Genomic DNA, 144,179 nt, shown 5'->3' with positions numbered 1-144,179 from the left:
GATCAGAACTTAGGAGGATGCAGCCAAGGTATGGGAGCTGTTTACATCTCCCTGAACAATTTTAGAGTGCAGCTGGGGTTGTGAACCAGTGACCTAGATCACATGGTCCTTCTGGAACCTGCAGTGCTCAGTAGAGTACCTGCAATCTCTCCACCAGATGTTGTGGAAGCACCAGCTGGTTTGCATGAGGTTTGCCACATGACTGAGACAGAAAGGTTAAGGGTGGTGGTGGTGGTGCTGGGGGACCAAATCCTAGGAGAGAGCTCTTCAGCTGAGAGACACAAGGCAAAATATAATTGCGAAGTGGGCGTGGGGCTTCATCCATTTGGCAGTTACCCTTTTCCCCAACCCCAAGGAGAAGGAAACAGTTAAACAAAAAAAGAGGCATCAGAGTCATCCTGAAACTTCTCAGTAATGAAACGCCTCAAAATTCAGAGGGACAGTGCCCTTGTTCTTTCTTTATTTTACAGAGTCTTGCTCTGTCGCCCAGGCTGGAGTGCAGTGGGGCAGTCATAGCTCACTGCAGCCTGAACTCCTGGGCTCAAGCAATCCTTCTGCCGCAGGCTCCTGAGTAATTGGGACTCCAGGTGTGTGCCACAATGCCTGGCTTTTTTTTTTTTTTTTTTTTTTTAAGACAGAGGTCTTACTCTATTGCCCATACTGTTCTCAAATTCCTGGCCTCAAGGGATACTCCACCTCAGCCTCCCAAAGTGCTAGGATTACCGGTGTGAGCCACCATGCCTGGCTGCCCCACTTTTTTTAATCTTACAGCCTGCAGATAACATATGTCTGATATAGCCTGTCTTCCCAAAATGCTGGCTCTTTTCATGAATATTCAACGGTTTTGCCCACGTTATCTCAATCTGTCTCCCCCCCTTATCTTTAGGTGTAGTGGCTCTGAGCTGGCACTTAAAAAAAATAAAAGTCCATCAAGACATCTTCTAATGAAGCCAGGAAAAAAGACCCCTAGGAGTTCCACTGCATGCCAGACTCAGGCTAAAAGCTTTTAAGGACCAAATCTCTCATATGATTTTTATCTTCATGGTTTATTCAATCATTAGTCTCCTCAAATTAGCAACTGTGCCTCTGATGGGCAACAGTTGATCCTTATCAAAATGAAACCATTAAGACATATTTCAACCTTGGACACAAATGGTTGTGGCATTTGAAGAAGAGAAGCCTTCAGGATATTGCATGGCAGAAAACTGCAGGCTAGAAACCCTGCTCCATATTTTAAGCAAAGGACTTGTGATGATTCTTTTTTCTCTGATACATACCTGGTTTTCAAAAGCAGTCTAATTAGTATGGATCTTCACTTTGCAAGGCTTAAAAGTGCATTTGGGCTTCCTCTCACTAAACCAGCCTCATGGGACCAGCCAGAGTCTAAGCTTTCCCCTTCCATATGCTAAATATCCATGAGTAACCCTCTATCTCCCAGTTCCCTGCAGTTAGGCAGGGCCAAGTGACTGGTTCACCAGTGGGCAAGGAGCAGAAGGGATGTGTGCATGATCCTACAGAGGCAATAAAAGCCATGTGTTAAAGAGGTGGGTGGATCACCTGAGGTCAGGAGTTCGAGACTAGCCTGGCCAACGTAATGAAACCCCATCTCTACTAAAAATACAAAAAATTAGCCGGGCATGGTGGCAGGTGCCTGTAATCCCAGCTACTGGGGAGGCTGAGGCAGGAGAATCGGTTGAACCCAGGAGGTGGAGGTTGCAGTGAGCCGAGGTTGCACCACTGTACTCCAACCTGGGCAACAAGAGCAAATCTCAAAACAAAACAAAACAAAACAAAACAAAGCAAAACACAAAAAACAAAAAAGAAAAGAAAAGAAAAAAATGTGAAACTGGTGATCAAACTGGTGATCAGCAGCTTCCAAATAAGATCTTAGGAGTTGGATGAATGGGCTCAAAGATGAGCTTTAAGAGGCAAAATGGCGGAGTTTAACTAGTACATGACCTTCTAGAGACATTAGGCTGGTAAGGGAAGAACACCTCATATAACTCCAGTAAGCACACTGCACCACCCCACCCCCACCCCCACCCCCACAAGTGTTAGCAGGCCACTGCACATACGGACAGCCCACCCCAAGGGAAGAATCAGGGGAGAAGGGATGCGAGACCCTGAAAGTAGGCCAACATATAAAACCCCTCAGTCAAAGGTCAAATGGAGCACTTGAGAGGTCACGTATCACCTCCTAGGACGATTACCATGATCTCTGTCTTACAGTTTCACGTGCTTGGCCCTCCTCCAAGCGTACTTTCCTTCCTTTCACTCCTGCTCTAAAGTTTTTTAAGAAACTTTCACTCCTGCTCTGAAACTCGCCTCCGTCTCTCCTTCTGCCTTATACTCCTCAGTTGAATTCTTTCTTTTGAGGATGCAGGAACTGAGGTGGTGGCAGACCCGTATGGATTTGCCGAGGTAACACCAGGATGCTGAAGACATCACCTACCATTTTGGAAGACCCCACTGGGAGCCTACTCAACAATGACTGAGTGCCAATATGTGCCAGGCCCTGTGCTGGCACAGGGGATAATAGAGTGGTTAGCAGAGCAAACACCATCTTACTGGCCTGTAGTTTACAGTCTGCTGGAAGAGACAGTCACTTGCAAATAAGCGTGCCAGTGAGCGCTAAATAACTAACAGAGGGCCAGGAACAGTGGCTCATGCCTGTAATCCTAGTTCTTTGGAGGCCAAGGCAGGTGTATCGCTTGAGTCCAAGAGTTCAAGACCGGCCTGGACAATACGGCAAAACCCCGTCTCTACAAGGAATACAAAAATTAGCCAGGCATGGTGGCACACACCTGTCGTCGCAACTGCTTGGGAGGCTGAGGTGGGAGAATTGCCCGAGCCCGGGAGGTTGAGGCTGCAGTGAGCCGTGACGGTGTACTCCAGCCTGAGTGACAGAGTGGTGGGACCCTGTCTCAAAAACAAACAAACAAAAAATAAAACTAACAGAGGTAAATGCTTTGAAGGAAAGAAACCAGTTTTTATGACACTATAAGTCAAAGGGACCTAGTGCAGCCTGGGGGAATTAGGGAAGGCCTCCCTGAAATCTTGAAGCCCAGTGCACTAACCCGTGGGGGTCTGTTTCAGGGTGTCACCTTCAGGAGCACTTACTGAGTGGAGCTATGTGACAAATGCTGGACACACACGGTTCTCCTTTGATCACTGCAATAGTCCTAGGAGGTGATACTATTGTAACAGGAGCCCCAATTTACAGAGGTGGAAACTGAGGCTTAGAGGGATGAGATCATATACCCCCAGGGCATTTAGTAAGGAAGTGCAAACAGGGCTTTGAACCCTCATCTGCTGACTCCAAAATTAATGCTCACTGCATTTCCTTGGCCCTTACAAAGCCAACCAAGGAAGTTAGTCATACAGGAAGTAGCCCCTCAGAAGTCCCTCAGCGGGAGATCAAAATGAAACAAGCAAGCAGATGTTTACAAGCTGCCTGGAAAAGCCACCCACCAGAGGAGCGGGGAATCATTCTCCCTCTGCCCCAACCCCTCCTTCAAAGCTCCTAAAAAGCTTCCTTTTTCATTTTTACAGAGTCCCCTCTCCACCCCCTTTTCCCCCAGAGGACTGACTTCATCCTTTCAGCAGATGGGAAGGCGTGGGCTGCCGGCCCTACGGTAGCACAACCACCAATGATGGCTTCCCTTCCATCTTAACCCAGATGAAAATGACAGAGACACACCAGCTCTTTCTTGTCTTGGCTTTTCCCGAAGCTTCCCTTTCCATTAGGCCACTGGGAATTGGCGCCCGAAGCTTCCCTTTCTCACCAGAATAGAAGCAGGAAGTCCGGGGTAGCTGCGTTGAAATGTTGGCTGGTATGAGCTTGTTGTTTTGCTTTTTATAGAAGGACTAAACAGATCCCACACACAGACACAATACACATTCAGAAGCATGCTTCCCATGTAGATACGCATGTGCACACATGTACACATAGACATACATGCTTGTGAGTTCACACACATTCACTCATAGCTAACACTCATATAGCACTTACTGTGTTCCAGACAGCATCCTAGGTCAGGGCCAACTATGGACCATGGACCAAATCCTGCCTGCAGCCTCTTTGTGTAAATAAAGTTTTATTGGAACACAGCAGCTCTGTGTTTAGAGAAAGTCAGGACGAAGAACAAGTGACCCAAATAGGTCAGAAGGTGACTCTGGGAATCTAGGAGGGTGTGAGCCAGGCCTGGATTGGTTTTGCAAAAGTGAAAATAGCTTTCTTGTTTGCTTATTAGAGAAGTGATATATGCTGACTGTAAAAAGTTCAGGTATACAGAAATGTCTAGGAAAGAAGTAAAGATCTTTGGACAGACCTAGAAACTGAGGCCAAAGCTTCCCCATTTAGCAATCAGGAGTGGGAGAGAGGGGCTGCCCATCCACCCTTGCCTATCCCTTCAGGACAAAACATCAATTCCCATGACCTCATCTCCCTGCCTTGAGACAGCGGGTGTTGGGGACAATGGCAGGATGTGGACTTCCAATGTGGCAATCTGACATCAACTTTAGCCTGGAGCTGGGTAGTGCCCATGATTAAAGCCACTGGAAGGGACCAGTTCAGCGTGTATCAGAGCCACCCTTGGGGTGACTAATAATAATGATGGCGATTGAATGTTCATTACCGCCAGACACCTCTCAAAAGCTGAAATGAAGTCACTGAATCCTTGTGACCATCCTAGGAGTTTGGTACCCTAATGCTCTTCTTACAGAAGAGGAAGCAGGCTCAGAGAGGTAAAGTAATTTCCCCAAGGTCACAGAGCCAGGAAACAGCAGAGCCAGGACTGACGTCCCAGTGCTCTTCCTCACAAGGCTGATGTGATGCTTGGAACAGCCATAGGAAGCTGGAGTATTTAGAATCCTCAGCATATAGTTGAGGAAATGAGGTTCTGAAAGGTTGAGTGACTTGCCCAAGGTCATATAGCCAATGAGCAGGAGCCCCAGGAAGGGAGTTTCCCCAACTCCAGCCCTTGGGGAGTATCTCTGCCACCTCACAGTACCTCCTGCGAGACAATTTGTTTACTCCTTCTTCTTTTTTTATGTTGAATTTTATTTTTTGAAATGGAGTCTCACTTTGTTGCTCAGGCTGGAGTGCAATGGCGAGATCTTGGCTCACCACAACCTCCGCCTCCCAGGTTCAAGCAATTCTCCTGCCCCAGTCTCCCAAGTAGCTGGGATTACAGGCACCCACCACCACGCCCGGCTAAGTTTTGTATTTTTAGTAGAGATGAGGTTTTGTCATGTTGGCCAGGCTGGTCTCAAACTCCTGACCTCAGGTGATCCACCCGCCTTGGCCTCCTAATATGCTGGGATTACAGGCGTGAGTCACTGCGCCCAGGCTGTTTACTTCTTCTTAACACTGCTGCCGTGGACTTATGTGTCGCTCATAAATGCATGTGCTGAAACCTAATCGCCAATGTGAGGATACGAGGGGCTCTTGAAAGGTGAGTAGGTCATGGGGGAAAAGTTCTCATGAATGGGATTAGTGCTCTTCTGTAAGAGGCACCAGAGAGCTCCCTCATCCCTTCTGCCATGTGAGGACACGGTGATAAGGCACCATCTGTGAACCAGGAAGTGGGCCCTCCACAGACACCAGATCTACCCGCACATTGATCTCCGCCCTCCTGGCCTTCAGAACTGTGAGGAATACATTTCTGTTTTTTTTTTTGTTGTTGTTTTTGTTTTTTAATGGAGTCTTGCTCTGTTGCCCAGGTTGGAGTGCAATGGCATGATCTTGGCTCACTGCAACCTCCCTCTCCCGGGTTCAAGCCCATTCTCCTGTCTCAGCCTACCGAGTAGCTAGGATTACAGATGTGTGCCATCATGCCCGGCTAATTTTTGTATTTTTAGTAGAGACGGGGTTTCACCCTGTTGGTCAGGCTGGTCTCGAACTCCTGACCTCAGGTGATCCACCCACCTCGGCCTCCCAAAGTGCTGGGATTACAGGTGTGAGCCACCGCGCCTGGCTGAGAAGTATTCTGTGTTTATAAGCCACCCAGTTTAGGGTATCTTGTTATAGCAGCTCACATGGACTAAGATAGTTGCTTGTTTTTGTTTTTGTTTTTCTCTCTCTAACCTTGTTCCAAACACTATCTGTGAAATTTTTGGTTTATTGTGCTAGTTATACATATTTTTCTAATACAATAATTTCTAATACCTACTAACCTAAAACATGTATGTCACATGGTCCATGAATGGTACATGTGCTCAGCTATAAAAAACACACTAGTTTCTCGGACCAGACATAAATTCTACTCTTAAGGAGGTTTTGGGTGAATTGGGGAGATGGACAGTGTTATGGGCTTAATTGTGTCCCCTCCCTGCCATTCATATATTGAAGTCCTAAGCCTCGGAACCTTAGAATGTAATCATATTTGGAAGTAAGGGTTTTAAAGAGGTGATTAAGTTAAAATGCAGCACCATCGTAGCTTGCCGCAGTCTCAAACTCCTGGGCTCAAGCAGTCCTCCTACCTCAGCCTCCAAAGTAGCTGGGACTACAGGCACACACCATCATACCCAGCTAATTTTTAAATTTTTTCATAGAGATAGTGTCTCACTATGTTGTCCAGGCTGGTCTTGAACAACTAGCCTCAAATGATCTCCCATCTTTGGCCTCCCAAAGGGCTGGGATTACAGGTGTGAGCCATAGTGCCCAGACTCCAACTTCTTATTATTTATTTATTTTGAGAGAGAGTCTTGCTCTGTCTCCCAGGCTGGAGTGCAGAGGTGCGATCTCAGTTCACTGCAACCTCCACCTCCTGGGTTCAAGCACTTCTCCTGCCTCAGCCTCCTGAGTAGCTGGGATTGCAGGTGCCCACCACCATGCCCAGCTAATTTTTGTATTTTTAGTGGAGACAGAGTTTTACCATGTTGGCCAAGCTGGTCTCGAACTCCTGACCTCAAATGATCCACCTGCCTCAGCCTCCCAAAGTGCTGGGATAACAGGTGTGAGCCACTGCGCCTAGCCTCCAACTTCTTTTTGGTGTGTGAAAGAAACTTCTATCTTAGTTAGCCCTGTTATTTTGTTATAAGGAGAGGGAACTAATTCTAACTGATTTCAGCTGCTTACAAAACTGGGAAAATGTCACATTCAAATCCAATTTTCTGTCTTCACTTGAAAAATAAGATCGGTCACACCGTGCCCATGTTCCCATGTGGCAGTGGCAAGGCTGGGGCTCAGGAGGGGCTGCCTGCTCCATCTCCAGTTCACATAGTCCTCATGAATCACAATCCATATGTGATAGCCACCCAACTCGCTGGTTTATCTTGTCTGCTGCCCCTGTAGGCATTTGAGTTTGTGACCCCTGACTCATCTTCTCTGAGCCTCACTTTCCTCACTGACAAGATAGGGCTCATTTTAGAGTCTCCTTGTTAGGCATTTTTTTTTCTTTATTTGAGACAGAGTGTCACTCTGTCACCCAGGCTGGAGTGCAGTGGCACAATCTCAGCTCACTGCAACCTCCACCTCCCGAGCTCAAATGGTTCTCCTGCCTCAGCCTCCCGAGTAGCTGGGATTACAGGCACGCACAACTACACCTGGCTAATTTTTGTATTTTTAGTAGAGACAGGGTTTTACCACGTTGGCTAGGCTGGTCTCGAACTCCTGACCTCAAGTGATCTGCCTGCCTGGGTCTCCCAAACTGCTGGGATTACAGGCATGGACCACTGCGCTCGGTCTCCTTGTTAGACTTTTTTGGGAAGATGAGATGAGTTGCTAGATGTAAAGTGATATTTACAAGTCTCAGGAGTGAGGGTCACTGCTATCGTTGTTATTATTATCATTATCACCATCATTACCAGTATGGAAAGGAGTTTGCCTTTTTTGGTGGTTGATCCAAAATCAGAAGGAGAGAAAGCGGGGAACAGCTCAGATGCTAGCAAGAGTTTCTAGAGTGTGTTCATGCCTGCGGGTGACTTTTCTTTTCCGCCCAGGGACAGAGTTTCCGATGTTCATTTATTTAATCCCTCTCGGAAAGTGTTAGCAGCTTGTTGCATCTGTAAAGGATGGAGGTGCCTTTGATCACTTCAATCAACTCACAGCTTCTCCCTTCCCGAAGGCAAGAGGCACCCTTGGCTTCCTCCTGCAAGGGCTTTGGGTACATCAAGCCTGAGCTTGCTGCCACCATTAGTCTCCCACTGTGCTGGGGCTGAGGGAGGGGGCTGCCGGGCCCACCGTGGAGTTTGGGGGGATTCCAGGTTAACCCACAGTATATGAGAGGGTGGGTTTCTTTTCCTTTGTGTCCTCTTGTTTCCAAGTCTGCAACCAAGGGAGAGCAACCTGTGGTATAATTCAAGGCTGGCAAAGAGACAGACAAAGATGATGGCAGAGGTGCCTCCCCTGCAGCCTGTGGATTCATGCTGCACTCACGTCCTCACTCTGAAGGTGGCCTCCTGTGAACACCTGCAGCTCAGGCCCGGGAGATCTTATCTGTTTGTGACAGGACATTCCACCCACATGTAGGACAAGACAGACATTGCTGGAGTGTGTGAGCCCCAGGGAGCAGCACTCAACCAACCACAGATGGTACTGGTGGATAATCGCCCAGCTCCCTCGCCTTTCCCGTGGGACAACTCTGGGATGCATGCTTTGCCCTGGCCGGAGCAGAGCTGAACCTCAGTTGCTACCCTCCTCCACCCTCCCATAGGAATATGCCTGGGGAGACACCCTTTCCTGGCTGCCTTCCCATTCCCATCTCTGTCTCTCACTGTCCCCTCCCTCCCGGTGTTTCCTGGAATCACTGTGCAAATAAGCTACTCAGACCCCAACCCCTGTTTCAGGGTTCGCTTCTTGGGGAGCCTAAACTAATTCAGTCTGCACAGTTTGGTTTTGGAGGTCACTGAAAAGGTCACTCCTCCCCCTTTCTGCCCTGAAGATGGAAAGCTCCCTTTGCCCATCCAGATGTGAACTCTGACTGTGGTGAAGTGAGACCTTGGGTGGGGGGCAGGAGAAGGACCAAGGGTTGACAAGAGTGAGGGATGGTAGAAGAAAGGGCTTGGGGTGCTCCAGTGTGCCCCAAGAGTTGAGGAGGAGACCCATGTCATACCCACAAACTTTTCATTAGTTCAGTGAAGTATGGATGGAATGATCTTTGGATGCCATTGGAGCCCTCTGGCCAAGCTGTTCCTGTCTATACCACCCCACCCAGCCACTGTATGGCATGGAGCAGAGGTAGCAGTCATACAGTATGGTGGTTAGGAGCTCAAGCTCTGGGTTTAAATAAACCTGGGCTCAGCTGCTAGCTTTCCTATTCATAAGCTGTGTGATCTTTAGCAAGTAACTTAACCCCTCTGAGCCTCAGCTGATATTCCAGCAACACTGCAATGAGCCTTCCTGCACATGTGCCCTTGGGCAATGGGCAGGAGCTTCTCTAGGACATATCCCTGGTGACCAGACGGGCTGAGTCGTAGGGTCTGGACAACTTATGCATTTATTCATGAGGGCTGGGGCACTCTGCAGTGATTGACAACAGGTACTCACATCGGCAAGCGGTGTGTGCTTCCTGGTTGCTCTGATACATCCCTTACAAACACAAAAGGAATTACAGTATGCGATCAACTTGCTTTTTTTTTTTTTTCCACCACTTATACGTATTGGAGATCTTTCCATATCTAGCCATCTCAATATGTCTCATTTTAAAAACCATTTTATTGAATCATAATTATAGAAAATTGCATAGCAGGGTGAACTTTTACAGTGTGAAAAACACTTGAGTAATCAGTATTGCAATCCAAAACCAGAATGCTACCTTTATTCCAGAACCTCCATGCCCGTCCCTCCCCTCCCTCAACCACAAGAGATTTATAAATATGTACTCTTTGTGTGTGTGTGTCTAGCTTCTTTGGCTAAGCACTCGTTTATGAGATTTATGGATGTTGCATGTAGTGACATTTTGGCAATGCCTGGAGACATTTTTGGTTGCCCCGACTTGCAGAGGGGAGTGCTACTGGCATCCTGTGGGTGGAGGCTTTGAAACATCCTGTGACTCTCAGGACAGCCCCCACAACAAAAAGTAATCTGGCCTCCAAGTGTCAGTAGTGCTAGCTTTGGAAATCCTGGTATACACTGCGCGAGGGACTTAGGGATTTGGTCTAAGAGTACTGGAGAAACTGCAGCCTATGTTCAGCTTTTAAATACTGCAAACTATTTTCCAAAGAGGCTGCGTCCTCTTTCTTTGTGAATACCCGCATTCTTTCCCATCATGTGGGTGTATCATTTTACCAGTTCCCATCGATTAATTTTATAGTTTCCAATCTTTTGACCATTACATTGGTGCCAAAATGAGAATCCTTGTAACAGTCTATAGCAGGCTTGTCGAACCCACAGCCTGTAGGCTGCGTGCAGCCCAGGATGGTTTTGAATGTGGCCCAACACAAATTTTTCAACTTTCTTAAAACATTATGAGATTTATTTATTTATTTGTTTATTTTTAGCTCATCAGCTTTCATTAGTATTTGTGTATTTTATGTGTGGCCCAAGACAATTCTTCTTCCAGTGTGGCCCAGGGAAGCCAAAAGATTGAACACCCATGGTCTACAGTATTTGGAAAGAATATCAGCCAGGCGTGGTGGCTCAGGCCTGTAATCCTAGCACTTTGGGAGGCCGAGGTGGGCGGATCACTTGAGGTCAGGAGTTTGAGACCAGCCTGGCCAACATGGTGAAACCCATCTCTACGAAAAGCACAAAAATTAACTGGGTGTGGTGGCATTCGCCTATAATCCCAGCTGCTTGGGAGGCTGAGGCAGAAGAATCATTTGAACCCAGGAGGCGGAGGTTGCGGTGAGCCGAGATTGTACCACTGCACTCCAGTCTGGGCGACAGAGTGAGACTCTGTCTCAAAAAAAAAAAAGAAAAAGAATATCATATTTGGATATAAGTGTATGCACGCGTGCGTGCATCCGTGTACACACACACACACCCCCCATTTTCTGGAGACCCCAGATAATGGGACACGACTAATTTGATTTACATGTAAACTTCCTTCATTCCCTGCATGTTTAACGTCGAATTGGCTTGCAGAAATAGTTCTCATCATCTTGGCTTCTGCCCCGGATTCACATCTTGTGCATGTGGACACACGATCTGGAAAGATAAACAGGAAATCCCTCCCGGCATGGGAAAATGGAGCAGGCTTCTGTTCCTCTGAGAGCTGTGACTCAAAAAAGCTAAGTGTCAGCCTGGGTGGGGCCAAGGGGACTCCCTGCTTGCAAACAGGGCTGGGCAGCTCTGGGGAAGATTTGCAATTTTTTTTTCCTCTAAATGTTTTATATGAACGAATTCCACTTTGAAATTAATCTCTGGCATCTAGTTGCCTTTTATTTTTTTCCTTAAAACAATATTTTAACCTAAATTTATAGATCTGGACCTGCCTCTGTGCCTTTTATCTTTGTCTGAAATTTAAGTAATTGGTAATACTTTGATTTCAAATGCATTACTTTAAACTGTAACCACATAATATGTGTTGATCATTTTTAACCTCGCCTGTTTTTCAAGCAGCTAGATTTAACAATTTCTTTTAAGTTAACTCTAAATGTTACAGGAACAGTAAAGTCAATAGAACAGAAATTTATAAATACGTATCATATAAAGGAAGGCTAAACCCAGATTCATGCAGTTACTCTTAATAAGAATTCGATTTAGCTCTGAGCTTTCTGGCAAAGCAATAAGGAAAACGCAATGCATCACCCAATATCTTGTTTTCTTGTCAAAGGAAAACTGCACATCTTTAGCTGAGATAATTATTTTCTTGATCTTAAGTTCTGAAATCAGCAGAAGTGAACATTTTAAATTTATCCTTCCGGTCTGTGTTTTTATCTCTGCTCTTCTTACTTACCCTGGATGGAATATAGGGGCCATGTTGTCACCCCTGTCCTGAACTGCTAGCTGCTTGGTTGACCACTTTCTGTGTGCCTGACACTAGGCTGTGTGCTTTATGCTTGGAATATCAACTGTTATTGTCCCATGTTACTGCTACAGGAACCGAGGTTCAGAGAGGTTAAGTAACAGTCTCCGACTCATACTTGGCAAGTACTGGAATTGACAGGTGGGAAAGGCAGGGATTTTTGTCCTCTGAGAAAGAAGGTAACTTGTCCAACTTCACACAGCTGGAAAGTGCCAAAGCTGGGATTCAAACTAGAGAATTTAGAGATCTTACATATCTTTAGTACCTACTAAATGCCAGGACACTTTGAGGAATAATGAGGGGGTATAGGTCAAGCTTAAGAGAGTAGCTGACAGATCTGGGCTCAGTTCTGCCTCTTAATTGACCCTGGAAAATTAATGCCTCTGAACCTCAGTTTATTCACCTGCAAAATGGGTAGATAATAGCCCCAACCTCAGAGGGTGTTATGGGAATTCAGTGAGTTGATGCCTGGGGAGGATTTAGTACAGAGCCTAATGAGGAGGGTACCCATCAGTGTCAGCTCCCATCAGTGTCAAAGCCAGGTGCTGGTCAGTATCAGCAAGAATCCTTGATGAGGCAAAAATCGCCGGCTCTGTGCTTCGGGTGGAATCTATTTCTCTTTCTTCTCCTTTCTCCTTTCTTCTTCCCAGCCCTGTGCTCCCCCAGCTCTCTGATCGTCCTGAAGGGCTGAAGAGAACAACCAGGGAAAAGCTGGAATTTAATAAATAAGCTTCCTTCGAAATGACCAGAGGGCCCCAGGCACGAGCTGTCTGCAGTGGTTTTCCCAGCAAGCTTCATAGCAATACCTTACGTTTTTATTTATATTACATTTCCCTGTTTACAAAGCCCTCATCTGCCTGCCAGTTACCTCCCTGAACTTCTCTTGCGGTTCTGAAAGGTGGCAGGGATTTCCATCCCCATTGAAAGGAGGCCTAGGGAGGTTAGTGACTTCCTTCAAAGTCACCCAGCGGAGCAGAACTCACATCTTCTGGCTCTAAGTTCAGGGATTTTGTCACTGCATCCTGCTGCAGGACAGCAGTTAATGAAACCGTTTCCGGAAATAATTAAGAGTCAGAGCTGGGAAAAACATATTTTGAATTGGCCAAGAGGGAATTGGAAAACAACACATGTCAAATCTCTGTTTTTCTCTCCTGATGTGGCTTTTTACCCCTCATCCCCTGTTCCTTTTGACCCATGTTTCTCTGACTGCCTTCACTCTCTCACCCATAAGCAAAGCAGCAGACTAGTTCGTTCATTCATTCATTCATTCATTCATTCAGTGTTATGGACTGAATTACATCCCCTAAAATTTCTGTGTTGATATTTTAAACCCCAATGTCTCAGAATTGTGATTGTATTTGGAGCTAGGATCTTTAAGAGGTAGTTAATGTAAAATGAGATCACACAGATGGGCCCTAATGCAATATGACTCGTGTCCTCATAAGAATAGACTAGGACTCACACAATACAGAAGCAAGGGACGACCACGTGAGGACACAGCAGGACGGTGGCCAGCTGCAAGCCCCAGAGAGAGACCTCAGGAGAAACCAAACTGGCCGACACCTTGATCTCAGACTTCCAGCCTCCGGAGCTATGAGAAATAAATGTCTGCTGTGTACACCACCCAGTCTGTGATATTTACTTACGGCCACCAGGACACTTGTTATTCCTTCAGATATACTTTTACACACATCTCACTTTCTGAAGATCTTGGCTGAACCGTCACCCAGCGAGGCTTCCCTGACACCTTCTTTAAAATTGCAATCACACTGCCCACCTTGTTTCATACTCCCAAATTTCCTTATCTGCTTCATTTTTCTCTGTAGCACTGATCACTATCTGAATACCCATATATTCGCTTTAATATGTTTTTTTGTTTTTGTTTTTGTTTTTGACAGAGTTTAGCTCTGTCACCCAGGCTGGAGTGCAGTGGTATGATCTTGGCTCACTGCAAGCTCCGCCTCCCAGGTTCAAGTGATTCTCCTGCCTCAGCATCCCAAATAGCCAGGACTACAGGCGCCTGCCACCTTGCCCAGCTAATTTTTGTATTTTTAGTAGAGATGGGTTTTTGCCAAGTTGGAGAGGCTGGTCTCAACTCCTGACCTCAGGTGATCAGCCTGCCTCCGCCTCCCAAAACGCTGGGGTTACAGGCGTGAGCCACCCCCGCACCCAGCTGCTTCTTTATGTTTCCATTTCCCCTGCCCCAACACTGGTAGGTAATTATAATGAGGGCAGGGAGTTTTTGTCTGTCTTGTTCACTGTAATTAATGTGCAGTGTTTGCATCTGTAGTGCCTAGAACAAGGCCTTGTTCACAGTAGGTACTTAATTAAGTGTACCTTGAATGAATGAAGTCTTGCACCCACTCATTCAAGCAACAAACAGTAATGGTGCTGTGGCTTAGTGCTAGGCACAACACCAGGGGCTGGGATATACCTGGAGACTCATACTGGACTGGGAGATGCTAGATACCAGCGTCCACCTCATACTCATGCTTGCAACTTCTGTGTCTATTCCAGGCTTGGCCTAGGGATTGCTGTATTTTTTCTTTGGCTTAGGGATTGCTGTACTTTTTCTTTGGCTTAGGGATTGCTGTATTTTTTCTTTGGCTTAGGGATTGCTGTGTTTTTTTCTGACAACCCTACACACAGATTTGCTTCACTTATATAACCTTCAGAGTAGATACTTGGAAAACATTTGCACTGATTTTTAAACAACTTTTATTTTTTTTTTGAGACACAGTCTCATTCTGTCACCCAGGCAGGAGTGCAGTGGCGTGATCTTGGCTCACTGCAGCCTCCACCTCCCAGGTTCAAGCAATTCTCCTGCCTCAGCCTCCCGAGTAGCTGGGACCACAGGCATGTGCCACCATGCCTGGGTAATTTTTGTATTTTTAGTAGAGATGGGGTTTCACCATGTGGGTCAAACTGGTCTTGAACTCCTGACCTCAGGTGATCCACCCGCCTTGGCCTCCCGAAGTGCTGGGATTACAGGTGTGAGCCACCGCACCCAGCCAACTTTTAATTTTTAAATAATTTTAGATTGCCAGAAAAGTTGCAGAGATAGTACAGAGAATTCCAGTATACCCTTCACCCACTTATCCTAATGTTAACATTTTACAAAACCAAGGTGAATTTGTCAGACCGAAGAGATTCAGGCTGACAGATATTCATACACACAGCCTCTGCATTATTCGTCCCCAAAGCAGGGTAAAGGAGAGCTGACAGCTGCACCCGGGTTCTTGAATACAATGGTGACTTCTGCTACAGCCCATTGGTTAGAACTAGTTACAAGACTTCACCTCACTGCAAGGGAACTGTGAAACGTAGTCTTCCTTTGGCCCAAAATATAAGAAAATGAAAGAGGACTTGGAGGCCAGGTGCCATGGCTCACGCCTTTAATCCCAGCACTTTGGGAGTTCAAGGTGGACGATTCCTTGAGCCCAGGAGTTCAAGACCAGCCTGGCCACATAGCAAGACCTTGTCTCTACAAAAATTAACTTGGCCAGGCGCGGTGGCTCACGCCTGTAATCCCAGCACTTTGGGAGGCCGAGGCGGGCGGATCACGAGGTCAGGAGATCGAGACCATCCTGGCTAACACAGTGAAACCCCGTCTCTACTAAAAATACAAAAAATTAGCCTTGTGTGGTGGTGGGCACCTGTAGTCCCAGTTACTCGGGAGGCTGAGGCAGGAGAATGGTGTGAACCTGGGAGGAGGAGCTTGCAGTGAGCCGAGATCGCGCCACTGCACTCCAGCCTGGGCAACAGAGCGAGACTCCGCCTCAAAAAAAAAAAAAAAATTAACTTGACGTGCTAGTGTGCACCTGTGGTCCCAGCTACTTGGGAGGATCACTGGGACCCGGGAAGTTGAGGCTGCATTGAGGCATGATCGTGCCACTGCACTCCAGCCTAGATGACAGGGTAAGACTGTCTCAAAAAAAAAAAAAAAAAAGAGGACTTGGTGGACACATGACATTGTGTGCCAGGTGTTCAATTACTTCCCTTCAAGTGGAATTTATCAGCGATATGTGGCTAAACTCCTCCAAGGTGGAGAGACATCCTCCATTCCTATCCACTTGCCTCAATCCCCAGCATACGTTGGCACACACAAAGGTACATTGTCAGGGCTTGCAGACCGCATAAATATCTGAATAAATCAATGAATGATCATCTGACTTTTCGCCTGGCTTTGGGCAGCGCACACTCTGAGTCATAGTTAATTCCCTCACTCCCAGGCTGAACTCTTTAAAAGATCCTAATTAGATTCTTAGAAGAAATAATACCCATCAGACAAACAAATGACAGGAGGTTGCCTGTGGAGCTAAACTCCCGGCTGGGAAAATGTAATAAGAGGGCCTATCCCTCTGGGGACTAGACAGATATGGGAAAAAAGGTCATGCCAATTCTTAGCAGGCGCACTGCCCATAAATAGTGTCCTTCAGGGATCAACGCCCCATTTGCTGTTTGTCTGATGAGGAAGAGGGAACACTTTTATGTGACTATAAGGATGTACTTTGTGTCTGATGAAATTAAGCTCCAGAGTGTTCTGGATTGTTAACAAGGGTTTTTATAACCAAAAAGGCTGCATTACGAGGAATATTTCAGAACCATCTCTATTCTGCACCGTGCAAAGCAAGTTTTCCTGGGAAGGCATAAGACACTTTTATATTCTTGCCTATTTATTATTCTCCTTGTGAATACACATGGTTTGTCGCAGTATCTTATTCAGTCTCAAAAGGAACCTCTGAATTTTTCTAGAACAATCAGCTCACTTTGTGGATGAGGAAATGAAGGACCAGAGAAATGTGTTTAATTTTGCATGATTTAATATCTGGCTGAGTGGGTTGTGCACTGCACAACTCTAGGAGGTGCTATGAATACAGGCTGCTATATGAATGGCACCTCCTGGGATTGTACAGCTTAATGGTCCTATATGCTTCCATCATGAGGAAAGAATGTTCTCAAATTGCTATGATTAAAAAATGATTTTTTATTGCTTTGAGTGAAAAATGTGTATACTAATTTCAAGTATCATTTGATTAGATGATTTTGAGAACATTGGCATAGCTTTGCAAAAGTAAGATTCTCAAACTCTTGAAGAGTTCCATATTTTTTGTGTTCTTTCTGAAAGTCAACATTCCATTGTAGCTAAGAGCTCAGATTCTGGAATCAGGTAGAAACGTGATTTGACGATTAATTAGCTGTGAACTTAGGCAAATCATGTTAGCTCTCTAATATCAGGCACTTTCTTTATGATATGAACATAATATTATCACTGGGTTGGAAAATGTGACCTACAAGTGACCCATTCCCCCTACTTTTTTGTCTACTCTGAATTTGTTCCAATTAGGAGTGAGCTCACTCTAGGCTATGGATGATGGTCAGTCAATAAGCCAATCAATCGCTCAATTCCATTCCCTGCTTTCCCAGACTCTTTTGCAGCTAGGGATGGTCATGTGATCCCGTTTTGGCCAATGGAAGTGTTGCTGTCGTTTCCAGGAGATTCCATTACACTTAAGCTTGTTTCATTCTTTTACAGAGTTATATAGGTCCTGAAGGCTGAATCCAATAGGGAAGAGCTACCAGTTGGGTCCAGTTGGGTCCAATCTACCAAGCTCTGAATCAGAAATCAGAAACCCAGGTTCTCACCCCACCTGTGCCAATGGTCCTGTTGTGTGACCCTGGGCTAGCCTCTTTCCCACTGGGGATCTCGGTTTTCTCATCTGTAAAGTGTAGGAGTTGGATGGTGCCTAAGAGGTTATTTCTTTATTCATTTATTTAGGCAGAGAGGACTCTCCAGATTGCATGGCTGGCCACTCTCTGCCTGTTATCCTTTTAGCTTCTCTGCAAGGAGAAGGTGCTAATTGGCTCCATCAGAGTCCTAGACACTCCTTGGGCCATTTGTCCCTAGTGTCACTGTGTGGCAAAGGCTGCAGCTCTCCTCTTCTTCCCCTGTCACAGGCTGGGCAGTGCTCTGATCTAATGGCCTGCCTGAGCTCTTCGCATGTTGCCTTACATTTGGGCCATTGGGTTGGGTTCTGTATTAGGTTTGGTAAGACTCTAAGATTTATATTCATTAATTGGGAGGCTGGTTGGGACTAGAAAAACTGTTTTAGGTTACAGCCTAAACCAAGTGCTCTAATCTAACTCTTTTATTTTTTTAAGAGACAGGGTCTCGCTCTATCGGCCAGGCTGGAATGCAGTGGTGTGAGCAGAACTCATTGCAGCCTTGAACTCCTGAACTCAAGCGATATTCTAACTTTTTAAAGGAAGCTCTACATTGGTGACTATTAGGTCCAGATTCAACTATTAATAAAAATGTGTTTTGATTCCCATTTAGCTGCTGCTTCTTGCATATAGCTCCCTAAAGAACTTTGGGAGTGGGGTCAAGTGAACAGGAGGGTGTTAGGAGATGGACAACAAGATTCAGGAATTGCTGGATCCCTGGTCTCAATGACATCAAAAAGATGAGCAAAATCACAACCGAAGCTAATACCTACTTAACTTTAAACAAATATTTCTGAAACACCCAACTTCTGACACATCACAACCAGCTCTGATGTTCTAAGATACAAAATTCTACTACCTTGGTTGGGCCCAACATTGAACTCCAAACTCCCATCCTCCTGGTGATTTGTGGTTTCCTTTCCTGAGACCTGAATACCAGTGGTGGCTTCAGGGGGACAACACTGGGAGGTTTAACATTCGCCATCCCCCGGTTTCTATCAGCCCACCAATGTTCAATATGGGCACCTGGCATTTTCTTATTCCGATGGGGGTAGTAAAGGTCCTCATCTTCAAGTCTTCCTCCCTCCTACAGTCTCCACTCTAAGCCCCTTCTTGGGTCTCCTCCTCAGAGCTACCTTTCCTGAGTAGCCCCCAACCATTTACACTTTCTAAAATAGCAGAATGGGTTTATTCAGACATAATACTTTGGTGAAAAGTAAACATCAGGCTGGCACAGCTGAATCCTAGCCCTGGCTTCCAACAGCTTTGGGGGGTTAGCTCTGCAAAGGCTGCAGTTTATCTAAGGCACTAGGAACCCCAGGGCATTGTCAGGCCTTGCACTTTTGAAGTGGAACAGACTATTGTTGAGGACACAGGCAGGTGTTTTTAAATTAGTCATGCACAACGTACTCTTTTTCTTTTTCCCAGGCGGGATTTAAAGAAAAATAGAATGGCCGGGCGCAGTGGCTCATGCCTGTGATCCCAACACTTTGGGAGGCTGAGGCAGGTGGATCACCTGAGGTCAGGAGTTTGAGACCAGCCTGGCCAACAGGATAAAACCCTGTCTCTGTTAAAAATACAAAAATGAGCCGGGCGTGGTAGCGTGTGCCTGTAATCCCAGCTACCTGGGAGACTGAGGCAGGAGAATCGCTGGAATCTGGGAGGCGGAGGCTACAGGGAGCCAAGATTGCACCGCTGCACTCCAGCCTGGATGATAGAGCGAGACTCCGTCTCAAAAAAAGAGAGAGAGAGAGAAAAGAAAGTGGGCTAGTTTACAGAAACCCCAGTGGGTGAATGGATGGGACAAGAAGAACTTCATTCATTATCTTGTCCAGGTAGTTATTATGCCAAGCTGTATAGTAGATGTTCAGAAAACAAGGTGGTGAAGAAAAGGACAGTCCTTGCCCTTGTAGGGTAGTGGCCTACGGGTGAAACAGATAAGTAACTAAATTGCAGGCTAGCCTTGGCCAATACCTGTAATAATGTAATGTTCCCACGAATCACTTGAGATCTTTCTAAAATGCAGATTCTGATTCAGTAGATTTGGGTTAGGGCCTGAGATTCTGCATTTTTAACAAGCTCCCAGGTGATGCTGATGGTCCAAGAACCACACTTTGGTTGGCAAGGGGCCAGGTATTAAAAGCAGGGGCAGCCAGTTGAAGTGGTGCATGCCTGTAGTCCCAGCTACTCAGGAGGCTGAGGTGGGAACATTGCTTGAGCTGGGGAGTTTGAGGCTGCAGTGAGTTATGATCGCCCCACTACACTCCAGCCTGTTTCTAAAAAAAAAAAAAAAAAAAAAGGCAACGTGACTTGGGTTTGGCAGAGGCTCAGCTCTTTTTGCTCCTTCTGTTTCTTATTCATGCCTGCTGTCACGTTGCTCTGGAAGGGACATGTGTAAGAATCTGTGTGGAACTACTCTGTTCAATTTGGTAGCCGCAGGTGGCTAATCAACACCTGCAATGTGCCTAGTGCCACACGTTGAAATGATAATATGTTGCATATACTGGGTTAAAGAAATGTATAGTAAAATAAAATATGCAACAAAGTATGTATTAAAACTAATTTCACTGTTTCCTTTTATCTTTTTTAAAAATGTGGCTACCAGAAAATTTTAAACTAAATATGTGGCTTACATTATGTTTTTATTGGCCATCACGGGTTTGGAACCTCATTCTGCTCCTGTCTGATCCCGCTGCTAGAGGCTGGGGTGGAGTCACTGGGAAGGGGAACTATGCTAGGGTATCCTCCCAGGGGCTGGAACAGCTAGGAGAGCAGCCAGGGAACAGAACCAATGGTTGAATTTGAAGAAGTGAGGGGATCAGTCACTACACCACCAGAAATTCATATAGATGCTGCATAGCAGTTAGCGGCTGCTGCGTAAGAAACCAATCCCTGCTTAGTTGCCTAAAACAGCAACCACACATTATTGTTCATGTACCTATGGGTCAGTTGGACCATTTTGCTGATTTAAATCTGACTGGATTGATATTTGACTGGGCCTCTTCATTGGCCTCTGATTTCATTAGTCTCTGGTGAGGCTTAGAAATCAGTAATTATGTATTTATTATTATTTTAATTTTCTTCATTCCAATAGATTTTGGGGTACCAGTGGTTTTTGGTTACATGGATAAATTCTATAGTGGTGAATTCTGAAATTTTAATGCTCCCATCAGCCGAGTCATTTATATTGTATCCACTATGTAGTTTTTTTATCCTACATCCCCAACTCTCTCCCTTTTGAGTATCCAAAGCCCATTACATTGCTCTGTATGCCTTTGCATCCTCAGAGCTTAGCTCCCACTTATAAATGAGAAAATATGGTATTTGGTTTTCCATTCCTGAGTTACTTTGCTTAGAATAATGGCCTCTAGCTCCATCCAAGTTGCTGCAAAAGACCTTATTTTGTCTCTTTTTATAGCTGAGTAGTATTCCATGGTGTAGATATACCACATTTTCTTTATCCACTCATTGGTCAACAGGCATTTAGGTTGGTTCCATATCTTTCCAGTTATGAATTGGGCTGCAATAGCCATATGTGTGCATATGTGTGTCTTTTCCATATTACTTCTTTTCCTTTTCTAGATACCCAGTAGTGGGTTTGCTAGACTGAATGGTAGATCTACTTTTAGTTCTTCAAGGAATCTCCATACTGTTTTCCATAGAGGTTGTATTAATTTACATAGAAATCAGTAATTTTTAAGAGCTCAGCCAGGTGATTCTAAGGCAACCAGGATGGAGAACCATTGATTCAGACCCTAGAGGAGTGGTTCTCAGTCTTAAGCAAGCATCAGAATCCCTTGCAGGGCTTATTAAAACATAGATTGCTGGGTTCCAGCCCCAAAGATTGTGACTCAGAAGGCTTGGGTTAGGTGCTAAGAATTTGCATTTTTTATAATATCCCAGACGATGCTGATGCTACTGGTCTGGAGACCATACTTTTAGGAACTACTGCACAGACAGAAAATAGTTATGAGGCAATGATAAAAGATTTCCATAAGATAAAGGGGAAGCAAAGTATCTATTGGGCAGGGAGGAGGAGAAAGAGAAAAGAAATGAGGTAAGAGATTAGATTCAAGAACCCTTGCTCCCTATTTCCTGGAGGAGGTAGCAAGGACAAGTGTGTTGTAGAAATCTCCAGAGAGGTTTAGGGGGATCTGAGAGTGTCGGGGGTGGTGTCCAGCTTTCCATGGCACAGCCTAGAGAGAGATTTAGTGTGTGGCTCACACCTGTAATCCCAGCACCTTGGGAGGCTGAGACAAGAGAATTGTTTGAGGCCAGGAGTTCAAGACCAGCCTGGGCAACAGAGTGAGACTCCATCTCTACAATAAATAAATTAAAACAAAATTAACTAGGCGTAGTGGTGTGCACCTGTGGTCCCAGCTACTTGGGAGGCTGAGCTGGGAGGATGGCTTAAACTAGGAGTTTGAGGCTGCAAGACTCTGTCTCTAAACAAACTTGATATTTGATATGATTTGGCTCTGTGTCCCTACCCAAATTTCATCTTGAATTGTAATTCCTATGTGTCAAGGGAGGGACCTGTAGTCCCCACGTGTCAAAGGAGGGAGGTGATTGGATCATGGGGGCAGTTTCCCCCATGCTGTTCTTGTGACAGTGAGTTCATTCTCACAAGATCTCATGGTTTTACACATGTTCGTAAATTCCTCCTTCACTCTTCTCTCTTCTGCTGCCATGTGAAGATCTTTGCTTCCCCTTCCCCTTCCCCTTCCACCATCATTGTAAGTTTCCTGAGGCCTCCCCAACCATGTTAGAACTGTGAGTCAATTAAACCTCTTTCCTTTATAAATAACCCAGTCTCAGGTATTTCTTTATAGCAGTGTGCCAATGGACTAATACAATATTTAAAAAGAAAAGAAAAAAAGTGAGAGATTGCAGGTCTCAGAGTAATGTGCTTTGGCAGGGCACCACGTTCAAGATGGTGTGGGAATGGCAGATGAACAGAGGGAAGACGTGGAGTGGAGATGAACTTGAGGACAGCTTCCTGGATCCCGGACTGGTGCTGAACTCCCCAACCCCAGGGGATTACAACACTCCCCACATCCCAGACCCAGATGAGAAAAATTATGAAACAAAAAATCTTGCTCATTTTGCACAACTGAATCATAGGGGATAAGTGTCAAGTTTGCTATGGAGTATTTCACAGTTGACTAAATTGCACCAAAAGGTTTTGGTAAATAAAGATGATCTGTCTGAGACTAGAAAGGGTCTATGCCTTATAAGGCTTGGGTTTGCAGGGGAAGGGTTGGTAGGAGGCTCAGATATACCTATAAGGATCTCAAGTAAGATCTGATAGGCAGCTAGGTGGGGGTAGACATGGCTTTCTCAGAGAAGCTGGCTTAACTGACAGCATTAGAGCCAACTTGCAATCAAGGGGACCAGTCCCATTTACTAACTACATGGTTACTCACTGCAGCATTTTCTTTGGAGTTGGGAATTGAGAGGCAGGAAAGGTTTACAGTTATTGACTGAACTTACTCCAATATGAAGACTGAAGGGTATGCACTTGGGTGTTGGATGACATTCTTTCTGAGACTGTGGTGGGGGATCCATTCTCCTCATCAGGGAGGTCTGGTGGTCAGGGAGGCAAAATGTGGCCCATCAGTGAAGACAGTCCAACCACAAAGAGTCACTGTTAACTCAGGGTACGACAGTCAGGAGGCACTTCCCCCTTCAGAAGGCCCGACACTTCTCTTTCAATTCAGCTCTCTCTTTATCATCCTTCCCCTTCTCCTGGTTTCCATGCATTGTATACATGCCCTCTACCAGAGGGGTGAAGCCTACAAAGCCTTGAATGCTGGGCAATGGGAGCATGAAGGCTTCTTTTTTAAATTTTGAGACAGGGTCTTGCTCTGTCATCCAGACTGGAGTGCAGTGGCACAATCGTAGTTAACTGCAGGCTTAACCTCCTGAGCTTAAGCAATTCTCCCTCCTCAGCCTCCCAAATAGCTGGGATTACAAGTGCCTGCCACCATGCCTTTTTTTCTGTAGAGACTTGGTCTCTCTATGTTGCCCAGGGCAGTCAAACTCCTAGCCTCAAGCAATCTTCCTGCCTTGGCCTCCTGAAGTGCTGGGATTACAGGCATGAGCCACTGTGCCTGGCCAGAGCTTGGAAACTTCTGAGCTGAGCACTGGCATGGCTTGTATTCTCCGTATCCCACACCCATGGCAGTGCTGGCTCATAGAAATTCGTGCTCATTGCACTTGTGGAATAAATGATCCAAGCAATGTTTTAGGAAGACCTGGGAAAGTCTCCTCTGTTTTAGTGCATTCTCTTCTCCAGTGACCTAAAACGATTTCTGACCCATCCTATCTCTGCAGGATGGTTTATGCTTCTTCATTTTTACTGATCTCCTGTTTGGTTTATTCATTAAGATTAGTGGTTTGAGCTTCATTGGTCTTAACTCTGAACCCACAGGTATCTAGAACAACGGATAATCAGTTAGGCTTTGACATTGAGCCCCACCAAAAATGCCTTGGTTGGCCTATCTTTGACATTTTTTCCATGATAACGAAGGTTCATCAATTTTAACATAATTTGAGTATTGCAAAAGGCATCAAAATGCAGCTTAAGATAATAATGTCGGCCGGGCGCGGTGGCTCAAGTCTGTAATCCCAGCACTTTGGGAGGCCGAGACGGGCGGATCACGAGGTCAGGAGATCGAGACCATCCTGGCTAACATGGTGAAACCCCGTCTCTACTAAAAAAGATACAAAAAACTAGCCGGGCGAGGTGGCGGGCGCCTGTAGTCCCAGCTACTCGGGAGGCTGAGGCAGGAGAATGGCGTAAACCCGGGAGGCGGAGCTTGCAGTGAGCTGAGATCCGGCCACTGCACTCCAGCCTGGGCAACAGAGCGAGACTCCGTCTCAAAAAAAAAAAAAAAGATAATAATGTCTTCATTTGCCCTGTGTTGAGTCTTCAGGGGTTAGAAATAGAATGATCAGGTCAGGAGAGGTGGATCCTTCCTATAATCCCAGCACTTTGGGAGGCTGAGGTGAGAGGATCACTTGAGTCCAGGAGCTTGAGACCAGCCTGTGCAATAGAGCAAGATCCTGTCTTGACAAAACAAAACAAAACCAACAACAACAAGAAAACCCAACCGTGTGTGGTGGCATGCACCTATAGTCCCAGCTACTTGGGAGGCTGAGGCAGGAGGATTACTTGAGTCTGACAGGTTGAGGCTGTAGTGAGCTGTGATTGCATCACTGCACTCCAGCTTAAGTGACAGAGTGAGACCCTGTCTCAAAGAAAAACCCAAACCGAACAAACAAAATAAATGGAATGATCAAATGTTGTTTGGTGTAGCAGAAATCCTCTGTCAGATCTGGATTCAAATCCTACTCTGTCACTTACTAGCTGTCTGGCCTCATTTTTTGTTTTTGTTTTTAATGGGGAGAGTAGTTTTTTTCTGTCTCTGCGCCTGGCTTGCAGAGTTGGTGTGAGAATGGAAAGGCATACCTATATGCGAAAATCTTAAGGCAGTGTTTTGTCAAATAGTAAGGGTTCAATAGATAAAAATTGGTTTTGCTTTTTTTTTTTTTTTTTTGTTTGTTTGTTTGGTTTTTTTTTTGAGACGGAGTCTCGCTCAGTCGCCCAGGCTGGAGTGCAGTGGTGTGATCTCAGCTCACTGCAAGCTCTGTCTCCTGGGTTCACGCCATTCTTCTGCCTCAGCCTCCCAAGTGACTGGGACTACAGGCGCCTGCCGCCACGCCTGGCTAGTTTTTTGCATTTTTAGTAGAGACGGAGTTTCACCGTGTTAGCCAGGATGGTCTCGATCTCCTGACCTCGTGATCCGCCCACCTCGGCCTCCCAAAGTGCTGGGATTACAGGCGTGAGCCACTGTGCCCGGCCTGTTTTGTTTTGAGACAGGGTCTCACTCTGTTGCCCAGGCTGGAGTGCAATGATGAGATCTCTGCTCACTGCAACCTCTGCCATCTGGGCTCAAGCCATCCTCCCACCTCAGCCTCCGGAGTAGCTGGGACTACAGGCGCATGCTACCATGCCCGGCGAACTTTTGTATTTTTTGGAGATGGGGTTTTGCCATGTTGCCCAGGCTGGTCTCAAACTTCTGAGCTCAAGTGATCCACCCGCCTCGGCCTCCCAAGGTACTAGGATTACAGGCGTGAGCCACTGTGCCCAGAGGAAATCGTTATTATTAAATACCATGAAATGGTGGCAGCCCTTGTGAAGGGGCTCCATCCTGGATGCTACTCTCTTCAGTGTCTTCCACCCAAGTCCCACAAAGAATACTGGGGTTGTTTCTGGGCAAGGATGAGAGTAAACACCGTGAGACACTTTAAGAATATACTATTTTTGGCCGGGCGCGGTGGCTCAAGCCTGTAATCCCAGCACTTTGGGAGGCCGAGACGGGCGGATCACGAGGTCAGGAGATCGAGACCATCCTGGCTAACACGGTGAAACCCCGTCTCTACTAAAATATACAAAAAATTAGCCGGGCGAGATGGCGGGTGCCTGTAGTCCCAGCTACTCGGGAGGCTGAGGCGAGAGAATGGCGTAAACCCGGGAGGCGGAGCTTGCAGTGAGCTGAGATCCGGCCACTGCACTCCAGCCTGGGCGACAGAGCGAGACTCCGTCTCAAAAAAAAAAAAAAAAAAAGAATATACTATTTTTTAAAATTTAATTTTTAAGTTTTTGAGAGGCAGAGTCTGACTCTGTTACCCTGGTTGGAGTACAGTGGTGGGACCATAGCTCACTAGAGCCTTCAACTCCCAGGCTCAAGCCGTCCTCCTGCCTCAGCCCCCGAGGAGCTGGAACTGCAGATGCGTCCCACGAGGCCCAGGTAAAGGATAAACTCTTCAACATGTGAATTTCTTTCTCCTCACAGAGTTCTCTGGCCTCAGAGATATTTGGATTTGAACTTGCTGAGAGAAGTGGCTCTTTTGATCTTTTTGTTTTGTTTTGTTTCCGGTTTTAGTTCTCAATTCTAGGTAAGTGGGTGTGCTGTGCATGAAGGAAGAGGTAGTGCAGCAGTGACTCAGAGGAGAAGGTACTGAAGTCCCCTAGGTTGGACAAGGAAGAAGACATTTATGTCATGATGACAGGACTGGTGATGTGAGCATAGGACCTGGGCAATGGCACAAGTCCAGTGCTCAGAGGGATCCCCTACTTGGTTTGATGCATTGCTGTGGTCATCTTGCAATCCTTAATAATTTTGAATTAGGGGTCTTGAATTTTCATCTTGCACAGAATCCTCCTAATTTTGTGTAGCCAGATCTGCACAAGTGTAAGTCTGAGAAGTGAAAGGGAATTGGCATTGAGCTGCCTACCATGTGGGTCATCCAGGGACCATCCCCTTTGCAACACATGCCCTCCCAGAGTCCTCAACACATGTATGTCCCCTTGAATGGAAACAGAATACTTGGATGGGTACGAGGCTGACTTTAACCAGGGGTCTCACTGTAACCAGGTCACTGCCCCATGAACCTCTGTTAAACTGTCACTTACAATACCAACTGCCTTTACCCACAGAGCATCTTGACCCATTATGATTTTTCCGCACATGGAAATAATATAAGTTACCTGATATTTCTGTCTCATCATTTTATTTCCTTTTTTGGGAACTATCCATCTCTTGTTCTATATGTTTCTAGTGGGGCTACAAATCTCGGTGTGCTACCCCTCCCCATAGGCATGGACATGTGATGCAGGCTGGGCCAATTGCAGTGCTACATCCTCCCTTGCACCTGCCATTGATCCAGGGTAGCACTTCAAGGGCTACCAAAGTTGAGATTACCTTCATCCTCCTTTGATTACATTGAAATGGAAATTGCAGGTCACTATAAGACAGGCGAATCAGAGCATTTTACCCTTCCTCAATCCCCAGTTGTCACAATGCAAGACTTTGCTTTCACTATTCCTGTTTTCTCTGTGAATGTGGCATTTGTCAGTTGCTTTGATGGGCAATGGTCCTTGGAGCTGGTGCAGTTCAGTCAGTGATGAGGTCAGACAACGATGGCTCTGCAAACATGACCAGAAAACCATTTCAAAAGTCGGAATGTTATGGCCCCTTTTATTGCCTTACACAGGGCAGAAATCAGGCCATTTAGAAGTATTCATCAATTTATTTATAAATTTCATTTATATTTTTGAGACACTGAAGGAATATTTTACATTGATCTTTCACAGAAACACCTAAAAAGGAAGGAAGCCTGATTCTCAAAGACAATTTGACAGAGGATCCTTTCAACATAGAATTTAAAAAAAGTTTAGCAAGAGCTTTTCATTTTATTTTCTTTTTAAAAACAGCTTTGTTGACATGTAATTTACATACCATAAAATTCACCCATTTTAAGTGCACAATTTAATGATTTACAGTGATTCACAAAGTCATGCAATCATCACCATAGTACAGTTTTAGAATGTTTCCATCACCACCGCCACCCCCCAATCTTTTGTGCTGTCTACATTCATTCCCCGTTTTCCATTCCCAGCCCTGGGAAACCACTAGTTTACCTCGTGTCTTTATAGATTTTCCCTTTCTGGATATTTCATATAAATGGAGCCATACAATATGTGCGAGTTTTCTTAACTTTTATTTTTCGAGGCGGAGGCAGCGGTGTGACTGGTTTCTTTCACTTAGTATGATGTGTTTGAGGTAATCTAAGTTGTAGCATACATCAGTAGTTCATTCCCTTTTATTGCAGAAAAGCATTCCATTGTGTGACTATACTACATTTTGTTTATCCATTAGCCTATCAATGGACTTCGGGATTGTTTCCGCTTGTTGGCATTTATGAATAATGCTATTGTGAAGATTGGCATGTAAATCTTTGTGCAGAGTGATGGCTCTTTAGACAATACTGAATTCTTCCTCACCTAGAGAAACAAGCTCTTCCTGGAAAAGTACATAGGTAGGCCTCATTGAGCCTTATTTGAGAACAATGAATAAAGTGTTAAAACTCTTCTGCTACTCTGGAGAAGGCAAAATTGTTATGGGGGTGTCAGAAGATTACAGACTTTACTTAGGACATTTTTCCATGTTTTTCTTAACAAAGAGGGACAAGACCCAAGTAGGTCCAACTGGGCCTTTTCTGGATAGATATAGATGGATGTCTGGAAAAATCTCTTTTCTCATTGGGATTGCTGTGCTAGGAAATTGTAAAGCTGATATCCATTAGTGCCATTTGTCCACTTTTGTGGAAGGAGACTGTCAACAGAATTCATTCATTCATTGATTCATTCATTCATCTGACAATATTATTGGGTAGCTTCTACATGTTAGGCACTGTTCTAGATATTAGTGATTCAACTGTGGAAGAAATAAAGCCCTTGTGCTCAAAGAGTTTACTTCTAGTTGAGCAAACAGACCACAAAAAATATAAAAAATATATTTTTATATGATATGTCACATGGTGATATGTATTATGGAGAAAAATTAGGCAGAGCAGGGGAACTGGGAGCTCCTAGGCAAGAATAAACGTTGCTATTTTAAAGAGAAACATCAAAGAAGATCAGACTGAGAAGGTGAAGTATTATTTAACGCTGTTTAACAAATTACCCTACATTTAACTGCTTAAAAGAACAGATATTTATTAACTTACAGTTTCTCTGGTCCAGGAGTTGGGCATAGCTTAGCTAGATTTTCTACTTTAGGATCTCTCACAAGTCTTTAATCAAGGTGCTGGCTGGGCTGTGTTCTTATCTGAAGGCTCAATGAGGGAAGGATCAGCTCCCAAACTCACGTGGTAGTTCACAGAATTTCAGTTCTTCTAGGTCTGTTGGAATGAGGATCTCAGTTCCTCGCTAGACACCCTCATTTCTTTGCCATGTAGGTGTCTCCAAAATACCAACTTGCTTCCCCAAAGACAGTAAGGGAGGCAATCTGCTGCCAAGACAGAAATTACTGCCTCATGTAGCCTAATCACAGAAGTGACATCCATCACCTGTGATAGGTCCTGCCCACACTCAATGGGAGGAGATTACACAGGGGTGTTAATACCAGGAGGAGGATCACTGTGGGCCATCTTAGAAGCTTCCTGTCATAGAGATGAAGGAGTAAGCCATGGAGGATTTCAGAGGGGTGAGTGAAACAGGCAGAAAGTTCAAGCACAGAGGCCCAGGGCTGGGAGCTTATCTGGTGCTCAAGGAACAGTAAGGAGGCTGGTGTGGCCGAAATGGAATGAGGGGATGGTAGTAAACATGAGAACAAAGAGGTAGATGATGGAGGGCCAGGTTATGTGGAATCTTTTTGACTTTTACTTTAGCTGAGATGGAAATTTACTGGAGGGCTTTGAGTAGAGGAATAACATAGTATGACTTATGTTTCTACAGCTCATGTGGGCTTCTGGTTGAGAATAGAGTATCAGGTAGGAGTTGGTGATGGAGAAAATAGAGAGTCCAGTTAGAAAGTTAGTGAAATAATCCAGGGGAGAGATTATGGGACCTCAACATCTTTCATGGGACCTCATGGGAAATGATGATAAATTGTCAGATTCTGGGTATATTTGGAATGTAAAGAGGACAAGATTTAAAGGGTTTTTCTGATTGGGTGTAAGGTACAAGAGAATCTGTATCTATATTTTTATATCTATATCTCAAGGATGGTTCCAAGGGTTCTGACTTGAGCAACTTGGAGAGGGAAGACAGAGGAAGAAGCAGGTTTAGGGGATTAAGGAACAGGTCAGAAATTTGGTCTTGGAATACAAAACTTGTTATGCTTCTTAGATAGGGGTTGGATTTTTTTTTTTTTTTTTTCTGTAAAGGGCCAGATAGTAAATATTTTGGGCTTTGCAAGCCATACAGTCTCTGTCACAACAACTCAACCCTGCCACTGCTGCATGAAAACTCCCATAGAAAACTTGTGTTCCAATAAAACTGTATTTACAAAAACAGGTGGGAAACTGTGTTTAACCATAATTTGAAAACCTCCTTTCTTAAACATGCCGTTGGAGAAGAAGCGGCAGGTTATATATGGTGTCCTGGAGTTCAGAGAAGGCATCCAGGCTGGGAACACATTTTGGAGATTTGTGTAGATAGGCCGAAGGAAAAATGAGAAGTGGAAAGGCAGAGAACCAGCTTCATGGTTTGAGCTCCTGAGTCCAGATCCATCAGAAACTCAGATACATCAGTAAATCACGTAGATTCTAGCTGGGCAGCTACATGCCCAGCCATAACTATTTCCATAGGAGAAAGGAAGATGGACTTTGCATTTTCTACTAGATTATAAGGCTCTAAAAGGCAGACAGTTGGTCAAAGCAGAAGGAGAGAAAGAGAGAACACCTTGTTGATGCTGGTGTTGGCATGACTAATGGGTGCCCTCAATCATGATAGGCCCCAGATCATCACATGAGACCCGATCATTCAGAGGAAGGGGAACTATATGGCAGAGTGGGTACCACATGCTAGACACTATGCCAGGAGCTTCCAATTCTTTCATTTCATCTGCATCTCCAACCACCTGGGATGTCATATGTCCCAGGAAAGCAGATTACATGCCCATTTACTGATGAAGAAACCGAGGCACAGAAAACTGGTGAGCAACATAGTCCCTATTTGAACTGAGGTCTCTGTGACTCCACGTTATTTCAACTGTATCCCACCTGCCTTGGGACAGGGTCTATCTGCCTTCTGGTCCTTTTCATGTTCCCTGTGGAAGTGGGCTGAGCCCTCAGGTGTGTGCAGGGGTAAAAGCATCTATTCTAGATCCTTGCTACTCAATCTGTGGTCTGTGGACTAGCAGCATCAGCATCACGTACAGCTTGTAAGCAATGCAGAAACTCCTAGCAATCCCATTGCTGGGTATATATACCCGAAGGAAAAGAAATCATTCTACCGAAAAGGCACTCATATGTTCATTGCAGCACTGTTTACAGTAGCAAAGACAGGGAATCAACTCAAATGCCCATCAAGGGTAGATTGAAAAAGAAAATGTGGTACATATACACCAGAGAATACTATGCAGCCACAAAAAGAATAAAATAACATCCTCTGCAGCAATAGGGATGCAGTTGGGGGCCATTATCCTAAGCGAATTAATGCAGAAACAGAAAACCAAACACAGAATGTTCTTTTTTTTTTTTTTTTTTTTGAGACGGAGTCTCGCTCTGTCACCCGGACTGGAGTGCAGTGGCCGGATCTCAGCTCACTGCAAGCTCCGCCTCCCAGGTTTACGCCATTCTCCTGCCTCAGCCTCCCGAGTAGCTGGGACTACAGGCGCCAGCCACCTCGCCCGGCTAGCTTTTTGTATTTTTTAGTAGAGACGGGGTTTCACCGTGTTAGCCAGGATGGTCTCGAACTCCTGACCTCATGATCCGCCCGTCTCGGCCTCCCAAAGTGCTGGGATTACAGGCTTGAGCCACCGCGCCCGGCCAGAATGTTCTTACTTATAAGTGGAAGCTAAACATGGGGTACACATGGACATAAATATGGGAACAATAAGCACTGGTGACCCCAAAAGGGAGGAGAAGGAAGGGGGGCAAGGGTTGAAAAACAACCTGTTGGGTTCTGTGTTCACTATCTGGGCAATGGCATCATTATAAGCCTGAACATCAGCATCACACAATATACCCATGTAACGAAACTGCACATGTACACTCAAGCCTAAATTTGAAAAAAAAAAAAGTTTTTAAAAATGCAGAATCTCAGGCCATGATCCAGACTTATTGACTCTTTCACAAGATTCCCTGAGTGAAACGCACAGTAAATTTGAAAGCTTCATGGTTCTCACACTTCAGCCAGCATTAGAATCACCTGGAGAATTTCTTGGCCCCTAGAGGCTCTGATTCAGTCCGTATAGGAAGGACCTGGGATTCTGCATTTCTGGCAAGGTCCCAGGCGATGCCGATGCTGCTGGTCCAGGGACCATGCTTTGAGAACCACCGGTCTACAGAGTGCCAGGTGCCAGGGATCTGGGCTGAACAAGACAAAATCCCTGTCTCAAAGTTGCTCACAGCCTCGCGCCCTCCTCCCTGCCTCTAAAGGAAATACCACATCAGATCCAATGCTTCTTCCCTTTCCATAAGTCCCAGGAAAGTGGATTTTATATGCCGCCTCTTGTAACCACATCAGTGCTACCAATGCGTATGCCTACCCTGAAGCTCTCTTCGATTTCTGCAGGTAAATCCTACCTCTGTTCTTCCTAATAGCGGCAGAAAGAGGGAACAGGTGGTCACCAGCTTCCTGCTAATAACCCTTCACATGTTTGCAGCCCATTATTAAGTTACCCTCACATTTTCCTTCTTGAAGATTACATAATTAGCTACCCTTTTCTGAATCATAGGGTGGAGAGGGTTTGGCTGACTGTAGCTACCAGCCTCAGACAGGAACATCTGTAGTGGAAATTCTTGAACCAATGTGGAGGCTGGAGGTAGGATGGGGCAGGGGCTTCAGGGGGTTTCAAAGGCAAGACTATCAGACTCCTTCCCCTAAGCAAGATCCTTAGGAGTGATATCAACAGACAGCATGCAAGATGAAGAGATGTTTGGTAAAGACAGGGACCAGCTGGAGGTCAAGCGTCATGGGTGAGTCAAACATCTTCAGGGCTTTATGGGCACCATAAGGCCCATCCTCCTGCTCTGTGCAATCTCCCATCCTGACCCGTTTGAGCCAATGGAACATCCCTTGGGATAGGGGGCCAGGGGTGTAGCCTGGCTGGTGGTGGGCATCGTCCTAGGTAGGAAGTGTGTGAACATCACCAAAATGATGTCCCTGCATGCTAAGGTCAAGTTCAAAATTTAGACCACCTGCATCATCATTTCTAGGGAAGCTTGTCAGGAAATGCAAATCCCCAAACCTCACTTCTTTTTTTTTTTTTTTTGAGACAGAGTCTTGCTCTGTCGCCCAGGCTGGAGTGCAGTGGCCGGATCTCAGCTCACTGCAAGCTCTGCCTCCTGGGTTTATGCCATTCTCCTGCCTCAGCCTCCCGAGCAGCTGGGACTACAGGCGCCCGCCACTTCGCCCGGCTAGTTTTTGTTTTGTATTTTTTAGTAGAGACGGGGTTTCACTATGTTAGCCAGGATGGTCTCGATCTCCTGACCTCGTGATCCGCCCGTCTCAGCCTCCCAAAGTGCTGGGATTACAGGCTTGAGCCACTGCGCCCGGCCAAACCTCACTTCTAACTCTACTGCATCACAATCTCTGGGTGAGGAGTCTGAAAATAAGGGGTTTCAGGATACAGCACAGCTCCCTACTTTCTGTGCACAGTCAAGTTTGATGAATGGCTATCCTTCTGTCTGATGTATTGTTCTGTTTTCTCAACCTTTTCTTTCTTTCTTTCTTTTTTTTTTTTTGACAGGGTCTCACTCTGTTACCCAACTGGAGTGCAGTGGCGCAATCTCGGCTCACTGCAGCCTCAATCTCCCAGGCTCAAGCAATCCTCCCACCTCAGCCTCCCAAGTTGCTGGGCAAACAGTTGCACACCACCACACCTGGCTAATTTTGTGTTTTTTGTAGAGACGGAATTTCATTATGTTGCTCAGGCCGGTCTTGAACTTCTGAGCTCAAGTGATCAATCTGCCTCAGCTTCCCAAAGTGCTGGAATTACAGGTGTGAGCCACGAACAAAAAAAGAAAATTGTTCAGAGTAAATAAAGTACCTTGTATAATGACTAGTAATAATATAACCTGTCTGTGTGATGTGTTTATGTTAAAAATAAAAAATAGTACTAGCTAGCATTTATTGAGTAAATAAATGGTGGCAGGTGCTGTGCTGAGGGATAAATCTAGATTGGCCCACTAAATCCTCACTTCCACTAAATGGTGGCTGTTAGTATCCTGTTCACTGAGGAGGAAGCTGAGCCACACAGAGAAGCACGTCCAAGGTCACACAGCTAGTAAGTGGTAGGCTGACTCCAAAGTCCAGGATTTTAACTTCCATGCTATCTCTTCTTCCTCCCTAACACTCGATCTTTCACTCGATCTTCTCTTCCAACTACAAAATAAAAAAAAAAAAAAGAGGGGGCCAGGTATATCGGCTTATGCCTGTAATACCAACACTTTGGGAGAGTGAGGTAGGAGAATCGCTTGAGCCCAGGAGTTTGAGACCAGCCTGGGCAACATAGCGAAACCTCATCTCTGCAAAAAAATTTTAAAACTTAGCCAGGCATGGTGGCGTGTGCTTGTAGTCTGAGCTACTTGAGAGACTGATATGGAAGGATCACTTGAGCCCTGGAAATCAAGTCTATAGTGAGTTGTGATTGTACCACTGTGCTCCAGCCTGGGTGACAGAGTGAGACTCTGTCTTGAAAAGAAAAGAAAATGAAAAGAAATAAAAATAAACTTATGCTTTTAAGTGGAAGAAACAGAGAACTACTACTCGTGAACTACATGTTAGTGTTTCAAGTATATTTTTCTCCTTTGCTTTATCTCTCACCAGCCTGGCAGGGGAGTATACCCATTCTGCAGATGAGGAAAACGGAGGCTCGCAGAGGTGAAGTGACTTACTTGAGGTCACACAGCTATCACGTAAGCAAGGCTGGACTAGAAGTCAGATCTCTTTTGTTGTTGTTGTTGTTGTTGAGACAGCGTCTTGCTCTGTCACCAGGCTAGAGTACAGTGGCACAATCTTGGCTCACTGCAACCTCTGCCTCTCAGGTTCAAGTGATTCCCCTGCTTCAGCCTCCTGAGTAGCTAGGACTACAAGTGCGCACCACCACACCGGGCTAATGTTTTGTATTTTGGTAGAGACGGGGTTTTACCATGTTGGCCAGGATGGTCTCTATCTCCTAACCTCGTGATCCGCCTACCTCGGCCTCCCAAAGTGCTGGGATTACAGGTATGAGCCACCATGCCTGGCCCAAGTCAGATCTCTTGCTGTCAAACCACACAGCCTGTGGGGAGGATGAAGATGAAAGGAGTCTGACTTCCACGTGGGGTTACTTGGTTATGTCCGCTCTTGGGATCATAGTTAACAAGAGGTTGCCATTCCTATTTCAGACTAAGCTATTTAATTAGCCTGGGGCCCTCTTACTTCCCTAGCATTCAAAAACACTGCCCAGGGTTACAGGTATAGCTAAAATAGGATCTGAATAGCATGTTTGAGAAGCTGTGTAATTAAAACTGACTTAGGAGACAAGTGCCATCAGCCTGTATGGCAGAAATAGAAAGTCACCTAACCAGAATCTGTGTTGTTCATATGGATGCCAGAGGCTGCTTTTGCAGTTCTAGTGCTTTTTAATTATAGTAGGTATTTTCAGGACCGTAGTTTGCTTTGGCACCTCTAACTACCTATCTAAGGATCCTGAAGAGAAGACCATTATTATGTGCATGTGTCTGCCATCCAGGACTGGGTGGGTGGGTGGGTGTTCAAGGGAAGAAGGTGAAAGGCCTGGTTCTTTTTAGAAGCTGGAGATAAAAATGAGGCCCTGGGTGCCTTCAGGAAGTGACTGAAGCCTCATTCCCTGTTCATCAGCTCTGAATGTCATTCTGTGTTAAGAGGGGCTGAATTCCAGAACCATCTAATCTGCCCATTGCACATCTCCGCCTGAGTGCTCCAATATGACCTTATCGTGGCCATGTTTTTTGTTTTTTTGTTTTTTCTTTTTGTCTCCCAGCAGCTGTTCTTAGAGAACCAACTCCCTCCCTCTCTGCCGCCCTTGTGAGATCACAGCTCATGGGGCTCACATATCCCTCGTCACCTGGTCACTTAGTCCAGGCTGACTGAAGCAGAGTATAGGGTCCTCTGGACAACAGTAGGCATGAGAAGCATGGCCAGAAGTTTTCCATTAGATTTAGTATAAAAATCTCTTTTCTTGCCGGGCACAGTGGTTCTTGCCTGTAATCCCAGTGCTTTGGGAGGCTAAGGTGGAAGGATTGCTTGAGGCCAGGGGTTTGAGACCAGCCTGAGCAACAAAGCGAGACTCCATGACTACAAAATAAAAATTTTAAATCAGCCAGGTGTGGTGGCATGCACCTATAATCCCAGCTACCTGGGAGGCTGAGGTGGGAGGATTGCCTGAGCCCAGGAGTTGGAGGCAGCAGTGAGCCATGATTGCATTACTGCACTGTAGTCTGGGCAACAGAGTGAGACCCTGTCTCAAAAAAAAAAAAAAAAAAGTCTCTGGGAAGATCACCTGAGGTCAGGAGTTCGAGATCAGCCTGCCCAACATGGTGAAACCTCATCTGTACTGAAAATACAAAAATTAGCCAGGCATGGTGGTGCACCCCTATAATCCCAGTTACTTGTGGGGTGAAGGCAGGAGAATTGCTTGAACCTGGGAGGTTGAGGTTGCAGTGAGCTGAGATTGTGCCACTGCACTCCAGCCTGGGCAACAGAGCAAGATTCTGTCTCAAAACAACAACAACAACAGCAACAAGAACAAAAAACAAAAAACAAAAACAAACAAACAAAAAAACCAGTCTTTTCTTTTTGGAGCATAAACAGTAAGAATATAAACTTAAGATCACTAGTGGCCATTTTCCTGCCATGTAAAGCAAACCTACTCCAGGAAGAAAAAAACCCCTGATTTTCAGAGAGATGCTGTAAAGAGGTGGGACATATATTTAGAGAGAGAGCGAGCTCTTATGACTTCAGTTGCATCCCTATTTCCAGCCATGCCCACAGGATTTGCCCTTGGACTTTCCAGTTAATGAGCCATAAGTTCTTTTCTGTCCAAGTTGGACTGAATTGGACTTCTTCCAGGAACCGTAGATAATACACATCTGAGACTCAACGTATTCAGACACAAACCCCTCCTCCTCCTGCAGCACACCTGAATCTCTCTAGCCTTCCTTGCCTTCCATGACCTCATCACCTCTCACTCTGGTACTGCCATTGGCTCACTGCCATTATCTTGGTTCAGACTCGCATCATTTCTCATCTAGATTGTTGCAACATCTCCTCGTTGGCCTCCCTGCCTCCAGGCTTGTCTGTTCCATGTCCAAAGACAGCCAGGTAGACAGACAGATAGACATGCACACAGCCCTGCCAACATCTTTCTGATCACAATCCTCTCTGCTTTTCCATGGGGTGACTTAGGCATCTGCTACCTGTGGAGCCACACCTGACATCTGGCATCTGCTACCTGTGGAGCCACACCTGGCACCTGCCTCTCCCCAGATCCCATTCTCACCTCTAAGCTAATGCAGAGCCTACCTTCAGGGCTTTCTTACTACTTTCTGTGTCATGAAACCGTGGCCATCCATCAAAGCCTATAGAGCCCTCTCAGAATAATGTTTTTAGAATCATAGAATAGAATATGTAGATTGATAATGAAATTATAATGAACACTGATATACAGTTATCAAAATATTTAAACAAATTTAAACGTGGTCATGTCTTTGCTTCTTTGTTAACACATTAAATAGACTGATTTAGAGGTGGGCCTAATAACTATTTGTAATTTTCAAGCGGCAAAGAACATAAATGAAATTTCAAGTCATTTGCAACAACCGCAAGTGTAATGAGATAGACTACACATGATCTTTGTTGGTGACAAAGTCCTGAGTAAGTGTTAAGCTTGTTTTGGTTTGTTGCCTGCATTCGCAATGGAAGGAAACACTACATTTTAGAAGGAGGTTGGTGATAATGGCGACATAACTTTTTTCCTTTCTAAGTTCATGGACCTCCCAAATAAGCACCACTCCCCATCTTTGGTTCTTTGGGACTCAGTTTAATGTCAGCCCCTCTGGGAAACTTTCTGTGATCCTTCATCACACTAGGTTGGGGCCTCTTACCTGTAACCCCACAGTCCCCTGAGGCTCCCTTTATCACACCACAGGTCACATATAATTCCATGCATTTGTCTACCTCCTAGATTGGGGCCTTCTCCATCGAGACCTGTAAAGGTGCCAGCTTTGCAGGCACAGCCTTGATCTGAGTCCAAGTTACATTGAAAAGCTGGACTTCAGGTCCCCGTAAAAGGCAGGGAGAGGCTTGCAAAGCAGTGGGATCCTGGAACTCATCTTTCTCCCCTGATGAAGGACTTAAACTGATCGTCCATTCTTTCATCTGATGATGGTGAAGCCAGGATGAGTTGAGCCTTTATTGCTAACCAGATCTGCATTTGTATCCTGTCCCTGTCTCTCGTCACCTGTTTCCCTTGGGCAACTCACTTTGCTTCTCATCTTAAGACTTCAGTTTCCTCACCCTTAAACTGGGGACCTTGACAGTACCCACCTTGTAAGGATCCAGTAGGGATGAAACAAAAACGAATATGAAGGGCTTAGCACTCAATCATAATAACCACTTGGTTATTGAGAGTTGAAAGCGTCCATGTTAGCTGTTGTTGCAATCCATTTGCTCATTCAACAAGCATTTATCAAACACCTATTTTGCCAGGTGCTTTGCACACATTTGAAGCATTTCATAGTACCAGAGGCAGGTTCTATTATCCGCATTTTAAATAACCTCTTCTTTTGCTGGAGAGGTGCTTAGTATTCTTGGATAGTTTCAGGTCATAAGGGATTAAGGTACTAAAAAATTCTGGGGACGGGGTCATCCCCCTCCTCCAAGACTAGGCGTTATTAGGCAGCATGGTGCAGGGGCTAGGGAAAGGATTCAAGTTTAGGTTTGAATCCCAGCTCCTGGAAGCCATACACACCCTGCAGGGCAGACACATCTAACAGCAATAATTGAACTTAGCTTACCCTGTGAATGACACTATGGTCTAAGAAGAACGTGTATTCACAGTTCAGAGCTAAGGAATCCAGGAGTGGCCAACCTGGAGATTCACTCCTTATCTATGAAGGATGTCTGGGTCTCCTGCCTGTCCCTTGGAATGCAGGCTGTACAGGCAATTGAGGCCCTTTGTTTTGGGTTAAAGAGGCAAAACCCTTGGTTAAAGGGTCAAAAGGAAGTTGCTTAGATAGAGGGTGCTAAGTGAAAATGCTATATAAACTCCATGCTTTTTATATAAACATGCTTTTTATATAAACAATTGAGGCCCTTTGTTTTGGGTTAAAGGGCCAAAAGGAAGTTGCTAGGTGGAGGGTGCTACGTGAAAACGCTACATAAACTGCATGCTTTTTATATAAACAATAGACATTCTCCTGTCCAGCCAGCTGCCACTGGATTGTCCCTGTATGTAAGTTTCCCCAATAAACCCTATGCCTCGTTCACTGTCTTTAGGTCTCTTTTTTGGCCTCTTGGACATGGTACCATCCCTATAGGAGTTAACCGTGGTCTGGCATGATACGCCTTAGGCAAATGATTTCATTTTTTTTTTTTTTTTGAGATAGGGTCTTACTGTGTCACCCAGGCTGGAGTACAGTGGTGTGATCTCAGGTTACTATAGCCTCAATCTCCCGGGCTCAAGTGATTCTTCAGCCTCAGTCTCCCAAGTAGCTGGGGCTACAGGTGTGAGCCACCAATGCCCGGCTAATTTTTACATTTTGTAGAGAAAATTTTTGTAGGGTTTTACCATGTTGCCAGGCTGGTCTTGAACTCCTGGCCTCAAGTGATCCACCCACTTTGGCCTCCCAAAGTGCTGGGATTACAGGCATCAGCCACCACGCCTGGCCAACTTCACCTCTTCATACCTCTTTTTTTCTCACCTAAAGAGTGGGATAGTACTAGTGCCTACCTCATGGTAATCAGAAAATTAAAAGATTGAAATTCATGTAAAGGGCTGAAAACAGTGCCTGGCACACAGACCTCAAAAAGGGTTAACTTTTTTTTTTTTTTTTGAGATGGTCTCTCACTCTGTCACCCAGGCTGGAGTGCAGTGGCACAATCTCAGCTCACTGCAACCACCACCGCCTCCCAGGTTCAAGCGATTCTCCTAGCCTCAGCCTCCGGAGTAGTTGGGATTACAGGTGCCTGCCACCATGTCTGGCTAAGTTTTGTATTTTTAGTACAGATGGGGTTTCGCCATGTTGGCCAGGCTGGTCTCAAACTCCTGACCTCAGATGAAAAAGGGTTAATTATTTTTACTTACGGGAACACCTAGCAAATTCCTCCAACTCTGTCAAGTGCCCCCAAGGAGCACCCGTCCCAATAGGCATCCTCCTCTGTGAGGCCCACTCCCCATCTGGCATGCCTTGCCATCAGTGCTGGAGAAAGATTGTGGATAAATACCACTAAGTGATTAGGAGTGGCCACTTTGGGTTCATTCCTGGACTTGTAGGTTCAAAGGCCAGTGCCCCGGGCTACCAGCTGTCAGGCCTTCGTAGAGGCTTTACCTCTCCGGACTGCGGTCCCTCATAAATTGGAGATAATCATAGCACCTCTCTCAGGAAGCAGAGTGAATAAGGGCAACAAAAACAATTATTCAGTGCCTACTCTGGCTGGACAGAGTGCTAGCTGATAGGAGTGATCAAGGTACTGCAGGTTGAAATGAAATAATGCTTGTGAAGTGTTGAGGCGTGTATGCCTGCAGAATCATAAGCACTCAATATGTGTTACGTGCTATATGCTACAAACTAAATATATCATACTAAAAAATGTATAGGCCTGCTAGATTTTTAGACAAAAAATATATGCATCTGAGTATCCATCTTTTGTTTGTTACTTCCATATTCATTTTCTCGTTTATTCCCACAAAACAGCCCTGGAGGATAGGCAGGGTGGAGATTTTCTCCTGTTTTTACTGAGGAAAAAGAGGCACTGGGAGGTTAAAATTAAAAGGCTGATGAGCTGGTGCCCAGCAACAGGAGATGACTGGGCATATTAAAAAGAAATCCGGCCGGCACAGTGGCTCAAGCCCGTAATCCCAGCATTTTGGGAGGCCGAGGCAGGCAGATCATTTGAGGCCAGGAGTTCGAGGTCAGCCTGGCCCATATGGTGAAACCCCTTCTCTACTGAAAATACAAAATCTAGCGGGCATGGTGGCGTGTGCCTGTAGTCCCAGCTATTCGGGAAGCTGAGGCACGAGAATTCCTTGAACCCGGGAGGCACAGGTTGCAGCGAGCCAAGATAACCCCAACTGCACTACAGCCTGGGTGACAGAGTGACACTCTGTGTCTAAAATAAAATAAAATAAAATAATAGAATAAGAAATCCAGCGGAGGGCAATATTCTACCTCGAATCTCTGAGTGGAGAGCCAGAGGCCTTGGACTGGGAGGTTTGATGGAGGCCTGTGGGTCCAGGGCGCCCCAGCCACGAGGTCAGGCAGGAGGGCGGCGGTGGACACGCCCCGGGGCGCACGCTCGCTGGCTGCCGGCAGCCGGTGGGCAGAGGAGCACACGAGGCCGGGCACGACGCTGGGTGGCGCTGCCGGGCCGCCCCGCACTAGACCTGTTGCGTCCAGGGCGCAACTCCGGCAGGTTTAGAGTAAAGGGGCGCTCCACTCTCTCCGCGCGCCCCCTGAAGCCCTGGACACAGCGCCTCCGTTTGGGACGCCCTATGCCCACCTTAACTTGAGGCTCCCATCCAAGCAGCCTCTGCGATCCTCACAGCAACCGTGCTAGGCGCGTCGGGTGGGGCGGGAATAAAGTTTTTCCAACCCAGTTTGGGGAGAGGGCTGGATGGGGAGGACCCTCCCTGCTGCAGACTTCATGGCAGTATGCACGGTGTCCCCTCCGCTCCACGGCTGCCCCGGGGGCCCTGCTTTCGGTAGGTGCCAGCCCCCTTGCCAGCAGGATGGGCTGACCTGTGTACCGCCCCCTCCCACCCCCTTCTCCATCCCCATCCCCTCCCCCGCCTCCCGCTTGCTCGGGCCCCAGCGTCTCCGGCCCCGCCTGCGCTGGGGTCGCTGCAGTGCCCGCGGCTGCCCCGGGCTCCTTGCCCAGGCGCCCGGGCCTTATTCCAGCCTGGGGAGCGCCTCGGGGGGGAGCACGGGACAGCGAGGGAGACCGAGGCGGGGGCCCTGGGCAACCGATCTCTCCGAACCGGGGAGGCGGCCCCGATTCCGAGAGCCGGAACGCAGGGAAAGGCAAGGACGGGGCGGCCGGCGGAGGGGCGGGCGCCGCTCATCAGCCACTCCAGTCACGTCTGGGGCCACCGGCTGCTTTTTTCTTCCTTTCCCCCTTTGCTTTCTTCCCCCTCCGCTGTTGGCGAGGGCAAAGTGGCCGTGGCGGCGCCATGCCCGGGCCGGAGTGAGTGCGCGCGGGCGAAAATGGCGTACATCCAGGTAGGGCTGAGGCTGGGGGCAAGGTCCGGGGTGCGGGTAGGGGGTGCTGCGCCCCCTCCGGCTGGGAGCGCGCGGAAGGGAGGGCCCACTGCTAGGCTCCCACAAACTTGCTTCGAGAAAAAGGATGCCCGTGCGCGGGCAACCCTTGCAGCAACAGGGGTGCTCCCCGGGAGGAGAGACTGGGGACCCCCAAACCCCGGGATGGAGGGTCCTATGTGGACTCTGCAACGCGCGCCCTTGCCTGTTGGGGAGGGAATGGGGGGTGGGGCGGACTTTTCTTCCCCCCCGCCCCTCCCTCTCCTTGGCACCCCACCCCAGGGGAGGGGCCCTGGGGAGGGCGGCCCGGGGCGAGCCAGGAGCCCGGCCCGCCAGCTGCCGTTGCCGTGGTGACGGCTCTGGCTAATTGGCCGGCAGACCGAGCCTGAGGCAGCTGTTCCGACCAGGAGGGACAAGGACGTCTTCTCTCCCGGGCACTGGGTGCTGAGGGGTGGGGGACGCCCGGAGGCCAGAGGCGCGCTGGTGAAGAAAAGGGAGCCTGTTACTTTAGTCCGCTGCATTGGGATCCGGGAGATGTGGACCCTCTTCACCTTGAAGAAACGTCCCCCAAGAATCCTTGGGCTGAAATAATTCTGAAATAATTTCTAAGCAGCCTTTTTTTGGGGGGAGGGGGCGGAGGGGTGGGCCGGGCTTCTTGATGAAAAGACCTTTCTCCTCTGCAAGAAGGGAAGTGACCGCAGGTCAGCGCCAAGGTCAAGCAGGCAGACTCGCAGTGAGACCAGTTGAGTTGCTTGCTTCTGGTGCTGGCACCTCTGAGCTGGGCAGAGAAGCTTACAGACTTCCACGTCCAGGGTGCATCTTGGCTCACATCTTGTCCCCTCAGCCACAGCTGGGGGTGCTGCTGGTTCTCCCATTCCCCTCTGGCTCACGTATCCCCTCATAGTGTCCTCAGACGCTTCGGCCTGCTGGGAACTCTGTGCTGTGTCACCTGGCGGAGCCTCTTCCATTCGTCTCCTGCCTTCGATTCCCTGGATTGGCTTCCCTTGCGTGGAATCGCCAGTTTCCCTTTTCAAGTTCATTGAAGGTCACATTACGGTCCACCCACTGTGTGCTGAATGTTGTCCAGGGGCTATTCAATAGTCACCCAACAAACACTTGGGCGACCGCCTACTAAGTGCTGGCACTGGGGATGCAGTGATGAAAACAGCACAGTTCCTGCCCCTCTGAGTGCGCAATTTAGTGAGAAATGAACATGTTTGCTGGCTCCCGGGGTTCTTAATGGCCGCCTTCAGCAAAGAGAAATTAAGTGACTTGCCCAAGGCCACACAGCCGCTTAGGGGTCAAGGTGGGATCTCAAGGGGGGTCGGTGCGAGATATGTTAAGCATCTCATATGCCAATGAGCAGAGATGGTGGTTTTCCTTCTAGAACAAGGTGTTAAACTTTTTTTGTCCTGTAAAGTGCCAGATAGTACTTTTTTTCTCTTGGAGGCTCACATGGTCTCTGTCACAACTATTCCACTCTGACTATAGCACCAAAACTGCTATAGACAGTAGTAAATGAGTGGGTGTGGCTGTGTTCCAATAAAACTTTATTTGCAGGCACCAACATTTGAATTTTGTATACTTTACTTTGCACGAGTCAAGAGGCAGTCATTTTTTTTTTCCAACCTTTTAAAAACGTACAAATCATTCTTTGCTCAAGGGCTGTAGCAAAACAGGCTGCGGGGCTGGTTTTGATCTGTGAGCCTTAGTTTGCCAACCTCTGTTTAGAATGCATGGGTTTTCTTTCTTCCTCTTTCTTTCTGGTGTGAATTGGTTCTCTTCCATCGGTGTCAAACATGGGAAGCCAGGAGACCCAATGCCAGAAAGACCGCATGCCTGGGAACATCAGGGCACCTCTTTCATCTTCTTTGGTTTCTCTCTGTTCCTTGACACTCATCTTGCACCTGGGCTTTGAGAAGGCTGGGGAGGCTGTTTTTCAGCAGGGGCATGAGGTGGCCTTGTCTCTGTTCACTTTGATTTCATAAATGGCCTCTTTTGACCACCACATGTCTAGGAAATGCTTCCCCGTATTCCTAAAATGGTCATGGATTACCATGAAAAAGTATCACTTTATCCTAAACATTCTAAAGCACTTTGTCATGTAAGCCCTAGGAGGGTATAATTGGCTGTTTTGTGCTCTGCTGTACCTGCCGGGACAATACCTGGTGCCTACTGGGTACCACTATGTCTTGACAATCACCCAATTATCATCACAGAAAGGGTGCATTTTATTTTTCAAGTGGACCGCATGGAAGTATTTGCATAGTCAGTGTCCTGTCCCACCCCAGCAGCACCCCTTTGAAGTATAGAGTAGCCTTTCCACTAAAGAAGAGGTAACCGAGGCTCAGAGAGGCCTCCTGACTTGCGCAAGTCACATGATCAGTCAATGGTGAGACTAGGACTCTAGTACTTCTTGACTCAGCTTGGTGCGTGGCCCCTCAGCACCTTCGGGTCTTGTTCTGTGTGTGGTTTGAGTTTTGACTTTAGAGATTTTGTGATAAGTGCCTTTGACTATTTCCTAAGGTGTTGTTATTCCCTTACCACTTTGAGGATTTTGATTTTTTCACAAGCCACGTACCACCTGTACTATGATGATGATGATGGTGATGATGATTATTTTAGACAGAGTCTCACTCTGTTGCCCAAGCTGGAGTGCAGTGGTGTGATCTCGGCTCATTGCAACCTCTGCTTCCCAGGTTCAAGTGAGTCTCCTGCCTCAGCCTCCCCAGCAGCTGGGATTACAGGTGCCTGCCACCATGCCTGGCTAATTTTTTGTATTTTTAGAAGAGAGGGGGTTTCACCATGTTGGCCAGGCTGGTCTCGAGCTCCCGACCTCAGGTGATCCACTCGCCTTGGCCTCCCAAAATACTGTGATTATAGGCATGAGCCACTGTGCCTAGCCCTACCTATGCTATTATTAACTTAATTTTTTTTCTATAAATGGGCTCACTTTTATTTTTACTTTAACGAAATCATATGAAAAGGAAACATTATGTCACTAATATCATAGGAAACCAAAATCGTGTGACATGGACAGAAGGCAACTAGAAGAATAAACGCAATGGGAATAATGCCACATTATTGAATTCTAGGTGGACATGGCTGTCTGCAAGGCTCTGGACAAGATCTACTTTCTTTGTTTAAAAGAAAGGGGATGGGTGAGGGTAGAAATTGGTAAGTGGTAAAAAGATGTTAACATGCAGTGGTACCACATTGAGACATTCTCCTCCTTGAAGGAGAATTGGAAAGAAGATAATAACTTTCCCCCTCTTGATACAAAGTTCTAAGTTTGAGTCCCACCTCAGTTCACCTCTAGGGCATGCCCAAGGTTGGGGTGCAGGACTTCTAACCCACCTAGTCTACTTGGCCCATTTGGAAAACCATCTTAAAGAGAAGGAGGGAGTCTGTGCCCTGAAAACCCAGGAGACCAAGATGGGGAGATGGGGTGGGGCCACAACAGGAAGGGAGGCCCTCCTTCCTCAAGAGGACCAGATTAGGGCTTCCTTTTTAGTTCCCTCTATTTGTGGGTGGTGATAGGAAACACCCCACCATTACCATTGGAGCAGAATTGGAAGGTAGGGCCTCCGGGAGGGCGGGGGAGCCAAGTAACATCCACTGTGTGCCTGCCTGCATGTTAGCTAATCATGTCCTTTTGGGTTGGCTACATGGCTATTTCTGTATAGGAAGGTTTGCTCTTCTCCTGAAGTGTGGCTGTATTGGATAGCATGACTATCTATCCGCCCGCTCTGATTCATAACAGCATACGGTGCAAATCAAATCGAAATGCTAAAGTTTCCCATTTATTTGGTGTTGGTTAACCAGGAGGCTACCAGCAGCCCTGAAAATAGCAACACCTTGTTAGGAAGTCAGCTCCCTTCCCAGGATGGTAAGTGGAAATACGCAGGGCTTTTTTTTTTTTTTTTCTGTAAATTTTTTTTTTTTGAGTTGCTGGAATATTGCTAAACTGGTCTTGTCTCTCTTTCTTTAACCCCTTCGTTCCCTTACGCCCTTGGCTTCATCGTGGATCTTAAAAGGGCAGTTGGAACCATTAAACGAGGTGGGTTCATTTGATGATTTGTTTGATCTGGTTTCTAATCAAGAAATGCCTGACTTTCATTTTGGAGTCTTATGTGGGGCTGTGGGGACACTGAATATTCAACAATAACCTGGTGTTAATACCAGCAGAGTTTCCATTCTTTTCTAACGAAAGGAGATCCCGGTTTTGAAAAGACACCAGTTGACGAGACAAGTTTCCCTCTCCACCCCTACTTATTCTGTTTGATTATCTCTGTCTGTTTCATGTCACCGAGATTATTTTTTAATATTTTTTCCCCTGCTTTCAAGAAGACAGAGTAATATTCATTGTGTTTCAAACATATTGTATAGCCTTTACAATGTTGTATAAACCACCCACATGTCAAGAAAGACGTTCACATAAACTACCAAAGAAAATACCTGCAAATGTTTTGCTTGCTACTAATGGCTCCAGCGAGTTGATGTTTGCTATCTTTGTGCCTGCAGTTGGTAAATAGAAATGGAAAACATTTTGTTCTAAGTGCTCAGCAGCAAAGCCAGAACTCCTGAATGTCTATTTCTCATCCGAGATCGGCTACTTTTAATTTTGGGTGTTGTTTTTCCTCTTCCTCTTCTCCACCCTGCCCACCACCCCTCTCCCCCTACCCCCGGCCCACCTCCCCCAATGGCCTCAGGGTTTTCTTTCTAGACTCTCTGATCTGCTGCTGTGCAGATGGACCTGCCGGCACTGCTGTCAGAAGTGCTACGAGTCCAGCTGTTGCCAGTCAAGTGAGGATGAAGTTGAAATTCTGGGACCTTTCCCTGCTCAGACCCCTCCCTGGCTGTAAGTAAAACTGCTCTGAACTTCTCTGAAATCAATTTCAAGACTTTTCCCTTTTTCTGAGAAGGGGGGATTGGGGGTTTGGGCCACAGGAGGGGGGATGTGGGGGCACGAAAGAGAAGCAGGCTGAGTTTCCATGGACATCTTTGCTGCAGACTGGGGATATGTTCTGTACCCCTCATTTTGTTTGGCAAGCTGGCAAGACCAGCTGGTGGTGGGGTTTTAGTTCACCTAGTGGCACATTGGGCCTTCTGAGACATGAACCGTGTAATGCTAAGTGTGTAGGCATTTTTAGTCATGTAGAGTGTTGTTCCAAGCAGAAAAGGAGATCTGTGAACCTCTATAGTCTTCAAGGGCTGACCACATTCTGAGGGTTTCCATCCAAGTCCGCGTGACAAGATTCCCCAGCACCCAGCCCAGGGCATGCACATAGGAAAAGCTCGATAAATATCCGTTGCATGGATGGGTAGACGGAATCAACAAACAAGCGCCTTTTTGCTGCTCCGAACAAGAACTTCAGAAACAGGGAAGCAGAAAAGCACCTCCAGGCTCCATCCTGTCCTCCAACGCTGTTTATGTTCTCTCTGGCATCTTTCGTTTTATTTCTAATTCGCTCTCCTCCCGCGCCTGCATACAACATCTCCATCTGCCAGTCGCTCAGATATTTTGGGAAGGCAGTTTTGAAGCTTCTCAGCCACGTGCCTGGTCCACCTCTCCGTGACTGAGAGAGGGACGTGGTCAGAGAGCCCGGGTACAGTCAAGAAGGTCGGGGCTGGGAAGGATCAAGAAGGCATCAAGTGAGCTTGTCATGGTTCAGAGAGGCAGGCCCAGAGAGGGAGAGAGACAGCGGCCAGAACGCACGGCTGGAGCCTGGCAGGGTGGAAGGAGGCAGTGCTGTTTCAGCTCAGTCCTTGGTCTGAGATTCCAAAAGTCTCTGGTGTCCCATCTTTCCCTCCCAAGTTGGGGGCTCATGCCTCAGGCCTCTTTTTCTCTTCTTAGAAACAAGTATCAAATATTTCCATAGCAAAATGGCTCTGGATCCAGGCTCTGTGATCGCAACTACTATTTCTAGTTCTGTGACCTTGGGCAAATGGTTTGATCTCTCTGTACCTTCATTTCCCATCTGTGAAATGGGATGATAAAAAGAATAGTATTTCTCTCAGAGTTGTTGCCGGGAGTCAATGAATTTGGAATGTGGAAAAGTAGTTAGGAATGCTTGATACTTCGTTGGTGATTATAAATGTAATTCTGGCTGGGCGCAGTGGCTCACGCCTGTAATCCCAGCATTTTGGGAGGCTGAGGCAGGCGGATCACTTGAGCTCAGGAGTTTGAGACCAGCCTGGGCCACATAGTGAGATCCCCTCCCCCACCCTATCTCAACAAAACATCAAAAAATTAGCTGGGTGTGGTGATGTGTGCCTGTGGTCCCAGCTACTCTGGAGGCTGAGGATCGCTTGAGCCTAGGAGGTTGAGGCTGCAGTGAGCTGTGATTGCGCCACTGCACTCCAGACTGGGAAAGAATGACACCCTATCTCAAAAATAAATAAATGAATGAATAAATAAATAAATAAATAAGATATGCATATAATATGCTTAGCACAGAGTAAAAGTTTTATAAGTATTTATTTCTGTCAGTATTAGGTATCAATAGAGATTAATTAAACTGATATAAACACAATGTTAAATAACCCTTCCATTATTCGTTATTCATAAGTTGTGGCCTGAATCCTACAGGTGTGTGTAAAGTTGAGATTTTTGGTGAAGGCAAGTCATTAATCAAGAGATAATTTGCAGCCGGGTGCCATGGCTCTTATCTGTAATCCCAGTGCTTTGGGAGGCTGAGGTGGGAGGACTGCTTGAGGTCAGGAGTTTGAGACCAGCCTGCCTGGGCAACACGATAAGACCCTTATCTCTATAAAAATTTTTAAAATTAGCTGGGCATGTTGTTGCCTAGAGTTCCAGTTATTCGGGAGGCTGAGGTGGAAGGATCGCTTGAGCCTGGAAAGTCAGGGCTGCAGTGAGCTATAATCTTGCCACTGCATTCCAACTTGAGCAACAGAGCAAGACTTAAAAAAAAAAAAAAAAAAAAAGGTTCCACTGGTCTATGTAGCAAGAGTTAGTTCAGTCCATCTGATGTCTTTAAAACTATGCTCAGAAGAATGCCAACTCCATGTGGGCAGGGATTTTTGCCTGTCTTGTTCACTCAGAAAAAGTTGTTGACTGACACACTATTCTTCAGGCAGAACTTGCATCCTTAAAGTGCCAATCATCAGTTGAAAAGTTAATCTGAGTTCCTTTTGTAGTTATTTCTTAAGTACAGTGTGCCAGGCGCTGTGGCATACACAGGGCTAGATAGGGTCCTATGACCATGCTCAGGGAATTTTCAATCTCATGTAGGAGGTAAGGCAGATATATAAGTCAGGTTGCCCCCTAGAGTTGTGCATTTACACCCTGCATTCCATATATGACAGTCCTGCATAAGGTCTTGTTATGAAAGAATCAGGAATGATGGCTTCAGGCATAGCTGGATCCAGGAGCAGAAATCATGTCATCAGAGCCTTTCTCTGTTTCTCTCTCTCTCTCTCTATTTCTTCTGTATTGGTCTCATTCTTAAGCTTGTTTTCTCCACGTGGCAAGACTAGACTTGCATTCTGTTGCCGTTGCATAAAAAGTGAACAAACAAACAAACAAACAAAACAAAACCAGGAAAGGCTCTCATTAGCCTGGCTTGGGTTATGTACCAGTCACTTTCACTTGGAGGAAATGGTGCTAGAATCATGCCAGTTACCTGCCCATCCAGGAAACCAGGGAAATGGTCATTTCCATCTGAAACACATGAACTAAACTACTAGACCAGGGGATGGCAAACTTTTAAAGGACCAAATAGTAAATATATTAGCCTCATGGGCCATATGGTCTCTGTTGAAGCTACTTATTTCTACCATTGTTGTGCAAAAGCAGCTGTAGACCATAAATGAAGGGGCAGGGCTGTGTTTCATTAACACTTCATTTACAAAATCAGGCAGTGAATTTGGCTTTGTAGTTTGCAGACCCCTGTAATAGACAATTGCGGTGTTGTGACTACAGAGGAGATAATTGACTAGAGAAGTGGGCAGACACCACAAATGGACACTACATCTAGGAAGAGCTGGGGGAATAGTGGAAAATGAGCCTGCAAGCTCAAGTTGAATTGGGTCTTGAATGCCGGAGTAAGGAATTTGGATTTTCTTCTGTACCAGCGGAGACCCCTCAGAGGTGTTGAAAATCGCAGTCAGGTACCTGTTTGCCCCCTAGATATCCAAATGTTGAGTGTTACAGATGCACAGCCTAGGTTCTCATGCTGAGTTGGAGGACAGTTGCATTTTGCCTTGACTGCTGCTGACCCTTTGTGTAAGCAGTGGCAAGGGGGCTGGGACTCTCTGGGAAGACACTTGTTTTGGTTTTGCCAATAGTAGAGAAGTGGACTGTAACTTTCCCAGCAGGGCCAATACACCACACAACTCCAGGTGGCGCCAATTCACATGGTGGCCATCATGAATGGCACCACCTAGGGTTGTGCAGTCTACAGACTGAACAGCTGTGCATGACCTTTGTGCTTCCCAGGATGAATGAGGTCTCTTCTGAACACTGGGCAGTGCTTGACACATTTTTGGCACTCAGAGAATGCAAAACGGTAAGAGAAATCTGTAAAGAGAAGATGGCTAAATCATTCAGAAAGCAAATTTACAGCTTTGTATTTTCCCCAGATTTATTTACCAAGTGGGCAGCTGCACGTTATCAAACAGACAGGAAGTAGAAATGGCAAGTGTATGGGCTTCACAATGCTGTTCCTACTGCGACATTTGAGCCGAGAACCATGGGACTTGCCTCTGTGGACTGGCACGTGGCAGATGAGCTGGCCCTTTGTGTGTGCTCTGTGTGTGATCTTGGGGGACACAACATTAATTGTCACATATGCTCATGTCCTGTGGGCCCCCAACTTTTCTTGGCTGGGCTGGCGAAGATTAGGAAAACTGCACAATCTGACTGGTGCCTTTTGAAGCAATGCCAGAAAGACTCTCATTGAAGAGTGAATTAAAGTCAAGTTGGTAGATTGTTTGTTGAACAAGCACATGTTGAATTCCCTACAATGTGCAGAGCTCTTACAGGTCTCACAGAGATGCCTCACTTGGCGATTGGGAGTGTGTGCCATTTAGAGTTTAGCATTACTGGCTCAGCTGGGGTTCTGCCTTTTAACAGTGATGCCAATTAGTTATTCATCCTTCTCCCAACCTGTATTAGTTTGTTTTGTGTTGTGATAAAGAGATACCCAAGACTGGGTAAGGTTCAAGTGATTCTCCTGCCTCAACCTCCCAAGTAGATGGGACTACAGGTGCGTGCCACCATGCCAGGTTAATTTTTGTACTTTTAGTAGAGATGGGGTTTCGTCATGTCGGCCAGGTTGGTCTTGAACTCCTGACCTCAAATGATCCACCCAGCTCAGCCTCCCCAAGTGCTGGGATTACAGGCGTGAGTCATCGCGCCCAACTCCTGATAATGCTTTTGAAGAACATTAGATCAGTCTCATCTCATGCACAGAATGTGTCTGAAGACTTCACAGCATTCAAAACTTGCATTTTTCAAGACAAGTTTTCCTGTAGGCTTTAATGTCACGTTGCCTCAGAAGGGGATGCAGCCTCAGAAGGCTTAAATCTACAGCCATTATGGCTTAGGGGCATGTTATTAGCGGCATCAGTCTCCAAACGATGTCACCAGCTGTTTTTCTACCTCCTTTTCCATCCCTCCAGCATCCTTACCTAGCTTTATGAGTATGGGGGGGGAATCTTAAAGCCCCCCAGTTGTAATAATATCAACTAAGCTGGGCATGGAGGCATGCAACTATAGTCCCAGCTACTCAGGAGGCTGAGGGCAGGAGGATCACTTTGAGCCTAAGAGTTTGAGTCCAGCCTGGGCAACATAGTGAGATCCTGTTTCTTTTTTTTTTTTTTTTTTGAGACAGAGTCTCGCTCTGTCACCCAGGCTGGAGTGCAGTGGCCGGATCTCAGCTCACTGCAAGCTCCACCTCCCAGGTTTACGCCATTCTCCTGCCTCAGCCTCCCGAATAGCTGGGACTACAGGCGCCCGCCACCTCACCCAGCTAGTTTTTTGTATTTTTTGGTAGAGACGGGGTTTCACCATGTTAGCCAGGATGGTCTCGATCTCCTGACCTCGTGATCTGCCCGTCTCGGCCTCCCAAAGTGCTGGGATTACAGGCTTGAGCCACCGCGCCCAGCCGAGATCCTGTTTCTTAAACAAACAAACAAAAAATCAATGAATTGATCGATTGATCAATCCATAAAAAATGTTTCAAAATGTATTGAGCGCCTCTTTACTACACAACCAAGCACTGTTCCAAGCATTTTATTTATTTATTTTTGAGACAGGGTCTCTTGCTCTGTCACCCAGGCTGGAGTGCATTGGCACAGTCATAGCTCACTGCAGCCTCAAATTCCTGGACTCGAGCCTCCTGCCTTAGCCTCCCAAGTGACTATGACTACAAACACAAGCCATCATGCCCAGCTAATTTAAAAATTTTTTTGTAGAAACAGAGTTCTGCCATGTTGCCCAGGCTGGTCTCAAACTCCTGGCCTCAAGGGATCCTCCTGCCTTGGCCTCCCAAAATGCTGGGATTATATGTGTGAGCCACCATGCTTGGCCTCTACACATTTTATATGTGTTAACTCATTCAGGGTTTGCAACCACCATATAATGTGGGTGCTGTCAATATTTCCACTTTACAGATGGGGAAATGGAGGTACAGGAGGGGAAAGGGACTTACCCCAGCACCCAGCCAGGGTTCAGCCCCAGTGGTTCTCTTAATCACTACCCCGTATCATCTTCCTTCTCCATCCACCCTTACCCGCTGCTTCCCAATTTCTCAGCAGTTCTTTATTGGGAGCACATTGAGTCATGGCTGCTGCTAATTTATAGCTATTTCTTGACATCAAACTTCTGTTCAGAAATTGTTGATTTTCAGGGCCATTTCTGCCACGCAAAGAACCCTTGAGTGACATTGTTATAGGATATTTTTAAAAGATCTTAAATTATAGACACAGTGACTATTGAAATACCAGGACACTTGTAACCAAAAGCAGAAGTTTGGATGCCTATAAACAAGCAGACGGTTCCCTGCAGACTAGAGATTGACAGGTCTCGGGCTTCACTGAGCCAAAGTGGCGCCCCCACGTGGCGACAGCCTAAGTTTACACAGTTCTCCCCCCAACCCCAGCTTTGAAATTATGCAAGTTCTTGACAGATTGTTCTAAATCGGGAAGTATTTCTTCATATCATTTCACATTTTGTGCAAAAAGCAAGACGTTGTTGAGAGTTTAAGGACACCACACTGTTTCAAATTTGCATTATTCCATGTTGCATAAAATGGGTCTGAGAGCGGTTTCATCGCGGGTCTTAACCCCCAAGGGACGGAGATGCCAGTCCCTCGGGATTCCTGGACAGCTACTGAGACCTCTTCCCTTCCTATAGGATGGCCAGCCGGAGCAGTGACAAGGATGGTGACTCTGTCCACACGGCCAGCGAAGTCCCGCTGACCCCACGGACCAATTCCCCGGATGGAAGACGCTCGTCCTCAGACACATCCAAGTCCACATACAGCCTGATGCGGAGGATTTCGAGTAAGTATCTCCGCTGTGCCTCTCTGGGGGCCCTGGCTGGCTTTCCCAGACACTCCCATGGAGAGTCACGAAGGGCAGTGTCGTTGCTGGGGGAGGGCGGCAGAGTGGGTTGACAGTCCAGGAGACAGGGTGAGAGAGAGATAATGACGGTGTGACAGAGGAGGGCATTACACCTGATTGCTGATGAGTTTAATCAAAAGCAATCATTTTGATTGATTTTTGCTTTTATTAATTTTAAGTTTGATTGAATTGGCTGAATTGATTAACATTGTCAGTGTATATCATTTCAGATTCTGAAAGATGAGTGTGGCTATATTATATAGAAGGGCTTGTCAATTCTGGTGACTTTGGGAGCTAGGCGGGTTGCATCAGTGGCCACATGCAGAGGTTACATAGAGATAAACATTGCCTGAGTGCAGTGACAAATGGCAGCTGCCGCTCTGCCTGGAGAGTTACTAGAGCAGGGTGAAGACTTCAGTCAATTGAAAAGCGAATGCCCCATTGAAAGGCGAGCAGAGCGGCTGTTGCTCGGCTTGGCCAATGGTAGCTGTATGGGATTGGGGGCCCGGTATTGTCTGATCTTTGTAAAGAGATATTGGCAATCTGGGGTTTTTTTTTTTAATATGAAACATTCTTACTTTCGAGCCTAAACAAAATGTATGTGCAGCCATCAAACTTGGCCACCCAATTTGTCTACTCTGTTGTGTGGCATATGTGTTTGACCAAACAGCATGATTTGGGTGAGGATGAAAAAGGAAGATAAACACCCAGAGACTCCCAACCTCCTTCTGCTCCACAAAAGTATCTCTTCTCTACGTGAACTGATGTCTTCTCTATGTGAACAGATGTCTGAAATTCACTAAACAGAGGGAAAAGCTTAAAATGCCTGAAACAAGTCCATTCAGGTGGAGATCATTGGTGTCCAACCTTTCCTGGGGATAGAGGGAAAAGAAAAAAGTAGGAAAAAAAAAAAAAAAGAGTTCAAGGGCATGAAATAGTGAAACAGAGGGAGCACTGGGTTTCTTTAGACCTCAGTCTTCCCATCTGTAAAATGAGAGGGCTGATCTAGAACTGTGCTGTCTGGTGTAACAGTCACCAGACACACGTAGCTGTTGAGCACGTAAATGGTGTGAGACTGAATCTTACTGATGTTCTGTGAGTGCAAAATACGTACTGGACTTTCAAGACAGTGAGAAAATAAAAGGCCTGGTGCAGTGACTTGTGCCTATAATCCCAGCACTTTGGGAGACCGAGGCGGGAGGATCACCTGAGGTCAGGAGTTCGAGACCAGGCTGGCTAACATGGTGAAACCCTATCTCTACTAAAAATACAAAATTAGACGGGCATGGTAGCGCATGCCTGTAATCCCAGCTACTTGGGAGGCTGAGGCAGTAGGATCACTTGAACCCGGGAGGCGGAGGTTGCAGTGAGCCGAGATCGCACCACTGCACTCCAGCTCAGGCAACAAAAGTGAAACGCTGTCTCCAAAAAAAAAAAAAGAGAGAGAGAGAGAATTTAAAGTATCTCACTAAAATGTTTTTATATTGGTTCCATGTTGAAATGATTATATATTGGATATAGTGGGTTAAATAAAACAAAATACTAAAATTAATTTTGCAGGCCAGGTGTGGTGGCTCATGCCTGTAATCCCAGCACTTTGGGAGGCCAAGGCAGGCAGATTGCTTGAGGCCAGGAGTTCAAGACCATCCTGCCCAACATGACGAAACCCCATCTGTACTAAAAATGCAAAAATGGGCCAGGTGTGGTGGTACACAACTGTAGTCCCAGCCACTTGGGAGGCTGAGACATGAAAATCACTTGTACCTGGAAGGTGGAGGTTGCAGTGAGCTGAGATCCGCCACTGCACTCCAGGCTGGGTGACAGAGCAAGACTCTGTCTCAAAATAAACAAATACATTAAATTAAATAAAATTAAAGGAATTTTGCCCTTTTTTTTGCATGTTTTTAAAGTCATGGCTGCCAGGATATTTTAAGTTACATATGTGGCTTACATTTCTGGCTTGCGTTATCTTTCTGTGGACAGTGTGGGCCTAGATGATTTCTGAGTCTCATGCCCAGCTCTGAACATGGGTGATTTCCATTTAGCACACATCTGTCAGAGTACCTCCCATGCCTCAGGCAAATGTCTCATAAAGACAGCTGTTAGGGCAATTAGCAAGAATGCCATGAGCTCATTGCTAGAAGAGTGGGATGCACAAAGGTTAGAATTATGAACTTGGGATCCATGAACCAGCACTCTGCTGGTTCATGGAAGGGAAGGAGGCAGCCCGTAAACGATGAGGTTTGAATATGGACCTTGAAGAAGTATAATCATTCCCATTTATTGATCTGTGCCTATGGGCACATTCCACGCCATGCCCTTTCCATGCCCTGGTTCAGTGAATCTTCATCACATTCTTTGAGGTAGGTGCCATTATTGACTCTGTTTTACTGATGGGAAAACAGAGTCCCAGAGAGTCAAAAGAATATGCCCGGAGTCACATGACTGATTTGTTAATGAGTACACGAGTAGTGAGTAAGCGGCTGAGAGGGAATTCTACCCAGACACTCTGGTCCCAGAGCTCACTTTCTTAAAGTGGAGACATCATAGGATAATGGTTAGAGCCAGACTCTGGGGCCAGCTAGACCAGCCTAACCCCTGGCTCCTCCACTTGCAAGTGTGTGACCTTCAGAAAGTTACTTAAAGCTTCTGTTTCCTCATCTATAAAGTGGGGATAATAGTAATTATCTAAGAATTCAAGGGGATGTGATGATTGTGATTGCACATATGAGATGATGTAATGTACTCAGTCTATTCGAGCAGTGCCTGGCACTTAGCTACTGTGATGATGGCAGTGGTGACAAGAGTGCTACCATACTGTCTGTCACAGAATCAGTGAGTATTTCAGAGTGTAGAGAAAGATGGCAAGGATCATTTTGAAGTAGAGTAAACAGTGCAAGAATCTGCTCACCTGCAAAGTTGCCCAGGTGTGCCCTGTATGTGGCTGTCTTCATTGTTATTTCTGGTGGCTCTCAGGTCTTGAGTCAAGACGTCCCAGCTCTCCACTCATCGATATTAAACCCATCGAGTTTGGCGTTCTCAGTGCCAAGAAGGAGCCCATCCAGCCTTCGGTGCTCAGACGGACCTATACCCCCGACGACTATTTCAGGAAGTTCGAACCCCACCTGTACTCCCTCGACTCCAGCAGTGACGACGTGGACTCTCTGACGGACGAGGAGATCCTGTCCAAGTACCAGCTGGGCATGCTGCACTTTAGCACTCAGTACGACCTGCTGCACAACCACCTCACCGTGCGCGTGATCGAGGCCAGAGACCTGCCACCTCCCATCTCCCATGACGGCTCGCGTCAGGACATGGCACATTCCAACCCCTACGTCAAGATCTGTCTCCTGCCAGATCAGAAGAACTCAAAGCAGACCGGGGTCAAACGCAAGACCCAGAAACCCGTGTTTGAGGAGCGCTACACCTTTGAGATCCCCTTTCTGGAGGCCCAGAGGAGGACCCTGCTCCTGACCGTGGTGGATTTTGATAAGTTCTCCCGCCACTGTGTCATTGGGAAAGTTTCCGTGCCTTTGTGTGAAGTTGACCTGGTCAAGGGCGGGCACTGGTGGAAGGCGCTGATTCCCAGTTCTCAGGTAAGGGATGGGTTTGTGGTATTTACCCCTGGGAGCTTTTTAAAAAAATGATTGTTTTTATTTTATTTTACCATTTAAAAGGCTTTTTCAGATTTTTAAAACTTTTTATTTTGAAATAATTTTTGACTCACAAGAGGTTGCAAAAATAGCGGAGAGTTCCTGTGTCCTCTTGATCCAGCATGATAGCGTCTTACACAACCAGGAAATAGACATTGGTAACTAACCTAGAGCTTACTCAGATTTCACTAGTTTTTATGTACATCACTCCTGTGTTTGTCTTTCTGTGAAAATTTATCACATGTATAGATTCATGTAACCACCACCACTCTGGAAGCCTTTTTTAAATGATTGATGCTGAGTTATTTAGTAAGGAGAATGATTGCACAGGGTATAAAGCTATCAATCATTTTGACTTTCAGAAATTGATTTGGGGGGAAAAAGTGAAGGCTGGAAAACAAGATGATGCATGGATGTTTTTCAGCCCAACTGTTAGATTGGCTTCCTTCCCCCTGTCCAGCCCAGGGAAATGTGGTTGGCTGCTCGGGAAGCCACCCACGGACCAGGCTGTGTCTCCAGTCGGCTGTTGGGCATTCCTGCATGTTAGAGGACAACTGTCTACCCATTGTGGGTAGAAGGATGTGGGGAGCCCAAGGAAAGGAAAAGACCCAGCCACTTCTTCCTCCCTCCCTCCCTTCCCATTTCTCTCTTTGCTCCCTTCCTCCCTTCCTTCCCCAATTCCCTCTTCCCTCCCTTTTCCCCTCCCTCACCTCCTTCCTTCCTCCCTTCCTACTGTCTTCCCTTCCTTCTCTCCCTGTCCTGTGGGATGGCTGGTGTAGGAACAGGGACGGGAGATGGGGAAACGAGGGAGGGGGCTTTGGCCACCATGAGGTCAATAAGAGTTGCCTTCCAGGCCAGGCGCAGTAGCTTATGCCTGTAATCCCAGTACTTTGGGAGGCTGAGGCAGGAGAATCACTTGACTCCAGGCATGTGAGACCAGCCTGGGCAACACAATGAGATCCCGTCTCTACAAAAAAACAATGTAAAAATTAGCTAGACATGGTGGTGCACATCTGTAATTCCAGCTACTTGGGAGGCTGAGGCAGGAGGATCTCTTGAGCCAAGTTCGAGGCTGCAGTGAACTATGATCGAGCCAGTGCACTCACTCCAGCTCACTCCAGGCTGGGTGACAGAGCGAGACCCTGTCTCTAAAAAAAAAAAGATTGCTTTTCCATGGGGAGCCATTTGGTGACATGCAGAGAAAATGGCCTTGGGTCTAATCTGCAACTTTCCTCCCACTGCCTAACTGTTGCTAGGCCCCTCTGCTCCCTCACCCCTCTGCTCCCTCACCTCACTTCAGGTGAAATGGAGGTAGCAATACCACCTTGCAGCGAGGGCCTGGCGGGTGGTGAGCTCTCCGCAGTGGCAGCCCCAGTTGTCAGGAGAGGACGACTTCCATTGTGAACCCATTCAGGGTGAGCCTGTAATGCATCGCCTTCCAGTGCACTAAGCGGTAATCACACCTGGTGAATATCTAATTAGGCAGACAAGAGGCAGGGAGTGTTCCGGTTCACTCCTGATGCTGAGCCTTCTTGCGGCAGAGGAGCTGGCATCTCCTGAGCTGAGTTAATCTTGGGGCTGCCGTCTCCCTTCCATCTGAAGAGGGACAGCCAGGCCTGTTTTATGTCACTGCGGGAGCAGGTTTCTCCCAGACAAGGGCTGGCTCCTCACCCTTGATAAAGCTGCAGGCTGTGCTTTAGTTTCATGGGGACCTTTGGGTGCCTCTAAGAATTAAAAGTATTCATGTGTATAGGGCTGAGTGCCATGGCTCACACCTGTAATCCCAGCACTTTGGGAGGTTGAGATGGGAGGATGGCTTGAGCCCAAGAGTTCGAGACTAGCCTGAGAAACATAGTGACACCTTATTTCTACAAAACATTAAAAAAAAAAGAAAAATAGCCAGGCATGGTGGCATGGGCCTGTAGTCCCAGCTACTTGGGAGGCTGAGGCGGGAGGATTGCTTGAGCCCAGGAGTTTGAGGCTGCAGTGAGCTATGATTGCGCCAACACACTCCAGCCTGGGCAATAGAGTGAGGCCTTGTCTCTAAAAATATAAAATACCAAAAGTGTGTATAAAGTTGAAATATTGCAGGCAGGTCAACTGCTCTAACTGCTCATCTGATTTACACTCTGGTCTGTCACACTCGGGCTTCCAGCCTTGCTGGTGCTATTATCAGCCAAGTAGTGGCTGTTAATGCCTTTAATGTGGATTTGACTCTTAAATCCTGGCTGTAAAGGCCTTCTGTCTCTCATTCCTGGTGATGATGAGTGTTTTCTTAGTACTGTTCAAAATAGTTTTTGGAAGCGTCATCTGAACCCGTAAGATACTTGTTTTCCTCTTCTCCCCTCTTTATTATTCTTTGTTTTTTTCTTCTCTGATCTGCTCATTTCTTCATTCTGTTTTTCTTGAGATCCTATTATGTGCCCAGCATTTCTAGTTGGATTAATAAAAATGAATCCCATACCATTCCTAGCAGCAGGAAACTTCCAATCTAGTGGGAAAGAGAGTTTGGTAAACAGCAAGCCATAATGCAGTGTGCTGCATGCGGTAATAAATGGGCAATCAGCACTCATTTTGATTTTTAAAAATTATTTTGTTTTATTATTTATTTATTTTGAAACGGAGTCTCGCTCTGTCCCCCACGCTAGAGTGCAGTGGCGCGATCTCGGCTCACTACAAACTCCGCCTCCCGGGTTCACGCCATTCTCCTGCCTCAGCCTCCTGAGTAGCTGGGACCAAGGTGCCCGCCACAGCGCCTGGCTAATTTTTTGTATTTTTAGTAGAGACGGGGTTTCACCGTGGTCTCGATCTCCTGACCTTGTGATCCGCCCGCCTCGGCCTCCCAAAGTGCTGGGATTACAGGCGTGAGCCACCGCCCCTGGCCTTTTTTTTTTTTTTTTTTTTGAGACAGAGTCGCGCTCTGTCGCCCAGGTTGGAGTGCAGTGGCAGGACCTCAGCTCACTGCAAGCTCCGCCTTCTGAGTTTACGCCATTCTCCTGCCTCAGCCTCTTGAGTAGGTGGGACTACAGGCGCCCGCCACCTCCCTCGGCTAGTTTTTTGTATTTTTTAGTAGAGACGAGGTTTCACCGTGTTAGCCAGGATGGTCTCGATCTCCTGACCTCGTGATCCGCCCGCCTCGGCCTCCCAAAGTGCTGGGATTACAGGCTTGAGCCACCGCGCCCGGCCCTGGCCTATTTTTTGTTTTTAGAAACAGAGTCTGGCTCAGTCGCCCAGGCTGGAATACAGTGGTGCAATCACAGCTCACTGCAGCTCCAAACTCCTGGGCTCAAGAGATCCTCCCACCTCAGCCTCCTGAGTAACTAGGACTACAGTTGTATGCCACTGCACCTGGTTAGTTTTTTTAAAAATATATTTTGCAGAGATGGGGATTTCGCTGGGTTGCCTAGGCTGGTCTCCAACTCCTGGTCTCAAGCGATCCTCCCACCTCGGCCTCCTAAAGTTTGCTGGGGTTATCGGCATGAACTACTGAGCCCCGCCAAGACTCATTTTGTTAAGAATGATCAAAATTGGCCTTGAAAATGGACACCATATTGAAGACTGAGGTACCATCTCTCAGTAATTCCAATATGGTAGGTCTTGACCGTTGGAGTGGATCAGGATGTATTTGCTCACATTTGGGGAGCAAATGTATTTCAGGCAGAAGTTTTAAATGATGAAATCCACTAGGAAGGTCATGCTGTATGGGTATTTCACTTTGAATACCAGACTCATACTAGCGAGGCAAGAAACACACAAAGAGAGGCACTGGAGACTCTGACTGAGGAAAGAATATGTTCCTATTGCCCAGCTAATGCTTACTCTGGAATTTATGCTCTTTGAGTGGGAAAGCCGGTTGTCTTACGTGCTGCCAGCAATCATATTAAAAAAAGCTCATCACTGATGATTAGAGAAATGCAAATCAACACCACAATGAGATACCATCTCATACCGGTCAGAATGGCTACTATTAAAAGGTCCAAAATAACAGATGTTGGTGAGGTTGTGGAGAAAAAGGAATGCTTATACATTGTTGGTGGGAGTGTAAATTAGTTCAGCCATTGTGGAAGACAGTGTGGCAATTCCTCAAAGACCTAAAGACAGAAATACCTTTCGACCCAGCAATCCCGTTACTGGGCATATACCAAAGGAATATAAGTTGTTCTATTATAAAAACACACACATGCGTTATGTTCATTGCAGCACTATTCACAATAGCAAAGGCATGGAATCAACCTAAATGTCCATCAGTGATAGACTGGATAAAGAAAATGTGGTACATATATACCATGGAATACTACACAGTCATGAAAAAGAACAAGATCATGTCCTTTGCAAGAACATGGATGGAGCTGGAGGCCACTCTCCTCAGCAAACTAACATAGGAATGGAAAACCAAATACTCTGTGTTCTCACTTATAAGTGGGAGCTAAATGCTGAGAACACATGGACACAGAGAGAGGAACAATACACACTGGAGCCTTTTGGAGGGTGGGGGGTGGGAGGAGGAGAGGATCAGGAAAAACAATTAATGGGTACTAGGCTTAATGCCTGGGTGATAAAATAATCTATACAACAAACCCCCATGACACAAATTTACCTATGTAACAAACCTGTGCTTGTACTCCTGAACTTGAAATAAAAGTTAAAAAAAAAAATTAAGTTCTGCAAAAAGAAAGAAAGAAAGAAAGAAAAAAACAAGCTGGCTGTCTTTAGCTGGGTTCCCTAGAAGCAGAGCTGGAGATGGTGATTTGGATGTAGATTTGTTGCCAGGGCTGCCCTAACAGAGCACTACAAATTGAGTGGCTTAAAGCAACAAAAATTTATTGTCTCACAGGCCTGGAGGCAAGGAGTCTCAGATCAAGGCATTAGCAGAGTCATGTTCCCTCTGAAACCTGGAGGGGAAGCTCTCCTTGCTCCTTCCTCGCTTCTGGCGGTTGCAGGAAGTCCTTGGAATTCCTTGGCTGGAGCTGCATTGCTCTAATCCCTGCTCCACCATCACATGGCCATTTTCGCCCTGTGTGTGTCTATGTGTCTTCTCTTCTTCTTCTTTTTTTTTTGAGATGGAGTCTTGCTCTGTCGCCCAGGCTGAAGTACAGTGGCGTGATCTCGGCTCACTGCAAGCTCCACCTCCCAGGTTCACGCCATTCTCCTGCCTCAGCCTCCTGAGTAGCTGGGACGACAGGCGCCCGCCACCACGCCCGGCTAATTTTTTGTATTTTTAGTAGAGACGGGGTTTTACCATGTTAGCCAGGATGGTTTCCATCTCCTGACCTTGTGATCCGCCCGCCTCAGCCTCCCAAAGTGCTGGGATTACAGGCGTGAGCCACATCTCTTCTCTTCTTATAAGGACACCTGACACCAGTCATATTGAATTAGGACCCACCTGACTCCAGTGTGACCTCATCTTAATTTAAATAATGACATATACAATGAGCCAATTTCCAAATAAGGTTCCATTCTGAGATACTGGGGGTTAGGACTTCAACCTGTCTTTTTTTTTTGAAACAGGGTCTTGCTTTGTCATCTAGGCTGGAGCGCAGTGGTGTAATCATGGCTGAATGCAGCCTTGAACTCCTGGGCTTAAACAGTCCTTCTACCACAGCCTTTCAAGTGCCTGAAACCATGTGGTACCACAAGTGTACACCAACACGCTCAGATAATTTTTTAGTTTTTGCAGAGATGGAGTCTCATTATTTTGTCGAGGTTGGTCTCAAACCCCTGGGTTCAAGCGATCCTCCTGCCTCGGCCCCTCAGGTGCTGGGATTAAAGACATGAGCCAGTATAGCTGGCCTGACTGCTGATTTTTGTTAGAAGATAACATCTGCCTTCACCAAATTGGTTGGTTGGTCAGTGGAATGGGAAGGAGAGGAGGCAGTTGTGTAATGGTGTATAAGACAAAACTATTCAATTTCTTATTTTCAGCCTACTCTAATGGTGTGTGGAGTTGGGCTAACGCTTAGTGTCTAGTTAAACTTTCTTCTTGGAAAACCCGTATGGAAGATGAATGGGTGGCTTGTAGGGCCAGCATATAGGCACTTCCTGGTTCAGGGCCGAACATCCCATCTGTCTTGCAATGTCCCATCTGACTGCATCTTTGATCTTAGCATTCAGGAAACTGGCAGCTAATGGAGCTATGGCATTTTGGGGGTCTCAGGGATAAGGTTGGCTGGAAGATAATGAAAATAAGACCATACAGTGAGTAGGACGAGGGGATTGACATAGACATGAAATTACACTGGCTATTTAGAGAAATTCTGCTCATCAGAATGGATTGAAAGCCATTGAAATCTGTGTAGGCTCAGCTCTTTTAAAAAACTATTAGCCAACATGGAGAAACCCTGTCTCTACTAAAAACACAAAAAATTAGCCAGGTGTGGTGGTGGGCGCCTGTAATTCCAGCTACTTGGGAGGCTGAGGCAGGAGAATCGCTTGAACGCAGGAGGTGGAGGTAGCAGTGAGCTGAGATCACGCCATTGTACTCTGGCCTGGGCAACAAGAGTGAAACTCCGTCTTGAAATTTAAAAAAATATTATTAGTTTTAATTGTGGGGAAATACACACGCCATGAAATTTACCATCTTAACCATTTTTGCCTGTACAGTTCGGTGGCATTAAGTTCATTCACATTATTGTGCTGCAACCATCACCACCATCCATCTCCAGAACTCTTGCAAAACTGAAACCCTACACCCATTAATCAATAACTCCCCATCTCCATCTCTCCCCAGCCCCTGACAACCATCGTTCTACTTTCTATGAATTTGACAATTCTAGGTACCTCATATAAGTAGAGTCATAGATTATTTTTCTTGTGGCTGGCTTGTTTCACTCAGGATAATGTCTTCAAGGTTCATCTGTGTCATAGCATGAGTCAGAATTTCCTTCCTTTTTAAGGCTGAGCTGAATAATATTCCAGTGTGTGTGTGTGTGTGTGTGTGTCATATTTTGTCTGTTCATTCATCCATTAATGGACACTTGGGTTGCCTCCACTGTTTGGCTATTATAAATAATACTGCTATGAACATGGGTGTACAGATGGCTTTTTGACCAACTGTGTGTGTGTTTTTTTAAGCCGTAAAAATATCCACGATGTAGGCGGTTCATTTTCTCTTGAGTTCATATGGGTTGGGGAAGGAAGAGCAAGGACAGTGGAGAGATTAGATGCCCCGTGGCCATGCGGGAACCGTTCTGAGCATTAGGAAGGATACATAGTTGTATTCATTTGGTAAGGTTCATCCAGTATTCCTAAGGCTTGTGCGTTTCACTGTATGTAAATTTAACCAAAAAAAAAAAAAAAACCCGCCATAAACAAACACTGAACTCTGGTTAATGATATGCCAAAATGTGTATGGGTGCCATGGTCTGAAGGTTTCCTAAATTCATATGTTGAAATCCTAACCTCGAGGAGCTAGTATTCAGACGCCTTTGGTGGTTAGGCTGTGAGGGCAGAGCCATCATCAGTGGGATTAGCGCCCTTGTAAAGAGGTTCCAGAGAGTTGCCTTGCCCCTTCCTCCATGTGGGGCAAATCCAACAGGTCCCATCTACGAGGAATGGTCCTCAGCAGACATGAAATCAGCTGGTGCCTTGATCTTGGACTTCCCAGCCTCCAGAAGGGTGAGAAATAAGTTTCTGTTGTTTTCAAGCTACCCAGTTGATAGTGTTTTTGTTACAGCAGCCTGAATGGACTAAGACAGTGGGAAAAAGTGTACCAATGTCAGCCACTTATTTTGAAATGCATTCAAAAAAGATAGAGTGATAGATGGACTGGGATGAAGCAAATAGAGCATATTTTAAAAACAATTACAGCATTCTTAATATCAGTAACTTTTCATTTAGAATCTAAAGTATATGTCTAAGAGTGCGCACTGTACAATTCTTTTTTTTTTTTTTTTTGAGACTGAGTCTTATTCTGTTGCCAGGCTGGAGTGTAGTGGCATGATCTCAGCTCACTACAACCTCTGCCTCCTGGGTTCAAACGATTCTCCTGCCCCAGCCTCCCAAGTAGCTGGGACTACAGGCGCCTGCCACCACACCCAGCTAATTTTTTGTATTTTTAGTAGAGATGGAGTTTCACCATATTAGCCAGGATGGTCTTAATCTCCTGACCTTGTGATCTGCCCACCTCGGCATCCCAAAGTGTTGGGATTACAGGCGTGAGCCGCCGCACCCGGCCTCACTGTACAATTCTTTAAGCCTCTCTGTATTTGAAAGTGTTGAGAGTATAAGCCACGGCAGGCACGGTAGCTCACATCTGTAATTCCAGCACCTTGGGAGACTGAAGAGGGAGGATCACTTGAGGCCAGGAGTTCGAGGTCAACCTGGCCAACATGGTGAAACCCCATCTCTACTAAAAATACAAAAATTAGCTGGGTGTGGTGGCACATGCCTGTAGTCCCAGCTACTTGGGAGGCTCAGGCACGAGAATCACTTGAACCCGAGAGGCAGAGGCTGCAATGAGCCAAGATCACGCCACTGCACTCCAGTCTGGGTGGCAGAGCGAGACCCTGTCTCAAAAAAAAAAAAAAATAAATAAATGTAGACTGGGTGTGGTGTATCATGCCTAAAATCCCAATACTTTGGGAAGCCAAGTGGGAGGATCGCTTGAGGCCAGGAGTTCCAGACCAGCCTGGGCAACATAAAGAGACCCCGTTTCTTTGGGAAAAAGAGAGAGACAGAGAATGTTCACTAAAAAATGTTGAGGAGCAAAAGACAAGAAGTACCGGTGCCAGTTAGGAAAAATCGCTGTGGTCTCCTAGGCGAGAGGTGGTGGTGATCTGGAACCCGTGTACGGTGGCAGTGACAAAGGATGCAATTTGAAAGCAGAGTCTTTGATGCCCAGGAGCAGCCTTTGAGGAAACTATAAACAAGGAATGTCAAACAGTGTGGGGTCAGCGGGGGGTGATCAGGTGGTTTTCTGCTACTGCGGTGGTTCTCTTACTTTGACAAGCATCGGAATCACCTGGGAGCTATGACTGTGGAGGCTCCCAGACCTCAGCCTCCCTGATTCTGATTTCCCACATCTTGGGTGGGAGACCCATGTATCTGCACTTGAGCCAATGGGCTGGGAGATTCCAACATAGTTAAACTCTGGACTTCATTCCGAGAAGCACTGGGTGGCTGGTGGAAGGTGAAAGGTGAAAGGTGGAAGGTGGAAAGAGTTCAGACTTTTGAGCTGGACAGACTTGCATCTAAAACTTGGCTCTGCCACTTAGGGGCTGGCTGTTGTGATGGTTTCATAAGCTGGCGTGGCAAGTGCTGTGCCCGGCTGCTTGAGTGGCTGGTGTGCAGGGTGCACCCAATACAGGGCTGCCACTAAGATGATATTTTATGCAGCCATTCTGGGAAGGGGTAGATTCAAGTTAAAGCGCTCTCAGGGATTCATGGAGAAGAGTTCTGAGTCATGTCAGAGTGCAATATCTTACATTACAAAGCCAAATCGCCCACTGAAGAGGAATATTTGATTTGGGCCTCGAAGAAGAAAATATGTTTAGTCAAAAGTGATATTTGCACACTGGAATGCTGGATATTTATGTTTCTGAACATTGCTTCAGCCTGAGATTTGCACTGTCCAAATGAAAACCTTTTAGACCTTTGATGTCTAGAATTCAGAGCATTGTGGCTTAGGAAGCAGAGTCTGTGTGTGTGGCCACTAACCAAGCTGTCCTCTCCAGTGTCTGCTGACACCTGGGAAAGTCATCTGTTATCCTAGTTGAGTTCCTTTAAAGACAAATATTTGAGGGCATGCATTTTCTTTAGGAAGTGATTCTGAGAAACACCAGAAGAGAAGGGAGAAAATGAGACCAATAAAGTGTCTCACCACTGTGGTTAACTAGAGCTTAATCCTACTGGGGAACTCAGTGCGAGGGGTGAAGGAGCTGGGGTATTTATTCACCCAGTTCCCATCTGGCATGGGTTGCAGGATGCTCCCAAAAGTCCTTAATTCCCTGGGCACCTCCAGCTTGCCTTATGGGCATGAGTAGGAAGGACTCCACTGACCAGAGAGACCTAAGCAGAGATGTAGGGCTGACAGTAGGCAGTCAACGAAGCCTGTTCTGGTTGGGGCTAGGTGCTGTGGTGCGCACCTTTAGCATTGCTACACTTTCTCTTGCCACCCTCAAGGCTCAGAATGCAGCATCTTCCTTGCCTTCCCTTCTCCCTGCTTGCCGTCTCTCTTCTTTTCCCCTTTCCTCTGATCAGGAAGGCGCAATGCAGATGAATAAGAACATTGGCTAAGCAGAAACCTGTAAAGAAAAAGATGCCATTCCTCCCTTCTTATAGAGGTGCCCAGTCTTTGCAAGTGACTGTCTTGGCATCTCTGAGCTTTTGGGGGACGGAGGACAAGGAGAATCTATAGCTGTCTCCACTCAGCCAGTGCTCCCTCTCCCCTCATCCCTTTTACATGTACATACTGGGAGTAGTAGGGAGGATTGTGAATGCTGCAGAACCGCCTCTCTGCCTCTTACAAATCTCAGAGAGAGATGTTGGGTCCTAGATGTTGCTGGCCCCTGGGTGCTTCCCCTGGGTCCTCACTCTGGTCCAGGGCAGCGCGTTCTGCGGTCAACAGGAAATACTCTCACTCAGCATCCTGCTGATGCACAGGAAAAGGTTTGGCCAGACTCTGGGGCAGAGTAAATACCCCATAGACATCAGCATTTGTTGTTATTTCGTGTTGGTTTGTTTATTTATTTATTTATTTGAGACAGGGTCTCACACTGTCACTGAGGCTGGAGTGCAGTGGTGTGATCACGATCACGGCAGCCTCAAACTCCTGAGCTCAGGCGATCCTCCCGCCTCAGCCTCCCAAGGAGCTGGGACCGCAGGTGTGAATCACCACGCCCAGCTAATTAAAAAAAATTTTTTTTTTTTTGTAGTGACAGAGTCTTGCTATGTTGCCTGGGCTGGTCTCAAACTCCTGGCCTCAAGCGATCCTCCTTCCTTGGCCTCCCAAAGTCCTGATATTGCAAGTGTGAGCAATCATTCCCAGCCAAATAAAAGGGTTCTAGTCTTGGTATCTTTGGCACTTGGAAGGAACTCAACAGATGTCTTCTGAACTGAACAAATATTGTCGTGTAAAGAGCATGTGCTTTCGAGTTAGACGGATCTCGTTAAGAGTTCCAGCTTCACCATTTCCCAACTGTGTGAACTTGGGTCTAACTCCTAGGCTGTAAATTAAGGATAATAATTCTTACTGCATGGGGAACTGGGGGAGCATTGTGAGGATAGCGATGGTGGCAAACTCTCACATAGCACTCACTGTGTCCTGGGCATTCTGCTAAGTGCTTTTATTGTGTGAACTATTATCATCACCCCGTTTTATAGATGAAGAAACTGAGGCATGCATTAAGCAATACACCCAAGCCACAGAACTGGGACTGGAACCCATGTCATCCAGCTGCAGAGGCTGTACTCTGAGTTATTCTACTCCACGACACTGCCTCTTTCATTTATTTTACCTTTTTTTTTAAAACAAAACAAAACAAAACACTTTTTTTTTTTTTTAAGAGATTGGGGAGTGGGGGCAGGCATGGTGGCTCACACCTGTAATCCCAGCACCTTGGGAGGCTGAGGCAGGCAGGATCACCTGAAGTCAGGAGTTTGAGACCAGCCTGGCCAACATGGTGAAACCTCATCTTCACTAAAAATACAAAAATTAGCTGGGCGTGGTGGTGGGCGCCTGTAGTCCCAGTTACTCGGGAGGCTGAAGCAGGAGAATCGTTTGAACCCAGGAAGTGGAGTACAGTGAGCCGAGATCGTGCCACTGCACTCTAGCCGGGGTGAACGAGCGACACTCCATCTCACCCCTGTAGTGCTAGCACTTTGGGAGGCCAAGGCGGGGGGATTGTGTGAGTCAGGAGTTCAAAACCAGCCCAGAGAAAAAGAGTGAGGTCCTCATCTCTATAAAAAATGTAAAAATTAGCCTGATGTGGTGATGCACATCCACAGTCACAGCTACTCGGGAGGCTGAGGTGGGAGGATCGCTTGAGATGGGAGGTGGAGGCTGCAGTGAGCTACGATGGCAACACTGCACTCCAGCCTGGGTGACAGAGCTAGACCCTGTCTCAAATGAAAAAACCCACCAAAACCAAAAAGACCTCAAAAGAGATGGAGTCATGCTATATATGCTGAATAAATGCTGATTGGGAACCCAGGTGCCAGAAGCTCACAGGGAGGGACCGAAGGAGGGAACGTACCAAGAAGAGGGGACATTGAGGCACAATTGAGATTGAAACCAGAAGGAATTGGCTTAGAATCTGATTTGCGTTTCAATTTATACTACTTTGGTCATAACCATGCCCCAGGCAGATAGAAGATAGAAGAATTCATTATTGTTATTATTTTTAAAGGCAGAGTCTTGCTTTGTTGCCCAGGCTGGAGTGCAATGGCATGATCTCGGCTCACTGCAACTTCTGCCTCCCGGGTTCAAGCATTTCTCCTGCCTCAGCCTCCTGAGTAGCTGGGATTACAGGCATGAGCCACCACACGCAGCTAATTTTTGTATTCTTAGTAGAGACAAGGTTTCACCATGTTGGCCAGGCTGGTCTTGAACTGCTGACCCCATGTGATCCACCTGCCTCAGCCTCCCAAAGTGCTGGGATTACAAATGTGAGCCACCAGCGCAGCTGAAGAATTTTTTTTTTAAATGACTTTATTTTTTAGGGCCATCTTAGGTTCGTAGGAAAATTGAGAGGAAGGGACAGAGGTTTCCCGTAACTCCCTGCCTCTACACATATGTAATCTCCTTCATTATCAGCATCTCCCACCAGAATGGTACATTTGTTACAACCGATAAACCTACACTGACACATCATTACCCCAAATCCATAATTTACATTAGGATGCTCTTGGCATCGTGCATTCTATGGGTTTGGACAAATGTATAATGACATGGGTTCACCATTGTAATGTCATCCAGAATAGTTTCTCTGGGACATTTTTTTTAAGCCAAAATACTTGATAATTCGAGGTGCTCAGAGTTATGTGCTCATTGGACCCGGTACTTGGAAACTGCCTGGAGTTATAAACGCCCCCAGCCTGCCTTGTCAGCTGCCAAAAACAGCCTGGGAAACAGAGACACCTTACTGCATTTTGTATTTTGAGATCACTCACCACCTGGTACCTCACCAGCCAAGGCTCTTGACAAGGCAAATGTCAGGTTTCTTAATGAGAAATCCCTCTTTAACTTGCCCTGAGCTGCTGTCAGCCTTGACCCTCTCCATAGAGTCCTGGCCTTTGTGTGTATGTTAAAATTGTTTCCTGCTCAGGTTCTGATGAACAGCAGTGTTTTGGCAATGTTGTGCAGCCAGAGCTGGGCCCAGGCCAAAGTCTTACCAAGCAGTCATTAACTAGAAGTTTCTTTTCGTGCAGTCCTTCATGTTTTCTTCCTCCTTAAATAGAAATTGATTTTGCATTTTAGACATCAACATGCAGTTTTTTGTTTGTTTTGTTTTGTTTTTTTAGAGACAGGACCTCTAAAGAAAGAGAACAGGGCCTTTTTTTTTTTCTTTTGAGACAGGGTCTCACTCTGTTGCCCAGAATGGAGTGCAGTGGCACAGTAACAGTTCACTACAGCTTCTACCTCCTTGGCTCAAGCAATCCTCCTGCCTCAGCCTCCTGAATAGCTGGGACCACAGTCGTGAGCCACCATGCCTGGGTAATTTGCTCAGCCATGTTGCTCAGGCTGGTCTTGAGTTTCTAGCTCAAGCAATCCACCTGCCTTGGTCTCCCAAAGTGCAAGGATTATAGGTGTGAACCACCGTGACCGGCCTCAACATTCACTTTTGATTCCTAGTTATTAAATGAACTAGAAGAGGAACCAGAGATGATTTAGACCAACTTTCCTGTTATATAGACTAGAGAACTGCAGCACAGAGAGGTTGAGTGACTTGTCCAATGTCACATGGCTTTTGGGAAGGAGGTCTTGCTGTACTGTACCAACACTCAGTGTACTAACTTTTTACCCCACAAGGGAGGTGATCTCATGATGGCTAAGAGCATAGACCCTGGAGTCATACAGACTTGGCTTCAAGTCTTGGCTTTGCCATCCACTAGAGGTGTAGGCTCAGGTGAGTTACTTGTCATCTCTAAGCCTCAACTTCCTTGTCTGTAAATGGGGATCATGTGGTGTGCTGGCTTCCAGAGCCAATTGTTAAGTTTTCAGGAATTTTGCAAGCTGGTTGACATCATCACATTGATAGCTGGAGACCAGCTATTGTATATGAAATTGACCAGTGTCATAAGTTAGAACCTCTGCTCCCCCCACCCCAAGAACTAAACATTTACCATCACAATACCAATTGCGGGTTATTGTGGGCAGTCAGACTTAGTACTTATGAAGCACCAAGATCAGAGAGCCTGGCCATGTTTACAGTGGTGCCATATAGTGGTCAAGAGCACAGACGTAGTGTCCTTTAATGTTCGGGTCAGAGCCAGCCCAACCACTTCCAGCAGTGTGACCTTGGGTAATTACTCAATGTCATTGATAATAATCATTGCTAGCTCTCCCTGAGTATTACCATGGATCAAGTACTATTCTAAGGGCTTTCATTTCCACCCAGGGGCCATTACTATTCCCATTTTACAGTTAAAGAAACTCAGGCACAGAAAGTTTGAGTAACTTACTCAAGGCCATGAAGTTAGTGAATGGAGGAGGCTGTGTTCAACTGAACATGAGGAAGCTGTGTTAACTGTTGTCCTGTCTCACTGAGGCTCAGCTTGTTGGAAAATGGCAAGAATAACAATGCCAACATCAAGGGTCATAGTTAGGCTGTCATCTGATAATGCTTGTGGCATGAGGCAAGGCCTCAATTAATATGAACTTCCTACTGGTAACACTAAATAAATGTCACTGGCAGTCATTACCATGATAATTACATTGAAATCTTCCTAGCCAAGACGTTTCAACTCAGTTTGATTAAGGAGAATAAAGTAATATGTGTCATCCAAGCAATTCATCAACTTCATCTGGGATTGAGAAGATGAGGCTATGAGCTCTGAGTGGTCAGTGGGTGGTTGGCCCAGGTTTCTGGTGGTAAGCTCCAGAGAGAACATGAAGGGCTTTGTTCAGAGAGGAATAAGTCTAATGTTTCCATGGACTGTCAACACTGATTGAGCACATATGTATGGCAGGTTCCAGGGCTACAAACATGAGTAAGGGCCTGGTCCCTGCCCTTGAGACTCTCATCATAGTGTAATAAGTACGAGCATTTGTCATTTGTGTCCTGTTTCCTAACACTGTGCAAAGTGTTTTCTATATGTGGTTCCACTGCAGATTCACTCAAGCCTGTGAGGCATGGTAACCATCCTCATTCTACACAGGAGGAAACTGAGGTCCTGGTCAATGAGTGACTCCCCTGAGGTTACTCAGGGAATGGTGGAGTTTGGACATGAACTTAGACAGGGTGACTTCTGAGCTCAATACTTCTTATTACCTGAAGTTGCCTTTGAAAAACAGTCATGGTCATCAATATCTATCATAGTAGGCTGGGCACAGTGGCTCACACCTGTAAACCCTGCCCTTTGGGAGGCCAAGGCAGGAGGATGCTTGAGGCCAGGAATTCAAGACCAGCCTGGGCAACAAATCAAGACCCCTTCTCTACAAAACAAAAAATTAACAGGCATGTTGGCACACACCTATAGTCCTACTTACTTGAGAGGCTGAGGCAGGAGGATCCCCTGAGCCCAGCAGTTCAAGGCTGCAGTGAGTTATGATTGCACCACTGCACTTCCAACCTGAGTGACAGAGCAAGACCCTGTCTTAAGAAAAAAAACTATGATATTGATATCTAAGAAGGAGAAAACTAATGGGGCTATAAGAAAAAGGTCTTTACATTTCAAGCAGCAGCAAAACTGACCTTGGCAACTTAAGGAAAATGAGGAATAAGATGATGATAGGCTCACTTATTAAACCTGGGCTGTAAGTCCTTCACATATATTAACTCATTTAATTCTCTCAACAACTATATGATTGGTGTCCTTACTATCCCCATTGTACAGAAGAGAAAACTGAGGCCGAGGAGTTAGGAAACTTGCCCACAGTCATCCAGTTAGTAAATGGCAGAGCCAGGACTCATGTCAGGCTCTCTGGGAGAAAGAGAGGGTGGTATTGAAAGGATAGTGGAGCAGTTTATAGAATCAAAAGAAGTGAATCACCAAGGCCTCAGGGTAGCTCTGGGACTCTCTAGACTAGGTCCCTATGGACTTCTCTCTAGAGCAGTGCCCCCCAACAAATACAACATGGGCTGCATATTAATGGGCCATATATATGGGCCCATATACATGACCATAACTTTAAATTCCTAGGAAACACATTTTACAAACTAAAAAGAAATAGGTGAAATCTACTCCAATATTATTTTATGGAATCCAATACATCCAAAGTGTTATCATTTCCACAAGTCATCAAAGTAAGATATTATTGATGTGAAATTTTACATTCATTTTTCACACTAAATGGCCGAATCCGTTGCCTCTTTTACACTCACAGGACCTCTCGATTTGCACTAGCCGTATTCAAGTGTGCAGCAGCCATAAGATGCAAGGGGTTCCTCTACTAACAGCAAAGCTTTAGAAGGATCAGATTAATTGACTTGCCTCCATGGACTCAGGTCACTCCCTATTCATTTCTCTTCATTCAGGTTTTATTTTTAGGTGATAGAGAATCCGGTGGGTTGCCCCCTTGGGCAGGGTGTCCAGGGCAGATGCGGTCAGATATGTCTAGAAGGTGTGGCTAGAAGGTGTTTGATCTTGACTTTTACTACAGCTGGTGTTGGCCTCAAGATGTGTGTAAACCCAGTGTTGAGGGAAAGAAAAGAAGAGGAGAGGTGAGACTGAGGGTTTAATTTCAAAAGAGCTTCTGTCCACGCTGGTGACCCTGTGACCTTCCTTAGGGAATTAAACTGGGCAACCGAGGGGTGATGTGTGGAGGTGGAAGGTCACATCAGCTCATCAACATCACTAGAATAAAGGCTGCACGTTCCAGTGGGGGGTCCAGCTGGGGGACGGCTCTGACTCCCCACCACCCAGGGCTCTCTCAATGGTCTCTCAGTGTTCTTGAGGCCAACAGTAGAGGTCTGCTTCAGCATCGGATCCCACTGAGGCCCCAGCTGCTGCTGGACAGTCCAGGGGACCACATCACCTGCACATAGAGCCTGTGCGAGAGAGGAAATTGGTTTCTGGGTGGCACCAAGGTGGTCATGGAGGCCTGTTTATCTGCAGCATGGAAGTACTTGCCTCCCGAGATTTGTGTGATGTGTCAGGACCCTTTGGGCCACCAGGGACACAGCCCCAACTCAGGCTTCCTTCATGGGGGACAGGGGAAGAGGTACTTAGGGAACTGAGAATCCCAGGAGTTCCCTGAGTTTCAGGCACAGCTGAATTCGGGGACTCAAACCTTGTCATCAGATAGACTCTTACACAGTAGATTAGAATCAACCAGCTGACTCCTGTACAAATGCCCAGTGTTAGCTCCACCCAAATCACAGCAAAAGAGCTTCTGACACTGGAAGAAGTGGAGAGGGGAGGAGTGCTAAATAGATAGAAGCCACAGATACCTCCTCTGTGGCCCCCCAAAACCAAAGACTGAGAGAAGGTGCCATTTTCAATAATAGGGAGGGCTTCTAAGGGCAGCAGACATAAGAAAGGAAAGTAGCTACAAGGGATGCCCCTGCTTTTTTTATTTTTATTTTTATTTTTTATTTAAAGAAAGACCAATAGATCTATTAGATTCTTATGGTGTGCCAGTATAGTGGGTAAGGGGGTGGGCTTTAAAATCTGACAGACCCAAGTTCCAACCCTGACTTGACCACTTACACCTTCATTCATTCAACACATACTTACTGAGCACTTGCTTAGTCCAGGCACTAGTGTTCCAAGGGATACTCACTGTGTGACCTTGGGGAAGTTACTTGACTTCTCTGAACCTCAATTTTCAGTGGGAAAGTGGGAGTAAAAGCCAAAAAGCATAGTTTTCAAGAGTTCAGGATCTGGAGTTAGCTTCTTTATGTTCATGCCTTGTAAACAGTTTTTACTCACACTTCTGACACCAAATGTATGGGTTTTTTTCTCATACCAACCATTTCTCCATTTCTCTGGACACCAACTTGGTGTCCTTCAGTTCAATTCATACTGACACTAAATATCTGGAGTTAGTGCAGACACCAAAGGTTGAGGTCTCAGTCCCATAAGATTGCCCCCACTTCAGATACCAGTCAAAATCCCCAGGGTGCCACCTGTACCTCTGACTGACCTGGCTATAAATTGGGAATTTCCACGAATCCCTCCTCAAGTTCAATAATTTGCTAGAAAGGCTCATAGAACTCAGGAAAGTGCTTTACTTACTATGACTAGTTTATTATAGAGGACACAACTTAGGAACAGCCAAATAGAAAGGATGCATAAGGCAACACATGAGGCAAGGGGTTGTGTGTGGAGCTTTCATGCCCTCAACGGGCACAGCATGCTCCCAGCACCTTGATGTATTCACTAACCTAGAAGCTTTCTGAAAACCTTCATTTAGGGTTTTTATGGAGATACCATTATATAGGCAGGATGGATTAAACCATTGGCCATTGGTGACAGAACTCAACTTCCAGCCCCTCCCCTCCCTGGAGGTCTGGGAGTACAGCTGAAAGTTCCAACCTTTCAATCATGCTTTGATCTTTCTGAAGACCAGTCCCATCCAGTCATCTTATTAGCATACATACAAAAGACACTGATCATTCTGGACATTCCGGACATTTTATTTTTATTTTTATCTGAGACAAGGTCTTCCTCTGTCACCTGGGCTGGAGTGCAGTGGCGCAATCATAGCTCACTGCAACCTCGACCTCCAGGCTCAAGCAATCCTCCCACCTGAGCCTCCCGAATAGCTGGGACTACAGGTGTGCACCACCATGCCTTGCTAATTTTTAAATATTTTTTGTAGAGACGGGGTTGCCCGGGCTGGTCTTGAGCTTGTGGGCTCAAGCTATCCCTCCACCTCGACCTCCATAAGTGTTCAGGGGTTTTGGAAGGTCTATGTCAGGAACTGGGGACAAAGATCAAATATGTATTTTCTATTCACACTCTGGCTCTGCCACCTGCTTACAGTGTGATGTCAGCACATGCCTGGACCTTTCAGGCATGAAAGATCCCTTTACTCTCATGTATGACAAGGATAATAACGATAACTCTCCCATAGGGTTGCTGTGAAGATTAAAGGGGAAAGTAAAGGAAAGCACTTGGCCAGGTGCGGTAGTTCATGCCTATAATCCCAGCAGATTGGGAGGCCAAGGAACCTGGATCACTTGAGGTCAGGAGTTCAAGACCAGCCTGGCCAACATGGTGAAACCTTGTCTCTACCAACAATACAAAAAAATTAGCTGGGCATGGAGGCGTGCGCCTGTAGTCCCAGCTACTCAGCAGGTTGAGGTAGGAGAATCATCTGAGCCTTCATCATCATCGAAGGGCCCTTTGAGAACTGAATGACATAATGTGATAAGAAGAAAGGTGTTCAGCCCCTAGTGTGGTACAGAAGTGCTCGGTCAATGTCTCTGCTGTGGTTATTATTCATTTATTTAGTCAACATGTTAGAGGGTTGCCCATGTGTCGGCCCTGGCCTGGGTCTTGAAGAGAAAGTGATAAGTGAAGGGCTCGCAGTCTAGGCTGAAGGCCACAGTTAGAACCCAGAATCCTGAGTGGTTCCCTCTGCTGCAGGGACTCAGTCATGGCTCTGTGCCCAATGCAGCACCTTTGCCTGGCACAGGGTGGAGCTTCTGCTGGTAGAATAAATAGCCATGCGTTCACTGCAAGAGGTAAGTCTCAGGCTCATAGGAAAGCACGTGGGCAGGGGCACCTGCCCTGCTGTGGGTGGGCTGGGCATGGGTTGGGGGGTTGGTGGATGGTCTGGAATGTTCTGTTTACCTGGTACATAATTTTACCCTATGGGCAATGGTGCAACATAAGATTGAGGGAAGCGGAAGCTGGGGAATGAAAAGCCTCAGACCGGGCCATGGATCTTAGCACTTATCCTGAGGAGGATGGGAGCCATTACAAGATCAAAAATACGGGAGGACCTGGTCAGGTTTGAATTTGAGGTTGCTCTTTCTGGAGCAGAGCATGAGGTGGACCTAGAGCAGGGATTCTCAGCTTTGGCACTCATCACACCTCGGACTGGACCGTTCTGTGTTGCAGATGGCGTCCTGTGCATTGTTGGATATTTAGCAGCACCCCTGGCCCCACCCATTAGATGCCAGTAACTCCCTCTCCCCAACTTGTCACCACCCAAAATATCTCCAGACATTGCCACATGTCCCCTGCAGGGCACAATCACTCCCTTGAGAACCACTGATTTGAGGATGTTTGAGAACAGGGCAGGTGACCTTCGATGTGGTGGGGGAGGGATCCAGGAGTGATTTTGGAGAGGCACGGGGGGCCTGGAGGATTTTTTGGAGTTGGAAATGACATGAGGGCAGAGGGTGAGGGAGGTCTCAGAGCCTCACTCAGCTTTCGGGGTTGAGGGGCTTGCTGGTTAGGGGTGCTGGACAGTGAGGTAGGAGGAGCAGGCAAGGATGGGGCAGGAGTGGTGCTGATGAGCTAAGTTTGGGGTGCAGGGTGTTGAGGATGGGCACCCCTGAGGAAGCTTCCAGTGGACTTAACTAAAGATCCCTGAGTGATCTCATCCGATCCCATGGCTTGAAACACCTGTGTTATCAGTATTTCTGGGGCACTTGTGAAACATTCTGATTCCTAGGTCCCTCCCCTGAAGAATCTGATCAAGTAAGCTCTGGGAGGCCCCAGGAAACTGTATTTACAAGCACCCTCAGTGGCTCTTTTGTTGAGGGCAGCTTTGGCAACACTGAACTTAGGTTTGCCGCCTGCTGGAGTGGCTGGCTGATGTCTCACTCCTACCCTGGACTGTTGATTTTGCCCCAAATTGCTCCTCCATCGGTGTTCCCCATATCCGTCAGTGACACCAGCATTGATCCCAAAACCTAGGAGTCATACCCTACACTCATCAGCAAATCAGGCTAGCCCCACCAATCCCTTCAAACCCTTCCACTCCTCCAGCCAGGTCCAGGCCACCTTCACTTCTCACCTGCAGTGTTAGGACGCCCCTCACGGGTCTCCCTGCTTCATTCCTTTGCATTGCATTTCTCAACCCAGCAGCCAGGGGAATACAGTAAAATAAATGTCAGTTCATGTCTTTCTCCTGCATCTAACCTTCTAATGGCTTCCTGTCTCATTCAACATAAAATCTAAACAAGACTCAGCCTCCGTATCTCTCTCCAACTTTATTTCCCTGGTCAGTGGCCTCCTTGACTCTGCTTTGGCCACATCAACTTTGCTGGGTATCTCAAACACACCTAGCATGGCCCTACCTCAGGGCCTTTGCACCAGCCATGTCTCTCCCTGGAATGCTCTCCCCCTACATACCTTCATGGCTCCCTCCTTTCTTCACTCAGGTCACCATCTCAGAGAGGCCTTCCTTGACTTTTTCTTTCTTTTCTTTTGAGACAGGATCTCACTCTGTCACCCAGGCTGGAGTACAGTGGTGTGATCTCAGCTCACTGCAACCTCTGCTTCCCAGGTTAAAGTGATTCTCGTGCCTCAGCCTCCTGAGTATCTGAGACTACCGGCATGTACCACCACAGCCGCTACTTTTTGTATCTTTAGCAGAGGCAGTGTTTCACCATGTTGACCAGACTGGTCTTGAACTCCTGACCTCAAGTGATCCACTTGCCTCGGCCTCCCAAAGTGCTGGGATTATAGGTGTGAGCCACGGCACCCAGCCCCTTGATTTTCCTTTTAAAGAGCAGTCCTATCACTTTCTATCTCTGCAGCCAGCTTTGTTTTTCTTCCTAGCACTTAACTGCTATCAGACATTACATATTAATTTCCTTATTAAGTTTCTTTCACTTTAATGTGAGCTCCAAGAGGAGGGGCATTTTTTTCTGTCTTGTTCCCTAGTGGTACATAATACATGTTCAATAAATATTTATAGAAGGGAAGGAAGAAAGGAAAGGAGAAAGAGAAAAAAAGAAGGCTTAGGCAGGACCAGAACTCATAAAGAAAGTATGTTTGGGTCACATAGTCAATGTGATAGTAGAAATGATAGGCATCAAGAAAATTGCCAGGAAACACCATATAAAGTAAAGAAAAGGTGACTAGGAGTTGAATTCTGGGGAAAATTACACTTAAGGGCAGGAGAGAAGAAAAAAGAACTGTGGAGACCAAGAAATAGGAGCTAGAAGGTAAGAAGAAATGCAGGAGCGGACAGTGTCCAACTGAAGAATTTCAAGAAAGATCTAGCCTTCTCCACTAGAACTTTGTGGGGTATATGGTATGCATCCTCCTTTTCCTAGGAGGAAAGGAATGAGGCTCCGAGAGGTTTAGTGGCATGGGTAAGGTCACACAGTTAGTGTATGTGGGAGAGCTGGGATTGCAATAGAGATTTGTGACTCTTTGTCCTTTGTCTTAATTCACCAGTGTGTTAGTTTTCTGGGACCACTGTTACACACACTGGGTGCCTTAAAACAACAGGAATTTATTCCCTTGCAACTCTGGAGGCTCAGAGTCCAAATGCAGGGTGTCAACTGAGTTGATTCCTTGCAGAACCTCTATAGGAGAAACCACCCCAGTCCTCTCCTCTGGCTTCTGATGGCTGCCAGCAATCCTGGTGCTCCTTGGCTGAGAGCCGCATCCCTCCAGCCTCCACCCCTGTCCTCACCTGGCATTCTCCCCTGTGCGTCTTAGTCCATGTTTCTTCTCCCCATTTCATAAATGCAGTCCTATGGGATATAGGGCCCACCCTACTCCTGTGTGACCTCATCTTGGCTCAATTACATCTGCAAAACCCCTATTTTCAAATAAGGACTGTGGACTCCCATTGCTATAGTTGATGTGCTTCCCCTGCTAGACCTGATGTTGAAATGTGATCCCCAATGTTGGAGGTGGGACCTAATGGGAGGTATTGGGTCATGGGGGTGGATCCCTCATGACTGAGGATGACTAGGTGCCATCCTCATGGTAATAAGTGAGTTCTTGCTCTGTTAGTTCTGCACAAGAGCTGGTTGTTTAAAAAAGCCTGGCAACTTTCCCATCTCTCTTACTTCCTCTCGTGCCCTGTGATCTCTGCACACGACAGCTCCCTTTCCCCTTTTGACAAAAGTGGAAGCAGCCTGACACCTTCATCAGAAGCAGAGGAGATGCTGTTGCTGTGCTTCCTGTACAGCCTGCGGGACCACGAGCCAGTTCATCCTCTTTTCTTTATAAATTACCCAGCCTCAGCTATTCTTTTATAGCAACGCAAAATGGACTAAGGCAGTCATATTTACAGGTGTATTAGTCCATTCTCACCTTGCTATAAAGAAATACCTGAGACTGGGTAATTTATCAAGAAAACAGGTTTCAGTGGCTCTCGATTCTGCAGGTTGTACAGGAGGCACGAATGGGGAGGCCTCAGGAAACTTACAATCATGGCGAAAGGCAAGGGGGTAGTGAGATGTCTCACAGGGCCGGAGCAGGAGGAAGAGACAGAGAATGGGGAGGTGCCACACACTTTTAAACAACCAGATCTCCTGAGAACTCTATCATTAGAATAGCACCAAAGGGGGAAATCTACCTCCATGGTCAATCACCTCCCACCAGGCCTCACCTCCGACACTGGGGGAAGGTTATGGAAGGTCACTACCCTCAATGAACTCACAACTTTGTGGAGCAGAAAGGTAGGGAACAAGGTGGCCACTCCCTCAAAAATGAAAATGGGGCCAGGCACAGTGGCTCATACCTGTAATTCTTTGGGAGGCCAGGGCAAGAGGATCACTTGAGGCCAGGAGTTCAAGTCTGCAGTGAGCTGTGATCTCACCACTGCACTCCAACTTGGGTGACACAGTGAGACCCTGTCTCTAACAAAACAGGAAAGAAAAAAAAAGAAGAAAGAAAATGGAGCCTTACCTCACAGCACAGACCAAAATAAAGTCCTGATGGCCAGGGACTATGAATGGCCAAACTTTAAGTTTTATAAGGAAATAAAGATCTTTGTGACCTTAGTATAGCAAAGTGTCTCTTAAAAAGTCAGAAAATAAAGTACGAACCAATGAAGGAAAAGAGGAATGCATTCTACCACATTAAAATGATGAACTTCTGCTTATCAGGAAATATAGTAAAAAGAATTAAAAGGCGAGCCACAAACTGGGAGGATATGTTTGCAATACACATATATTAGTTTTCTAGGGCTGTTGTAACAAAATGCCGCAAACTGGTGGCTTAAAGAACATAAATTTACTCTCTGCAATTATTAGAGGTGTATTAGTCCTTCACACTGCTATAAAGAACCACCTGAGACTGGGCAATCTACTAAGAAAAGAGGTTCCGTTGACTCTCAGTTCTGCATGGCTGGGGAAACTTACACGTGAAATTTTGTTATATGTATAATGCATAGTGATCAAGTCATCGTGTTTAGGACTTCTGTCATTCTAGTACAATACATGTTTGTTAAATATAGTCACCCTACTCTACTATCAAACATTTATTATTATTACTTTTTAATTGAGACGGAGTCTTGCCTGAGGCAGGAGTCCTGAACTCCTGGCCTCAAGTGATCCTCCACCTTGGCCTCCCGAAGTGCTTGGATTACAGGCGTGAGTCACTGTGCCCAGCCCCAAACATTGAGTTTATTCCTTCTCGCTAACTGTATGTGTGTACCCTTTAACCCACTTCTCTTCATCCTCTCACCTCTGATCTAAGTTTTTTCCTTAAGGGGTATTTCAGAATTGTCAATGCAGCTATGCAAATACACGGTTGCGGTATTGACAAAGACTGGGAAAAAAAAGTGAAGAGAAGAAAAAAAAAAGAAAGGAAAGCATTTGATGAAATGTGTAAAGTGCTGGCATTGCAGTTGGAGTTTGCTTTTTAAAAAATTCGTTTCTATTTTAATGTTGTTTATGCAGCAGATTAAGAGACAATAGGCTTTATCCAACCCCTGAGAGCAAAGGCGTAAGGGGGCGCAGAGCATCTGTGTTTGGGCTTCGTTAAAAGTTGTGTGCACACATTTGAAATCCTTTGCTAGGTGAGAGAGAGCGAAAGGACCATCGAGAAGGAGTTCAGAGCAAACCTGTCGGGAGGAGAGATGGGCTCTTGCCTTCTCCAGAAAATGCCTTTTGTCCCAGATGATTTTCTTTTATTTCCTTTTTATTGATTAGGAATTAACTGTGTTGAAAGGCTGCAGGGAGAGAGAATTTTTGTCTGGGTAGAGAGGAGAGAGCCAAGCCACATTTGCCCAAGCCGGCTGCCGGATTCATCCGAGTCATTTACAGATGGTCTATTTTGGTTCTCCCTAGCCCACCCCACGTGGTTCGACCAAATTAAACTCATCAGGCTCTTACAAGAAAGGAAACGAGGCCTGTTTATTTGTGACATCGCTTCCACAAGGGACAAGGTAGAAGTGGGCCTGTCACCCAGTTCCTTCTCCTGTCTTGCCTTCGATTCTCTGGGGGTTGGATAGGACAGGGGGCAGAACATCGTGCTGACAACCCCTCTCAGCCTATGGTGTGGCAGCAGCTCAGCCTGTGTTTTGGGGGCTGCACTGCTTGATTTTGGATTTGTTCCTGGTGCTGTGAATATAGTAGTGGACACATGGGCACTTGCTTTGCCTTTATGGAGAAAAAGGTTAAGGACCAAGTACCATGAAGGAAATGAACAAGGTGGTGTGATGGAAAGTGATGGAGGCAGAGGGCTGTTTTCAACTGAATGTTAATGGAAAGCTTAGATGAGGAGGTGACTGTTGAGTTGAGATTCCCAGGGAATAGCAGGTTCAAGCCTTGGGGCAGGTATAATCTTGTATTTTTTTTTGAGACGGAGTCTGGCTCTGTCGCCCAGGCTGGAGTGCAGTGGTGGAATCTCGGCTCACTGCAAGCTCCACCTCCCGGGTTCATGCCATTCTCCTGCCTCAGCCTCCCATGTAGCTGGGCCTACAGGTGCCCGCCACCATGCCTGGCTAATTTTTTTTGTATTTTTAGTCGAGACAGGGTTTCACTGTGTTAGCCAGGATGGTCTCTATCTCCTGACCTCGTGAACTGCCCGCCTCAGCCTCCCAAAATGCTGGGATTACAGGTGTGAGCCACCGCACCCAGCCAATGATCGTGTATTTTTAAAGAACAGAAAGAAGGCAGAGGCGGTTGGTGTGTGAGGTCTCAGAGGCAGGCAGGGATCAAATCATTTGGATCAAATCATTTTGATCCTGTAGATAAATCCTTTTAGAGACCATTAGTTCTCAACTGGGTGATTTTTGCCCTCAGTGGACATTTGACGATGTCTGCAGACATTTTGAGTTTTTGCAATCAGGAGAGGGGGGATGCCGCTGGCATCCAGTGGGTAGAGGCCAGGGATGCTGCTAACTTCCTGTAATGCACAGGACAGCTCCCACAACACAGAATGCTCCAGCCCAAAGTGGCAATCGTGCTGAGGTTGACAAACCCTGTTGTTGACTAGGCTAAGCACTTTGAATTTTATTCTGAGCGATGGAGGGTTTTAAACAGGGAAGTGAGGCTGGGTATGGTGGCTCACGCCTGTAACCCCAGCACTTTGGGAGGCCAAGGTGGGCAGATCACTTGAGGTCAGGCGTTCGAGACCAGCCTGGCCGACATGGTGAAACCCCATCTCTACTAAAAATACAAAAATTAGCTGGGCATGGTAGCACATACCTGTAATCTTAGCTACTCGGGAGGCTGAGGCACGAGAATCACTTGAACCCAGGAGGCAGAGGCTACAGTGAACCAAGATCACGCTAGTGTACTCCAGCTTGAGCCATAAAGTGAGACTCTGTCACAATAAATCAATAAATCAGTAAAATAAGAAATAAACAGGGAAGTGAGGTAATGGCATGGTTCCGTTTTCTTTTAGAAAACCAGAGTGTTGGTCTAAATTATTTCAGCTCTGACATTTCAACCTTATCTCACTAAATTTGGATAAGGAAGACTTTATAGAGTTGGAGATCCTACCAGACCAAACAATCTATTTTCCTTCTGAGGGCTGAGCCCACTTCCTAGGAGGATTTATGTATTTGGTGCTTGGGTGTCCACTTTGCAGTGAAGAAGAATGGCTTAAGGAGAAAGCAGAAGGAAGGAAATCTTAGCTGGATCTTTCTGGGCTCTGGCTTGTAGCACCAGCTTTGGCCTCTTCAGGCCCAGAGGGGACTGAAGACAAACTCAGTGGAGATGGTGAATAGACTTTTCTTTCTTCTTAAGAGGCAGGGTCTTGCCATGCCACTCAGGCTAGAGTGCCGGGGTTCAATCACAGCTTACTAAAGTCTTGTTAGAAACAAATGCTGTTCAGTGTCACAAAGAAAATGAGCACTAAAACAAAGAATTTCTCAGTAAGGCAAAACTTCCTTCTGCAGGAGGGTGTTTCTCACAGGTCTAGTCATCATGAGAGCACACCAAACAAAAGAGGGCAAGGGTTTTTATCTCTAATGTGGCTTGTCCCTGCTGCTCTGTCCTACCTCCACTGGTTGGAGTTGGACTGCACAATCTAAGCTGAACCTGGTGGGCTAACTTGAAAAGTGCAGGAATGCGGTTACACTGGCAGGAAGGACAGTTTCGGCGGGAAGAGCCGTTGTGATGGGAGGGATAATTTACAGACTGGGTGGTAGATGTAGGCGGAAGAGTTGTTTACTGAAACCAAGACAGATAGGTACAGAGAGCAAGGAAGTTTGGCCTTGAAAGTAGAGAACAAAGAACAAGGAAACTAAACAAGCTAAACCTTTGAAGAGGAACTTCTTCTCGCATCTGGCAGCCTCGAACTCTTGGCTTCAAGCATTCCTCCTGGCTTAGCCTCCTCAATATCTGGGACCACAGATGCATGCCACCATGCTCAGCTAATTAAAAAAAAAAAAAAGTTTAGATATGGAAGGTGGGAAGGTTTTGCTTTGTTGCCCAGGCTGGCCTCAAAGTCCTGGCCTCAGTCCATCTTCCCACCTCAGCCTCCTGGGTAGATAGGATTAGAGGCTCAAGCCACTGCACCTGAGGAACTCTTCTTATACCAAAAGTTCCAAGTCTTTGGTTCCTAATAAAATTTTGTTCAGGGTACAGTTATGTATTTAAAAAATCTGAATCAGCCCAAGATTTATAGACTTAGGTCAGGATTTCTCAACTTTGGCACTAGTGATATTTTGGGCCAGACCATTCCTTGTTGAGGGGGGCTGTCTTGTACCTTGTAGGATGTCTGGCAGCACCCCTGGTCTCTCTCTACCCGCTAGATGCCAGTAGCAGACCCCACCCTATTCCCCAGTTATGACAACTAAAACATCTCCAGATGTTGCCAAATGTCCCTGGAGGTGGCAGGAGAGAGAACAAAATTACCCCAGGTTGATGCAAGGTGGATGTCCCAGCACCTCATGGATGTCTGTAAAGATCACCATTAATTTCATGATCTTCCTAAGTGGTGCAAGTTGAGGAGCTGCTGGACTAGATGGTCCTGCTTTCTCTTCCTACTTTCTAAGCTCCTTATCAGCAGACTCCTGGTCAGCATTTTTTGTTTTGTTTTAAATTAGAGACCAAGTGTTGCTCTGTTGCCCAGGCTGGAGTGCAGTGGCACCACCAACATTCACTGCAGCCTGGAACTCCTGGGCTCAATCGGTCTTCCCACTTTGACCTCCTAAAGCACTTGGATTATAGGCATGAGCCACCGTGCTTGGCCCTCGTAAGCTTTTAGATGTAGCATCAGATACTTCTAGGGAAGAAGGGCTGAGAAGATACTGGCTCCAGGAAGCCCCCAGGGACATTTTTGTCCCCAGATTGTTAGAGCTGACATTTATGGTGTCCGAGTGAATGACGTTGTTCTGTTATTCATACGTACAACATATTCTGGGGCAGAGACCCTGAGTGTGATGGCAACTCTCCTTTTCCTCCAGGGCCGGGTTAGGATAAGGCTTTGAGGCCCCCAAGCCCTGAAAATTATAGAGCCGCTCACCATATGTCATTCAAGATAATAATAATTCTCTCTTTTTTTTTTTTTTTTTTTTGAGACAGAGTCTTGCTCTGTTGCCCAGGCTAGTGTGCAGTGGTGCAATCTCGGCTCACTGAAACCTCCGCCTTCTGGGTCAAGTGATTCTCCCACTTCAGCTTCCTGAGCAGCTGGGATTACAGGCACCTGCCCCCTCATCCAGACACTTTTTTTATTTTTAGTAGAGATGGGATTTCACCATGTTGGCCAGGCTGATCTCTAAATCCCGACCTCAAGTGATCTGCCTGCCTCGGCCTCCCAAAGTGCTGGGATTACAGGCATGAGCCACCGTGCCTGGACAGAAAGGACTGCTGCAATAATTCTCAAATGTAAACCTCAGCAATGTTCTGATTTATCAATGGGTACTGCAGTGTTATTTCTAAAATATCAAATTCTTGCCAAAAATTATATTTCTCTTTTTTTAAAAAATTTATTTGTTATAGAAGTGGGGAGGGCATCATCCATTCCTAAGTGGCCAAGAGCACACACCTGTTCTAAGGGAGAAACCAGTATTGTCTTCCACACTTAACAACAACAACAAACCAGGAATGTAAATGGGTGAAGGTGATGTTGTTTCTGTGGAGAATGCTCACTAATTTATCTCAGACATCCAAATTATTAACCACCGTTGGCTACTTTATTTTATTTACTTATTTTTGAGATGGGGTCTTTCTCAGTTGCCCAGGCTCTATCATGGCTCACTGCAACCTCAAACTCCTGGCTTGTGCAATTCTCCCACCTCTGCCTCTCACATAGCTGGGACCTCAGGCACTCACCACCACAGCTGGCTAATGTTTTCTTTTTTTTTTTTTTTTGTAGCAAAGTGGGGCATCTCACCATGTTGCCCAGGCTGGTCTTGAACTCCTGGCCTCAAGCAATCTTCCAGCCTTGGCCTCCCAAAGTGCTGGGATTACAGACATGAGCTACTGTACCCAGCCAACTTTATTATTAATAATAAGTTACTTGGCCCTTGTATTAGTCTGTTTTCATGCTGTTGATAAACACACACCTGGGACTGGGCAATTTACAAAAGAAGGAGGTTTAATTAGACTTACAAGTCCACGTGGCTGGGGAAGACTCACAATCATTGCAGAAGGCAAGGGGAGCAAGTCACATCTTACATGGATGGCAGCAGGCAAACAGAGAGAACTTATGCAGGGAAACTCCTCTTTTTAAGACCGTCAGATCTCATCAGACTTATTCACTATCACGGGAACAACATGGGAAAGACTTGCCTCCATGATTCAATTACCTCCCGCTGGGCCCCACCCACTACATGTGGGAATTCAAGATGAGATTTGGGCAGCGACACAGCCAAACCATATCAACCTTTACATAATAATATGGATAAATTCAGGATCAGAACACAATGAAGAGTACTGGGGCTTAGTGAAGGCGTCCCTCATTCTGTTCCATCTGTATGGGGCACCCTTCCCTGCAATATTTGCTGGACCAAATCCTACTTATCAAGGCTTAACTCAAATGCCTCCTCCTCCATGAAGACTTCCTTGACCATGCCCCTCTCAAGAATAGATTGTGCTTCAGTCTGTCTTGGGTTTCATTTATATGGCTGATTAATACTTGAGTCCTACAATTATTTCTTTTTTTATTATACTTTAAGTTCTGGGGTACATGTGTACAACGTGCAGGTTTGTTACACAGGTATACATGTGCCATGGTGGTTTGCTACAACCATCAACCCATCATCTACATTAGATATTTCTCCTCATACTATCCCTCCCCTAGCCCCCCAACCCCCGACAGGCCCCAGTGTGTGATGTTCCCCTCCCTGTGTCCATGTATTCTCTTTGTTCAACTCCCACTTATGAGTGAGAACAAGCAGTGTTTGGTTTTCTGTTCCTGCGTTAGTTTGCTGAGACTGATGGTTTCCAGCTTCATCCATGTCCCTGCAAAGGACATGAACTCATCCTTTTTTATGGCTGCATAGTATTCCATGGTGTATATGTGCCACATTTTCTTTATCCAGTCTGTCGTTGATGGGCATTTGGGTTGGTTTCAAGTCCTTGCTATTGTGAACAGTGCTGCAGTAAACATACGTGTGCATGTGTCTTTATAGTAGAATGATTTATAATCCTTTGGGTATATACCCAGTAATGGGATTGCTGGGTCAAATGGTATTTCTGGCTCTAGATCCCTGAGGAATCACCACATTGTCTTACACAGTGGTTGAACTAATTTACACTGCTACTAACAGTGTAAAAGCATTTCTATTTCTCCACATCCTCTCCAGCATCTATTGTTTCCTGACTTTTTAATGATCGCCGTTCTAACTAACATAAGATGATATCTCATTGTGGTTTTGATTTGCATTTCTCTAATAACCAGTGATGATGAGCTTTTTTTATATGTTTGCAGTTATTTCTTAATTGAGGTGAAATTCACATAGTATAAATGTAATCATTTTAAATACACAATTCAGTGGCATCTAGTGAATTCTCAGTGGTGTGCAACCATCACCTCTGTCTAATTCCAGAACACTCCCATCACCCAAAGAAGACCCTGTATCCATTAAGTAGTCACTCCACATTTCCCCCTCCTCCCAGATCCTAGCAATCACTCATCTACTTTCTATCTCTATGGATTTACCTATTCTGGATATTTTGTCAATGGAATTGTACAATATGTGATTTTTTGTGTCTGGCTTCTTTCACTTTTTCGAGGTTTGTCTACCTTGTATCAATGCTTCATTGTTTTTATGAAGGAATAACCTGCCATTGCATAGTTAGATGATACCTTGTTTATCTATCTGTTGATGGACATTTAGGCTGCTTCCACTTTTGGCTATTGTGAATAGTGCTGCTATGAACATCTGCGTACAAGTTTTCACATGGACATGTTTCCTGTTCTCTTACGTATACAACTAGGAATGGAACTGCTCGGTCATACTCCAACCTGTTCACCAAAGCAGCTGCACTAGTTTTCATTACTGCCAGCAGTATACAGGGTTCTTGTTCACTGCATCCTGGCCAACACTTGTTATGGTTTTGCGTGTGTGTGTTTATTATAGCCATCCTAGTGGATGGGCAGCCCCTGGAATTTTGATTTGTTTTTATATCTTCCTTGTTCTCCGCCAGTAGACGGTGAGTTGCTTGACGTCTGGGATTGCTGCTTACTCACCAGAAACCTTGTGTAAGAGTTAACCATGGGCTGAGTTTGAACCTTGTTCTTTTTGTTTATGATATATGATCTTGAGCAAGTCATGCAGCTCAAGCTTGCTAAGCTTGAATTCTTTCATCTGCAAGACGGAAGCCTCTGGAGTTGTTAAGGAAAAGAAATGCAATTCAGCTTTAGTGCCTAGGATGGTGCCTGGACTATGGTGATTTCTCCATAAAGGTTTGCTGTAACGGTCATGATTGTGACATCCCCAAGTGCTTAGAACCTAGTACCTGTTACATGAGCGTTTGTTAAATGAATCAATGAATCCTTTGCTATTGCACAATTAGCCCTCTTTTTTACTTTCTATCAACTGCTCCCCTGACTCCGGACAACACTGTTACAAATTCATCACTCCCCAGATAAGGCAGACAGAAAGAGTGGCTGGATCAATGGGAATGGTTCCCTGGAAAAGTATGACCTGAAAGCCCTGACGTGCACGCCATGTATCGAGGATGGGATGCGTAGAGAGTACAGCGAGCTTGTATCCGCAAAGGGAAGAAGAAATAAAAGAGCTTTGCTTTCTTAAGATGAAAAACACTCAGCCTTCTTAGAAAAAGGATAACTTCAGGAAGTGCCTTGTTGAAGGTTCGATCAATGGCCCCAGGGGAGAGAAGGAACAATTCTATCCACACTTGAAGGTTGCAGAGGGGGCTTGAGGTGCTCTTACGTATCGAGGGCCCAAAAGATGGCCTCACCTCTTCCTTCCAATTCTGTGAGGACGGCTAGGATTGGGCAGAGCCCTTGGGATCAACCACTGGGCAGCTTGCCTTCGTTCCTGTAAGCGTCTCTAGAATCCATCTCTTGCTACATTCTCCTCACACTGGCCTTCTCTTTGTTCCTTTGAACACACCGACTGAGCGACACCGGTCGGTAACTTCCACCATCCTGGCCCTTACACTTGTTGTTCTCTCTGCCCCAGGAGTCCCTATCCCTCTTTCCTCCCTCATTCCTCTTCAAACCTCGCCTCTCAGAAAAACCCTGCCCCATCCACCGACTGAAAGGGCAGCTCCCATGTGAACCCCATTCATTCTTTTACTTTGCCTAATTTGTCACGTTTTCCTTTTTCATGTTTATTTCACATAAAATAAATGTTTTTAATGGGAATATATACCACATAAAATAATAAAACACCCATGTATCCATCTCCCAGATGTCCTAAGTCGCCAATATTTTGCCACATTTGCTTACTTCAAATACCCCCCTTTCAATCAACTTTATTGAGATGGAACTTACTGTTTGTTGATTTTTGGCAAATGCACATGTAACTGCTACCACAATCAAGATGCAGCAAATTGCCATCACCCAAGAAAGGTTCTTCCTTTCTCTCACCGTGCTATCTTTTTCTTCCTAATACTTAGCATTACCTGAAATCATCTCATTGATATATTTTTTAAAATCTATGTACTGTCCATCTCCCCCACAGAAGTGTATGCGCTGTAAAGTCAGGGCATGGTCTTGCTGATGTATCCCCAGTCCTGGTACATAGTAAACTGCTTTTAAAATAAAAGGAAATGTCACTGTGACTTATGAACCTGGGAGGAGCAAAGTCTGGGAGGACCTGGATGGCCTGGGCTCCTGCAGAATCCTCAGCATTGCTCATCCTAGAGCAGATGTGTCAGCAGGGTCATGTCCTAAAGCCACTGCATCTTCCAAGCCCTTGAGAAGCAGCAGGAAACCCCTAGCAACAGTGCAGAAGGGCTTGAACTTCTTTTATTACTCAAGACACTCAGTTGACCGTTCCTATTTTGAAAATCTCCATACTTGGATACCCAGGGCAGGGCAGCAGGAATGTAAAGGGGAGGAAGCGGACAGACGAGGTATGATGTGAAGGGGGCAGGTCCCATCTAAAGGAGCACTGCATAGCTCTGTGGCCAGATGTTGGATTAAAGAAAATTACTCAATGACACTTCTCTTTTATTTTATTTTATTTTTTTTTGAGATGGAGTCTCGCTCTGGTACCCAGGCTGGAGTGCAGTGGTGCGATCTTGGCTCACTGCAACCTCTGCCTCCTGGGTTCAAGTGGTCTGCCTCAGCCTCCCAAGTAGCTGGGATCACAGGTGCCTGCCACCACGTCTGGCTAATTTTTGTATTTTTAGTAGAGATAGGATTTCACCATGTTGGCCAGGTTGATCTCGAACTCCTGACCTCAGATGATCCGCCCACCTCGGCCTCCCAATGTGTTGGGATTACAGGCATGAGCCACCGCGCCCAACCCTCAATGATGCTTCTTAAAGTGACAAGGCAGACTTTATTGAGGATCACCATGATATGTATAGGGACCACAGTAATGGGATTTTGCAGTCATAGAGAGAGACTGGGCCTCAGCCTCAAATGCAGCACAGACAAGTGGGAATCCATAGCCATGGAGCAAAGCTGGGGGTCAGGGATTTTTAAAAAATTACTAAGAGGAAGCATCAGAGGAGTCAGGGGAACTCTGGCTAAATCAACCTGGCAGGATTTTTGCTGGAGACAGGCCAGGGTGATCAGACATTACCTGGGGCATGATGGAGAATGAGGAATCTATCTGGGCATGATGGCTCATACCTGTTATCCCAGCAATTTGGGAAGATCACTTGAGGCCAGGAGTTCAAGACCAGCCTGGATAACACAGCAATACCTCACCTCTTAAAAAAAAAAAATTAGCCAGGTATAGTGGCACATGCCTGCAATCCCAGCTATTCAGGATGTTAAGGTAGTAGGATCCCTTGGCCCAGGAGTTTGAGGTTGCAGGGAGCTATGATCATGCCATTGCTCCAGCCTGGGTGACAGGGTGAGACCTTGTCTCAAAAAAAAAAAAAAAAAAAAAAGTGGTGAGAGAGAGAGAATGAGGAACCTGACCAAACTGATTTAGCAGAGTTCTTTGCAGAAACTGGATTTGACAAGGTGGTGCACTGATGGGCCTAGGAGGTTTAGGAGCCAGCTAAAGTTTGGTCAAGTAAAGAATCTTTGTCTCTTGCCTGGTGGGAATGCCGGTGTTACCAGATTTTCCTGTTTTTCAAGCAAGGCAAGAAACCCAGATTTTTAAAAATATGTGAAATAACTTGATTCTTGAATTATGTAATAATTAACAAGTAATTATAAGTTAAAATGTGATGTGGGGCAAACAAAACACACCTTTAGGCTGTTTGTTAGCAGCCCCTGAGTTAACGTGAGAGATTGTTTCTTGTTTGTTTGGGGACTAACTCACTCGGTACAGGAATCTTTTGGTTTGACTGTTCACCCTGTCAGCAGATGTTTATTGAGTATCTACTATGTGCTAGGCATTGTTCTAGAGCTGCTGGGTATTGTGCTAGGCATTTGGCATTAATTTGCTGAAATGACTGACATCAGAAAAGATAGAGATGAAGGCTAGATAGATGATAGATAAAGATAGATAATAGACGTAGATAAACAGATGATTGATCGATAATAGATGGTTAGATTATAGATAGATGAGATAGATGATTGATAGATAGATAGATAGGTAGAGATCTTACCCTTTAAAGATACATGTTGAAATATTACAAATAATATAATGACGGGGAGTTACTTCAGAGGAATATGGGGAGTTGAATGAAGGTGTAAGTGAAGAGAGATTCACTATGAGATGAGAATTTTTGAAGCTGAGTGATGTTTGGGTATGAAGATGGTGGGGTATACTCTTCTGTCTGGTTTTGAAATATGACTGGAAATTTCCCACACTAAAATGCTTGTCTTAATGTCCTTATCAGTTAAAGAATAATTCTGAAGGATATACAGGTAAAATGACACCATGTCGAGGACTTAGTTTAAAATATTCAGCTAAAATATTTCACAAGTCAGGATATAGGTGAAACACTATTTGGCAAAATGCCCATAATTGTTACAATTTTGTGATGGATAGATGGAGATTTGTTATGCTAGTCTATTGTTTTGTACATGGCTGAAATTTTCTACAATACTTTTTTTTTTTTTTAAAGGGACAGAGAAGTGGGAGGCCTCCTGCTTTCTAGGTATTTTTGGCAGTATGCAGTCATGCACTTAGGTGTTCGTGGGAATTTTCCACAGTGTGATAGAGGCTACGATCAAGGGGATGGGTACTCTTCAACAAGGGATGTCTCTGCGCTGAGTGTAGCTATGGTGAGGTTAGAAGTGTGGGATCTATTGGGGATTCCAGGTTAAGAACAGATTTCTCACTCAGATAGTTCCCCTGCAGGGCATTCTACCTCCAGGTATCCTATTGATAGCAGAATAACAGCAGTCAGATTCTCTGGAATCAAATCAGCCTCCCTGGGTCTAAGTACCAGCTCTACCACTTTCTTGCTGTGGCTTTGGACATGTTATTTAACCCTGTGAGTCTCAGTTTCCTCATCTGTTAAAGAGTTAATACTAATACCTCACAGACTCATTAGTCGTTACATGTAAAGCACTTAGCATAGTACATGGCAGTGAAACTTTTTTTTTTTATTGCTGCTTTTGTTGTTATTGTTGTTGCTGTTGAGTGATCTAAGAGTGGAAAAAACTCAGAGATAGATGGACCACAATAATTGGAGGCAGAGATGAAAAGAAGTCACACACAGAGGCACCCACTGTCAACTGATGCGCCCACAGCAACCTGTTTGTGAGCTGCTGCAATCAATTTCTTGCATGGTAGGTGCAAAAGGAATAAAAGGAGAAGGCAACTTCCTGACCATTTCCTTTCTCTACAGAATGAAGTGGAGCTGGGGGAGCTGCTTCTATCACTGAATTATCTCCCAAGTGCTGGCAGACTGAATGTTGATGTCATTCGAGCCAAGCAACTTCTTCAGACAGATGTGAGCCAAGGTTCAGGTACCGTGTGATTCCCCGCTTCTCTCACTTTATTAATGGGGCATCTGTGTTTGTGTGGGGGACCCAGTTTTCTTTTTCTGTATCCTAGATGAGCATTACTCATCTCAGGATGAGGCAGGTAAAAGATGCCATCTTAGTAACCCTATTGGAATTGGGCAGTTGACTGAGGCCAGTCGTGATAACCACTGGAAACTTAAATCCTCTTTGAACCCCAGGAAGTGACTTGGCCTTTCCAAATGCTATTTCTGCAATGGAGACGCCATCCTGCAGGTGGCGATAGTGTGCAGAAACTATCCATTCTAATCAACGAGCGTGGAGGACACACTCTGAGGTTTTTTGCCAGCTCATTTCATGTGTGCCATAAATCTTTATGAATTCTAGCTCTGAAAAGACTTGTATTTAAAGTGTGTACATTATAGCAAAAACCATTCAAACATGACTTTCAATGGAACGGAACAGATTCCATTCCATCTGTATGTTGCTTCTCCCATGAAAGCAAAGGATATTACTGTGAAAGCAGCTGTAGTCACAGGGATCTGTTCAGCTCAGTAGTGGAATTATTGTCTTCTCTGAATGCAGTAGCTAAAATAAATTACTTTTGTGATAAGGTGACAGCTAAAAGACACTTTGCACTCTCAAAAGCCACATTATAAAAACAGAGGCTTAGAAAGGGCCAGTGGAGGCAATGGTATTAAGACTGAAGAGTTTCAGACTCACCACAATGGGAGAGTCAGTATGATAAAATCATTAAGGTTATAGGAGTCAAATGATCTGGCTTGCAAATGATATGGCTTTGGGGAATTAACCACTATATGCCTCAATTTCTCAATCTCAAAAATTGACATAATAACCGTATTCATCTGTTGTTTAAACAAACATTAAATTAGATAATGTACATGAATCCCTTTGTAAACTATAAAATGATCTAAAAATGTTATAATTCTGCCATCTCTATTCTCCTGTATATGGGCTATGGGCTCACTGAAATGATAATGGTTTTCCACAGGCAGAAATCCAAGGCAGTCTCTGAGTCTGATTCTGTGTCCACCAGCAAGATCTTTAAAAATTGATTTCTCACCTTGAGTCCTCAGTTTTCTCATCGGTAAAACTAACACAATGCTGACACGTGGGAGGAGCTCAACAAATATTAGATGGCTAAAGGAAGAGGGAAAGGGATAAGCAGATAAGCAGATAGATGGGAAAATGGACGGATAATAGATGGATGGATGCTTGAGCTGTCAAATAGATAAGAAATCGGATGGATGGAAAATGGATAGATAAAAATATGGTGAGATGATGAATGGATCAGTGAACTGACAGATGGATGGGAAGATGGATGGATGGATAGACAGGTGGATGAATGGATGGACTATGAGATGAATGAAAAATTGAATGGATGGATGGATAGAAGAATGGATGAATAAAAAGATAGATGGATGGGAGGTTGAATGGCAGAATGACTGGACAGATTAGGTTTCATGATCTCCAACATTCTATGATGCTGTGTCTAATTTTCAGATCCCTTTGTGAAAATCCAGCTGGTGCATGGACTCAAACTTGTGAAAACCAAGAAGACATCCTTCTTAAGAGGCACAATTGATCCTTTCTACAATGAATCCTTCAGCTTCAAAGTTCCCCAAGAAGAACTGGAAAATGCCAGCCTAGTGTTTACAGGTAGGTAGCACTCCAACATCTGATGAACTCCAGGTGAGGCACGTTCAACCGACTGTCCTAGAGACAGAAGGCATCTAGAGGGAGTTACATTTAAGAACTTAATGTCTGGCGTTCAACTACCTGGGGTTGAACCCACTGAACATCTATGAACTGGGGCAGGACTCATAGAGCCCTATAATATAATTGTTAGAAATGTGGACTCGAGCCAAATTTCCTCAGACTGTCACATAATAACTGAGGTCTTTGGCAAGTTACTTAACTCCTCTGAGCTTCAGTTTCCTCATCTACAAAACGTGAACAATAATAGTACTTGTGGCGTAGGTTTGTTGTGAACAGTAAATGACTTATGACTCTGGAATATACTTGGTACATAATAAGTACTCACTGTGTGTTAGTTTTGATGATGATGGTGGTGATGGTTCAAGTTCCCTGCAGTCAAATAGAGAAGCATATGAGAAAACAGGGTCACCTAACTCAGGGAAAGGGATTTTGAAAGTCTTCCCAAAGGGTATAGTATTTAAGCAGAGGCTTCATATGCCACTGTCTGGTAGAATTTAGTTCATTTTTCCAAGATGTAATCTAATGTATTATTTCCAGAGTGTATTAGTTATTTATTGCTGCATAATAAATCACCCCAAAATTTAGTAGCTTAAAACAATAAACATTTATATCTCATAGTCCCCGTGGGTCAGAAATCCAGGTATACAAAGCTTTGCTGTATAGTTCTGTCTGAAACCTCTGACAAGGCTGCAGTCAAGGTATTGACTGGGGCTGCAGTCTCATCTGAAGATTCAACTGGGGGAGGATCTCTTTTCAAGGTCATTCGCAGTTTTCAGCAGGATTTAGTTCCCTGCAGGCTGTTGAACTGGGGACCTCAGTCCCTTCCTGGCTGTTGGCCAGTGACCTTCCTCAATTCCTTGCCACATGGGCTTCCCCATAGGACAACTCACAACATGGCTTTCATCAGAGTGGTCAAGTGAGGGAGCAAGAATCGTAAAGAAGAGTCTTTTTGTAATCTAATACTGGAAATGACATCCTATTACTTTCATTATATTCTACTCACTAGAATAGGTCCAGCCCACACTCGGGAGGAAGGGATTACACAAGGTATAAAGAATGGGAGGTGGGAACCACTGGGAATCATCTTAGAAGCTACTCACCACAACAGGAATAGAGTTAGTAGGAGTAATGGTTATTATTTCTTGTGTTCTAATTACAGTATGTTCTTCCCTTTATAATTGCTAATATTCACCATAACCCACCCTGTCAAGTTGGTGTCTTCATCCTCAACTTACAGATCTAGGGACTGAGGCTTAAAACCTAAGCAACCTACACAAAGTCTCCAGCTGATAGAATCAGAATTCAAGCTCTGGTCTTGCCAGCTCCACATACCAAGGGATCTATATTTCCTCAAGAACCCAGGTAGGGCTAGCATTGGTCATCTGACATCATCCTTCAAGACATCTTTCTCCAGGGTAACTGCAAACTCTCCTCTATTTAGATCTTGTCTAGAACTCTGGGCTCCAGGTCTCCCAAGAAACCAATGCATGGCTGAAAAATCCTTGCATGCAAGATTTCCCCTGTATACACTTGTTGCTCCTTCTCTCCAAGGTTGCAAATGTCTATCCTCTGAGACCCCTCCGAAGCAGGTTGGTTCTGGGCTTTCTCAAGGCCTGTCACCCATAGAGTCTGCATTGAATCAGGGGATGCCTGCCCTATGCAGATATAATGACCCTTTCTAATGCAGTCTGTGATGGCTGCTGTCCAGATGGAGTTACAAATAGGCAAGAGCCTCACTCTCTCCTAGGTTTCAGGCCAACACAGAAGACAGTCACCTCTGACTCCTTAAATGCTGCACAGGCAGGCAATGGGAACTACTGTGTATTAAACCAAGACAGAGATAAAAAATGAAGCCTCTTTTCCCAAGTGCCTGCTGAGAATAAGGGACCTCCTATTGTTAGCTTAGTTGAGGAGAGAACCCCAGGGGAAACTGAGAGCCCACATGGAAAGCCCTGACACTTCATATTTTACTTAACATTTTATGATAAATGTACCACACACGTGTTATAATGAGTGACACCATGAAAAAGATGTGTAAGGACAGAGAATCAGAGGAGAACAGGAGTTATGTGCCTGTGCTGGGGAGCTGGTGTCTGGGTCCTGGCTTTACCACTCACCTACTTTGGTGGCCCTGAGCAAGATCTGCGGGCTTAGGTCTTCTCAGCTGTAAAATGGGGATAACAATACAGGATACTTCACAGGATTGTTGTGTGCATTCAAGATAGAATGCACATAATTCAGTGCGATCAATAAACACACGGTGCTGAGCACTGTACCGCCCATAGTAAGCACTCTAGAACTGTTAACTATTATTAAAGGGAAAGTTTAATGTTTTCCTTTTTTCTCCCACGCCCATGGGGCAGCCACCACCTTCTCACTCTCTCATGCAGTTTTGTTTATTTCAGAGTGTTTTCTTGCTGTGGAATCCTTCCCATTTTTTTTTTTTTTTTTTGAGACAGTCCCATTCTCTCTCCCAGGCTGGAGTGCAGTGGTGTGATCTCGGCTCACTGCAACCTCCGCCTCCCAGGCTCAAGCAATTCTCATGCCTCAGCCTGCTCAGTACTTGGGATTATACGTGCACGCCACCATGTCCGGAAAAATTTTTAATATTTTTTGTAGAGACAGGGTTTTACCGTGTTGGCCAGACCAGTCTCAAACTCCTGACCTCAAGCAATCCACCCACCTCGGCCTCCCAAAGTGCTGGGATTACAGGCACGAGCCACCACACCCAGCCTGATGTCTTTCTTTAATGCCTTCCCCTTTCCAATTCCTTCTCCCTGAAGTCAAGCCTTTAATGTTCTGCCGTGTATCATTCCACACTTTTTTCCTTGTTCACACAATAATATCCACATACAGAGGGTTCTGTTCCTTTAAAACATTATTCATGAATTCAACAAGTGTGTATTAAACACCTTCTGTGCCAGGCAGTGCTTCCAAGTTCTGGGAATAGAGCAGTGAACAAAACAGACCTGATCCTTGCCCTGGCGGAGGTTACCAGGACATTCCATGGATACCACATTGATGCTTGCTTTGGTGTAATTAACAATGAATGTGTTCATTGCCTTCAGATCAATATGAATACAAATGGATTTAACTTTTTATTTTTAATAACTGCATTAGATACTGTTGCATGATGTAGTATGATAAAGGTGAGATTATTTATTCTGGAGGTGGGGGGTATGACAGAGCTTCAGGGATTGTGATTAGAACTCCAGTAAAATACATGGAAGTATGGAAAATTTTGCACATAGTTGCAGAGGTTTTTTTGAATTCCTTGAATCCCATATGGTTACCTCAGAAGGCTCAAACCAGAAGGGTCGTCACACCACACCCCCCCATACATCTTTTATTCAGCCCACAGCACTTCAGGTGGCAACCGTCAGCTGGGGCAGTGGTCAGCTGACGCCATCAGGCGAGTCTTGTACTCTCCATTCACAGAAGACCCGCTTCTCTCCTGTAAGTTTTGGGCCCCTGGCTTGGAAGTTCATGTTCCTCTGGTTAAAAGCTCATTGAAAATATTCTTTCTGGAGGAGGAAGAATTGCCTGCCCGATCCTTAAATCAGGGATTCTCAACCCTGGCTCTACCTTAGAATTACCTGGGAGCTTTAAAATGCTACCAGTGACTGCACTGTATCCCGCAGAGACTCTAAAGCAACTGGACTAGGCTGAGGCACTGAGCATCTATAAGTAGCTATTTTTTAAAAGTACCCCAGATATTTCTATGGCTCATTCATTGTTCCGAACCACAGCTGTGAGTGGAAATCCCAGCTAGGGTGGCATTTTACATAAAGGGTACTGGCTGGAATAATATGAGAAATGTGTCTTAAGTTGGTATGTATCTCAGCAAAGCTACAGTTCTCCTGAACTCAAATTCATAAGGTTCTAACCTGCTTTATTTGTCCACTGAGGAAAAGAGCTGTCACCTCTAGGCCGAGGATCCAAAACCCAGCCTATTACCATGTTTCCAAACACTTCATAAGAAAAGTAAGGTTAATCTGCAATTTAGCATTTGCCATGAATCCCTGGTAAAAGCCTGTAATTAGCTGGTAAGCTGGACTTTCTGAACACTTGTTTTCCTGTGTGGGATGAGGATTCGTCTGCAATTTTCAATCAGGTGGTTTCTGCAGCTGAGGTTTAAAAATAAAAAATGAAAAGAAGGGTAAAATTGCTTTTCACCTCCCAAGATAGCAACACACAGCCCGGAGGGCTTCCAGGAAATTCAGGAAGGTTTACTGAACCAAAGTAAAGTGGAGCTGGCCACTGAAGTGATTGAGTTTTTACTGGATGTTGGGAAAAAGAAGGAAAGAAAGTATATCGGTCCGTTCTCGCATTGTTACAATGAAACAACTAAGACTGGGTAATTTATAAAGAAAAGAGTTTAATTGGCTCCTGGTTCCTCAGGCTGTACAGGAAGCATGAGAGTGGCATCTGCTTGGCTTCCCAGGAGGCCTCAGGAAACGTACTATTATGGAGGAAGGCAAAGAGGGAGCGTGCACCTTACATGGCCAGAGCAGGAGGAAGAGAGTGAAGGGGAAGGTGCCACACACTTTTAAACCAGCAGATCTCAGGAGAACTCACTCACTATATAGTACCAAGGGAGACGATGCTAAACCATTCATGAGGAATCCACCCTTATGATCCATCACCTCCCATCAGGCCCCACCTCCAACACTAGGGTTTACAATTTGACATGAGATTTGGCTGGAGACACAGATGCAAACCACATCAGAAAGACAGAGAAAAGAAATGCAGCTTGATGGCAAATCTTCAAAAAGTTAAAAATAGAATGACCATGTGATCTAGCAATTGCACTTGTAGGTATAAACCCAAAAGAATTGAAAGCAGGGACTCAATCTGTTATTTGTACACCTACGTTCATAGCAGCCTTATTTACAACCACCAACAGGTGGAAGCAACCTGAACATTCATCGACAGATAAATGGGTAAACAAAGCAGTGCTAGCCGGGCGCGGTGGCTCACGCCTGTAATCCCAGCACTTTGGGAGGCGGAGGCAGGCGGATCACGAGGTCAGGAGATCGAGACCACGGTGAAACCCCATCTCTACTAAAAATACAAAAAAATTAGCTGGGCGCGGTGGCGGGTGCCTGTAGTCCCAGCTACTCAGGAGGCTGAGGCAGGAGAATGGCATGAACCCAGGAGGTGGAGCTTGCAGTGAGCCGAGATGGCGCCACTGCACTCCAGCCTGGGCGACAGAGCAAGACTCCGTCTCAAAAAAAAATAAATAAATAAAGCAGTGCATACATACAATGGAATATTACTCAGCCTTAAATAGGAAGGAAATTCTTTTTTTTTTTTTTTTGAGACGGAGTCTCGCTGTGTCGCCCAGGCTGGAGTGCAGTGGCGCGATCTCGGCTCACTGCAAGCTCCGCCTCCCGGGTTCCCGCCATTCTCCCGCCTCAGCCTCCGAGTAGCTGAGACTACAGGCGCCCGCCACTGCGCCCGGCTAGTTTTTTGTATTTTTTTAGTAGAGACGGGGTTTCACCGTGTTAGCCAGGAGGGGTCTCGATCTCCTGACCTCGTGATCCGCCCGCCTCGGCCTCCCAAAGTGCTGGGATTACAGGCTTGAGCCACCGCGCCCGGCCTATAGGAAGGAAATTCTGACTCACGCTACAACATGGATGAACCTGGAAGAAATTATGCTGAGTGAAACAAACCAGATAGGAGAGGACAAATACTGTATCATTCCACTTCCGTGAAATATCTAGAGTAGTCAAATTCATAGACACAAAGTAGAATAGAGATTATCAGGAGCTGGGGGAAGGAGAGGATAGAGAGCTATTATTTAATTGGTGAAGACTTTCAGTTGGGCAAGTTAAAAAAAAAAGGTTTTGGAGGTCAGGCACAGTGGCTCACGCCTGTAATCCCAAAACTTTGGGAGCCCAAAGCGGGTGGATCACCTGAGTTCGGGAGTTTGAGATCAGCCTGGCCAATATGGTGAAACCCCATCTCTACTAAAAATACACAAATTAGCCGGGTGTGGTGGTGGGCACCTGTAATTCCAGCTACTCAGGAGGCTGAGGTAGGAGAATCACTTGAACCTGGGAGGAAGAGGTTGCAGTAAGCCGAGATCGTGCCATTGCACTTCAGCCTTGGCGACAAGAGTGAAACTCTGTCTCAAAAAAAAAAAAAAATTCTGGAGACGGACAGTTGTGATGATTACACAACACTGTGAATATACTTAGTGCCACTGACCTGTATATCTAAAAATGGTTACTTTTATGTTACATGTATTTTGCTATAATTAGAAGGAAAGAAAAAATAAATAAATGAAGCTTGAGCCCAGGAGATCCTAAGCAATTCAGAGAAGTACCTGGATGCTGATGCTGGAACCTGGCATACTGTTCTTTTCCCTGAGAAAAGAATGTTCTTTCATTGCCACTTTGAGGGAATAGTTAGGCATAATAGTTAGGAACCAGACCCTTAGCTTGGGTCCATGTTCTTGACTTACTTGCTGTGTAATCTTGGCACTCTGCTTGGCCTCTCTTTGCCTTAGCTTCCTCACCTGTAAAATGGGAATAATGGTGAATTGTTGCAAAGTCCAAATGGGTGAATAGATATAAAGGCTTAGAGCAATACTTGGCTCAGAGAAAGTCCTCTTTAAATATGAGATGAGATTATTATTGCTTGAAAGACATCCAATTTATGCAACTAGATGCTACCTTGAGCTTACTGAAGAAAGGCTACATATATATACATACATACATAATATAGTTTATCTACCTGCCTACATAGAGTCTTGAGATTCTGTGGAAAACCCAAAGACGGAAGGAAACAATTATTTTGCAGAATTACCTGGGTAGGGTATTGTCTTCCCTCTCAATGTTAGAGAAAGGCCCTCTGTCTTCTGGAGGTAAAGTTTTGGAGAAATCCCTAAATTTGAAGGAACCAAATGTCATATGTTGAGCCTCTAGCCTTCTCTCTCCCTTAGTTTCCCCTAAGTGGTCAGGGTTTCCTGTCCTTCTGAAAGGCACTCAAAACCCTCTGTATGCTGGGCAGAGTGGCTCACGCCTATAATCCCAACACTGTGGTAGGCCAAGGCGGGTGACTCATCTGAGGTCAGAAGTTCAAGACTAACCTGGCCAACATGGTGTAACCCTGTTTCTACTAAAAATACAAAAATTAGCTGTGTGTGGTGGCAGGTGCCTGCTATCCCAGCTACTCGGGAACCTAAGATCGTGCGATAGCACTCCAGCCTGGGTGACAAGAGTGAAACTCCATCTCAAAAGAAAAAAAAAGACGAAAACACTCTTGTTCCCTTGGCAAACTTGGTCAAGAGACCCTTGGCTTAGGAAGCGTTCCCAAAGCCTGGGGCAAGGCAGGTGGAGGAACTGCTTCTTTCTGGCCACCTGTTACGGCTGAGGTGGGAGGCGGTGGGACCAGCTTCCTGGGGTAGGAGTTGACCATGTGTCTGTCCTTACTGATTAAATTTTTGGAGCACCTACTATGTACCTGGCACCGTGCTAGATGTTATGTATTCGACAGAGAACCAGACATTCACGGCCTGTGTTCTCATGGAGCTTAATTCTAGTAGAGGCAGACGGACATTAATTGAATGCCACACCAATAACGATTGAATTGTAAATTGGTCTAAGGGCTCTGAAGGAGAGATGCAGGGCACATTTCAGAGTGTCTGACCCAGTCTGTGAAGTGAGAGGAGCTGACACGTGAGCTGGGAGCTGAAGGATGAGGAGGTATTAATCAGCAGACAGGATTGCAGGGGATGCAGAGAGGTCGACCGGGCTCCAGCCCCAGAAGAGAAATTGAGGCTGACGTCACATTTCAACCTGGGAGCTAAAACTGCCAGGGGCTGGCATGAAAGACCCCCACACCCTGCTGCCTGCTGCAGGAATGGACTAGGGCATAGGCTTAGAGAGGCCTCACCAATAATAAGCAGTGCAGGACAGTTATGGAACACACAGAAAAGATACAAGGCAACGACAGACATGCCTCAATTTTTGCCAACCCTTGGTGTCTCTAGCTAAGACTAGAGAATGGGGCGTCTCTATTTTCACATGCATCTGCATCGCCCAGGGATTGGTTAAAATGCAAATTCCGACTCGGTAACAGGAGGCCGAGGTGGGCCTGGAATTCTGCATTTCTAACAGTTCCCAGGTGATGCCGATGCTGTGGAGCTGCAGACCACATTTTGGGAAACAAACAGACACGGGAAGGGCATCAGGGTGAATGATGATTGATTGTGCCAGTGCATTAATAAGAATTAAACCCTTGGCCCGGTGCAGTGACTCACACCTCTAATCCCAGCAATTTGACAGGCTGAAGGGCGCGGATCGTTTGAGTCCAGGAGTTTGAGACCAGCCTGGGCAGCATGGCAAAACCCCATCTCTACTAAAAATACAAAAATTGGCTGGGTGCGGTGGTGCATGCCTGTAGTTCCAGCTACTCGGGAGGCTTAGGTGGGAGGATCGCTTGAGCCTGGGAGGTGGAGGTTGCAGTGAGCCAAGATTGTGGCACTGCATTCCAGTCTAGGTGACAGAGCCAGTGCCTGTCTCAAAATAAATAAATAAATAAATAAATAAATAAATAAATAAACTCTCTAGCACTGGTCCCTATCCCTGCACATCATTTGACTCCCTAACCCTGTCTGTACATTAGTATTACTCAGGGACTTTAAAAAAATTCAGATGCCCAGTTCCTAGAACAGATAAACGGAATCAGCCCAGGCATCTGGGTTTTTTGGGGTTTTGGAAGGCATCTGTATTCTTCAAAGCTCCCAGGTGGCTCTCTTGTGCAGGCTGGGTTGGCCAATCTTTGCCTCTACTGTTCCGCTTCCCTCCCACCCTGCTGTCTGTCTGGAGGCCTCCCAGGCCCCTCTGTGAGAGCGAGTGCCAAGGCACCTGGTCTGTGTTCCATAATTGCTTGGCTTTCTGCAGCTGTGGCATCAAATCGGCTAACTGAATCTGCTGGTGAGATGAGATGGGTGGGGAGGCGCGGCGGGGAATGGATGGGAGGGCTGGAGGGCAGCGTGCCAGCCTCTTGTTTGGAAAGACCCCAGGTCAAATGGGCACTGGAGGGTGTTCTTTAAAGCGGTTGGGGGCCAGGCATGGTGACTCACATGTATAATCCCAGTACTTTGGGAGGCTGAGGCAGGAGGATCACTTGAGTACAAGAGTTCAAGACCAGCCTGGACACATAGCAAGATCCCATTTCTACAAAAAAAAAAAAAAAAAAACAAAATTAGCTGGGCATGGTGGTGCATGCCTGTCATCCCAGCTATTCAGGAGGCTGAGGTGGGAGGATCACTTGAGTCCAGGAGGTCAAGGCTGCAGTGAGCTAGGATCATGCCACTGCACTCCAACGTGGGCAACAGAGTGACACTCTGTCTCAAAAAATAAAATTAAGTTAAAAATAAAAGGTGTTGGAGTTTGGGAAGCAGGATAGTGGAGAGGCAGAGGGTCTCCAGCAGAGAAGAGAAGAGGAAGGAATTGAGGGGCAGAGCATTCTGAGAGAGCCTGGAATTTCCTTGAGATGGAGACATGAGTGGGCTTGTTCCAGGGCACAGATGCTTCCCTACAGCCCTACCCTGGCCACAGCCCACCCATGACATACCTTCTCCCTGCAGCCATGCAGCAGCCTCTGTCTTTTCCCCTTCTAGCCTGACTTAGTGAGCACCAGGCTCAACACTGCTTCCTAGAGAGAGGGTTGCATGGCTCTTCAGACTATGGATTGGAGTGAGCTACAGTTTGGTTCAAATTTCACCTTTTGGTCAGTCACAGTGGTTCACACTTCACACCTATAATCCCAGCAATATGGGAGGCCTAGGCAGGAGGATTGCTTAAAGCCAGGAGTTCAAGACTAGCCTAGGCAACATAGTGAGACCTTATCTCCACAAAAAATTTAAAAAATTACCCAGGCATAGTGGTGCTTGCCTGTAGTCCCAGCTACTCAGGAAGCTGAGTTGGGAGAATCACTTGAACCCAGGAATCCAAGTCTGCAGTAAACTATGATCACGCCACTGAACTCCAGCCTGAGGGACAGTGTGAGACCCTGTCTCAAAAAAAGAAAGAAAGAAAGAGAGAGAGAAAGAAAGAAAGAAGAAGAAAGAAAGAAAGAAAGAAAGAAAGAAAGAAAGAAAGGGAAAGAAAGAAAAGACAGACAGAAAGGAAGAAATTCACCATTACCACCTCGCAAATGTGTGGACATTGGGCAAACTATTCTTTTGATGGATCTCAGGTTTCTCCTCTGTTATGAGCTTCCAATCTCAATTTTTATTTTATATATTTATTTTTACCTTTCCTCCGATGCTGAAAATCTCACTATTTTATATAAAAAGCTTTAGAAAGTTGCACAGTTAGTGCTCAATAAATGCCAAATATGATTGATGATGATGATGATAATTGACGGACCCTGCCATAGAAGAGCAGGACCTGGAATTACACAGACTTGAGTTTGAATCTTGGCCCCATGATAAATCAGCTGTGTGGCCTCAAGCAAGTGACACTGCCTCTCTGAGCTCCGGCTTACTTTTGTGTAAAATGTAGCAATCATTCTTATTATGGGGATTAAAGGCAAATCAGCCTGTGAACCCATCCATCTGCTGTTTTAATCATTGCAGTCTGTGAAAGAGTTGAAAACCTGGCGCTTTGGAGGTATTTAATAGCTCAGCCCAGTAGCCTGTGGTTATTGCCCCAGCATCTCCCTCACCTGTTCACCATCATTTCAGAGCTGCCAGCTGGTATGATGTCTGGGAGCCAGGAATTGACACCCAATCTGTGCCAACCCAGATGCAGAACCAGGCGTTTGTGCTCCCTGAAGTTCCTTGGGATTGGCAGTATGGGGAGATAGGTCAGAGCAAGACCTGGCAGTAGGCACTTAGTGCCAGATCAGTCATGGGAAGTGAGCTGCAGAGTGAAGGCATTAAAGCCAGAGGACCACAGAAGTGAGCTCCTGGGAGCCACAGTATGGGGAGTACTATAGAGGGGAAGAACTTAAGAATGGATTTCATAAAGCTGTGTATGTGCTGGACTCATCTCCAAGCTATGCAAGTGGATATTATTCTAAACAGTCTACTAAAGACACTGAAAATCAAACTATAGCGTGGCTCACCACCTAGGTCCCTAGGGTACACATCTGAGGGGCAGATATGAATAGCATTGCAAAGCCTTTGAAAACTGAACTGACATCAAAATAACAGCAAACAGAAGGCAGGATAGAACTTGTAGCCTGAAATTTTCCATGTCAATTTCTTAACAAGTCAACATATTCAATAGGATTTAAGCAAGACCTAGAGTCTCATAATATTAAAAATGTCCAGGATACAACCCAAAATGACTTGATTTATGAAGAATTAGTAAAATCTGGCAAATTCTTAGAGAAAGTGTAATCAACAGATGCCAACCACAAGATGGCCCAGATATTGGAATTATCAGATGAAGATTTTGAAGCAGCTGTTATAACTATGCTCTAAGAAGTAAGGGTGAACCCTCTTGAAAAGAATGATAAGGTAGAAAATGTCAGCAGATCAACAGAGAAATAGAAGATATTAGAATTATGTGGAAATTTTAGAACTGAAAAAGTACAATCACTGAAACAAAATATTTGCTAAATGGACTCCATAGCAGAATGGAGGTGACAGAGGAAGGTGTTAGTGGGCTCAAAGACAGATCCAGAGATATTATGCAACAGAGAGTGAAAAAATTGGGGAAAGAAGAGGGTGGGAAGATCTATGGAGAAATATCAAAAAGTTATTAAACATTAGTTCATGTCACATGAATTCCAGAACATTTATGTCACATGAATCCTAGAAGGACAGAAGAAAAAACAGTGGGGAGCATTGACATGGAGGCAGGCAACTCACCCCAGACAGCCCCTGAGTTCCTTACCAGATTGCTGGGCTCCTGGCTCAACCAAACCCCTCTTGTTCTTCCCTTCTCAGAAAACATTAGCAAGTCATGAGGAAGCTGTGTGGCACCATGTTCAAAGTCAGCCAAAGCTGGCTTCTGTGTGATTGTGGGCAAGTTGCCTTACCACGCTGAACCTTGGTTTTCTTGTTTGAACAATGGGGACAGTAATACTTCTATTTATTTATCATGAACTGCCTGATTTTCTCATTTAATCTTTCAACAAACGTATAAGCTATGATCTATTTTATGATCATTTTGCAGTTGGGGAAATTCGAAGCTTAGAGACGGGAAGTGCAATGAGTATAGCCAACTGTGGAGTGAGAGAACAGTTCACCCAAAACTGCCCTCACTTCAGATACCAGCTGTAAGTTCTGAGGTCTCTAGGACCACCTCCCTTCAGACCAGTTGGTTACAATTTCAGGGCCCGTATGACCTCCCTCAGGTTCAATAATTTGCTAGAAAGACTACTAGAACTCAAGAAAGTGCTACTTATGACTACAGTTTTATTACAGCAAAAGGGTGCAAATTAAAATCAGCCAAGGGAAGAGATGCATAGGGCAGAGTCCAGGAGGGGTCAAACTCTGAGACTGTAGTCATCTGTCTGCCTTGTGAGTCACAGATAGCGTTACTTCTACTCAGTCATGGTGTGTGACAATGCACACAGGATAGCCAGCCAGGGAAGCTTGCCACACCTTTGGCATCCAGAGTTTTTACTGAGCCTCAATCACATACTGCTCAGGTGGCTGATCTTCAGTCTCTATCCCCTCCCAGAGGTCTGGGTAATACCTTTCATGATCAGTTTCTCCAGAAGTCTGAATTGATACTATTTGTGATCCTAGAGCCCCCATCATAAATCACATTGCTAGGCTAGCCAAGAGTTAAAGTCTTCAGGCAAACAAAGATACTATTCTTAGGCAGAACATTCCAGGGACCTAGAGATCACCCCTAGGAGCCAAAGGCAAAGGCTAGGACTCTTTTTGGGTAAGATTACTTTTTCACTGTTTAGGTAGTAACTAGTAACCTGTGCAAAGTCATCCAGCTGGTGAGTGGTTGAGCTGAGTTTCCAACTTAAAGCTGCTTGGTTCCAAAGCCCTTTTCACTCACTCTTAACCACAACATTGATGTTCCTGTGAATCAACTGGGGGTCTTGTTAAAATGCAGTTTCTGATTCTATTAGCCTGGGGAAGCACCTGAGCATCTGTATTCTAATAAGTTCCAGGTGACACCTGTGCTGGTCTGAGACCCACACTTTTGAGTCAGAAGGTGTGGGACTTGGACACTGGACCAAATTGAGGGCTAGCTAATACAGGGATGGGGGAAAACAGCTTTCTATAAGATGTGCCAACCAGTGTGTCATGTCAGTTTGCCATTGCAATGGTAACACCTGGGAGTTACCACCCCTTTCCATGGCAATGACCCGACAACCCAAAAGTTACCACCCTTTTCCTAGAAATGTCTGCATAACCCACCCTTTAATCTACATGTAATTAAAAGTAGGTATAAATATGATTACAAAACTGCCATGAGCTGCTACTCAGCACACTGCCTATGGGGTACCCCTGCTCTGCAGGAGCAGTCACAGGGCTGTCACACTGCTGCTTCAATAAAGCTGTTTTCTTCTACCCTACCACCAGCTCACCCTTGAATTCTTTCCCAGGCAAAGCCAGGAACCCTTGTGGACTAAGCCCTACTTTGGAGCACACCTGCCCTGCATTACTTTGAATAGCCAGGAGACCCTTCCTCTGTTCTCCCGTGTCACCCCAATATGGCCAGAGCAGGGTTGGGGGAACTATCAGGGAGCAGATCAAGTACAGCCTGTAGGATAAGAAGTTGGTGGTTTTTTCTAAGTGCATTGAGATATCTTTGGAGGATGTTGACCAGGTAAGTGATGTGGCTTAGATGTTTGAACACTATCCTTCCAGCTGTTGAGGGGAGAATCATCTGAAAGATCACTGGGTTGATGGCGGCTTGGACTGGAGAGGTGGAAGAAGGATTTCAGAGAAGTCATTCACTGGACTATAATGTTGGAGGTAGGATCAGCAGAATGCGCTGATGTAAAGGACCATTCCCTATCTTGGCCAAGTTACTTATCTCTTCTAAGTCAGGATTTCTTGTCTGTAGATCTCAGTTCCCACCTCACAGGTTATTGTGGGAACAAAAGGAAATGATGTGTAAATGGGCTCAGTGCAGTGCTTGGCGTAAAGCAAGGGCTTAGTTGATTGTGGTGTTGAACCTGGATGTGGGCAGAGGCCAGAACTCTAGCCAGGCGGTCAGGAGATGGAAGCACAGATCTGACCTGTCACCCTGGGGTTCTCTTGGCAGAGCCCCCATTAGCACTCTGACCTCAACTTCTCCTCCTGAGAGCTCCTTGAGTCTGCCAGCATCCACCAGGTGGTAGAACTTGGCTGGATCGTACACATCCATTGTGGGTTACAATGACAGCCTTTGAAGACCAGGCCAGCTGCCAGGGCTCCTGATGGTTTTTATTCCACTTGAATGGCTGTTTAATGACTCTGGTGCCTTTGGATGGGACCTTGTTCCAGGCAGATCCCCATGGGGGACAACATTGGGGAGCTGAGGGTTTATCCAACCACATATGTGCCTGCAGGGTCTGGGCTACACAGGGGGTCCAGCAGAGGCCAGATTTCAGGCTTGCTTTGTGCCTTGGTAGTGGCAAGATGCAATATTATGCTCAGAAGCCAAGGCCAGCACCTGGGTAGGTTCGAGATGAAGACTTAGGCAAGAAATCAATCAAAAACCAAGAGAATGCTTTCAGACATCCCTTCTATCCATCACCTCATTCCGACTTTCCCAACCCAGAGCTGCCAGTCAGCAGAATGCTTAACTTTTAAAATGCCAGGGCCTGGCCAGGTGCCATGGCTCATACCTATAATCCCAGCACTTTGGAAGGCCAGGGCAGGAGGATTGCTTGGGGCCAGGAGGAGTTCAAGACCAGTCTGGGCAACATAGAAAGACCCCCATCTCTGCAAAAGATAAATGAAAAAAAATCAGCTGGACATATGGTGACGTGTGGCTGTTGTCTCAGCTACTCAAGAGGCCAAAGTGGGAGGATCACTTGAGGCTGCAGTGAACTATAATACACCACTGCACTCCAGCCTGGACAACAGAGCAATACCCTGTCCCAAAATTAATTAATTAATTAAACATTTAAAATAGATGTATGACAAAAATTTAAAATGCCAGGGCCTGCAGGGTACAGCTTCTAGTGTCACCTGTCTGCCTACATTTTGAGGAAACGTGCTGTAGTGGATATAGCTTTGGCTTAGAAATAAGGAAACCAGACTCCCAGAGTTTAGTGCTGTATCATTTTGAGCAGAACCTTTTAATCTTTTTCAGCCTCTGTTTTTCTTCTATCAGATGCATATAAAATCTATCTCAGGGTTTTTCATGCAGTATTTGACGATAATAATGGTGAACACTTAAATAGTGCTTCCTGTGTGCCAGGCACTGCTCCAAGTTTTTCAAATGAACTAATTCATTTAATCTGCATAGAACACTATGACATAGTGTTACAAGATCATTGAGGGTGTTGCTTTTCTGGCCAGAAACCACTGACTGGTGGTGCCTTTGTCCAAGTTTTGCTCAAACCCACTGGGTGCACTCATCCTGGCAGGCTGCGCTCAGCTCATGCTACCAGGCTGGATCCCATGCCTCTGAAGAGACTGGAGCAGAGTAGCGAGGGTTATGTAAGCAGGCGAGCATTGGGTTCAGCCACTGTGCACAGTCAGGCACACCAGCTGCTGCAGTGGGGTGGGCAGTTCCAGGTGCCAGCATGGGTGCCAGCTCACTGTGAGGCTGTGGCTGGACCAGGCTCTCCACAAGCAGCTTCAATGGCTGGCACTGGGGAACACAGTGGTGCCCAGAAGCTTGGAGACACCAGGAACCACAAGGCCCCAAAGGGGGAGTCACAGACCTGGCTTGGGGAGCTCCTGGGCCTGGGCCCTCTGAAGGGCTGCAGCTCTCCTCGCCTTTTTCTTCTCTCCTTCTTGTTGCCTGTAACACGGCAAACAAGGGGTGTGTTTCAGCCCTGTTTGTGTTACAGCTCTTTTAGCCCTGCCATTTGGCAGGCCCTGAGTTCTTGTCCTGCATCCAGGAAGAACGAGGTACGCAGAGAAGTGGAGGCTGAGCAAGACGAAGAGGAGCAATACAACAGCTTATTGTTTATTGAGCAATACAACAGCTCAGAGGGGGCCCGTAACAGGTAGCTCCTCTCCATAGCCAGGGTGACCCAACGAGTGTTCAGCTCTCAGCACAGAGGGTAGCTCCTCTCTGCTAGGCAGGTCATCCAAGTGTCCAGCTGTCAGCAAAGTGGGTAGCTCCTCTCTGCAGCTGGTCAGCCTGTAGTCTACCCATTGTCTCTTTGTTCTCTACCCTGAGTGTGGCTGAGTCCAGGGTTTTTATGGGCCTCAGAGGGGAGGAAGTATATGCTCATTGGTCCATGGGCAGCCATGGGCGGGCCGAGGGAAAAGCACCAGAAGTTCCTGCTCTGGTCCATGGGACTGGTGGCCTGGCCCCCAGGCTTCAGGCTCTCCCTGGTTTGAAGGTGGGGCTTCAGCAGGGACCAGCCCCCTTCTGCCCAGAAGCCTATCTGTCTCCTACTGCTCATGCCAGGCTGCTCAAGGCACTCAGACTGTTCATGCCAAGGGGCACCTGCAGGCCAGTGGTGGGCTCTCCTCAGCCCCTCCTCGGCCTCCCTCTCATGCTTGCTGGCACCCAAAGTCTGAAGGGGGCCGAGGCATCAGGGGCTTGCCATATCAGCACTGCCCTGGCCAGGTTGCCACAGCACCTAGGCTTCGTTCCAACTTTGCTCCAAGATAGGAGTGGGTGCCGAAAGCAGGAAGGAGCCAGGCTGCACAGGTGGGGTGGGGGGTTGGGGTGGGGAGGGAGGGGTACCTCCCTGGGTCCCCAAAAGTGCATGGATGCCTGAATCTGCAGCTGTGGCTGAGTGGCTGCGGCTACACCAAGGGAGCTCCCTCTGTGCCATTTTGGAGGAGGCAGGGCTCCTGCTTGTGATAGATCTCACCTGCTCTGTGGAGCATGCAGCCCTGGCCACACCTCCTGGTAGCCTGGGGCGGGAGCCCAGGTCCTCGCTGGGTCACTCTCTGCCCACTCCTCCATGCCTGACCGCACTGCTCTCCCGCTGGTGGGTGACTCAGCCCAGTCCCTTTGCAGCAGCCCCTAGGGCAACAGGCTCCAGTGGAGTTTCCTGGGGGCAGGCACTGAGCACCATCCACCTCCTTCCCGCACCCTCCCCATAGCTATGGGCAGAGAGAGGTGATGCACGCCAGGGTCTGGAGTCACAGAGGCTCTGGTCCTGGGAGTGGGTCCCACCTGGTCATGCAAGGGTGGGGACAGCACAATTGGCTGCCTTGGGCATGTGGGGCACAGGGGTCCCACCACGACTGCTGCCACTCCTGCAGCCTCTCTCCTGCCACCACTGCCAGTTCCCCACACCTCCCCCACCCCCCACCACAGCCAGAGCAATGGCAGTGGCTGCTCTGGATGGCCCTTCACTGCCATCAATAGGAGTCATTATTGCCATCTTATGGATGAAGAAAGTGAGGCAACAACAGGGTGGGAAGTAGCTTACCTAGGATCCTGGAGCCAGGATTCAAACCCTGGTCATCTGGACTAGAATCTGAGCTCTCAGTTACTCAGTTATATGTCTTAAGTGTTTATCTAGCCCCTGCTTTGTTGAGGGCTACATTAGTTGCTGAAGAAACACAGAAAGACAGAAAAAATCCATTCTTCCATGACCTGGACGTTCTAATTGGGGTAAGATAAATGATAAATAAGCAAACAGCTAAATAATAGTGGAGTGAGCCAACAGAGAAGGCCTGGAAAATTACTCTAAAATTTGGTATATAAGCTGAGAAGGTCCAGCAGTGCAAGGATGGAGGAAAGGAGCAGTCTAGGCAGAGGGAATTGTGCAAAGGTCCCGGGGCAGGAATGAGCTTATTTTGTTCAAAGAAGAGAAAGAAAGCCAGAGTGTCCAAAACATAGTTAACACATGGAGTGAATTAGGCAATGAGATCTGAGCAATTAGCAGAGACTATAGCAAGGAACTTAGATGATACTTTTTTAAAAAATTTTTTAATTTTTTTTTTTTTTGAGATGGGGTCTCACTCTGTTGCCCAGGCTGGAGTGCAGTGGCACAATCTCAGCTCACTGCAGCGTCGACCTCTGTAGGCTCAAGTGATCCTCTCACCTCAGCCTCCTGAGTCGCTGGGACTGTAGATGTGTACCACTATGCCCGGCTAATTTTTGTACTTTTCTTTGTAGAGACAGGGTTTTGCCATGTTGCCCAGGCTGGTCTTGAGCTCCTGGGCTCAAGCAATCTCCCCGTCTCGGCCTCCCAAAGTGCTAGGATTACAGATGTAAGCCTTAGATATAAGTGTTTATTGAGCATCCACAGTGTGCCTAAGGCTGATAGGCGTGAAGGAAACAGAACTGAAGAAGAGATGTGGCTCCTGGCACCACGAAGGACTGGGTGAGATGACATGCATGCAAGGACTTAGCACACAGCAGATGCTCAGTGGGTGTAATTTGCTCTCTCTTCCTATTTGTGAGTTGACATGAAAACGGCTTCCCTGGGTTTCTGCCTCCCCCTGTGCCCTGCATTAAAGCAGGACGGAATGTAGTTGGCTTATCATGGAAATTATTTTTAGAAACAGCTGTAGGCAAGGGCATTATTCACCAAGCAAAACAAAGCAAACAGGTGGGTGCAGAGTCAGTAGGGCGGGCAGTGAGCAAAAGATCTTCCCTTCTGTCTTCATGAGCAAACGCCCTCACTGGCCACCAGAGGCTCTTTGGGACCTGTTGTTCACTTCCTGGAGGATCTTGAGTGACAGAACTGGTCCAAGAACCGGGGGGAGTATCTGCTGATGTGACCGCCAAAGTTCTCCTTAGATGTCTGCTTTGGGATCTTATTCTGCTTAATTGTGTTGGGGCTGGAGAAGCGGAGGGGAGGCAGCCTTTGGATGATTTCTGGGTGGGTTCCTCTTCCATCCTTGTGCAAGGTCACCCTTGCCCTCTTGGTGGCCTCTCTGGTAAGGAGAAGCCAGAACACTTAAGATATGCCTGGTCTGGCTGGGCACGGTGGCTCACACTTGTAATCCCAGCACTTTGGGAGTCCAAGGCAGGCGGATCACCTGAGGTTGGGAGTTTGAGACCAGCCGACCAGCCGACTAGCCTGACCAACATGGAGAAGCCCCGTCTCTACTAAAAATACAAAATTAGCCAGGCCTGGTGCACATGCTTGTAGTCCCATCTACTTAGGAATCTGAGGCAGGAGAATCACTTGAACCCGGGAGGCGGAGGTTGCGGTGAGCCGAGATCGCACCATTGCACTCCAGTGTGGGCGACAAGAGCGAAAAAACTCCATCTCAAAAAAAAAAAAAAAAAAAAAAAGAAAGAAAAGAAAAAGGAAAGAAAGAAAGGTATGCCTGGACAACCTCGTGATAAAATAAGGGCCCTAGCCTCATTACAACAAGTGCCTCTAAGACTCAATAAGTTTCTAAGGCACTTGAGGATTAGGGCAAGTCATACTTTTCCAAGTTATTAAGTGTGGTTTGGAAAAGAAGGCACAAAAGACATCATGGGAAGAGCTCCTAACTTGGACATGGGGCAGGAATTTAGTGGTAGCTCTTATAATAAAAATAGCCAACATTTATTAAAGTCTTATAATCCTCCAAGTGCTGTCCCAAGTACTTTATAAGCACTGTCTCAATTGATCTCACAACAACCAAACGAGGTAGGTACTGGTGTTATCCCATTTTACAGGGAAGGAAACTGAAGCTCAGAGATCTCATATGACTCACTACAAAGCTAGAAGTCACTGTATCAGTTAAGGTATGGCTAGCTGCTGTAACAGAGAAGCTGCCAAGGTCTTGTGGTTTGACACCATGGAAGTTTATTTCTTTTCTTTTCTTTATTATTATTTTTTGAGACAGAGTCTTGCTCTGTCCCCCAGTCTGGAATGCAGTGGCACGATCTTAGCTCACTGCAGCCTTGAACTCCTGGGTTCAAGTGATCCTCCCACCTCCATCTCCTGAGTAGCTGGAACTACAGGTGTGTGCCACCGTGCCTGCCATTTAAAAAAATTTTTCGTAGAGATGGGGGTCTCACTATTTTGCGCAAGCTGGTCTTGAACTCCTGGCCTCAGGCAATTTTCCCCTCTCAGCCTCCCAAAGTGCTAGGAATACAGGCATGAGCCACCCAGCCCGGACCAGGATCTTACTCCTTTCTTGCACAAGGTCCTTCGAGGATCCTGTCCTGAGTGACCTTCCATGTGATGATTCAGTGGCCCAGGCGCCTTCCATCTCATGGCTCTACCATCTTCTCTGGCCTTGGAGGGTTTCATCTCTAGCTGGTGGTTGGGGAGGAGAGAGAGTTGAGGACTGCATGGAAAGTTTTCATGGACCAAGCCTAGAAGTAATGTACATCACTTCCACTTCCAATTCCACTCATATTCTATTAACTGGAACTCTGCAGGAGAGGCTGGGAAATGTAGTCCAGCTACGTGTTGAGGGAGAGCAGTGAACAGGCTTTGCTGACCACACAGCCATCTCTGCTCAGACACTCAAGCAGGCAAATAGAAGAGCCAGTCCATGCCCTGAACATGCTTGCTCCACGACCTCCCGGAGCACTTGTGGCCTCTGAGTTTACGGTCAGGGTCAACAGTGGGGGAATCTCACGCCACTAAATTCCAGGCTGGCAAGAGCCTGGAAAACCTTTTGGCTGGAGAGCCCAGGTCACCTGCTGATTTATGAAAGCAGTCAAACCAGTGGTTCTCAACCTGGGGTGACATTGTCCCCTCAGAGGACATTTGGCAATGTCTGGAGGCATTTTTATTGTCACAGCTCAGGGACGCTCCTGGCCTCTTGTCAGTAGTGGCCAGGGAGACTGCTAGATATCCCACAGTGCACACACAGACCCTCACAACAGAAAATCATCCAGCCCCAAATACCTATGGTACCAAAGTTAAGAGCCCCTGAGCTAGAATGATGGGATTCTGTGCGTCCTCTGAGGTTTTTGGGGTTGGGTGGTGATCTCCCCCAGGCGCTGAGAAGGGCAGGTTTGCATCGGCTCAGAGCCAGTCAGCACCTGTTCTGCACCGGTTTGAGGCTTGTTTACTCTCCTTATGGCATTTTAACCTCTCTTCATTCCCAGTGGCTTCTTTTTAACTGCCTGAGTGTGAAGAACTCAGAGCCAGAGCATGCCGAGTGAGTCCACGCTGATCTGTGCAGATTTTTCAAATGGCTTCCCTGTCTCCACCCATAAAAGCTTAGGCAAACAGAAATACCTTGCTCTGCAAACAAGCCCCGTCTCCCAGGTGGCAGGCGCTGGGCAGATGGACTGCAGCTCAGCCCAGCTTGAGAGGGTGCGAGGAGCCCTCTTGGGAAGATGAGCAGAACATGTCACCTCAATGTGGTGACGTGAAGGGGTTACATGGGAAGGAGCAGTACTGGTGGCTTTTTAGTATTGCTATTACAAAAGATATAATTTTTCCATACCTCATGTATATGTATATATATAGATATGCATACTATTATTTAGATATAATTCATATATTATTTATTTATTTATTTATTTTGGGACAGAGTCTTACTCTGTCACCCAGGCTGGAGTGCAGTGGTGTGATCTCGGCTCACTGCAACCTCTACCTCCCGGGTTCAAGAGATTCTCCTGCCTCAGCCTCCCAAGTAGCTGGGATTACAGGCACCCACCACCATGCCCAGCTAATTTTTGTATTTTTAGTAGAGACGAGGTTTCACCATGTTGGCCAGGCTGGTCTTGAACTCCTGACCTCAGGTGATCCACCCGCCTTGGCCTCCCAAAGTGCATGGATTGCAGGCATGAACCACTGTATCTGTCCTATAACTCATATATTTTATATGTATATATTGTATGTACTATTTCTATAAATATTATTAGCCATCAATATATTAATAATGAAGATTAATAAATTGATACCAATTAATATTTGCATATGAATATGTAAAATTGAATATCACTTATATATTATTCAAATATCTAGAAACTACACACACTTATGGTGCAACCATAAATAGGGAGGAATAAAACAAAAAGTAAAAGTCCCTAATTTCCCCTACTTAGAGCTAACTACTTTAACATCTAGGCTGTTTCCAGGAATGTACGCACTAATGTGTGTATGTATATGTATACATATGTGTGTGCATGGTATGTATACATGTGTGTGAGTGTATATGTGCACATCTGTGTATGTGTATGTCTATATCGCTACTCTCTTTTGTTAGCATCCAAAATATATGCTTTTCTGCCACTTGCTCTTCTCACTTCATACATCTTAGACAGTTTTCCAAATTAGCATCTATTTATTCGTTTAACAAATATGCATGAGTTCCTCTTACGAGCCAGGCACTGCGGCTACGACAGTGAGCAAATTAGAAAAAAATCCCGGGTTCAGCAGGCTAATGCTTTAATGTGGGAAGACAGGCAATAAACAAAACAAATAACTGAATTTTGCAGTTGAGGGGTGATGTTAAATCCAAATGAGAAAACAGAAGCAGAGAAAGGGGGTCATGATGGATGGGGTGAGGGTGACAGTTATTAAAGGGTGGCCAGGGGGAAGGTGACTTTTGATCCTAGCCTTTCAGGAGATCAGAGATATGCCATGTGGATGTTTGTGGGAAGAGCATTCCAGCCAGAGGGAACAGCAGCACAAAGGCGCTGGCAGGAGAAACAGCAAAGACATCAAGTGATTGAGGTGGAGAAGTATCAAACCCTCTCATTATTATGGCCGCATGATATCTCATACAGTTGATTAGTTGAAGAGTAATCTATTTGGTAGGTCTTCTGTTGGGAAACATTGAGGTTAATCATTTTTTCTGTGCTTAGAAACATTGTTAGAGTGAGCATCCTCGCATATATCTCTGCTGATGTGTTCAAATGTACTGTGACCTAAATCCTAGCAGCGGGATGGCTGGGTCAAAGCATGTATGTTGGTCAATTTTGATAGATGTTGTCAGATTTGCAATTTTTTTTTTTTTAAATGGCACATCCTTGCCCCAAGCAAACCTCCTGCCCCGGCCTCCCGAAATGCTGCTGGGATTACAGGCGTGAGCCACTGCACCCAGCCAGTGGTACAATTTTTACTTTGTTGTGTCTTCTTGAAGCATCCAATTGAAACCGATGCCTTGGGCAAATGTTTTAGCTCAGGGAGGTCCCGACCCCTTGCCTCTCAAAAGATTCTTATAAGAATGACATAAGCAAGCTTTGAAAACTGTTAAGTTCTGAACAACTACGAGGTGACATGTTTTATCATCCCTCTTTACCTTTAAAAAGCATCTTGATTTTTAATTATGTAATAATCTCAGATTTGACTTTAGTCTTTATTTTACGGTTGGCATAGGCAAAGCAGTTCTATATTGGTCACTGCCTTCCAAAATCCAGTGTGTGGATTATTATTATTTTTGCAATGAGTGAAAAAGTGATAAATGGACTTCATCAAGATTGAAAACCTTTGCTCTTAAAAGACATAGTCAAGAAAATAAAAAGCCAAGCCACACCCTCAGAGAAATTTTTGGCAAAGCATATATCCAACAAAGAGCCCATATCCAGAATATATAAAGAGCTCTTGTAACTCAATAAGACAGTCCACACCCCAATAAAAATGGGCAAAAGGTTTGAAAAGACACACTGCACAAAAAGGGAATACATGGATGGCAAAGAAGCGCACGAAAAGATGCTGCTCTTCATCAGCCAACAGCAAATTAACACCACAATACATTACCACTGCACACCCACTAGTACAGTTAAGTTTAAAAGATAGAAAACAAGAAGCGTTGGTGAGAATATGAAGCAACTGGAACTCTCATGCATTTTTGGTGGAATGCAAGATGCTACAGCCACTTTGAAAACAGTTATGAACGTGGCTTATAAGGGTAAATATATATTTACCATCCAACCCATGAATTATTATCCTAGGTTTTTACCCAAGAGAAATAAAAATATATGTCTACAAAAAAAGCCATGTATACAGATGTTCCCAGAAGCATTATTTGTAATCACCAAAAAAATGGAAATAATCCAAATGTCCATCAACTGACGAAAGCATAAACAAATTGTGAGACATTCATACATTGGAATACTACTGGGCTGGGCGTGGTGGCCCACGCCTGTAATCCCCACACTTTGGGAGGCTGAGATGGATGAATCACTTGAGGTCAGGAGTTTGAGACCAGCCTGGCTAACATGGCAAAAGCCCGTCTCTATTAAAAATACAAAAAATTAGCTAGACATGATGGTGGGTGCCTGTAATCCCAGGTACTTCGGAGGCTGAGGCAGGAGAATCACTTGAATCCAGGAGGCAGAGGTTGCAGTGAGCTAAGATCACACCGCTGGACTCCAGCCTGGGCGACAGAGCAAGATTGTCTCAAAAAAAAAAAAAAATATTACTCGGCAGTGAAAAGAAAAGACATATTAGTACACATACACGTGGCTGAATCTCAAAAACATTATGCTAAGTGAATGCAAATGACTATATACTCTATGAATCCATTTTTATGGACTTCTACTAAAGGCAAAACTGTGGTGAAAGAGGCCGGGCGCGATGGCTCACGCCTGTAATCCCAGCACTTTGGGAGGCCAAGGCGGGTGGATCACGAGGTCAGGAGATTGAGACCATCCTGGCTAACACGGTGAAACCCCGTCTCTACTAAAATTACAAAAAATTAGCCGGGCATGGTGGCAGGCACCTGTAGTCCCAGCTATTCGGGAGGCTGAGGCAGGAGAATGGTGTGAACCTGGGAGGTGGAGCTTGCAGTGAGCTGAGATCGCGCCACTGCACTCCAGCCTGGACGACAGAGCGAGACTCCGTCTCAAAAATAAATAATAAATAAATAAATAAACAAACAAATAAATAAACTATAGTGAAAGAAAGCAGCAGACAAGGTACTACTACCTGTGTCCAGCCAATTCGAGCCAGGGAGGGGATGGAGTAGAAAGGGACAAGAAGAAGGAACTTTCTTTGGGGAAAGAGCTATATCTTGATTATCGCTGGTGGTACTCACGCAATCACAGGCAGTGATTAAAATTCATCAAATTAGATACTTGGAAATGGATGGGTTTTATTCTGTGTAAGTAAGACTTTAATAAGACCGTGGGGATATTTTTAAAAAATGAAACAAGTGGTTGTGGTTTTAATTTGCATTTTCTGATGACTATTGGTGTGGAACATCTTTCCAAGTGCTTTTCACCTGGAGGGTGGAAGGCATTAAAGGCAGGAGAGGGCTCTGAGCAGGATCCAGTGTACTCATTGGTACAAAGGACCATTGAACCTTTGTTTGGTGTTTTGGGTGGACAAACTATGAAGGTTCCAGACTCTTTGGTTCAGGCCCTGGTTGGTATTTCTGGCCATGCGTGGTCTGTTATTGGAGTCACTGGGATAACCTGGAGTCACTGGGGGCTCCATACTTTCATCCAGATGGTCTTGTCTTGCTCACTCCCTTGTCCCCAGCAGATTCACCAAGTCCTCTTCTTGCTCTAGGATCCAACAGCCTCATACCAGCCTGCGAACTGAGCAGTCACCCAGCTCATGGTATCAATCTTTGGATACCCTCACCTGGAAATGAATATTTCCATGGCAAAAAGAAGCAAGTAGAGGCAATAAAAGTAGGACGATTGAGTTGTTTGTGTATCTGGTTGCTTTTATTTTAAAGGCTTTGGTTTAACATTTTATTAAAAAAAATTTTTAGGAATGGGCGCAGTGGCTCACGCCTGAAATCCCAGCACTTTGGGAGGCCGAGGCAGACAGATCACGAGGTCAGGAGATCGAGACCACGGTGAAACCCTCTCTCTACTAAAAATATGAAAAATTAGCCGGGCACGGTGTTGGGCGGCTGTTCTCCCAGTTACTCGGGAGGCTGAGGCAGGAGACTGGCGTGAACCCGGCAGGCGGAGCTTGCAGTGAGCCAAGATCGCACCACTGCACTCCAGCCTGGGTAACAGAGCGAGACTCTGTCTCAAAAAAAAAAAAAAGAAAGAAAAAATTTTTTTAACATATTGAAAGAATTGTCCCATGAACACCCATATTCCTACCCATCAGATTCTGTAATGAACATTTTGCTGTTTGCTTCATCACACATCTGTCCAACTGCCTCTCTCAACTCATATTTTTATCAAGCATTTCAAAGTCAGTTGCTGATGTTACTCCCATTTCAATGTGGGGCAGGCTCTCGAGGTAATTTCAAAAAGATGTCTCAAACACGGTTTTGTGTGTGTGTGTGTGTGTGTGTGTGTGTCTGTGTGTGTGTGTGTGTTTGTTTGGAGACAGGGTCTCACTCTATTGCCCAGGCTGGAGACAGGAGAATCTCTTGAACCCGGGAGGCGGAGGTTGCAGTGAGCCGAGGTGGCGCCATTGTTCTCCAGCCCGGGCAACAAGAGGGAAACTCCGTCTCAAGAAGAAGAAGAAAAAAAGAATTGAAAGAGAGTCCAGAGGTGTTAGTCTAGGGCCAGGGTAGACACACTTTTTCTCTTTCTTCTTTTCTTTTCTTAAGAAGCAGGGTTTGCTTCATTGCCCAGGTTGGAGTGCAGTGAACATTTTGCTGTTTGCTTCATCATGCATCTATCCAACTCTCTCTCTCAACTCATATTTTTATCATGCATTTCAAAGTCAGTTACTAATGTTAATCCCATTTCAATGTGGGGCAGGCTCTTGAGGTAATTTCAAAAAGATGTCTCAAACATGGTTGTGTGTGTGTGTCTGTGTGTGTGTGTGTGTGTGTATGTGTGTGGCTCACTGCAGCCTCAACCTCCCAGACTCAAGCGATCCTTCCCAAATAGCTGGGACTCCACGGGCATGCCACTGCATCCAGCTAATTTTTAATTCTTTTTTGTAAAGGTCTTGCTATTTTCTCAGGGCTAGTCCTGAATTCCTGGGCTCAAGTGATCCTCTTGCCTCAGCCTCCCACAGTGCTGGGATTATAGGCGTGAGCCACCGTGCCTGGCCCCATTAGTTTTTTTTTAAGGTGACTTTTTGTTAAAGTCCAACACACATACAGAAAGGTGCATCAATTCATGAATTTATACAAAATTAACACTCCCGTGTGACAGCTACTCAGATTAAGAACCAGAAACATTCTCAGATATTCCCTCATAGGCCATGCCAGTTACTTCCCCCTCCCCCAGGGCAGCCACCATCCTGACCTTTCCTGCCATACATTCATTTTGCCTCTTTTTGACCTTTATGTAAATGGGATCACATCCCTCCTTTCATTCAGCATTATCTTCGTGAAATTTGTGTCATTGTGTGTAGCTGTCATTTTTCTATTCACATTTTGGGGATAATAGTATTTCAGAGTGTCACTGTACCACAATTTACCTATCCATTCTAGTAACAGGGTGATTTTTAAAACATGCTAGAATTTGCCTATCAAAGCAAGTGGCATTTCTTTCAGAGCATAATCTGGGATGCCACATTTGCCAAGAGCTGAGGTTAGGAATTGGCACTTACTCAGAAAAGGTCATCAGGACCCGAATTCAAATCCTGTTCTACCACTGGACCACAGGCTGGGTCCCAGGTGGGCCTCCTCCTGTCACTGGGACTTGACACCTTGTCTTGCACGAGGATTCCAGACACATCCCACATTGACCCACAGTGTAGGTCAAGGAATAGACTCTGCTGGGGAGTAAGGAAAAGGCCTATAGGACATGCACTGGTAAGAAAGGAAGAGGCTTGAATTCCCTCTCCGTAACCACCATCCTTTGGAGAGCTGCTGCAGGTCTGTGGTGCGCATCTGAGTTCTAGGGCCAGGACTTTGTGCCCACCATCCCACCATTTTATAGTGCAAGTGTGAGCAGGCAGACTTGTCAGTGGGGGCAGGTGGGTTAGCACCGGTGACCAGAGATCTTACGGCCCATGGGAAATAACAGCTTCCTCTTCCCAGGGGAGGAAGCCCCCAGGGTGGGAGGAAAGCTGGTCCCAGACAGTTCGTGGTCCAGATGTTTCACCTAAGCTCCCAGAGCCTCTTTTGGACAATTCTGCTCATTGTACTTACACCCTGAGCCTCCGTCAATTTGTCTGGAAAATGGGAGCAACTCACAAGCTTGTTCCTAGGCTGCTGTGAGGGAGGAATGGGATTGTGCATACACAGGGCCACAGGGCCTCTACATGTGGCCTACTGCTCTTTAAGGGATGTTATCGCTATTCAAAACACGTTTGAGCTAAGTGCAGTGGCTCACACCTGTAATCCCAGCACTTTGGGAGGCCAAGGCAGGTGGATCATTTGAGGTCAGGAGTTTGAGAGCAGCCTGGCTAACATGGCAGAACCCCATCTCTACTAAAAATACAAAAATTAGCTGGATGTGCTCGCTTGAACCCAGGAGGTGGAAGTTGCAGCGAGCTGAGATCGTGCCACTGCACTCCAGCCTGGGCAACGGAGCAAGACCGTCTCAAAACAAAACAAAACAAAAAACCCATGTTTGAGACATCTTTTTGAAATTACCTCGAGAGCCTGTCACACATTGAAAGAAAACATAAATGTGGCAGAATTCTTCATCCTTTGAAATGAAACATATATGTTTTTGTTTGTTTGTTTTGTTTTGAGACAGGGTCTCACTCTGTCACCCAGGCTGGAGTGCAGTGGCGCCATCTTGGCTCACCGCAACCTCTGCCTTCCAGGCTCAAGCAATTCTCCCACCTCAGCCTCCCAAGTTGCGGGGACTACAGGTGCACACAACCACGCCCGGCTAATTTTTGTATTTTTAGTAGAGGCAGGGTTTCACCAGGCTGGTCTTGAACTCTTGAGGTCAAGCGATCCACCCGCCTTGGCCTCCCAAAGTGCTGGGATTCCAGGAGTGAGCCACCGTGTCTGGCTGAGACATGTATTGTTATTATTTTTTTAAATAACTTGAGGTCGTGGAAAGCTGAATGGTTCATCTATATTAAGCTCAGCAGCACCTTTAAAAAATTAGAAATGAAGCATCATGCTAAAGAAATGAGATTGATTTCTTTGGGTGTTTTGAAGAGGATTCTTGCAAACTTAATGTTTGCATGAGGCACTTACGCTAAGCCAGTGAATCTCAAACCTGGCTACACGTTAGGGTCACTGGGAAAACTTTAAAAAGCTGGGATGGATGTTTGGGTGCCACCTCCAGAGACTGTGTCAACTGGCCAGCAAGATCCCCTCCCCCACCACTATAGTCTAAAGAGCTCCCTAGATGGTTATGTGTAGTCCTGCTTTAAACTCCAACGTGCATCACAATCACTCAGAGATTTGTTAAAACAGACTGCTGAGGCCGGGCGCGGTGGCTCAAGCCTGTAATCCCAGCACTTTGGGAGGCCGAGACGGGCGGATCACGAGGTCAGGAGATCGAGACCGTCCTGGCTAACACAGTGAAACCCCGTCTCTACTAAAAATACAAAAAAAAAAAAAAAAAAAAAAACCTAGCCGGGCGAGGTGGTGGGCGCCTGTAGTCCCAGCTACTCCGGAGGCTGAGGCAGGAGAATGGCGTAAAACCCGGGAGGTGGAGCTTGCAGTGAGCTGAGATCCGGCCACTGCACTCCAGCCTGGGCGACAGACCAAGACTCCGTCTCAAAAAAAAAAACAGACTGCTGAGACTCTGCCCAAGAGTTTCTGATTTGGTATAACAGAGTGGGCTTGAGAATTCGCATTTCTAACAGGTTTCCAGGCGATGCTGCTACTGCTGGTGTGGAGACCACACTTCGGGAACCACTGCTTTAGACAGACCAGAGGTCAGCAAACTACAGCCCACTCCCTGATTTTGTAAATAAAGTTTTATTGGAATACAGCCATGTGCATTAATCAACATACTGTTTGTGGCTGCTTTCTGCTAGTGTAGCAAAGTTGAATGCTTCCAATAGAGGCCATAGGTGGCCCTCAAAACCTACAATATTTACTGTCTGACCCTTTATAGAAAAAGTGTGTTGGCCTGGTGTGGTGGCTCATGCTTGTAATCCCAAGACTTTAGGAGGCCGAGGTGGGAAGATAGCATGAGCTCAGGAGTTCAAGATAAGCCTGGGCAACAAAGTGAGATCCTGAATCTACCAAAAAAAAATTTTTAAAAAATAGTTTTTAATTAGCCAGGTGTGGTTGTATGTGCCTGTAGTCGCAGCTCCTTGGGAGGCTGAGGCAGGCAGGTCCCAGAAAGAAGATGAGAGCAAGAAGAACTTTAACAACTTAGTCCCATCCCAGAGACTGGGACCTCTAGATTGAGCCTGGGAGTTGGAGATTTGCAGTGAGTTATGATCATGTCACTGCACTCCAGCCTGGGCAATGGAGCAAGACCCTGCTTCTTTTTATTTATTTATTTATTCATTCATTTATTTATTTTTATTATATTTTATGTTCTAGGGTACATGTGCACAGTGTATAGGTTTGTTACATATGTATACAGGCGTCATGTTGGTGTGCTGCACCCACCAACTTGTCATTTACATTAGGTATATCTCCTAATGCTATCCCTCCCCCCTACCCCCACCCTATGACAGGCCCTGGTGTGTGATATTCCCCTTTATATGTCCAAGCGATCTCATTGTTCAATTCCCACCTATGAGTGAGAACATGCGGTGTTTGGTTTTCTGTTCTTGCGATAGTTTGCTGAGAATGATGGTTTCCAGCTGCATCCATGTCCCTACAAAGGACACGAACTCATCCTTTTTTATGGCTGCATAGTATTCCATGGTGTATATGTGCCACATTTTCTTAATCCAGTCTGGACCCTGCTTCTTAAGAAAAGAAAAGAAAGAGAAAAACTGTGTCTACCCCAGTCCTAGAGTAACACCTCTGGACTCCCTTTTCTTTTTCTTCTTCTTCTTCTTGAGACAGAGTTTCACTCTTGTTGCCCAGGCTGGAGTACAGTGGCGCGATCTTGGCTCACTGCAACCTCTGCCTCCTGGGTTCAAGAGATCCTCCTGTCTCAGCCTCCCAAGTAACTAGGATGACAGGCACCCACCACCATGCCTGGCTAATTTTTTGTATTTTTAGTAGAGATGGGGTTTCACCATGTTGGCCAGGCTGGTCTTAAACTCCTAACCTCAGGTGATCCATCTGCCTTGGCCTCCCAAAGTGGTGGGATTACAAGGGTGAACCACCACGCCCAACCCTCTTTCAATTCTTTATTTGTTCTTCCCAGGGAAGAAGTGACTTACATAATTGAGAACATCATGAGTGTGCATCTAGAGGTCCCAGTCTTGGTGGGATGAGACTAAGTTGTTAAAGTCTTCTTGCTCCCCTCATCTTTCTGGGAAATGCCTGCCCACCATAGGCACCGTCCTCTGCAACTCCCTCAGTGAGCCTGCAGGGACAAAACCTGCACAGTTATGATCAGAGAGTTTTAAATCAAGAAGAGGAAATAGTAGAATCAGGCCCCTTTCTTCAACCCAGCTAAGCCACCGGTCAACTCATGTTTTCATTCTGCATCTAACCTGACTGCACATGAGATCCACTTGCAGAGCATTTGAAAACCGCTGCCACTCAGGTCCCCCAAACCAATCAACAGAATCTCTTGGGGGTAAAGCTGGGCCCTGAGGGGGGAAGGTCTGATTTATCATCCCCGAAAGACGAAATGAAATTGGAAGATACCAACATAACATTCTAATGATGTCACCACACTTGCTCAGGTGCTCATGGTGAACCTGAAATTTGATTCCAGACCTTCTCTGCAAGCCTTACCTCATCCCCAAAGCTCATGACATAGATGAAATATTGTAACTAGCTTGCAGATAGTTTGCAGTGTCCATTTCATGACACAGATGAAATATTGTAACTAGCTCTGTAGACAGTTTGCAGTGTACATTTCCCCCCAAGCAATGCCAGCATCTCTGAAACAGATGTAGAGAGGACCCCTAGTCAGATGTGTATATTTTGGTTGTTCATGTCAAAACAAGCACATTGCTTTATAGTGACACCTTTAAGTGCTTCCTTCTAGTCGGTGTGATTCACACGTTAATCTGAAAGTGATTCTTCAACCCATATGTCATCTTCAGTGCAGGCTCCACGTGGCTCGGTCTCCACACTGAGGCATAAAGAAAGGGGTTCCACAGCCCCAAAGGAATTTTAAAAGAAATTTCAACCTTGACTTTCAGCTCTTGAGGAAGGAGAAAGAGATCTAATTCATAAGCCAAAGCAACATTTCTCAGAGGTTTCTCCTCCACTCCCCCGTTTCTCTCCCCTTAAATTTGCTCTAAATTTTTTTCTATGCTGAGCTCCCAAGCTCTGTCTAGTTCAGTGGAGGTGACTTTGCTCCCACCGGCTCCTGAGTCTCCCAGCTCCTTAACCCTGTGGATCTGCCATAGTCTTTTGAGTCTCCATGGCTTTCCTTTGGTTGGGAGAGGGGAGGCTTCGGTTTTAATGAAGGGAACTCCCATCCTTGCTGCTTTCCCCTTAAGGCAGAGGTTTTCTACCTCCACACTTCTATTAATATTTGGGGCCGGATTGCTATTCACTGTAGGGCCTGTCCTGTGCTTTGTAGAACGGTGAGCAGCATCCCTGAGATCTACCCACTAGAGGCCAGCAGCACCCCTCCTTCCAAGACATGACAATAAAAAACGCCTCCAGATTATGTGGCAAAATTGGCCCCTGTTGAAAACAACGGCATGAAAAAATTCAGGCCGGGCACAGTGGCTCACACCTGTAATCCAACACTTTGGAAGGCTGAAGAGAGTAAGATAGCTTGAAGCCAGGAGTCCAAGATCAGCCTGGACAACATAGCGAGACCCCATGTCTAAAAAAAAAAAATTAATTAGCTGAGCGTGGTGAGGTGCCCCTGTAGTTCCAGCTACTCAGGAACCTGAGCCAGGAGGATCACTTTAGCCCAGGAGGTTGAGGCTGCAGTGAGCTATAATCATGCCACGCCACTGCACTCCACTGCACTCTGTTAAAATAAAAATTAAATAATTCGTTCTAAGCCGATATTGCCTGTGGACCAGGTCAAAGAGGGCTTCTACCTTGGGCCTCATGCTGTAAATGGGAGGAGAAAAAAAATTCATGGAGTGAGGAGTCCAGGCATCAGGGAGCCCACATCTTCCTTTCTAGATCATTTGCAAATACTGGGATCCCAGAATTTCCCACCCAAACAGCCCAAGCCTATTTCCAGAGCCTGCTCAGGACTGGTCTAGGTCCGTCCTCAGGAGGATGCACTGCGCTGTCAGTGTGTGCCCTCTAGGTTCAAGGAAATAATAAAATAGCAGTAATAGTAGTACAAACCTCATAGATTTGTGGTGTGGATTAAGTTTGTGTATTGAAATCCACAGGACAGGGCTGGTCTCTGATAAGCACTATAGAACTGTTGGGTACTATAATTGTATTTTTCATATCAGGAGTCTTTAACATAGGACGTCTTCCTTCCTTATCTGCTGCTTGACCAAACAGGCGCCGCTCATTCAAAAGTCGGAGCCAATCCCGACTGTGCTGGACCCTAGAGAGATGGCGAGAAGGGCCCCAACATGGGGCCTTTATGAGGATTTTTATGGGACTTTCCAGGGCCATTCTGACTGTTAGCCTTTTCCCTTATATGCTGGTTGAGGTTTTAACCCCTCTTCAAACACACACGCACATACCATGGATCTCTATTACCCAGTCTGGCCCTTGTCACATGGGAGGGTCAAGGGAAGTAGGAAATGGGTGAGACTATTATTATTATTATTATTGTTATTGTTATTATTATTTGAGGCAGAGTCTTACTCTTTCGACCAGGCTGGAGTGCAGTGGCGTGATCATGCCTCATTGCAACCTCCACCTTCCGGGCTCAAGCAGTCCTCCCACCTCAGCCTCCCAAGTAGCTGGGACCACAGGCGTGCACCAACATGCCCAGCTACTTTTAAAATTTTTTTATAGAGAAAGAGTCTCACTGTGTTGCCCAGGCTGGTCTTGAATTCCTGGGCTCAAACAATCCTCCCATGTTGACCTCTGAAAGTGCTGGGATTACAGGCATAAGCCACTGTGTTCGGCCTCTTCTTTTTGAGATAAGGGAAGAAATTTTGTTGAACTTTGAGTTTCAATTTCTACTGTGCCTCATGCTGGCTTTGGACACTCAAACTCTTAACTTCCCCGAACCTCAAATTCCCCATCTGCAAAATGGCAATAAAAATAGGGCTGTGATATGGATTTAAGTTTAAAAAAGACAAACAATAACATATATAAAGTGCTTGTCTCGGTTCCTAGTACACAGACCTCAGGATTTGCCATTACTGATTTTTTTATTATTATAATAAAGTTAACTGAATCGTCATTATGACTGTTGGAAGGAAAAACATGAAAAAAAAAGTGTGTCCCAGCAGCTGCTGTGAATCATGAAGTGAGCCAGAAAAGCTTGAAAAACATCACCCTTCAGTCATGGATGGAACTTCTTAGAACGCATGAAATGTCATAGCTAAAAAAGAACCCAAAATCTGTGTATACCCGCCCATTGTATAAAGGGGGAAACTGAGGCCCGAGGAAGGGATATGATGTACCTTTTTTAAAAAAAAAGAAAACCTGAAAAAGCTTCTAGGTTTCTGAAAGAAGAAAAAACAAAGACAGTGCTCTCGTGAGAAGAGGTTTTGCAAAAGTTGAAAAGAGAATGAGGACCACCTGTGTTGCAGTGTTTCGGCGCTGCCGTGTAGGAAGAAGGAAAAGGGGGAAGAAACAGGCCCATGTAGACTGTGTTATGTCTCCCCCTACAGTTAAGATAACTCATGAACAACCTGATGATGAATTGTGGGTACCCCTTGACGATGAGGAAGTAGGCAGGACTAGTAAACAGCCCAGGGTGGGTCTTGCTGGCTTTGTGCATTTTTTCCTTTCAGAAACAGGGGAACATCTTAACCTAGCATCAAAGAGGTAGATCGCAGGGCACAGTGATGAGGTTTTGGGGTGCCAGCCATAATCTGGGGGTGTCCCTGCACTGTGCGGTCAGACTCAGAGTTGCATATATGGGAGCAGTGAGAACCTAGGGCGCAGATGAGAGTCCTTCATTACCTTGTGAACCAAATGCAAAATGAGAAGCTGTTGAGTCTGCTCCCATCGGTAACGATGTTTTTTTTTCCTTTTAATTTGTAGTGTTTATTACACCCACATTCTAAGTCATCCAGCTTCCCTTCCAGAACCATCTGCCTTGGCAAACTAAATTGGCGACCAAAGAATTTAGCTCCTGTGGTAAAGAACAAATTCGTTTTCACAGCAAATATCAACAGGTGAAGGCCTCAACTTGTCCCTGACTCATTCAGGCTACTTAGGTTTTGACTGGCGCTGATCTCTCTTCACCCTCTAGACCTCACTCTCCTCAGCTGGAAAGTGAGCCAGTGAAAGCAGCTGCCTTAAAGCACTTCTAAAATGTGGGAGGTTGGGGGCGGGAAGGGTGGCAGTTGCATCCCCAGGGTACATCTGGCAATGTCTAGAGATACTTTTGGCAGTCACAAGGGAGATAGAGGAGGCCAGGCATGGTGGCTCACGCCTGTAACCCCAGCACATCAGGAGGCTGAGGCAGGCGAATCACCTGAGGTCAGGTATTCGAGACCAGCCTGTCCAACATGGTGAAACCCTGTCTCTACTAAAAAAATACAAAAATTAGCCAGGCATGGTGGTGCATATCTGTAGTCCCAGCTACTCAGGAGGCTGAGGCAGGAGAATCGCTTGAACCCGGGAGGCAGAGGTTGCAGTGAGCCGAGATCACACCACTGCACTCCAGCCTGGGCAATAGAGCAAGACTCTGTCTCAAAAATAAAATAAAATAAGAAACAGGGGAGATGGAGGAATTGCTACTGATATTTAGCGTGGGATGATAGGTGCTACCAAACATTTTAGAGTGCTCAGGACAGCACCGCACAACACAGAATGATCTGGCCCATAATGTCAGCAGTATCAAGGGTGAGAAACCCTGCTCTGGAGGCTTGATGTGATGATTAAATGAGTCAATCCACTGACGTGCTTAGCCCTGGCCCTAACATACAGTAGGTGCTTAATAAACTGATCTTTATCCCAGGCTCCTTCAAAGCCTGACCTTTGAGCCCTGGTGGGTCCCTCCACCACACTTTTGTTTCCTGGTTGTGTTTCCCCAACTTGAACTGCTGTGGTCCGGTGGAAATAGATATGTTGATAACTCTTTACAGGTAAGTTGTGTCTCAAATTCCTAAAAGTGGAATAGGCAGGGTGTGTCCATGCATTGTCTGAGGAAGGGAACTGGACTTCCAGGTACTTGCCTGTCCCCAGAGGGTAGCCTTAGGATGCTGAAGATTCAGCAAAATCGGAATAGAAAACATTAGAGCAAGGTACTGTGCAAGGTGTCACTCTGTAATCATTGGGAGAGAACTAAAAGCAGTTTGTGAGAGTAGTTTCCACTAACTGATCACTTCCCCCTTAAGCTTTAAACGAGGCTTAACATTTTTAACTGTGTATGATACCAAAATTCCCATACTTCCTTTGGTCCATTCAGCAGAACATTCTAATGGATTCATGATCATAATTATAAAAATAAATGATCACACTGAGCATAGCCCCAGCCCTGTGAAGGAGGAAAATGTTATTTGCCTCTTCACCAAATGGTTTCATTCTATTGTAGTTTTTTCAGTTCTTGTGTCTATCTGGTACTCACATCCACTATATTAAGTTACTCCAGATGGGAAAACCAGATGACTGAGTTAATTTGAATTATGTCTAAATCCATGAGCATTAAATAGATTCTTAGAGAAAGCCCCCCTTCACGGATTTTGTGCATAGACTTGTGACATCAATTCTGACTGTTTTGATGGTTTTTTTTTTTTTTTTTTGCTACACTCCAGATTGTACAGGTTGTTGAGAAATTGCTTCCAGATGACTAGGGTACACTTAGAGTGTGTGCATTTTGTACACCAAAAAGTATCTGAGACAAGTCGCAATCAGTTTAGGAGTTTATTTTGCCAAGGCTAAGGACCTGTGCATGAAACAGCCTCAGGAGGTCCTGAGAACATGTGTCCAAGGTGGTCAGGCTACAGCTTGGTTTTGTACATTTTAGGGAGACATAAGACATCAATCAATACATGTAAGAGGTACGTTGGTTCAGTCCAGAAAGATGGGACAGCTGGAAGCAGGGACTGGGGAGTGTGTGGGGTGACTTCCAGGTCTTAGGTGGATTCAAAGACTGGCAATTGGTTATTATCTAAAGACCTGAAATCAATGTCTAAATTACAATAAAGGGTTGTAGACACCCAGGTTTTATCATGCAGATAAAGACTCTAGGTAGCAGGCTTCAGAGAGAATAGATTGTAAATGTTTCTTATCAGACTTAAAGAGTCTCTTCTGGTTGGGCACAATGGCTCACATCTGTAATCCCAGCATTTTGAGAGGCCAGCACGGGAAGATCACTTGAGCTCAGGAGTTAGAGACCAGCCTGAGCAACATGGTGAAACCCCATCTCTACCGAAAGTACCCCCCCCAAAAAAAATCCAGGCATAGTGGTGTGCACCTGTGGTCCCAGTTACTTGGGAAGCTGAGGTAGAAGGATCACTTGAGCCTGGGAGGCAGAGGTTGCAGTGACCTGAGATCATGCCACCGCACCTGGGTAACGGAGTCAGACCTTGTCTCAAAAAATAAAAAAAAAAAAGAAAAGAAAAGAAAAAAAGAAGAATTAGTTCTATGAGTCTTAAGATCTGTCTTGATGTTAATGGTGGCATGTCTGACTTCCCCTTCCCATCACAGCCAGAACTACCTTTTCAGGTCACCTTTGGAATGCTCTTGGCCAAGAGGAGAGGTCCATTCAGATGGTTAGGGGGCTTAGAATTGTATTTTTGGCTTACAATATCCAGAAATACATTAGTGACTACATTAAAAGGAGTCCCCCATAACCATCAGTAGGAATATTTGGTGGCAGTACTTTACAACAAAATTTTTAGTTATGGATATTTCTAAAGAGAAGGAATTTAGGAATGTGGTTATAAGGAATTGGTTTCATTCACAGATTATTAAATACTGCAGATTTTATCACCAATTAGCTATGTGACTTGGTTTCCTTACCTATAACATGGAGAGGGCTGGGTTATCTGACCCACTGTCCCTAAGCCCCTTTCTAGATTCTACATGTTTAGTCTTTAAAAAAGAAATCGGTAGAAACAGGGTCTTGCTATGTTGCCCAAGCTGGTCTCAAACTCTTGGGTTCAAGCAATCCTCCCACCTTGACCTTCCAAAGTGCTGGAATTACAGGTGTGAACCTGGCCCCTGACACGTCTACTTTTAATTCTCTATTTTCTCCAACACACTTCTTAGAATTTACAGTGATGGCAATCTTGATATTCTCCCAGGCAACCTTTCTAATAGAAGTCATGACTTATCTTCAGCTTCACTTTGTTATAATTTGCATTTAAAAATTTTTTTAAAGACTGTTAAGATTGCCGTAACTTTACCAAGTGATTTGCAAGTTCCAGTGCCTGCTAATTAACTCAGATGGTCATGGCAGGAACTGCCTCGCATCAGAAAGGCTGAATCATTCAAGCGCTCCCATCTTTCAAGGGCCAAGTGATTCACCAGCCAAGTTACTCTACAAATTGGGATGATGAGCATAGGATATTAGACTTTCTTTTAGTTTTCGTCCTTTCTGGCGACTTAGATGTGGATTCTCTAATGGTGACTTATTTTTCCTTTGTTTTCTTTCCAAAGTAATATGTACTTGTTGTAAGAAGTTCAAACTGTACACACTTATATGATACAGAAAGTGGAAATTTTCCTCTATTTCCCCCTTCCCAGAGAGAGCCACTCTGAACGGTGGTGAACATCCAGATATTGTTTTCTTTATGTATATTAACATTCTTTTTTAACAAAAAGATTGTGCTTACATATACCGTTTCGTAATGTGCTTTTGTCTCCTAGCAATATGTCTTAGAGATTTTTCCATTTCATATACATAAGTCTGTCTCATTTTTAATGGCAACATGGATTTCTGTGATATTATTACTTCAGAAGTTACTTAATTTGTTTCCTCCAGTCTTATTCTAAGTAACTCCCAAAGACAAACTTAATGACTTGAGCTCAAGTAGGCTACTAGGAGGTGACCTCAGGAAGCTTGAATAAGGGAATGGCAAATGAGACAGGAAAAGGAGGAAAACGAATCAAGGACGTTTGACGAGTGGATATCTGCAGTATGGGGGTCTTCAAAATCACCCTCAGGTTCAATGATTCACCACAGAACTTGGAACCATGCTCATGGTTACAGTTTATTACAGAAAGAGCATACAGATTAAAATCAGCAAAGTGAAAGATTGCTGCTATGGTCTGAATGTTTTGTTCCCCGCAAACTCTTACGTTGGATCCCAATCCCCATGTGGGAGGTGATTAGACCATGAAGGCTCTGCCCTCATGAATGTGGTTGGTGCCCTTATAAGAGAAACCCAAGAGAACTGCCTTGCTGCTTCTATTGCATGAGAAGGCACCACCTGTGAAGGAGAGCAAGCCCTCACCAGACACCGAATCTGCTGGGACCTTGATCTTGGACTTCTTAGCTTCTGGAACCATTAGGAAATCAATTCCTGTTGTTTATAAGTCTCCCTGTTTATGGTAATTTGTTATAGCAGCCCAGCAGACTAAGAAAGGGGAAAGAGTCCTTTTTGTCATAGGAAAGAGTCCAAGAGAGACCAGGTGCGAGCTTCCAGTTGTTCTCCTCAATATGAGGAGTGCCTGATTCTCCTTGCAAGGATTTGCGACAACAGACTCAGGGTATTGCCACCCAAGGAAGCTCACCCGAGCGTTGGTTTCCAGCATAGTTAGAGGAGGTCAGTCATATAGTCATGGCTGACTATCTGGGTAGCTGAGCCTAGTCTCCAGCTCCTGCAGAGGTCAAGCTAATGTTGAGTGGCCCAAGGTCCTCACCATAAATCACAGTTAGCATAGACAAGCTGGCGTGGCTCAGGCAGGAAGCTGCAGGTGCTTGAGGTAGGACACTATCCACAGAAAACATGAGTAGCCTCCAAGGTGGGCTGAGGGGTAGGCAGGGCACCACCAGCCCCAGCTATACTCCCTCAGGGACAGTCTTGCCATTTCCAGTTTTTCTTTCTTATAAACAATGCCCTGGTGCAGGGGTCAGCAAACTTTTCTATAAGGAGCCAGATAGTCTTTTTTTTTTTTTTTTTTTTATCCCCTTTTGGCAGTTTTTTTTTTAATTGACATAAAATTCACATAACTTAAAACTCACCCTTTTGGTGTATATGATTCAGTGCTTTTTAGTATGTTTTCAAGGTTGTGCAACCAACACCACTATCTAATTCCAGAACATTTTTATCACCCCAAAAAGGAGCTCTGTGCCAATTAGCTATCACTCCCCATTCCCTCTTTCCTCTATCCTTGATAACCACTAATGGTAATTTCTGTATCTAAAGATCTGCCTATTCTGGACATTTCATATAAATGGATCATAATGTATGACCTTAAAAACTTGGTACATAGGCCAGCCATGTTGGCTCGTGCCTATAATCCTAGCATTTTGGAAGGTTGAGGTGGGCGGATCACCTGAGGACAGGAGTTCGAGACCACACTGGTCAATGTGGCAAAACCCCATCTCTTCCAAAAAATACAAAAATTAGCTGGGTGTGGTGATGGGCGCCTGTAATCCCAGCTACTTGGGAGTCTGAGGCAGGAGAATCACTTGAACCCAGGAGGCGGAGGTTGCAGTGAGCCAAGATCGTGCCACTGCACCCCAGCCTGGGTGACAAGAGTGAAATTCTGACTCAAAAAGAAAAGAAAAAAAAAGACTTGTACATAAATGTTTACAGTAGCCTTATCCATAATAATAGTCAAAAGGTAGAAACAACCCAAATATTCATCATCTGATGAATAGATAAGCAAAACATGGCATATCCATACAACAGAATGTTAGCTGGCCTTAAAAAGTAACACTACAACATGGATGAACCAGACAGATAGCAGATATGTGAGGCTTTGAGGGCCACATGGCCTCCAAATTATTCAGCTGCTGTGGTCGGTCTGAATAGTTGTCCCCCACCCTGCCAAATTTATATGTTGAAATACTAACCCACAAAGTGATGGCATTAGGAGGTGGGACCTTTGGGAGATGATTAGGTCATGAAGGTTGGAGCCCTCATAATTGGGATTAGTGCCCTTATAAAAGATGCCCCAGAGAACTAGTCTGTCCTTTCCACCATGTGGGGACTCAGTGAGAAGATACCACCTATGAAGAAGCAGCTTCTCACCAAACACCGAATTTGCTAGTGTCTTGATCTTGAACTTCCCAGCCTCCAGAACTGTGAGCAATAAGTTTTTGTTGTTTATAAGCTACCCAGTTTATGGCATTTTGTTACAGCAGCCTGAATGGACTAAGACATCAACTCTGCCCTTTTTGCACAAAAGCAGCATTATGTAAACAAATGGGTTTCACTGTGTTCCAATAAAACTTTATTTACAAAAGCAGGTAGTAGTCTACATTTGACTTGGAGGCTCTAGTTTGCCTACTCCTGCTATATAAAATATCCTTGTACATGTATTTTTGTCCAGTTGTGCAGAAAATTCTATGGGATCAATTCCTAGAAGTGAAATACTGAGTCATGAGTTATGATGTATTTATTTTGAACAGATGTTGTGAACCACCCCAAAATTTGATCCAACTTGCTTTTCCACCAGCAGCACATGAGAGTACTTAAGACTGAGATTTCCCTTTTTTTTTTTTTGAGACAAGCAAGGTCACTTTGCTACCCAGGCTATATCCAGGGCAGTGGCACCATCACTGCAGCCTTGACTTCCCCAGGTTCAGGTGATCCTCCCACCTCAGCCTCCCGAGTAGCTGGGACTACAGGCACACACCACTACATCTGGCTGATTTTTTTGTATTTTTTAGTAAAGGCGGGGTTTCTCCATGTTGCCCAGACTAGTCTCAGACTCCTGGGCTCACGCGATCCACCTGCCTCAGCCTCCCAAAGTGCTGGAATTACAGATGTGAGCCACCGTGCCCAGTCAGAATTTCCTCTTAAATCCGTTTCATAAAGAAGTAGAACCCATACCCATTTACAAGGGAAGTTTCTGCATTGTCTTGAACTTTGAAGAGGAAGAAGAAGATAGAACATTTTGCCCCCAAAGAAGAAAACCAAATGGGGCCTAAAGTGGCCTCATAATAGTATCTTATTTTAGATTTGAGGCTCATGGGGAAGGGGACTTTGGTAACTTGTCCTTGTTTGGCGAGATCAAACCTTACACTGGCCACTGAGTGTCATTCCAAAAAGCCTTGAGTGTTTACCTATTCATTTTTTTTTCAAAGGCCGAGAGCTCCTTAGCAATTTCATTTATTAAGCAAAGCTTCCATTCCTATTATTTCTCTTTGTAAGTAATTTGCATGTAAATGAGGTCCACCTATGCATACTGAACATGTTACCAAATGTACAAAAAGTATACATGGTCCATTTTTTCTCCACAGAGCTGACAGGTACCCATCCCTCTTGATGAAGATGACATAGTATTTCACGTAGCCTGGTTTTCCCTAAGTCTTTTTGGCTTTTGGACGATGGATGGAGTTTTTGTTTTTATTTTTCCATTTTTCTTTTTCTCCCTCATTTTCACCATTTGGAATTCGTGGTGTGAAGTCCACAGGGGAGAACAGAGGCTTGTTAGCATTCAAGCTCTGTTTTTGGATGCATATTTTAGTTGGTTTATATGATATTCGGCATCCCTCCTGGGATCTAGCCCGCCTTTGCTCGGCTCACGCTGGGTGAATCTGTGATATTTCCCGTTCTGTAGCCCTTCCTTTATAACACAGGCGTAGCCTGCTTTCCCATTAGTGAGATGGCATGCCTGGACTACCCACACACAGATACAGAATTAGGCGGAACTTGGCCGGGAAGCTAAATCAAGTTAACCATCTCATTAGGCTTGAAAGACACAAATTAAGCTTAAGTTGGGATTAACAGAGAAGCCTTTCAAAGAGACATGCAGCACAACAAGGGGTGGAAGAAATTGCCATAGCCATTACTCTCAGCAAACTTCCACCATTTGATGTAACAGAGGAGACATGAAGTCTCTTTTATAAAAGGTCAACAGACAGAAATTTAGGATCGAAATAGCAGTGTAACATTTATTGAGCTCTTACCACTTGCTTGGCACTGTGTGCTGAGAGCTTTACACATATTTCATAGAAATTGCGCATTGACCTACGAGAGAAGCACTACTAAAATTCCTGTTTAACTAACAAAGAAACTGAGGCTCAGAGAGGTCACTTCGCCTGCCTCGGAGTCCCAGAGCTTGGTCAAATGATAGAGCCAGGATTCGCCCCCAGGATATTTGGCCCCATGGACCATGGCTTAACATAGTGGTTCCCATTTGGGATGCACTGGCCTCCCCAGGGGATATCTGGCTATGTCTGAAGACATTTTGGGTTGTCACAGCTGTAGAGAGAGCTGCTATCAGCATCTAGTAGGTAGGTACCAGGGATGCTACTAAACATCCTACAATGCACAGGACAGTTACAGCAAAGGATTATCCCGCCCATAATGTCAACAGTTCCGTGATTGAGGAACCCTTGTTTAATCGCTCAACTGGACTACATTGACAGGCTCACTGTTCTGCTAGAACTATCCACTTACAGAGCTCTATATGCAGTGTGGTGATGCCATGGATATACGTTTAAGGCTGCATATTGCAGGCGGTGCAGCTATCTGGCAGAAGGAACAGCCAATGCCAAGGCTGAGAGGTAAGAATCTGGCTGGCATGGGATGGCAGGAAGCCAGGTGCAGCTGTTGCAGAGACTCACAGGAGGATGAGATGAGGGAGGTGGAGTTCTCACCAAGAAAAGGAAAAAGACAACGTGCCCTAAATGATGACCGCCATGTTTGCACTTGACGAATGTGTAGACTAATGGCCTCTGTCTTCTCTCTGCCTTTCTGTTCTGTTCCCCTCCTTCCTCTTGCCTCCCTCCTGCCCTCGACCCTCTGGCTCCCTAGTTTTCGGCCACAACATGAAGAGCAGCAATGACTTCATTGGGAGGATCGTCATTGGCCAGTACTCTTCAGGTCCCTCTGAGTCCAACCACTGGAGGCGCATGCTCAACACGCACCGCACAGCTGTGGAGCAGTGGCACAGTCTGAGGTCTCGAGCTGAGTGTGACCGCGTGTCTCCTGCCTCCCTGGAGGTGACCTGAGGGCTGCAAGGAAGGCAGCTTTCATTCGTTTAAAAAAAAAAAAAGACGGAAAAAAAGTGTCACATACTATTACATCCACACCTGCATACACACTCGCAACATGGCTACACACGTCCACACACACAGACACACAGACTCCCCAAGTCCTCTCAGAACTGAGAGGAAGCAGACTATTGGTCACAAAATAGCCACCCTCAGTCAGTGAGGCCTGGGAACTTTCCGGAAGCCCCATCTGTAGTAGATCACAAGCTCAGTGGGCTCTGCCATGGGACTTATTGGCACTGCCTGTTCTTGTCAATACTCCTGCCCCAAAATGCACTTTCAACCCTCAGGCCAGAGAAAGGACCTCCCAAAGGGTGCCAACCTCCATCAAGACTATATTTACCAAGAGTTTGGCCAGTGTGTGGGAGACCTGACTACTCCCCACTCCCAAAACACACGCCCACTGGGTAACTTCTGAACAGGCTGCTGTTCCCTGGGGTTCTTCAAACCTGATGCTTTTCTCTAAAGGTGTAAGTATCTTTGTCTCCTCCTTAGTAAATGTGATAACTAGATTATGGACCATTTGGAGAAACCAAATGGCAACCAAAACTATTCCAGTGTCAGAAGCCTCTCCTGGCTTAATGGAATTGTCCTTGTGTTAGCTCATCCCAGGGAACTCCCTGTGGGTATATATGTGTATGTCTTCGTGCGTGTGCCCTCACAGGCGAAGACGTGTGTGCCTATGTGTCCTCTTGGAGAGCATGGCGATGGGCCGGGACCTCAGCCCTGAGCACTGCCTTCTCTCTGCCTCTCCTGTCCGGTGAGAGTCCAACCAGTGTCCTCCTGTCTGTCAGAGACCCCACCTTGGATAACAGTAATGTGTGTGTCAAGTAAATAGGATATGATAGAGCAAAAGTAACATTTTTTGACTGAATCATGGTGATTGTGACCCACAAAAGACATACAAAGGACCTGATATACGGATTAAAATGGCCGTCACACCCCATCCATGACGATCTTCTTCCTTAATCATACTCTGAGGATACTTCTGTGTTTGTCTGTGAACCAATGTCATGTCTCTCGTGCTAAGGAATTAGTGTAGTTAGAATAGGTCTTCTCTCTCTCTCTCTTTCTCTCTCTCTCTTTCCTCTCTCTCTGTTGGATGCTTCTGTATCTTTTTCCACAGCATAATGTCTGGTGTGATGGGGAGCTATTTATTGAAATTAAAGATTATTTATTTGTGCCATGCATTCGAGTTATCTTTTTCTTCATGAATGCAGGACATAGAAGGTGGGAGGGCATTGCAGCTAGTACTGCTATGTAACAAACCATACTGAACAAGTCAAAACAATGATTTTTTTTTTTTTTTTGAGACAGTCTCACTCTGTTGTCCAGGCTGGAGTGCAGTGATGCAGTCTCTGCTCACTGCAACCTCTGCCTCCTGCATTCAAGCAATTCTCCTGCCTCAGCCTCCCAAGTGACTGAGATTACAGGTGTGCACCACCACGCCTGGCTAATTTTTGTATTTTTAGTGGAGACAGGGTTCCACCATGTTGGCCAGGCTGGAATTGAACTCCTGGCCTCAGGTGATCCACCTACCTCAGCCTCCAAAAGTGCTGGAATTACAGGCATGAGCCACCGCATCCAGCCTCAAAACAATGATATTTATTATACTCACAGATTTTGGGGATCTAGAATGTTGAGTATTTGCAATACGTCTGTCTGACTTGAGTGGTGTACTAACACCAATTATTCCAGCTTTGCTCTTCTCTATAAAACTTTTCACTTCCTCAGGGCAAGATTCACAGTTTATTTAGCTTTTTATTGGGCAGGCCCTGCTAAGGGCTTGACCCAGGTAACTGCTCCAAGCGCCAAAATGGCTTCACCCCTCGGGCTACATTGGGTATTGCGGAGAGAACCTCATGGTGTCTCCCATTCTGGAGTGGAAGTGTTGTGGTGGTCAAGGGGGAGAAGCAGGAAGGCTGGGTTGGGTTGATGTATTCATCCATTTTGCATTGCTGTAAAGGAGTACCTGAGACTAGGTAACTTATAAAGAGGTTTATTTGGCTCATGGTTCTGCAGGCTATACAGGAAGCACAGTGCTGGCATCTCTGTGGCTTCTGTTGAGGCCTCAGGAAGCTTACAATCATGGTAGAGGGCAAAGGGCGAACAGGTGTGTCACTTGGCAAGAGAAGAAGTGAGAGTGAAAGGAGGAGGTGCCAGGCTCATTTAAACAACCAGCTCTAATAGAGTGAGAACTCACTCGTCACCAAGCCATTCATGAGGGATCCACCCCCATTACCCAAATACCTCCCACCAGGCCCCACCTCCAACATTGGAGATCACATTTCAACATGAGATTGGAGGGGAAGAAACATCCAAACGATATCAGTTAAGTTTTCAGAAAAGAAAAGGAGAAGTGTTTTCCTTCTCTATGACATGGCTTCATTACTGTGATTTACAGAAGAAGATAAAAGCATAAAAGAACAAACAAAATGAGTGAATATAGGTACATAATAAGCATTTAGAACTAGAGGTGGAGTCATTGGTGATGAAGCCCAAGAGCTCTGGGCCCAAGAAACCATAGTTCAAATCCCGGGCCCACCACTCCTTAACTGTGTACTGGGGCACAAACCATGTAAGTCTTCTGAGCCTCAATTTCCTCGTTGTCCTAGGGTGCCTCAAAACAGACCTTGACATGAGGACTTCGTTGCAGACCACCCCGGCAAGCATAAGTGAAGAATAAGGGAAAGGAGAAAAGCAAAAGGCTTCATGAATTAGTACTGTGAGCTCAGTCATGCTGGGGATCCCTGTAAACAACACTAAAGAATGATCATTTTGCAGAAGCTGGAGTATTTAATTACTGGCCTTTGTCCCTCCTCGTGGCTTAAAGGCTGCCCTGAAAGCATTAAATGTTTGGCACTTCAGGATTGTCCAGCGTGGTCTGTATAAGCTCCCGTAACACCAGAGAAATCTCTGGGCAGAGGAAGAGGCACATGTGCTTGATGAGGTCAGCTGTGTATGTGCACAACACCGCTCTCTACAGCCACAGGGGAGCCAGGTGGACTGAGGAATATGAGGCAGGGCATCCCCAGCATTTGCCACCTTCATTAGTAATAACAAGAGGGCCGACTAGCACCACACGAGGTGCCAAACATCACATTTAAGCCTCATGCAGCAACCTTCAGGGGTGTAAAAGAGATGTTAATCTCCTTTTACAAATGGGGAGGTCAGGAATTTTTTTGTTTTGTTTTGTTTTTGAGGTAAGGACTTGCTCCATCTCCCAGGTTGGAGTGCAGTGGTGGGATCACGGCTCACAGCACTGGGCTCAAGCAATCCTCCCACCTCAGCTCCCCCAGTAGCTGGGATCATAGACCTGGCTAACTTCTTAATTTTTTGTAGAGATGAGCTCTCATTATGTTGTACAGGCTGGCCTTGAATTCCTGGGCTCAAGTGATCCTTCTGCCTCGGCCTCCCATAAGTGCTGAAATTACAAGCATGAGCCACTGCGCCCAGCTGGAATTCAAGACTTAGTAAGTTTAAGTGTCAAGTAACTGCAATAGAGACAAAAAGCCAGCCCCAGGGCCAGCTGCCTACCCTGTTACGGGTTGACGATTTGCTGGATTCCTAACCTCAGAATG

At 45.9% G+C, this 144,179-nt stretch overlaps 1 protein-coding gene across 5 annotated transcripts; it reads left to right on the top strand.

The window, feature by feature from the left end:
- Positions 1–42,174: 42,174 nt before the first annotated feature.
- SYT17 (synaptotagmin 17) lies at positions 42,175–141,788 on the top strand. 5 transcript variants are annotated; one of them, XM_033235599.1, is made up of 8 exons: positions 42,175–42,617; positions 46,696–46,713; positions 47,366–47,514; positions 54,034–54,182; positions 57,219–57,838; positions 94,717–94,837; positions 96,356–96,511; positions 140,360–141,788. In XM_033235599.1, exons 1-8 carry the CDS (start codon positions 42,603–42,605, stop codon positions 140,554–140,556), a joined length of 1,425 nt encoding a protein of 474 aa, XP_033091490.1. In that variant the 5' UTR covers positions 42,175–42,602; the 3' UTR covers positions 140,557–141,788. The 5 variants fall into 5 exon arrangements, with proteins under 5 accessions (XP_033091490.1, XP_033091491.1, XP_033091489.1 ...); XM_033235600.1 differs by lacking the exon at positions 42,175–42,617 and adding an exon at positions 45,549–46,542; XM_033235598.1 differs by lacking the exon at positions 42,175–42,617 and adding an exon at positions 45,549–46,542 and having other exon boundaries at positions 46,691–46,713.
- Positions 141,789–144,179: the final 2,391 nt, after the last annotated feature.

The sequence above is a fragment of the Trachypithecus francoisi genome, unplaced genomic scaffold, assembly GCF_009764315.1.
Source record: "Trachypithecus francoisi isolate TF-2019V2 unplaced genomic scaffold, Tfra_2.0 Lachesis_group15, whole genome shotgun sequence".
In the NCBI taxonomy this organism is placed as follows: Eukaryota; Metazoa; Chordata; class Mammalia; order Primates; family Cercopithecidae; genus Trachypithecus; species Trachypithecus francoisi.
The sequence above is the reverse complement of the archived record's forward strand: the minus strand, read 5'-3'. Positions and strand labels throughout refer to the sequence as shown.

What these genes read in the sequence shown, in the direction of transcription:
- SYT17 (XM_033235598.1), top strand. Translation starts at nt 46,440, where the DNA reads ATGCTAAAGTTTCCCATTTATTTGGTGTTGGTTAACCAGGAGGCTACC. An exon ending in TCAGCTCCCTTCCCAGGATG is followed by an intron (nt 46,543 to 46,690) that starts GTAAGTGGAAAT and finishes GGATCTTAAAAG; the next exon opens with GGCAGTTGGAACCATTAAAC. An exon ending in CGCTGATTCCCAGTTCTCAG is followed by an intron (nt 57,839 to 94,716) that starts GTAAGGGATGGG and finishes CTTTCTCTACAG; the next exon opens with AATGAAGTGGAGCTGGGGGA.